Genomic DNA, 144,179 nt, shown 5'->3' on the forward strand with positions numbered 1-144,179 from the left:
TCCGCCCGTCTATCTGTGAACTCTTCACATTTCCATCGTCTTAACCAAGTTTGTCGGGGCTGGTGTTCATGGTGTTATGGAGTGGTAAAATAATTCTAATCTGAACCAATTTCATTTCACGTTATTGAAAGCATGTACAATCGGCTTTGACACATTGACCGGCGATGTGCAAACAAGGGTAATTTCTTTTTGTGATGTTTCTGTATTTCTGTTTGTCACAACTACCAGCACCATGTCTTTCAAGGATTAGTTGAGATATTTATTACCTGATATTGCTTTATAGATCATCTTACAAAAAGTGCTGGTGTCTTGAATGCAGATTGGTTTGCATAGGAATACAGAATCAAAATAAAATGTTCGCATGGTCTTCAGATTCTGTTTTTAGGGCTGCAGCTTTATCTATACTATTAAACGAGAAGACCTCATTTTTGGTGTCGCTTCTCTTCTTTCCACAATAAATTAATCAACACGACTCTGTGTCCTATATGTACAGTGCATAGTCGCATTTGTCATCCATTCATATGATTATTCAGATTGAGTTATTTTGGGAGAAAAAACGAGAAAAAAGGCATCCGGATATTGTCCCGTCATTGGACGAAATTTTAAGTCAGATTATACTTCCGGTTTGCGTTTTTCTGTATACTTTGAACAAACAAATAGTACGAATAAAGTGTATTTTAATTCTGTTCAGAGTTTATTAAATGGAGAGGGTCTGTATACTATGTCAATTGACCACCATGGATCGATTACTAAACTAAGAATTGAAAGTAAATACACTTTATTTATATAGTAATATACAGATAAGCGCTAAAAATTATTCATGTGAACTTTTGATACCTTTTCTGAAATTCTCCATTCATTAAATATTTTACAAAATTCATTGATTACAAAAACTAGAGGATTCATGACAAAATTGTATTTTGGTGATGGTGATGTGTTTGTACCACTCACTTTACTGAACATCCTTGCTGCTTACAATTATCTCTATCTATAATGAACTTGGCCCATTAGTTTCAGTAGAAAATGTTAGTAAAAATTTACAAATTTTATAAAAATTGTTGAAAATTGACTATAAAGGACAATAACTCCTTAGGGGGTCAATTGACCATTTCGGTCATGTTGACTTATTTGTAAATCTTACTTTGTTGAACATTATTGCTGTTTACAGTTTATCTCTATCTATAATAATATTCAAGACAATAAACAAAAACAGCAAAATTTCCTTAAAATTATCAATTCAGGGGCAGCAACCAAACAACGGGTTGTCCGATTCATCTGAAAATTTCGGGGCAGATAGATCTTGACCTGATATACAATTTTACTCGAGTCAGATTTGCTCTAAATGCTTTGGTTTTTGAGTTTTAAGCCCAAAACTGCATTTTACCCCTATGTTCTATTTAGCCATGGCGGCCATCTTGGTTGGTTGGCCGGGTCACGCCACACATTTTTAAACTAGATACCCTAATGATGATTGTGGCCAAGTTTGGTTTAATTTGGCCCAGTAGTTTCAGAGAAGAAGATTTTTGTAAAAGTTAACAGACGACGACGGACGACGACGGACGACGGACGCAAAGTGATGAGAAAAGCTCACTTGGCCCATAAAAAAAGATGTGGTATGATTGCCATGTTGAGACAACTCTCCACAAGAGACCAAAATGACACAGAAATTAACGACTATAGGTCACCGTACGGCCTTCAACAACGAGCAAAGCCCATACCGCATACTCAGCTTTAAAAGGCCCCGAAATGAATATGTAAAAAAATTGAAACGAGAAAACTAGCGGCCTTATTTAAGTACAAAAAAGGAACGAAAAACACATATGTAACACACAAACAAACGACAACCACTGAACTACAGGCTCCTTACTTAAATGTTCATAACATACTAAATGTATGTTCATATTGAAATTGATAGAAAACCAAAGAATTTTGGAAATGAAGGAGGAGGTATAAAACTTCAAACAACACTTTACATACTTTTAACTCCGCTCTGAATGCCCGCGATTTCGCGGGTGTGTTCTAGTAACTGTAGATTTATAAACTCATAATATGCAATATGAATCTCTTAGTGCGTAAGTAAGGGGTGTTAGAAGATTGTTGTAAATTTTTCTAATTTGTAGGAGACCTTGCCATCATAACTTGAAGTTCTACGCGGAAAAGGAACATATATATTATATACATATATATTGTTTTACATCTGTCCGTCCATCAGGTAGTCAGTCACCAGTGATTGTATATTGTTGACAGGGTGGATTTAGGCGGTTTCTACTAGAAACTTTAATTTCTCGCTAAATTTACCTCAGAATAGTTCGAAATACCTACATTGCACCCCTTTAGAAGAATATTTCAATAATTTTACCTCAAAATGTTTTCGCCTCGCTCCGCTCGGCGAATATTTAATTTGCGCCCCCTAATCTGAAATCCTGGATCCGCCCCTGCTTTACGTTCAATAGTTAAAATATACGTAGCACTACGTAACCGCTACGATATTGAACGCGGCCAAGATTACTTTTATACGTCCTGTTAGTTTTCAAACATTTCTTTTGAGCAATAAGAATCACAACAATTTTCTGATAGCATACACACATGAACAGCAGTCTCTCCTACGATGACAACTATCGGTTTCAAAACTTGAATGTGTATGATTGTGTAACAAAAACAACAATGTCAATTTCAGCATGCGTGTCGAATCTGAAGCGAAGGACAACTCGTACACTTTTTTTTAAATTGGACCATGTTTTGTTATTTGTTTTTACTGTTGAAATTAGTTGTTATGTTAAAATAGATAGTTAATTACCTTGAGCGATGTATTATTGTTGACCATTCGAGATTCTTTTTTTTATTTTTGCGAACCCGTCTTCAGCTGAATGTGTGATTACTGTATCGTATTACTACACGGGCCTCGAGGGATTTCAAATCGAAAATAAATGCAAAACATGTGTTTTTGTGTCTTTCAAAACACAACTAATATACAGAATTAATTGCAGGATAAAGACAATAACTGTTTAGTGTCTTTAAATATCAGCTGTATTTGTACTCGGCTCGAAACAGGTGTAATAGCACGCTAAAAGCTCGCATACACCTTGTTTCCTAGACTCGTACAAATACAGTTGATATTTAAAGTTATTGTCTATATAACCTCAACTATACATACGCTAGAAATATGTGCTTTTAATCCTAACATATATCCTTGTAGTTTTGTGCACTGCAGTCACATATAGAAATAACTGTTTTGCCACAAATATTGAGGGGGTGGTTCTTTTTAAAAGGTTCATATAGTTATATCAAATACATTTCAATTAATTCTTATTAGTAGTATGTCTAAGTTCATTTGCAGACACATTTTTGTATTTTACAAAAAAATAATGGTAAACGACTGTACATGTACAGCAAAACTTTACTAATTCACTGCCTGCAATTCTAAACGAATTTATTAGCCTTTGTATCAATAATAAAAAAGACAATGAACGTTGAAAATGTTTATTCCGGATACAGATAAGGGGAAATGCTACATTACACATTGAAGATATTACTCCCCAGTAACATAAAATCTACAATGATACAATTAAATACATCCAACAATATTACAGTGCATGTAGGTCGAGAAGGCGAAAGCCATAAATGTTGACGATTCTTTTAAAATATTAAAAAAGGAGATGTGGTATAATTGCCAATGAGATAACTCTCCACCAGACACCAAATGACATGGAAAATTAAAATTATATGTCATACAACTATTTGTTATCGTACGCCCTTCAACAATGTACAAAACGCATACCGCATCGTTAGCTTTAAAACGACGCGAAATGTAAAACAATTCAAACGAGAAAACTAACGATCTGATTTGTGAACAAAGCAATGAATGAAACTCAAATATGATCTCCAGCAACAAACGATAGCCACTGGCTTCTGATTTGGGCCAGGTTTATACAGAATGTGTCGGGTTCAATAAGCATCTTTTCGGCAAAAGCGAGATAACTCTTGCACGAAACTTAAACTGCATTTTTTTCTAACAAAACAGCAAAATAACTTTAAATTGATGTTTGACTTTTTTAGTCTAAGATTAGAACGGGAAAAAAAAAATAGATTAAGCAAAAGGATCTTCCCCATCAACTGAAGGTGAATCCTTCTTCACTACGTTAGTTGTGTTAATCCAGTAATTTATACAGACACCAATGCCTACACTGACGTCACAAATAGAAACTGTATCTTAATGTCAAAATATACTGAATTGTATGACTTCGAAAAACTGGGTTGGAGGTAAAAACAATGTATTGTGATATTATTTTTTTTAATTTTTTTTATTCGATATCAGAGCTAGAAACATCATCTGCTCTCAAAAGTTTTGAAATTGTTTTGGGGAAGACTTGTAATGATCTGTGTCTAACAATTGTTTATAAATATCTCCAATTTTGTTAACATTATCGATGATTTAAATGTAAATACCAAATTTTTAGAAAGCACGTTTGATCTCTAATCGCATGTCGAACGGCAAATTAATGATAGTATTTTCTGGAAAGTTCTCAAAATATCCGTTCGCAGTTGTCGCAAATTGTGGGACATCACCAGATACATGTTATATATATATTTGGAACAAAACAACCGCAACGGAATTATTTTTCTGGTCACTATCCATATAACTGTAGGTGTAATACCACTAAATCATAGTACGTCATATTCGGTTGCATACGAAAATAGGTCGAACAAAAATAGGTTTGAATTTGACATTTATAGGTAATTAATCCTACCTCTCATTGAAGTAAAACATTTCTGGGTCATAAACATATTTATCATATCCTTAGGGTAAATAACATATGATTTTTACCGTATGATAAATAGCATTATAATAACGTATATTGTTGAATTATTTTTTTTCCCGTCCATATCAAAATATACCATACTGCTGTTTTTCTTCTCTGTTGAGGTATATGATACAAAGATTTCATATCGAATATACCACATTTGGGGTCAGACGTCCGTGAACTTTTAACTCTTTGAATTTTTATTTGAGAACCACGTGAAAAGATCAATATATTAATGTTATTTTTCTCTATTGTTGAAGCATATGATAAAAAGATCATAACACGTCAGGGTTCATATCCCATGTATTATCAGCCCGGTTCATATCCCATGTATTATCAGCCCTCGGTCAATATCAGCTCTCGAGTCATGCGGCTCTCGTGCTGATAATACATGCGATATGAAAAATGCCATGTAATAATCTGATAATATTGGGTATTTCAAAGTACCAATACTTTTTTATTTGGAGTTTCTATAGAATAATTTTGGAATTTTGAGGTTACATGGTACTAAAGCTTGTACACAGGTTAAATAAGGGGGATACTTTGCTTAGTTAACTTCAAGTGATGGTTATTTTCTTTATACACCGCTACTTTTGCATAGGTACTGTTACTGTACTATTTCTGTACTTAAAATCTGTAGTACTGGAAATTTACTTTTAATATTTAGTACTATTTCTTTACTTTAGAATAATTGTAATATTTAGGTACTTGTATTTTCCAGTACTTGATTTGTACCTTAAATATTGGTACAAAAATGATACAAACAATGATCACAGTATTCCATGTTTGAACATCATAATTTTATGAGATTTGAAGAAGACAAACTTTCAAAATGCTGAAAATGTTACCATACAACAAAAAATCTGTAGTACTTAAATTTAAAGTACAAATCAAGTACTGTAAAATATAGGTACTTAAATATTACAATAATTTTAAAGTAACAAAATAGTACTGAATATTAAAAGTAGATTTCCAGTACTACAGATTTTTGGTACAGAGATAGTACCTATGCAAAAGTAGCTGTGTATGTAATGAAATGTTCTGTGAAATTTTTTCTAGGGAACTCGACAGGATAAAACGGTACTCATGCCAAGTAGGTCTAAAAGTGCAAATTTAACAAAGACTAATTGGGGAACATCAATGGTGGTATTACACCTGTAAACACATTCAAGTTTTATTAAACCCTTTGGTTATAAATGCTATGTCCAACTCTGTTTCCTTGAATCACTGAGCGATAAATAGTACAGGAATTGGCTTTTCCCAATAACAGACAAAAATTATCTAAATCAGAATCCTATAATTATCGACAGCAAATCACTCGAAAAGTTTACATGGAAAATGCAGGAATTTAAATTTAATAGGTGTAAATAATTGGAATTTTGTATTTGCAAAAGACTCATGAATGACGCTCGAATAAAACAAGTTAAAAAGCCAAATAAAGTACAAAGTTAAAGAGAATTGAGGACCACAATTCCTAAAATGTTTTGCCAAATACAGCTAAGGTAAGCGTCAGAATCGATTAGTTTTTGAAAATAAATATTAGAATAAGTCTATCAGTTTATTATTTTTCATACAATACACAACAGAGCTACGAATTTATTCTACTGTCTCAACCAGGGTAATAACGATTTTATTGAAAACAAAAACAGCGTCAGCTGGTTATACTGATAATAATAACTTAACATAAGTTAATATATATAATTCTACAATGACTGAATGACCAGTCGATGAAGTGCCTTTAGAACCAATCGTAACGAGGGGGTCGTTCTGCGGGTTTTGGTCGAGGTTTTTCTTTTAATGGTCGAACTTTTCGTTTTTCATCATCTCGGTCACATCTGTAAACGAAAAACAAAATAAGCTACCTTACGTCCCTTTATTTAATTTATTTCTGTAGAATTAGATCTCTACATGTCAGATAGAGTAGAATTAGAGTGTGGTTTTTTTTAGATTTAACCATGATAACCATGTCGGTGGTATTTTTGGTTTTTTTTAGATTTAACCATGATAACCATGTCGGTGGTATTTTGGTTTTTTTTTTAGATTTAACCATGATAACCATGTCGGTGGTATTTTTGGTTGTTTTTTTAGATTTAACCATGATAACCATGTCGGTGGTATTTTTGTTTTTTTTTTAGATTTAACCATGATAACCATGTCGGTGGTATTTTTGTTTTTTTTTTTAGATTTAACCATGATAACCATGTCGGTGGTATTTTTGTTTTTTTTAGATTTAACCATGATAACCATGTCGGTGGTATTTTTGGTTTTTTTTAGATTTAACCATGATAACCATGTCGGTGGTATTTTGGTTTTTTTTTAGATTTAACCATGATAACCATGTCGGTGGTATTTTTGGTTGTTTTTTTTTAGATTTAACCATGATAACCATGTCGGTGGTATTTTTGGTTTTTTTAGATTTAACCATGATAACCATGTCGGTGGTATTTTTGTTTTTTTTTTAGATTTAACCATGATAACCATGTCGGTGGTATTTTGGTTGTTTTTAGATTTAACCATGATAACCATGTCGGTGGTATTTTTGTTTTTTTTTAGATTTAACCATGATAACCATATCGGTGGTATTTTTGGTTGTTTTTAGATTTAACCATGATAACCATGTCGGTGGTATTTTTGTTTTTATTAGATTTAACCGTGATAACCATGTCGGTGGTATTTTAGATTTAACCATGATAACCATGTCGGTGGTATTTTTGTTTTTTTTTTTAGATTTAACCATGATAACCATGTCGGTGGTATTTTTTTTCTTGTTGTGATTAACTTTAGCAAAGGAGTAGGTTCAGTAAGATCCCTTTTTGTCCCCAAAATATAGCAGTTTTACAAAATTGTGAAAATGTAATCTTTTAGCTATTTACTGGAAAGGGAAATGCTTCTGCTACATAAATATGGACTGGTTTTTTTTTACAATACAATGCACATATATCGGGTACTAGCATCATTAAGTCATGCTAAATAACTGAAGTCTTCACAATTTTAGCATTTTAGTTACATTTTAGACAGTTTCCGTCTTACATGAAAGTGGCCGCATTCGTGTTCATTCCTGATATTGAAATGTAAGTTGTATTTGATGATATTTCAAAACATATATAAAGGTTGAAAATGAACACGGATGCGGCCGGTCTCTCAATTTTGACAAAAAAACACCTGAAAAGTGACGATTTTTGGCATATTTGATAGATTTTTCATATTTAAGCTTGAATCGGAGGGTTTTTAATGACTAAATCAGTTAAAATCTTTCACATAAACTAATTGAATCAATTGAATTAGTCACTTAAGAGTTTAAAAAATGTCCAAAACCTTTCGTTAGATGAACCTGAAATATGAGGCCAAAATCGGCCCTTACAGGACTTACTCCTTTCGTGCATATGGAAAATTTATGATTTAATTTTTTTTAAAATATCTTTATTCAAAATTATACACATCTCTCTGTATTGTGTGAGATATGCAGCTTGACAAAATTAAAAAAAAACAATATTTGTTTGGGGGCAGCACGATGCCCTGTTGGTGTTTTTGCTGTCGAGTTACTGTTCAATTTGTTTAGTTATAAATAAATTTGTTGTCAATGAGACAGCAACCAATCGACACAAAAGATAAAAAAAAATATAACTAAACATCTGATTTTCAACATACAGTCTGTTTCAATTTTTTACTGTTTGTTCTTATTTTGTGCTGTTACACAATCGTCCTAGGCATTTGGAGGATTGATTTTTCAAAATGATGCTATTTCACGGAACTTTCTCTATGAAGGTCGGTTGTTTTTTTCCGGGTTCCGCAGCTTCGCCAATAAAAACTGACTGCCTCGAAATAACACTATAGTATTGAAAGTGGTATTAAGACAACAATCAATCAATCTGTGTCCAGATCCAAAGTAGACGTGTGTAATTCATTTGGTGTAGTTAATTGCTGTATTTTATAAGTGTTTTTCCTTTAATGGTTCGTTGTTTTCTCGTGTGATTGTTGTTCTTCATTTGATTGTGTTGGTATTGTGCAGTATGGCTATGAATTTCTGCCTTGCTGGTGATAAGACATGTACATGTAAGAGGTCTTATAACTAATCATAACACATATATACTTATTTTTATACTGACAAATAGATCTCGGGTTGGTTTGTTTTTTTTTTTTTTTTTTTTTGTTTGAATTTTCTAAATATAATAACCATGCATTTGAACTTAATTGTGAAAGATGTCTGTTGTATTATAGTCTAATAATTGAAACAAGAGTACTAACGTTCCCATGATGCACCAGAAACAACAGCAACAGGTTAAAAGTAACGCTAAGGCTGCTAGGGATAGGAAAGCAATAGCCCAGGCTTCCACTGTAATAGAACATATGTAAAAATATGATTCATAATAAGCACTACTTAGGTTACATGGCTAAATAATCTATGTTAAAGAGCGTGCCTTTTAAATACGAGAATATGTAAATTCCTAACCATCACACTATATTAGCAAAAAGATTCAACAAATTTGTAATAATTTTCTCTGCACATGTCAAAGGTTTTCATGGAATCTAGAATAGTCTATGGCATATGAAAAGATAGATTTATCTTTTTTAAATGAAAAGTTTCAAGGTGTGAAGAAGTGTTAGGTTTTGTTATATAGAAGGGTGTATCATATATTTATTCACTCTGACATTTGTAACTTCTCTGGGGAATGACATACAGTATGTAAAATAAAAGATATAACTTCTCTGGCAAATGGCATACAGTTTGTAAAATAAAAGCTATAATTTCTCTGGCAAATGACATACAGTATGTAAAATAAAAGCTATAATTTCTCTGGCAAATGACATACAGTATGTAAAATAAAAGCAGAGACCCCTCTGTCAGCTATCCTGAACTGCTTATTATATCTTTATATCACTGCTGATTAAAAAATTTATATATTTTAGTTTTTTTTTAAAAGACAGAAAAAAACTATGTTAATACTGTCCGAGTATTTTTTCTGACTTACTTTTGTTACACATTTTTCCTTTGAAAAACGCCATACAATCACAGCTAAAATCATTGACCTTGTCTGCGCAGACTCCATACTCACACGGCTCATCGGCACAGTTGTCTATATCTACATGTAAAATTAATTTAATTAATTAATCCAAGAATTGATTCAAAACAGTTCTTACTAATATAAATCATTTTCTATCATTCTATATTTGCTCTATTTAAAACAAATGTGATCTTTATTTTCGAATGAAATGTAAAACTATATTTTCAATTGTTGGTTTGCTTTTCTTCACATGCGTCCTTATATTATAGCTATGTTCTCTTATTTTCTACCTCATTTCATTCGTACTAAAATAAATATTTTCTGATCTAACTAAAATAAACAACAAACAAGAAATAAGGTTGTGCGTTCGTTACAAAGATCGCATAAATTTTATATAATCAACGAGTCAAACAAAAACAATAAAGATCAAACATATGTATAAATGTCACCATGTTATATAATTATATAAGCACCAAATGAACAAAGCTATTTCTAGATGGAGGGGGAGGGAGAGAAAGCTAAGGCAATCTGGAATATATAATTAACACGTCCTTTCTAACTTTGTAACACACGTCGCATTAATCAAACAGACCCACACACATTCCTTATATACCCTCAACCGAAACCGTCCGTGCAAACACTTAACCCGGGAAAATATACATAGTAAGGGAAAACCCCCTTAATGATATAACGGAACGCAAAGAAATAGATCGACCCAATTAAGGAACAGTCGCTGTTAGTTGTCTTTAAAGGTGTAAGAACATACTATATTTTCTTAAGCTAAACTGTTTTCACTCTTAACTTATAAATTAACATTGTTCTTATTGTGCGATGTAACACCACATCTCTAGATAAAAGGAAGTCTGGGAGCGCAAACAAACATCTTAAACGAAGCTACTTTCCTCGTTTGCCAAATAAGGAGCCTGTAATCCAAAGGACATTACACACTTACTAATTATCGTAAAGCGATTCAACTTACAATAATTTAATTTTGGATGTAACGCGTCTTCTGATTGGCTGACGTTATTTTGTTATCAGCCCATAGACATAATTTAGTCATGTGACCGTGACGTCATCAACGTTTTTTCATGGTTTTCTACGGTTTAAAATTGAATTTAGAATTAAATTATAAGAAATGACTGTAATAGACAGAAAAAATATTACAGTCATTCCTAAAATGAAAGGTATTTATGATGTTCTTACTGGTAAGAAATAAACTCATCAGAGATATAGGATTACAATTCTGTACGCTAGACGCGTGTTTCGACTTCACATAACTCAGCAGTGCATGCGTGACGCTTGAATCAAAAGTTTAAAAAGATCACACAAAGTACAAAATCGGTTGAAGAGCATTGTAGAGATTATGAAAGGTTTTGCCAACTACAGCTAAGTTAAAATTGGGAAGAGAAATGGGGAATGTGTCAAAGAGACAACAACCCGACCAAAGAGCAGAAAACAGCCGAAGGCCACAAATGGTTTTCAATGAAGCGTGAAACTCCCGAACCCGGAGGCGTGCTTCAGCTGGCCCCTAAATAAAAAGGTATACTAGTTTGAACAGTGATAATAAACGTCATACTTAACTCCGAAATATATATGCATACACTAGAAACTAAAATTGTTCCCTGGGTAAAAAATCCTTAGAATTTAAAAAAAAAATCATCCATGTCAATGCAGAGGTGCTTGTCGATATTGAAACTCCACCAGCATTATAAACGACCAAGTGGTTGACAGTTAAAATGTACGAAGTAATTTAGGAAAACCAAAAATATTTGTTTAAAAATTTGAGAAATATAATGTTTTGAAGCATCATTTACCTGAATCACAGTTTGGTCCTTCAAATCCAGGAGAACAAACACAGATATAATGATGATTGGTCTGCATACACGTTCCATGCTGACAGGTATTCCCAAAACAACCTGAAGCTGAATTCGTTGTATTGGTCATTGAGATGGTCACAGTACTTTTTGGTTTGGATGTTTCAGTTTGAGTAGTTACTGGTGTCGTAATTGTTGGGTCTATAGTTGTTGTTGTAGCAGTTAAAATAGTTGGCAAAGATGTTGTAGTAAGTGTTGTTTTTATCATTGTTGGTTTTGTTGTAGTAGTTTGAGTAGTTGTTGTAATCGTTGTTTTCATAGTTGTAGGTTTTGTTGTAGCTGTAGTAGTCGGAGTAGTTGTTGTAAGCGTTGTTTTCATAGTTGTATGTTTTGTTGTATCTGTAATAGTCGGAGTAGTTGTTGTAAGCGTTGTGTTCATAGTTGTATGTTTTGTTGTAGCTGTAGTAGTCGGAGTAGTTGTTGTAAGCGTTGTTTTCATCGTTGTTGGTTTAGTTGTAGTAGTCGGAGTAGTTGTTATAAGCGTTGTTTTCATAGTTGTAGGTTTTGTTGTAGTAGTCGGAGTAGTTGTTGTAAGCGTTGTTTTCATAGTTGTAGGTTTTGTTGTAGCTGTAGTAGTCGGAGTAGTTGTTGAAAGTGTTGTTTTCTTCGTTGTTGGTTTTGTTGTAGCTGTAGTAGCCGGAGTAGTTGTTGTAAGTGTTGTTTTCTTCGTTGTTGGTTTTGTTGTAGCTGTAGTAGTCGTAGTAGTTGTTGTAAGCGTTGTTTTCATCGTTGTATGTTTTGTTGTATCTGTAATAGTCGGAGTAGTTGTTGTAAGCGTTGTGTTCATAGTTGTATGTTTTGTTGTAGCTGTAGTAGTCGGAGTAGTTGTTGTAAGCGTTGTTTTCATCGTTGTTGGTTTAGTTGTAGTAGTCGGAGTAGTTGTTATAAGCGTTGTTTTCATAGTTGTAGGTTTTGTTGTAGTAGTCGGAGTAGTTGTTGTAAGCGTTGTTTTCATAGTTGTAGGTTTTGTTGTAGCTGTAGTAGTCGGAGTAGTTGTTGAAAGTGTTGTTTTCTTCGTTGTTGGTTTTGTTGTAGCTGTAGTAGCCGGAGTAGTTGTTGTAAGTGTTGTTTTCTTCGTTGTTGGTTTTGTTGTAGCTGTAGTAGTCGGAGTAGTTGTTGTAAGCGTTGTTTTCATCGTTGTTGGTTTTGTTGTAGCTGTAGTAGTTTTAATGGTTGTTGGTATTCTGGCTTAAACAATAGAAATTACATTTCTAAGAGGTAATAACTGGCATAAAAACCATTGGTTAAGTATCATAAAATGGAGAATGGAAATTTGAAATGTGTCAAAGGGACAATAACCCGACCAAAGAGCGGAAAACAGCCGAAGGCCACTTTTGGGTCTTCTTTACAAAATTTAACGACGTTTATTTTTTGGAGTCCATTTTCATATAACTGAATTGTCACTCCGGCGTTTATTACAAATTTTCGGCTGGTACATACTCTGTGTAAAGACATTTTAAAAGTATTTGGTCAAGTAAGAGCAACTGATAAAAGTTTAAAATTGAACACTTTTTAGCAAATGAGTTGTTTTTTATTTAAAATCTGGAAAAGGATTTAACAATCAGAACAGTTGTATTTAAATAAATCTTTTTGCAAGATTTGAAAGTACAGAATTAGTTGATTTTTTTTTTTAATAATTGATGTTTTAAGTGTCATAAAGTATATGTCATAAAGTATATATTTTATTTATATTTAATAGATAAAATATATACTTTATGACACTTGACAAGAAGACAACCACAAGACAATGTACTAAACAATATGTTGTCTCGTAAAATTTGTCTATTTCAGTGTATCTACAGAATTATTATAAATACGATCATCGGATGCATTTTCTCTTATAAGTCCCAGACCAAACCGTGAATTAAGCCTAATTTGAATCAAGTTCGCAATTATAGAAAAAAAGTTTCAAGACAATGTCAGTTTATGAGTTAACAACGATTTAAGGGCATACGATACAGTTTTGATCCCATATTTACAGTTTGATGAAAATTTCCATATAGGCTATTTTTTGTCTGATTAAAATCAAATATGTAATAAAAAAATATACCTTCATGTGCTACTTTTTGAGTTAAATGAGGTCGAAATTTTGTGTATTTTCTAAAAATTCGGATTTGTGGCCGTATTTTCCCTTTCGAAAGAAAGCAAAAACTTTTTTGTTATAAAAGATAAACACAAATTGTTTTTTGTTAAGTAATCTGTAATTTCTGTATTTTATAAGTATACTAAAAACTTATGCATTTTTTTTATTCAGATATAACTCATATTTATCAAATGGTCATGAATTGAGAAAAAAAACGTAATTTTTTGCTGTATATTTATCAACATTAAAAAATTGCACTATTTATACAGTTTTATAAAATTTGGTTCACATAATCTCCCTGCAAATTCAATGAAACAAAATGTCGTTTTAAAAAGTAGGGGTCCATGCACTCGTTTTCAAATTAAATCAGTTTGAATGATAAAAATCAGTCGAGAAATGCATCTTTTCATGGTATGTCACAGTTTGACGTCGCGAAAATAAAATTTTACGATAATTCAAGTTTGGATGTAACGCGTCTTCTGGTTGACTGACGTTATTTTGTTATGAGCCCATAGATATAATTTATTCATGTGACCGTGACGTCATCAACGTTTTTTCATGGTTTTCTACGGTTTAAAATGGAATTTAGAATTAAATTATAAGAAATGACTGTAATATTTTTTCTGTCTATTCGAAATAACATAAAAAAAAATGTGGTGCACACTGTTGAATACCCACTACGCGCGTTATTCAGTGTGCACCAAATTTTCACAATGATGATTTTATGACTAGTACTAAGTACTGTAAGCATTAAATTTAAAATCTAACAACTGTGTTACCAAACTAACCTTGACAGCATTTCCCGCCATAACCGCCATTACACATACAGCGGTTAAGTGTTCGATTAAAAACTCCATGGTGCTTGCATTTCCCACAAACTCTTTCTTCTGTTGCTTTTGATTTCCACAAACTTAAAGGAATATTACATCCTTGTAAACAGTCCATTAATGTATTGTATTGACAACATATATATCGTTGTCTTACTTGTTTACCCCCTCCGCATGTAGCATTACACTTCCCCCATGGACCCCAACTCTCAACATCACAATAACTGGAAGAAGACAAACACGCACCACAGAAATCATACAAAGAGTAAAGTATGAGCACAAGAAAACAGACACAAATCGAATATCTCATTCTTCTGTTTTAATTATAATGTAAATCAGAATGTTCACTTTCCTGCCGGATTGTAATTATTGATAAAATATGTAATTTATATCTTTATAATACATGTTTACAAATCTGACGAACAATTGTCACTGTAATAAATATATAGTCCGAAGATGATACTCTAAATAGTTACCAGATAACTTCATTGATTGGGTAAATCACTTTTGATAGGTAAAAGTGAACATTAGGCACGAACAGAATTTAAATTGACCGAATAATTGGCAAATGTTTCATGAGAAAATATCGACACACTGTACCGATTCGGCCAATATTATCGGAAAGGAAGCGTTATGAATATACAGCTGACTATACGGATTGGATTTTGTTCATTGTTGACCATCGTACGGGCACCTTTATTTGTTAACTTTTATGTCATTTGGTCTCTGGTGGAGTGTTTTCTCTCTCATTAGTAATCACACCACAACTTTTTATTTGTATATTTATACTATGAAATGTATCATTTGAGATTCGTACTACACGGAAGGTTGCGTCTTTTTTGGACGGGGTAGCTATTTCGTTTATGTCATTTTAACTTTAATGTTCTGAAACTAAGTGTATTTTTTTTTCTTCAGTTGGAATTTTTTCGTCAAGAACTTCATTTTTATCATGAAGCGGTGATATCCTTTAAAGAACAAAATATAAATCATCACACAGTTTAAAAAATGGTAGTGTCTTCAATAGTCAAATTGACGTTCGTAGTAGGCTACGAGTACCCATATCCGGTTTTATCAATAAAATGGCATCAATAGGGAATTTGTCGCAATTAGTGAATAAATTGAATAAACTACTCAGAAGTTTTATAAATATTTATATATAGGTAAGAAAACAGTTTTTCTCAAATAATAAATATTCTTAAAATGGAATAGAGTTATATTGTATTATATGTTGCTGATGTGGGGAACTTGAGACATTTCAAAGTTATCATGAATTGGAACAATTTGTTCAAAACTATCAGTCGATTAATTTTATACAATTGTATATAAAAATAACTTGCAGCTGCAGAGAAAATACGAACTGGAAACACAAAACACAAAAATTAAAGGAATTAAAGTTAGACAGAATAAATTTTCCTGTATTATCCAAACAAAATCGACATGAAAAAGACCTTATACAAGGTATTTGTTTTAAATTGTAATACCCCAGTCCCACTAGGCCACGATCGCACTACGATCTGTGAAAAAAATGCAAATTTTGATAATAATAATAATAATAATATCTTTATTTATAGAGAGTAACTCATTTGGATTAAACCAATTTTCAATAAGGCTCTCTACATGCATACAATGTTAACAATATGAATAAAAAATAATTAATCTACTATTACACACATGTAAACAATAGACGTATATAAAGTAATATACAACAACAAAAACAACTATGGTATACATTGTGGCTTAACTTATAAATTCAACACTTTTAAAAATAAAATGACTTGTAAGAGTTTTTGAATGCAGATATACTTTTTGATTTTTTAATTTCACTGGACAGTGAATTCCACACTTTTGGACCACTAAAAGAAAAACTTGATTTGTATAATTCTGTATTTGATTTAGGGACAATAAAATTATCCGATGATGAAAGTCGAGTATTGTACGATTGTTTACTACTTGTAGGCACAATAAGATTGGATAAATATTTTGGTGCCAGTTGGTGTTTTGATTTATACATTAATAATGATTTGTGGTAAAATATTCTCTTAGTAACAGGAATAATTCCAGATTCCTTAAATAGTTCAATAGATGGTTTACGAATATCGTGTTCGTTTAAAATAATTCTAGCTGCCCTTTTTTGCAATTTTAGTAAACTGTCAACTAAAAATTTGTTACAGTTTCCCCATACTGAACAACAGTAATCCAAATGTGGAAGAATATACGCATTGTAAAATAGAATTCGTGCATTGTGATTCAAGTATTTCTTGATTCTTTTTAATAAAGCTAATGAAGAATTAACTTTTTTGATTATATGATTAATTTGATCATACCAAGAAAGAGTTTTGTCAACAAAAATACCCAGGACTTTTTCACAGTGACTTTCATTAATCTTTTGGCCATTAATGGATACATTTAATGTGTCATTACACATTACAGACAATTTTTGTTTTGAACCTATACACATTGTCTTAGTTTTTGACACATTAACTAATATTTTGTTTTCATCAACCCATTGACAAATATTTTCTAATACAACATTGAGTGTCTGACTTATATATCTTTTGTCTTTTCCAATTACAGAAATAGTGCTATCATCATCAAAAAGATCAAGATTGTGATTAGGATTACACAAAGGCAAATCATTAATAAATATTAAGAATAATATAGGACCTAAAACGGACCCTTGAGGTACACCTGCTTTTAATGTAGATACATCTGAAAAAGTATTTGAAATTGATACGACTTGATGTCTATCAGCTAAATACGAAGTAAACCAATGAATAGAATTATAAGAACATTTATATTTTTGTAATGTTTGAAGGAGCAGTTTGTGATTTAGAAGATCAAAAGCTTTACACAGATCTAAAAATACTGCCCCTACTAAATTTCCTTCATCAACGGCTTTTAACCATTTATCTAACAAAGAAGTTATAGCAGTTTGACAGGAATGGTTTGCACGAAAGCCTGATTGCATGACATACAATACATTATATTTGTTTAGAAAATTCATGAAATGAGTTTTTACGTGTCGCTCAAGGATCTTAGATAGTAATGGTAAAATTGCAATAGGTCTGTAGTTAAAAACATCATTTTTTTTAACCTTTATTTTTAAAAAGCCAGTTTGAATAACGATGGGTTTTCTGATTTTCTTATGCTTAAATTAAAAATGTGGCATAATGGAACTGAAATTAGGTGTGATGACATTTTTAAAAACTTGGCACTGATATTATCAAGACCTGTTGCTTTTTTCTCATCAAGTGTGATTAATTGATGGAGAACAAATTCATTAGTTATTTGTGGTATGGTAAAAAATACATTTTCTGGTACACGACATGAAATATAATTATCAAGTTTTCCAGAACAACTGGTGCTTGAGTTTGAATTAAGATTAACATTTTCAGTAATATTTGTAAAATAATTATTGAAAGTATTAGCAATGCTTTTAGGGTCTGTAATTGGTTTATGACTACAGTCATTTAAGATTGCATGGTTATGATGATTTTCACTACCATTTACATTATGCAAGTGTTTCCATAATTTACTGCTATTTCCTTTTTCTTGTTCTAATACTTCAGTATAAAAATTTTGTTTTGAATTTTCTATGAGGTATTTAACCTTATTTCTCCAAAATTTATAGTTATATGTGTCTTTTTTCTTATGATAATAATCACGTTTTTTCATGCCCTCCTTAATTTCATCATTTATCCACTGATTTTGATAAACATGTTTAACTCGCTTTTTAATGAGAGGAGCATGATGATTTAACACTTTAGTAAAAATATTTATAAAACTTAGTAGCGCTTCATCAGGATCATCAATTTCTAGTATACTGTCGTGTAGATCGCAGTAAGGTCGTATCACGGTCGTGGTGAGGTCTTCAAGATCGTGAAGAGCGTGGCCAACTTTGAACATGTTCAAAACAATCGTGGTGCGGTCGTGGCGAAATCAGGTCGTAGTAGAAGCGTAGTGAGAGCGCACTTAGATCGTAGTAAGATCGCAATGGTCGCTGTACAATCGTAGCGAGAGCGTAGCGAAAGCGTGATTCTATTCGGAGAGACTGCGCTACGATCACGGAGCGACGTTATCACGACCTCACTACGACCATCACGTTCTCACTGCGATCCAACTACGCTTCCACTACGACTATACCACGCTGTTCACGACCATAGTACGATTCTAGCCCGTCCTTGCCGTCCTCATCACGCTCTTCTTACGACCTGACTACGTTCACACTACGACCATCATTCTCATTGTCATTTTCATATAAAATATATAAAAAAGCTCCCTAGATATTGTTTGTTTGAATGTAATTATCCATTTGCTCTAACGGCACAACCATGCTTCTCGTTTTTGTATAGATTAGACCGTTGGTTTTCACTCCGTGTTGAAGGCCATACCTTGGCCTATAATGGTTTACCTTTATAAATTGTTACTTGGATGGAGAGTTGTCTCATTGGCATTCATACCACATCTTCCTATATATATATTGATACATCTATGTCATCTCTGCTATCGTTTACTAAAATATCGTCATTGAGCTTCATGGACCAGTAATAGGTTGTAATTTAGGTTGGATTGGTCGGTCGGACATCTCTGCTTGATCAGGATTCGTTACTTTGCTCCCTCTGCCTCTACATCAACTCCTACTACCATGCCCACGTGTTCTGGTAGATTTTGGTGGCATGACTGTATTGTTTCCGAGAAATCTACGATTTAATCAGAAATAGAAGGAATTGAACTGTATTGATAAGGAACACGATGTTGACGGTATTGCTGAGAACGTAGTAAGATCGCGCTATGAACGTAGTATAATCGTGGTAAGAACGTGTTATAATCGCAGTAAGATCGTGTTGCAATCGGATAACTCGTGGTATGCTACGTAGTGTAACGTAGATTTATTACTACACGTTCAATAGTCATAAATCTATGTAGCCCTATGTAGCCGCTACGATGTTGAATGCAATACAGCTTTAAAACAGAGATCCATTCATTATCTTGCCATTTTGACAAATAAAAAGATAGTGGAACCCATCTCCAACTAAACCATTGGTTAATTCTATCAATACTAAAACATGCTGATATATAAAAATGTATACGACAATGTCAAGTATCGACATGATATTGCAAATTCTTTTCACATATAAAAATAAGTAACATCTAATTAAAAAATTTTAAAAAATCAAATTCGTCAATTTTACAAGCTAGTATAGTAACTATTAAAACAAACCCCGATGTTCCCTACAAATTAAGATGTCTTTCAAACTAACTGTGTGTCGTAACACTTTTGCTTTTAATTTAAAGTACAGTAAATGAGCTTTGTAACAGATTTTGGTAAAATGTTGCTTAAACGTTTGCAACATTTGTGAAAAAAAAATATACAAAATTGCCAAACGAATTCATAAGTTTGTCTGAAAATGATCAAAGTTTTGAAACTCATGCATAGATTTTTCGTAGAAATATACATGTTTTTGATACATTAATTTTAGTTTGATTGATTTCGAAATAGTCATAGAGTTACACACCTCTTTTATTTAGTATTCAAGTTGTTACCTTTTTGACTTTGAAAAACATCACAGATATATATACGTTTTAGGACTAGTAATGCACAAATGTTACGCTTATATACTAGTTTGACAGATGTTTAAGTCGGTAACCTAGTATAATATTGCATAATTCAGGCGGAAATGTATGTATCAACATCAATACATCGGGGGTTTTTTTCAATATGAACACCATTTTGACCATCTACCAATATAATTATCGCAGAGATATATATATATATTAGAGCTATCGGGAATATTTTGACGGTGGATATAGATAAGATTTTCTTTTCACTTTGATGGAGAATTAGAAAAGAATTATTTTTTTATGACAAAGTAGGCCGTTTTGACGAATTATTGTCTTATATCTTATGTCAACTTTAACTTAATATCAATAAATGATTATTTATAATTTTGTAATGAAAACAGAAATGATCTTAACTCATTTCGAAGATCTATGTACATGTATCTATCAATATTCAAGGGATCTCATTATGTTTGTTCAATGATAGATATATCGAATATTTGTCAAAATCAGAGATAAAGTTTACAAATCAGTATCAATATGATATCCAACAATATTAATCAATGTAATTAATTTTGACCAATGCGTTAAATGACAGATTTGTATGACCTTCTGTTAATCTTTTGAATCCATTATTTGAACAAAACAAATTTTAACAGTAAACAAAAATTTAGTCCGCTAGCCTTTTTCTTTATCTTCAACAATGGACACACTCAAACATTCTAGAGTTTTTGCACAAAAGGTACAAAATGTAGTAAAATAATACTCATTTATTGGCAACCACATCATTTAAGGTGGCTCGCGGGTATAAAAAAATTAGCAAAAAATTTAACATTTTTTTTTCATTACAAATTTTATTTATTACACTATTAGTTATTACTTTGGTACAAAAATCACCCAGACAAATCGATTTGATTTGAACACAGATGACTTTAAAAATGTTTATATCATTAAAAAAAAAAGCTCAAAATTATCTCCCTTTGGTGCAAAAAAGTAATTTTTTGACGTTTAAATTGAAATATCTTTTTTAACTCATCGGTGACCTATATTTTTTATTATTGTTTTCAAACAAGCTGTACATAAACTTAAGAAGTATTTATCTAGAGAAAAGTGTAACGGGGGTGGCGTAATAGTGTTCTATAAGTTATAGTTATTGACCAAGCAAGTCGGTATATGTCATTTAATCTGCACAGCACGAGATGACCCAATAACCCGAACGACGTAGGAGTTCGGGTTATTGGGTCATCTCGTGCTGTGCAGATTAAATTACATATACCGATTTGATTGGCCAATAACTGTTTTAACACATAACGCAATCAATTTACGTGAACGTTTTAGAAATGTGGACGTTATTCTACAATCCACGGGTCCTAGGAAAAATTCTTGTAGAGTAAAGTAAGGGAGCTACCATTTGATTTTTATGGGGGGGGGGGGGCTAGTATGAAAAATTTTGTCCTGCATTTTTTTTTTTAGCTGTAATCTCTGTCCTGCCTTTTTATTTTTCACTCTGTTCGGTCCTGCCTTTTTTTTTTTAGTTTATCCTGACTTTTTTTTTTTGCAAGTGTCTCATCCTGCTTTTTTTTTTTTACTCAAAACTCCTGTCCTGCCTATTTTTTTCAAATTTCATCATTATTTAATTGGTGTCGATTAAGACTTTGATAAAGTGTGTACTTTCAAATCGGTGTATGAAAAAAAACATAACTGCAAGGGTTATTGATTTTAAATTAGATTAATTGCTTTTGGATTTCTTTCCCTCAATGATATGATTTTAAAAGAACCGAGGAAAATGTTGTATTACCTAAATTTAAAATGTTAAATAAACAGAAAATACGTTTCTCTTTTAAAACCTTTTACTCCCCGCACCCCCCCCCCCCTTTTTTTTCATGTACTGTATTACTTTTTAAGACACGTCCATCTAAATGACGCCTGATTGATCTCCAGCTAATCACCCTGTTTTAAAACAAACTTAAATATGGTCCTCATTAAATCGGATCCAAAAATAGTCTCTTCATAGGAATAATTATTCAAAAAGTCGTTATAAATTCCATTGAGTCTGAACCTAATCCAAATCAGATTTCTTTTATTCGGATATTCTTAGATACATTTCTTTTTTGGCAGAAAATACCAAAAATTGTTAAACTATCTTTCTTACTTTAAAATACTGATTTAGATTTACGTTGAACACAAAATATAATAAAATAGTTTATGTCCCAGCTTAGATAAAAAAAAATAAAGGAATGAGAAACCTATCTTTTTACTTATTTTGAAACTACGATGTTTGTACGAAGTTCAACTTTGTCGTAATTTCAAGGCAGATGGCGGATTCGGGGGTGGGGGCGAACGGGTCGTTAACCCTTGGACTGGACAAAGTATCGTGTTTTAGCTTAAAATCGTCAATATTGTCTTTAGTCTCGCTACACTCGGTGATATTTTTTTTAATTTGATAGAATGACGCCCCTTTCAAAATCCAGGAACCTCCCCTAAAGGTAAAAATAGATTTGAACTGTGCAGTATATCTGAGGTAGTTAATGCACACCTTTGCTGTGCATTATCCAGATCATAGCACAGTAAGAACAAAGAGATTTTACTCTTGCCATGTGTTAAGAAATGGTTAAAGTCTTATTTAGAAATTATCGATTGTTGTATTGATTGTATGATATGGATAAAAATATAATGTTCGATAATGAAAATTTCTTTATTTGTGCTATATACATACCACCCGATAAAAATGTTTATTATAGAAAGTATGATATTGACGTTTTCGATGTTTTACAACAACAAATTGAAATTTATTTAAAATTAGAGAGCAATGCCGTTATTGGTGATTTAAACGGCCGAGTGGGTAACGAACCAGACTATATTTTACAAGACGGGTTAAACAAAGAATTACTGGATAAAGTTGACAATTTAATTGACTATAATGCGGATGTACCGTTAGTTGATAGATTGACTGAAGATTTAAAAACACCGAACTCTTTTGGTAAATGCATATTAGATTTGTGTAAATCTGCTGGTCTTAGGATATGCAATGGACGTTTCGGTGACTCAAGTAAACAGTTTACATTTCAAAATAAAAATGGTTGTAGTGTTATAGATTACATGTTGTTATCTTGTAACTCATTTTCAATTGTTAATAGTTTTATTGTAGGAAATTTTACAACTTTTTCATGTCATGCTCCATTATTTGTAGATATTAAATTAAAAGGTTTATGCCAGAAAACTGTATGTACATGTAAAAAAATAAAGTATAATACGATACGATGGAATGAAGAGTTAAGGGATGAAATCAGAAAAGATCTAATACATAATGCACAGAAATTCGAAGACTTGCACAAAATTATTACAGAAGACGCCAATGCTTTTAATAATGCTGTGAATGAAATGAATGCTAGTTTGACAAATATTTTTGAAAAATATACACATAAAGAAGTAGAACGAACAATACGCTGTGATAATTGCACTGGTCGTAAACCGAATACAAATTCGAACTTTAAACAAAACAAACCATGCATGATAACAGACGATTGCAAATTACTTCTAGTATATAAGAACTATAAACATGCACTTATGCAGTTTAACCGAAATCATTCCGAGGAAAATAGACTAAAACTGAACTTAGATAAACAAAATTATAAAGTTACGGAGAACAAACTTAAACGAAATTATAAAAACAAACAAGGAAACATGTTTAACGCAATGAGAAAATCGAATCCGAAACGTTTTTACCGAAAATTTCAAAACCGAAAAAAAATAATTTCAAGTAACATTTCAATAGAACAGTTTTTTGATCACTTTAAAAATCTGATGTCTAAAGATGACAATGATGCAAGTGCTGGGGATCAGATAGAAGAAGATGACGTGTCTATTTTCGAAGAATAAGACAGAAATTTCACAGAAAAGGAACTTGAAACAATGTTAGAAAATTAAACAAGAATAAATCTCCAGGAGTGGACAATATTGTAAACGAATATATAATTGAAAGCAAGCCAGTTTTATTACCTTTATTGTGTAAACTCTTTAATGTAATTTTATGTACTAGATTCTTCCCAGAACTTTGGGTGAAAAGTATTATAGTGCCGTTATTTAAAAAAAGGTCCGGTTAAATTAATGACCCTGGAAATTACCGAGGTATATCATTAGTGTCTCATATAGGAAAACTTTTTACAGCTACTATCACTACGAGACTGTTGAAATGGAGCGAGGAACACAGTATCATCACAGACGCACAGTTCGGATTCAGACCTGGCCACGGAACTCATGATGCCATATTTGCTCTTCATTCCATCATATCAAAATGTTTGAGAAACGGGAAAAGGTTATATTGTTGTTTTATTGATTATAAAAAAGCTTTTGACAGTGTTAAGCATTTTAAACTATGGATGAAATTAGCTAAATGTGGTATAACGGCAAGGTCCACGTTTAATGGTCGCACATTTTCTTTAAATTTTGAAACTGATATTACTTGAAAAACAAACAGTATTATTTATTTACTCACATGAAACAAACCGGGATGTGGTATTCAGTACGTAGGAGAAACTGGAAGATATTTATCAAAACGCACTCAAGAACATCTGTACCGTTTTAAAAGACCTAATAAATTCAAAAGTATCATTTACCAACACCTTAAGAAGCACAACCATCCTTTTAAATATTTAGCAGTTCAACCTTTAGAAGTAGTAAATAAGCAGCCTGGTGAATCGCATTCAAAGTTTGTACGATCACGCAAAATAATTGAATTAAATTGGATTAAAAAATTACAGACAGTTTACCCTCTCGGTCTAAATGATAATATCATGGGAATTGGTAATATATCTAGAACCAATTCCGTTAACATTTTGAATATTGTTTCTAAAACTGTTCGTAAAAACCGTTCTCACGGTTGTAGAACAAATCGCAATCAAAGAAAATTTCGTGCCAATCATACCAATATTTCGGACCTAATTTCTATTTCAAAAAACAACGGCAGACATTATCTGTTAACAAAACTCTGTTCGTTACCGGTTAATAAGTTAAATAAAATTTTGGAGGATTGCAACACAATTTCATATAGCAGTCCTAAGTATGAAATTGTTCAAATTATTATGGCATATTGTTATTCTAAATTATTTCCCAAAATTGATCGCCCTGAAGATCATAAAAAACATTTTATTAAAATTAAGTATGTCAATAAAGGCTTTGATTTCGTAAATATTGCCGGTATATTTAACGACCATTCTGTTAAAGAACAAATTCCTGGATATTTTGACAATACTGAGCTACCTCTTATTTGTTATATTTACAAGAAATCTACCCGGAAATTTGTGTTTAATTATAGTCAATTGTGTAAAGATGTTAATATCAGTGAAAATACACCTACTTCATGTAATTGCAGTAATTCCGAATATATTTATGGACCCATTTCCCATGTTATAACAGGAGATCTTAACATCGTTCAAGACCGAGAGTTAAAATCATTTCTCAGTAAAGGACCTAAATATCGTCCCCCGTCAATTATTAATTGGAATGAGTGTCGTAATATCATCCACGACTCACTCCATACTTACTGTATGAAATGGATAAAACGGGAAAAAGCTGACAAAAAATCTTTGGACTCTTTTTTTAATTCAGTAATGAAGATAGTTGATATACGTATTCAACATTTTAAAGAACATTTTACTATTAACAATAACCACAATAAACCTATTTCTCGTATCAAACATAAACTAAAAGAACTAGCCAAGGAATTTGTTTTTGTCCCGGCCGATAAAGCTGCTAATAATATTATTATTGTTTGACGTAAATTTTACATTGAGGTTCTGAAAAAGGAAATCACCAATTCACCAACATTCCAACTGACTCCATTTTCAGAAAACGAAATCTGTAACAAACATAAACTTTTAGCCACCGCTTTACAAGCAGAGCCAAATACAATGAAAGTCCCAACTATGTATTGGCTTCCGAAGCTACACAAAACCCCTTACAAATATAGATTTATTTCGTCCTCAAGCCATTGTTCAACTACTAAATTGTCTATTATTCTTACCAGCACACTTGGTACAATTAAAAACCTTATAATAAATTGTTCAAATAAGGCCTTCGAAAATAGTGGAATAAATTACTTTTGGAGTGTCAAGAACTCGTTGGAAGTACTTGATAAATTGCATGCTTATATTGGTGATTTTGTATCTGTTCAAAGTTTTGATTTTTCTACCCTGTATACCACATTGCCTCACATTCTCATTAAGAAAAAATTCACACACCTAATTAAATGGGCATTCAAAAAATCAGAATGTGAATATATATGTTCAAACTGTTTTAGGTCATTTTTTAGTAGCAATAAACAAAAAAACTATGTTAATTGGACATGCTTTGATACTATATATGCCCTTGAATTTTTACTAGATAACATTTTTGTTCGCTTTGGGGATTCCGTATATCGTCAGATTATCGGAATTCCAATGGGCACTAACTGTGCACCACTTATTGCGGACCTCTTTTTGTATTGTTACGAGTTACAATTTATGACAAAAATAAGCAAAGACCCATCAAAACAACATCTGATAAACAAATTTAATAATACTTTTAGATATTTGGATGATATTTTGGCTCTCAATAATGACGACTTCAGTATGTATATTAATGAAATTTATCCTGGTGAACTTACTTTAAATAAAGCTAATACTAACAATGACCACTGCCCTTTCCTCGATTTTGATATCTATATCACTAACGGAAAGCTGAATACTAAAATTTATGATAAAAGGGATGATTTTTCATTTCCTATCGTTAATTATCCGTTTTTAGATGGTGACGTTCCATTGTCACCATCTTACGGTGTTTATAAATCTCACCTTGTACGATTCGCTCGTGTATGTAACAATGTTTTAGATTTTAACGAGAGAAATTTATGTATTACTGAAAAATTATTACACCAGGGTTTTCGATATCACAAACTAGTCAAAACATTTACTAAATTTTATCATCGGTATAAAGACATCATTCGTAAATATAGCTCAACATGCAGACTTTTTATACGGTCAGGTATTTCACATCCAATTTTTTATGGAAATATTCTTTATAAAGCACAAAGGTGTCAGTATTCACCTCATAAACTTACAAAACCTTTGAATAGACTTATTAAGAAGGGATATAATTACGATACTGTTGTCAAGTCATTAAAGATTGCATATTTTGGCGTTAATATTGAGTCACTGATAAGGTCTTTGCGTCGGAACTAAACACATTTATTCTAAAAACAGTTGTTGGCATGACACGGGTTATGTTCTTCTCATATATGTTATGATGGTATGATACTAAACCCCTTACGGGAAGGATTGTGCCTGATGTTCATATGATGAAATCATAATCTTTCAGTCAGTTTAATTGAAGTCTGGAGCTGGCATGTCAGTTAACTGCTAGTAGTCTGTTGTTATTTATGTATTATTGTCATTTTGTTTATTTTCTTTGGTTACATCTTCTGACATCAGACTCGGACTTCTCTTTAACTGAATTTTAATGTGCGTATTGTTATGCTTTTACTTTTCTACACTGGTTAGAGGTATAGGGGGAGGGTTGAGATCTCACAAACATGTTTAACCCCGCCGCATTTTTTGCGCCTGTCCCAAGTCAGGAGCCTCTGGCCTTTGTTAGTCTTGTATTATTTAAATTTTAGTTTCTTGTGTACAATTTGGAAATTAGTATGGCGTTCATTATCACTGAACTAGTATATATTTGTTTAGGGGCCAGCTGAAGGACGCCTCCGGGTGCGGGAATTTCTCGCTACATTGAAGACCTGTTGGTGACCTTCTGCTGTTGTGTTTTTTTTATTTTGGTCGGGTTGTTGTCTCTTTGACACATTCCCCATTTCCATTCTCAATTTTATAACCGGAAAATTGTTACATTTAATAAAATCAATGTATTCTAACTTGAAATCATGTGTTAAACATGAGGGAAATGTTTCTGAGTTCTTTAACTGTGACATTGGTCTAATGCAAGGGGAATCCTTGTCACTTTTTTATATGCTATGTATGTCAATGATATTGAAATAGAATTAATAAAACAGGGTTGTCAATCATATGACATGAGAATGCTCAATCTTTACTTATTAATGTATACTGACGATACTGTTATTTTCAGCGAAAATATAAACGATCTTCAAAAAATGATAGATGTTGTACAAATATGTTCTGAAGGGTATAATTTACATATAAATATGTTAAAAACTAAGATTGTTGTATTTAGAAACAGAGGTGTTATCAAACCAGATGAAAAATGGTTTCTTGATGGAGAGAATATTGAGTTATGTGATGAATTTATATTTTTTAGGATGCTGTTAAATTATAATGGTATTTTTACGAATACTCAGAAAATGTTGTCAAATCAAGGTAAAAAAGCTGTTTTTAGTTTATTCAGTAAAATTCAAGAAGACTTTTTTAATACAGAAACACTACTGTCTTTATTTGATACATATGTGTTAAGCATAGTGAATTATGGTAGCGAAGTTTGGGGATATCATAAAGCAATTGACATTGAAACTCTTCACTTATATTTTTTTAAAGAGGATTTTGAAAGTTAAGAAGAGTACTACAAATTACATGGTGTATTTTGAACTAGGTAGAGTCCTTATGTATGTACAAAGATACTGTAAAATGATGAAATATTGGTGTAAATTGTTAAACACTGACAATTGTATTCTGAAAAATTGTTATGCAGACATGCTGGAGGCTAGCAATGTAAAAAGTAAAAATAAATTGAATTGGTCATGTAAAATACGAGATTTATTATGTAATTATGGCTTAAATCATGTCTGGTTGACACAAAATGTTTTAAATGTAGATGTTTTTATAGCTGATTTCAAACAGCGTGTTACTGATAGGTTTATATCTGCAGCAATGTCATTTTTGAGGAGTCTTCTAAATGTCTGTTTTACAAATACATATATGACAGTCATGGTTTGCAGTTTTATCTTAGTAGACCTGTTAATGTTTGATATAATTCATTAATAAGCAAGTATCGTATACATGCACATAATTTGAACATTGAAACTGGAAGGTTTTAAAAATAAACAGAAACGATAAAATATGTTATGTGTGCAACTGTGATTCTGTTGAAGATGAATATCATTTTATTTTGGAATGTATTGGATACAAAGATATTCGTATGAAGTATATCAAACCTTATTATTGGAGAAATCCATCAGTATTTAAACTTATACAATTGTATCTGTTCGTAATATAAAAGAACTTAATAATTTTGGAAAGTATTTATGTATTGCCGAAAAAATTCGTAATCGTTGAATGTGTATATCATACTTTAACTAAGATTGTTAAATAATGCTAATTAATATCATGTTCCTACATTTGTTTTTAATTGTATTAATTGCATATTAATGAATTACCTTATTGTAATATTTGCTGCTTATTATATTTAATGTAATATTTATTGTACTTGATACCTATAAGCAATATTGCTTTTGGAATAAAGAATATATAGTAATAATTGTAAAATTTAAGCGATTTCTGTAATTTAGTTCTTTTTTTATTTCGATATTACCAATATTTCTCCTATACCAACAGAAAAAAGGACATTAACAAAAATGTATGCTTCTTTCGGAGGTAGATTGTAAGCCTAAATGAACGGTGACCCCATATTTTTATTTTATATTTCTATTAGGTATAAGATTACAGTTTCATCATAGAAAAATATAGCAAAATCCTATATAGAAAAAAAGTTGATTTAAACCCGCGAGTCCCCTTAAAGTGTCTACTATCTAATTTGTCAAAGGAGAAGGTCCGGTAAGGGCCGATTTTGGCCTCAAATTTCAGGTTCATCTAACGAAAGTTTTTGGATACTTTTTAAACACTTAAGTGTCTATTTCAATTGATTCTTTTAGTTTATGTGAAAGGTTTTAACTGATTTAGTCATTAAAAACGCTCTGATTGAAGCTTAAATATGAAAAATCTATCAAATATGCCAAAAAACCTCACTTTTCAGATGTTTTTTTTTTGTCAAAAATGAAAGTGGCCGCATCTGTGTTCATCCTCAACCTTTATATATGTTTTGTATTATCATCAAATACAACTAACGTTTCAATATAATGAATGAACACGAATGCGGTCACTTTCATTTTAGACGGAAACCGTCTAAAAATTAACCAAAATGCTTAAATTTTGAAGATTTCAGTAATTTAGCATGACGTAATGATGCTAGTACGCGATATGTGTGCATTGTTTTGTCAAAAACATCTCATATTTATGTAGCAGAAGCATTTTACTTTCCAAAATATAGCTTAAAGATTACATTTTCACAATTTTGTAAAACTGCTATATTTTGGGGCCAAAAAGGGGTCTTACTGAACCCATTCGTTTTGACTGTGTTTGTTGATTTTGTCTTGCAGGTATATTTTGTAATTTGAAGCTTCCTTCTGAATTTTATAGTCTTTAAGATCATAGTAAGTAAACGCCATAAATTGGTAAAAATCGTCATAAAGGTGTATGAACTCCAATTTAAAGAGTCGACAAACGATTTCCATATGCTGACCTATGTGTAAAATATGTCTTGCTGATCATTGTTGTAATATAAAAAAAGTCTGTTTATCTATCACAGTTCTCAGGATAAAAAGCAAAAACACGACACATTGGAAAAGACCGTCGTTAAAGAGCAATAACTCAAATATAGATTAGACTAAAGAATTCGGACAAAGACTTATTTGCAGTTTATATACCAATGGTTATTTTTTTTCCCTTTTTAAGATTCTTTTTATGATATATTGCAGTTTTGAAGATATCAAACACAAACGCAAATCAAATGTAAAACCCGTCATTCAAGGGCGAATAACTTAATAAAAAGTCTATCGCCGATTTCAGCTATGTTGACATTAAAAAAAACAAAATGAAAGATTCCCAATGCAAGACAAATGTTTCCTATAGACTGTCGTCTGACAGTTTTGTTGTAAATAGACAATAGGTAGCGCTGGAAAATCTTAAAAATTCTGCCCTTTCAGATTTTCTCTAATTATAACAGTTTTCAAAATTATAAACAAGACCTGCATTAACTATTTGTTCTATTTTTTTGCCATATCGACCACAATCGTGGTTGGCAGGCGGGTCATTAGACACAGTTTTAAACTAGATGGTTGTGACCAAATTCTGTTAGTTCCCTAAGGGGATATTTATGTGTAAATTACATGGTGAAATGCACGACCATTGTCCGTGTTTAATTCCTTACAGACTTCATGTAATGCCATCCAAAGAATTGATACGACTTGGGTATGAAAATAAGACAACTCCAGGTAGAAGAAAATTTTTTAAACATTAATTGTCAGTTGTGCCTGGTTCACTTTCTAAGGTAGTGTCCAGTTCTGTTATTTCCATATCGGAATCGGAATCCCCAGTTTCCAGTTTTCTTTTTTTCACCGACAAGAAGATTTGGTATATCAAGTGGTTTAGCTTGCAAAATATTTAATTCATGGATTCCTGTGTTGGCAGATAAGTTAAAGTCCTTGATTGTTTGGCTGCCTAGAGAATTAATAAGAGACTGTTGTCCAGAATCATTTAGGGAAAATTATCCAAGAACTACCTGTATCATAGACTGTGCTGAAACATTTTTTCAACGACCAACTAATTTAAGGAGTAGGGGTGAAACATACAGCAATTACAAGTCCCATAATACAGCTAAGTATTTAGTAGGGATATCGGCACATGGACAACCCTCCCCCTATACCTCTAGCCAATGCAGAAAAGTAAACGCATAAAAATACGAACATTAAGATTCAGTTCAAGAGAAGTCCGAGTCTGATGTCAGAAGATGTAACCAAAGAAATTTAAATAAACAAAATGACAATAATACATAAATAACATCAGACTACTAGCAGTTAACTGACATGCCAGCTGCAGACTTCAATTAAAAAGATTGATAAATTATGTCTTCATTATATGAATATCAGGCACAATCCTCCCCGTGAGAGGTTTAGTAGTATACCATCATAACATATATATGATAAGCACATAACACGTGTCATGCCAACAACTGGTTTATAAATGATAAATGTGCTTAGTTGCGATGCAAAGACCCTATAAGTGAATCAATATTAACGCCAAAATATGCAATCTTTAATGACCTGACAACAGTATCGTAACTCTATCCCTTCTTAATAAGTCTATTTAAAGGTTTTGTTAGCTTCTGTGGTGAATACCAGATATGGGTCCGATTACTTTCAATGTAATTGATTAAATTACAATTACTTTGTCATTTGTACGATTAAATTAAATTAATGATTACATCGTTTCTGAAAGTGTCTGATTAAATTAATGATTACATTTGCAAAGTAATCATGATTACATCTGATTACAATGAATTTAAAAAAAAAATTGTATGTATATATATAGCATTTTTTAGAAAGTATTTTGTTTGCTATATTATAAAATGATAACTTCAAACTTCATCTATTTAATAAACCACAAAAGTTCACTTCATACATCCATGAACATTGAGTCACTGGTTATGACCCATTGCACTTTATCATCATTGATCTCTGAATTATTTTGACTTTAATTGAATATAGCTTTATAAAAAGAGTTTGCTGTTTGTCTTCTGACCTATTCTAGACTTTAATTTATATTTGTTTCAAAGTGCAGTTTATGGAAGTTAAAATATGGATGAAATAAAGTTACCAGTTTAATCAAATTGTAAACAAAATACAAGTACTAAAAATCATTGCATTTTACATGTCAAGTCCAAATACATACAAATAAAAATTTGCTAATTTTAAACAAGATATTTGTCCAACTTTTAATTAATTTTGTGCTAATTAGATAAATGATCACATTTCTGATTTATCTTTTACCATATATATTGTCCTACAGCTATACTCAATTGGTAATTGCAACAAAAACAAACCTTAATTGGTTTCCTACAACATTAACAAAAGATTATAATTAAGGGTTAAAGAAAACTATTACTTGAATATAACAGTTATTATCAAATATATATATGTAAATTTTTTAATTGTGAATATATGTACAATATCTTTTACTTAGGCCATTGATGACTTTTCAATACTGTAACAGTTTATTTTTTACTGAAGTATACAAACCAATTATCATGCTTTATAAAAACAAAAGTAAACCAAACTATCTTAACATGTTAAATATTATTAGTAATTAAATAAGAATAACAAAAAGGTTCATTTATTGACCATAAACACAGTTTAAGATTTTTTTCATTGTAATCAGAATGTAATCATAAAGTAATCAGGATTACAGGGTATTTTGAAAAGTAATTGATTAAATTAAATTACATGTAATCAGATTTTTGGCTGATTAATGATTACAATGATTACTTGACAAATTGTAATCAATTACAGCTGATTAACAATTACAATTACCCCAAGTCTGGTGAATACTGATATTTTTGTGCTTTATAAAGAATATTTCCATAAAATATTGGATGTGAAATACCTAAACGTATAAGAAGTCTGCATGTTGAGCTTTAATTACGAATAATGTCCTTATACCGATGATAAAATTTAGTAAATGTTTTGACTAGTTTGTAATATCGAAACCCTTTTCAACTTTCCATTTCTGTGTAGCAACATCCTCCCAGCGGCACCAGCATGTGGAGTACATGTGTCACTATTTACCGGATTTGTTATCACATAAGCAACACGACGTTACGCACGGTATTGGTGCCACTCAGCGCTACACGACATTCCTAATAAAACGACGATTTTGACGTTGTTCCACGGCAAGTTTCAAACGTTGACCTTATAATCTACTCATGTGAAAATGCCGCTTAGAGTAAAGAAATGTAACAGCGGGACACCCTTGAAATGACGTTATGGGCATCGAAATGAGCAAAGTTTTTCATTAAAAAATAGACTAAGCACAAAATCATCTATGTTATTAATTTCTGTGGTTTATTTCCTTTCGAATGATATGAATAACATGGATATTTATTGTATAGGATAAGAGCTTGAATTTGAATAAATAAAGGCAACAGTAGTATACCGCTGTTCAAAACTCATAAATCCATGGACAAAAAACAAAATCGGGATAACAAACTAAAACCGAGGGAAACGCATTAAATATAAGAGGAGAACAACGACATAACACTAAAATGTAACACATATAGACAAAATCCCACGAGAATAACAAATATAACATATATATATAACATCAAAACCAAATACATGAATTTGGGATAGACAAGTACCGTGACACGTCTTATCGCAATGTGAATTTACACTCAAAAATAAGAGAAAACAAACGACACAACGTTATAATGTAATACACACAGAAACGAACTATAATATAACAATGACCATATTCCTGACTTGGTACAGGGCATTTTTAAAGGAAAAAATGGTGGGTTGAACCTGGTTTTGTGGCATGCCAAACCTCGCACTTTTATGGCCATGTGAAATATAACATCAAAATGACAACACAGGACTACAATATAAATAAATTGGAGAACACAATTGACAAAGAATCACACGAACAACAGCCAACAAAAGGCAACAAGTTCAAAATTTTAATACGCCAGAAGTGTATTTTGTCCACACAAGACCTGTGTGTGACGCACAGATACAAAAGTTTGAAAGCCGAAACGAGTACAAAGTTGAACAGCATCGAGGACCAAAAGATCAAAAAGGTTGTGCCAAAAACGGCAAGGGTTTTCCGTTAAGTTACCAGAAAATCCCTATAATTTAGAGTAATTTATACTTTTGCAAACAGTAAATTTAATAAAATGAATATTCAAAAGATGTACATGATAAAGCTGAAGTATTAACTAAATACAGGAAACAACTGAAATACATTTACATAACCAGACATTTGAAACACAAAAGTAGACACATCCGAATACGTTTAAACCTCTACGCCAAGTGACGTCCTATTTGAAACTGAAAAATGACGAAAAAATGACGTCATTAGAATTAGTAAAACAGAGCATCAAAAAATGAATAACTCGCCTTCTAACCCATATTTCCAAAGTGACACCAATATCGTGCGCCATGGCGTTGTCAGTTTGTTTTAGATTTATGAGTTTGACTGTCCCTTTGGTGTCTTTCGTCCCTCTTGATACGTTACTCTAGAGCTAGCTCAAAGTACGTTGATTTTGTTGAATGAGGAATACTGCTTTCCCATAAGTTGATAAGACAGGGCTATTAATCAATCAAATTGAAGTCATCACTCAAGAAATTTTACGGTCGCCATCATGACCTGATTGGTCATTATGACAAAATTGTGTCAGAAATCATATCTAATATTCTTCTTCAGTCATAATAACCTTACATCATTATCGAACTGAACAAAGAATAACACGACGGGTGCTGTATACGGTGCAGAAAATGCTTACCCTTCCGGACCATCTGATTTCACTCCCGGTTTTTAGTGGAGTTCGTGTTGGTTCTTATTTATTATTTTATTATTTATTAGTGATGATGTAAATGTCTTTTGATTCATTTACGAGTCTTTGTTTACTCCTTGGTTTTGATTGTTATTGTCTTACAATTTCGCCGGCTGACCATTGTACGCTTTCACAGCTTTGTATTGGCCGTAATTGATTTTTTGTTTTATACATTTGTAGAATAGATTAGACCGGTGGTTTTTTCCTAATGGTTGTTGGTACTGGCATGAAAAAACGGATTTTCTGTTATTGAAATTTGCTATTACAAAATTTTAGAAATAATTTAAAATTAAGGAATATATCTCTCATTCCTTGCCCTGATTTGGCTATATTTTTTGGTCCTTTTTTGTTTATAGCTCTTCGTATTTTTAATAAGCTTTGGATTTTCAAATATTTTGGCCACGAGCAACACGAAGAGACGTTGGTAACTATATGTTCACATGTACAAAACGATAAGTAACAGTAATATAAGAATAGGAAAATATTGTTTTTTTAACCAATCCGACATTTTCAGTTTAAGGTTCTAAAACTTAGTGTCATTTTTTTAAATTTTCTTTTTTCGTGCAGAAATTCATTTTCATCTTAAAACAGCGACTTTGTATCAATCTGATGAGTTAATTATTATTAAACCGATGTGTTTACTTTGTTCTAAAATTGTATTGCTACACCACTAACTATCCAGGGTTAACAGGAAGATTGAAGCATTCAAACTAGTTTAAACCCTGCCACATTCAGTGTGTGCCTGTCCTAAGGCAGGATCCTGCAATTCAGTGGTTGTCGTTCGTTGCTATATATATTTGTATCGTTCATTGGTAAGCACATAAATCGGGCCTTGAGTTTTCTCGCTTAAATTGCTTTACATTTGTAATGATGGGACATTTTAAAGCTGACTATGTGTTAAGGATTGTGCGCATTGTTGACGATCGTACGGGCACCTTTATTTGTTAACTTTTATGTCATTTGGTCTCTGGTTGAGAGCTGTCTCATTAGTAATCACACCCCAACTTTTTATTTGTAGATTTAGACTATGAAATGTATCATTTTAGATTGGTACTACACGAAATGTTGTGTCTTTTTGGAGCTGTTTCGTTTATGTCCTTTTATCTTTTATGTTCTGAAACTGTATTTTTTCAATATTGTCGTAATTTATTTATTTTTTTTTGTCAAGAAATTCATTTTTATCATGAAGCGGTGATTTCCTTTAAAGTACAAAATATAAATCATCACCCAGTTTAAAGAATATCAGAAATCTGTAACAACAAGCAACAGAAATCGCTGAAGGCATTTACAGAGATAACAAACCTCGCTTTATCAAATAAAGTTGATTTAGATTTAAAAAGAAATCTTTTCTGATTGGACATAAGTGTATAGGCCAATGAATTGTTTAGTGAAACTCGTGGTATTTATTGACGAGAACATGCTGATATAGAACAAGGTTGAAAGAGAGGCGAAAGATACCAGAGGTACAGTCACACTCATAAATAGAAAACAAACTGACAACGCCATGGCTTAAAATGAAAAAAAGACAAACAGACAAACAATAGTACACATGACACAACATAGAAAACTAAAGAATTAGCAACACGAACCCCACAAAAAACTATGGGGTCATCTCAGGTGCTTCGATTCGGAAGGGTAGGCAGATCCTGCTCCACATGTGGCACCCGTCGTGTTGCTTATGTGATAACAAATCCTGTAAATAGTCTAATTCGGTAGGTCACATCCATGAAAGGGAAGGGGATTGTAGTTACGACGTAAGGAACATATCCGATATCATTTTTAAAACGGTTATTCCATAAGTATCGACATGATATTGCAAATTCTTTTCAATATAAAAATAAGCAACATTTATTGAATAAAAAGGTAACATCCAAATTTGTCAAGTAACTCTAAAACCCATTCCTGATGTTCCCTACACAATGAGATGTCTTATAAATTAACCTTATATCGTAAAACTTTTACTTTTAATCTAAATTCAGTAAATGAGCTTTGTAACAGATTTTGGTAAAATTTTGCATACAAATTGCCACATTGAACTTAAAATCAAAAATACAATGCATCATCTGTCTTATTTTCTAAAAACTATTTTTATTGAATGGTGTACATTTGTGAAAAAAAACCATACAAAATAGCCAAACAAATTAAGTTTGTCTCTAAATCATCAAAATTTTAAATTTTTCTTAGATCTTTACATGTTTTTGATACATTAATTTTAAATTTGTTTGATTGAATCAGAAATATACATAGGGTTACTAACTTCGTTTTTGTTTGATTGAATCAGAAATATACATAGGGTTACTAACTTCGTTTTTGATTGATTGAATCAGAAATATACATAGGGTTACTAACTTCGTTTTTCTTTGATTGAATCAGAAATATACATAGGGTTACTAACTTCGTTTTTGTTTGATTGAATCAGAAATATACATAGGGTTACTAACTTCGTTTTTGTTTGATTGAATCAGAAATATACATAGGGTTACTAACTTCGTTTTTGAGTATTCAAGCTGTTATCTTGTTGACTTTGAAAAACTTCAAAGACACACGTTTTAGGACTAGTAACATCAACAAATGGAAGTTTTTAACGACCTTGGCTGGTTGTACAGCCCTTGGACTAGTAACAACAACAAAGGGAAGTTTTTAACGACCTTGGCTCGTTGTACAGGCCTAGAACTAGTAACAATAACAAATGGAAGTTTTTAACGACCTTGGATGGTTGTACAGCCCTAGAACTAGTAACAACAACAAATGGAAGTTTTTAACGACCTTGGCTGGTTGTACAGCCCTAGAACTAGTAACAACAACAAATGGAAGTTTTTAACGACATTGGCTGGTTGTACAGCCCTAGGACTAGTAACAACAACAAAGGGAAGTTTTTAACGACCTTGGCTGGTTGTACAGCCCTAGAACTAGTAACAACAACAAATGGAAGTTTTTAACGACCTTGGCTGGTTGTACAGCCCTAGGACTAGTAACAACAACAGATGGAAGCTTTTAACGACCTTGGCTGGTTGTACAGCCATAGGACTAGTAATGCTCAAATGTTACGCTTATATACTAGTTTGAAAGATTTTTTATCGAAGAAACGAAGTCGGTGAACTAGTAGAATATTGCATAGTTCAGGCTCATATGTATGTAACAACATCAATACATCGGGTTCTTCTTTTTAATATGAAACACCGTGGTGACCATCTACCGATATAATTATCACACAGAGCTATCGGCATTATATTGACGGTGGATATGATATAACATTTTCTTTTCATTTTTGCAAAGCATGATGGAGAATTAGAAAACAATTATCTAATATGAAAAAGTAGGCCGTTTATACAAAAGGCATTTTAAATTATTGTCCCATATATTATGTCAACTTTAACTTAGTATCAACACATGAATATTCATAATATTGAAACGAAAACAGAAATGATCTGAACTCATTTCGAAGATCTATGTACATGTATCTATCAACATTCAAGGGATCTCATTACGTTTGTTCAATGATAAATTTATCGAATATTTGTCAAAATCAGAGATAAAGTTTACAAATCAGTATCAATATGATATCCAACAATGATCATCAATGTAATTAATTTGGACCAATGAGTTAAAATGACAGATTTGTATGACTTTCTGTTAATCTTTTGAATCAATAATTTGAACAAAACAAATTTTAACAGTAAACAAAAATTTAGTCCGATAGCCTTTTTCTTTATCTTCACAATGGACATACTCAAACAATCTTGAGTTTTTTGCACAAAAGGTAGTAAAATAATACTCATTTATTGGCAACCACATCATTTAAGGTGGCTCGCGGGTATAAAAAATTTAGCAAAAAATTTAAAAAAAAAATTTCATTACAAATTTTATTTATTACACTATTAGTCATTACTTTGGTACAAAAATCACCCAGACAAATCGATTTGATTTGACCACAGATGACTTAAATAATGTTTATATCATTAAAAAAAAGCTCCAAATTATCTCCCTTTGGTGCAAAAATGTCATTTTTGACGTTTAAATTGAAATATCTTTTTTAACTCATCGGTGACCTATATTTTTTATTATTGTTTTCAAACAAGCTGTACATAAACTAAATAATTGTAAAAATGAAGCGATTTCTGTAATTTGGTTCTTTTTTATTTTGATATTACCAATATTTCTCCTATACGTTCAACAGAAAAAAGGACATTAACAAAAATGTATGCTTCTTTCGGAGGCAGATTGTAAGCCTAAATGAACGGTGACCCCATATTTATATTTTATATTCCCCTTAAAGTGTCTACTATCTAATTTGTCAAATTTTGACTTGTTTGTTGATTTTGTCTTGCAGGTATATTTTGTAATTTAAAGCTTCCTTCTGAATTTTATAGTTTTTAAGATCATAGTAAATAAACGCAATAAATTGGTAAAAATCGTCATAAAGGTGTAATATTTCCAATTTAAAGAGTCTACAAACGATTTCCATATGCTGACCTATGTGTAGAATATGTCTTGCTGATCATTATTGTAATATCAAATTGTCTGTTTATCTATCACAGTTTTCAGGATAAAAAGCAAAAACACAACAAATTGGAAAAGACCATTGTTGATATAGATTAGACTAAAGAATTCGGACAAAGACTTATTTGCAGTTTATATCCCAATGGTTATTTGTTTGCTTTTTAAGATTCTTTTATGATATATTGCAGTTATGAAGATATCAAACACAAACGCAAATCAAATGTAAAACCCGTCATTCAAGGGCGAATAACGTGAATAAAAAGTCTATCGCCGATTTCAGCCATGTTGACATTAAAAAAACAAAATGTAAGATTCGCAATGCAAGACAAATGTCTCCTTTAGAATGTCGTCTGGCAGTTTTGTTGTAAATAGACAATAGGTAACGCTGGAAGATCTTAACAATTCTGCCCTTTCAGATTTTCTCTAATTACAAATGAATTATAACAGTTTTCAAAATTACAAACAAACTGCATTAACTATTTGTTATATTTTTTGCCGTGTCGACCAAAATCGTGGTTGGCAGGCGGGTCATCGGGCACAGTTTTAAACTAGATGATTGTGACCAAATTTTGTCAGTTCTCAGAGGAGAAGATTTATATAAAAGTTAACAGAAGAAGACAGACTACGATGAAGACGACTGACAACGGACGCCAAGTTATGGGAAATACTATGGCCCTGTTTCGTGCAGGATCGCTCCCGTTAGCCATCGAGACTGGAAGATACACCAAGCCGCCAATACCTGCTGAAGACCGTTTATGTGATTATTGCTCTGACGAAAGTGTTGAAACTGAGAAACATTTCTTATTGAACTGTTGTCTATATAATGACTTAAGATTTGACCTTTACTCAGAATGTTCACAACATATTAACAGTTTTGAAAATTTGAATGACGATTTAAAATTTATACAAATCACGAATTGCTCCGAGATTCAGCCATTTTTATGTAAAAGTATTCATAAGTTTTTTATGCGACGTAAATTATTTACATAATTTTTAACTACTTTCATGCGACATAAATTTTTTACTTAAATTTTTAACCCTGAACAATTATTTTAATTCATTGAGTTTATTTAAATTATGCATATCAGTTGACCCCCCCCCCCCCGCAATATCTTAATGTACATATTTTCACATATATATGTGAAGTTTTAGATGTATGATTTTTAAGAACATGTATATTTTGTGTAATGTGTCTCATAAGCCAAATGATATGGCTGGGTATTGATTGTTCTATGTATGTTTTAATATTGTTGTATGATATGTATGTCAATCAATATGTGACACAATAATAAAATAGATTATTATTTTATTATTACTACCACTGGCACATCGGGCAAGGCGAGTTAATTATAAAATTGATACATTTTAGTTGCTGTCAAACATTACAATAAGACAACAATTCATTAAAATAGTAGTAGTAGTAGTAGTAAGAAAGATTTTGTACTTTTCCAGATAAACATTGCCAGAACGGTTTGCGAGTGGGATTTCGTCTTTGGGAACGATTCACAATGCGGGGTACTAGCTCTTTATTCACACACAAGTCGGCAGTTCAATACAGTAAACATAAACAAATTGATAAAGTCAAAATTCATTTAATAAAGTCCAAATATAAAATATCAGTGTTACAAATTAGTTATTTTAAATAAAAATAATTATTTCGGACATGTGAATTCATAGCGAACTTTGAGATCATTATTAGTATTGAATAAATTAGATATGCCTGCTGCATACGAAATGTACACAAAAGAAGTCAATATAATTAGACAGTTTGAAATATAAAATTTAGTACCAAAGTAATGTGTGACAGTAGAACCCAGATGTAAACAATTACAAGTTAATGTAAAACCTTCAACAATAGGCAAAACCATAATGCTACATAGTTATTTATAACTCAATGAAAGGCAAACTACATAAAATCATTTCAATAAATTTACAAGTAGATGTAACAAAAACTTTAAGGACAACTGATGTAATCCGAAATAATAACCTAACTACACCAACACTTTATTCTAATTGCTGAATATTGTTCCTCAAGGGCATTGTTATATGATCCGTAATAATCCGAATCTTTTTGGCCCGAATACTGATTGGCTGGAACAACCGTTTCACACATATTTTGATTCGTCGTAGACACGTAATGTTTTACACAGAGGATTAATAAAGTGTATATGAAGCGCGAGATTTTTAATTTTTTGTATACACATTTACAAATGGCCTCGTAATGGGAAATGGCGGGGGGGATTATTTACAATCGAAAGTTTTGAAACCAAATTATGACAGAAGCAAAGTACTAACAATCAATAGACATATTAACACTAGTTAACATAGACTAATCGAATAAATTTGATCCATGGTACAGTGTAAATACAACATCAAGAAACAAAGGGTTAAATGGATAAAGGCAACAGTAGTATACCGCTGTGAGTTGTTTAACAATTTCAAAAAAATAACAATAACCTTGAAAAAAAGCTGCAATATACAATGATATACACAGGTTAATGAAAATAATTATGTTGTAAGGTTTGTATGTATGTAAATACGTAGCACCCTCGAGAGCTGCGAGGGTACAGTGGAAACCATGAACACTCCTTATAGTGATTAATGGAGATGTGTCATTAACATATTTACAATGTTCAACATTTACAAGAACGATCTCCAACCCAACTCGAGGGAGTGCTAGGACACCAGGCAGAGTCTGTTTTTATGGTGGAGGAAGCCGAACTACTCTGAGAGAACCCCCGGGATGCTCAGCGGGAACAGACAAAATTAATAATTTGGCTGTTCATAGACCGAAGAAGTGTAAATTTATAGTAACACTATAAAAAAAATCATGCATCAGAGACTAAAATCAATTAAAACACATCTTTATAGAAAAACATTTGCATGTACTTGCATGTATCTCTATACATCCCGTTTGAAAAGAAAAAAAAATATTTATGTCTTATTTTGCTGATGACAAAATCGATATTTGTGCCAATGTAAACTATATTTAGAGACCAAATTATAACATTGGTAAGATGACCTTTACTAATAATTTTTTTTTATAGGATCACAAAGTGATTTCCGCAATTTTAGTACAATGATGCCTTAAACTTATAGGATCTCTTTTCTACAGGTATAGTCAAACATGTTTGTATTTTTTAGATCTCAACTCCCCCTTTACCTCTAGCCAATGAAGATTAAAAAAACACACAGCAATACGCAGGGTAAAACTCAGTTTAAACTTTTCTTTTAAATATCTCAGAATCATATAAATATTAAAGAATTTGCATAAATTTGTCTCAAATGTAAATTAAAAATGAAAGTACAAATCATCATCTTCCTCCATTTTATCATCGCCATTGGATGCAGTATATTGTCATGTGACAATATATATGTCAGACCACCCACGCATTTCGTTTTCCCGCCTTAGATGGTACCGGTTTTCCTCTTGGAGATGGTTTTTGTTTGTGCGGTATAACTGATGATTTGGCTTTGGAATCACTGTTTTTCTGTTTACACCTAAAATAATTATCAACATCATTAGAATTTAGTCGTGTACTTGAATTTAATTATCACGTTGCGCTGTACCATTTATTTGGTTATAAGTGATTTTAAGTAGACCACAATCTAATTGGTGGTAACTGAACCTTAGAATCTGACGTAACGAGCCTTTTTTTAATTTTGATCCAAACAGGAAGGCAAAAGACAATCAAACTTAATTATAAAACGAAAAAAAAAATCGCTCTCTCTCTCTCTCCCTGTACATTGATATATAACAAGTGTGGACACAGAGTTGTATTATCTGATTTTGTACAGGGTTGATTCTGCAGAGTTCTTATAGATGACCATACCATTTAATTATGTTGTGTTGTTTAGTTTGCAAATGTGGACACTGTTTTACATTGAAATAATAGGCAGATACTTCAGATTGACAATACACTAAAAATGCAATAAAGAAGAACTATTAAAAAAATATTGTTCTGTGAAAATGTTGCATGTACAATTGTTTTGCCCTAAGACTCCTAAGACCAAACTGTAATTTAAAAGAGTTAAATAAAACAAAATGTTATCGAAACTTTGCAAATATGAATTTGATGCAAAAAAAAGCATGACTTCATAATATCCGTAAACAAATTAGATAATTAAATGATACCTAAAATTTATAATATTTTCTGTCTTATGTAAACATAATAAGAAGCAGAAACTGCTTTGGTTTATGCCATCCTTTCAAGTAATGTTTGTGGTGACATTTCTGAACGCCTACATGTATTGTGCGAAATGGACAGGTTGATAATTCTAACTGATATAAATTACTGTAATCGAAGACTGAATTACCCGGATTTACTCGGATTTGCAGAATTCGCTGCATCAGAAAAACATTTCGTCTTATAAAAACATATAGTATAAATAAAAGCAGCAGTAGTATACTGCTGTTAGAAATTCATAAATCGATTGAGAAGAAAACAAATCCGGGTTACAAACTAAAACTGAGGGAAACACATAAAATATAAAACACTACAATGCAACATACACAGAAACGAACTATAATGTAACAATGGTCATTTGGTACAGGACATTTTAAGAAAAAATGCTGGGTTGAACCTGGTTTTGTGGCTAGCCAAATTTTCCGCTTTTATGACAATGTTAAATATAACATGTAAATAGTATCATTCACTACAAGAAATTTGATTAATCACACTTGTTTCCAAGGTGATCCAAATTGTGTAAACTGTCAGAGTGTACAATACAATCTTGAAATCTTAAATCTTATTAGCTCTTTGAATGGGTTTACCCCCAACAAAAACAAATGCGGTTGAAGGTTTTGTAGAGCTAAGTAAACGTTGCGGTAATTTTAAACTTTGTTATACAGTGCTTGATTTTAGTCTGTCCCTACATGTAGCATGTCGTTTTATTTATTGCAATATTTGTTTGGTTTTTTTTCTTCTCTTTCCACTATTTTTTATTAATTTTAACAGTGAAACGATGTCTTAGTTTGTTTAAATTGATAGCTTGGTGTTAGCCTTATGCCAAGTGGCATATATTTCAAACATATTTCAAGATGAATGAATAATTGAATGATATGACAAGTGTGATAAATATACTTACAAAAAAACACAACAGCAGCACGACATGACGTATAAAACTACAGATGATACGGTTGTTGTAATTATAGCCCAAGTCTTCACTACAATGAAAATATTTGTGTATTCTATGTAATATAATTAAACATGAAACCAAATGACATAGCAGTTAACAGCTGTAGGTCACCGTAAGTTCTTCAATGAAGAGAATTATCTACACCATATAGTCAGCTATAAAACGCCCCGAAATGCAAATATAAAACAATTAATTCAAAGCAGAAAACTAACTGCCTTATTAACGAAAAAAACAAATATGGTAAACTGTATGATTGATATAGTTATTCGTTTTTATAGTTTTTCTAACAATAAATGTTTACAATGATTCTGACCACTTAAAACATATGTGCATGTGATGTTATTTTACCCCCTTCTTTGCCCAAGCATCTTCGCTAGCCAAGGGCCATTGTTAAACCTTCACATTGAAGAGAGTTCAAATATTGCCATTGGTCAAGAATGACGATGTCGAAATGGACAAGAATGTTATTTTCCAGCAAATGGCTCAGCATTGTAATCACTAATGTTGGCTTGATTTGCCAAGGATGAAGAGGAGCGTACTGATCGTAACCTTGGCTATTGATGCTTTGGACACTACAGACTGCTAGCAAACTCAGTTACAACTCTGACAAAGTTTACAATAGGTGTATTGTGTGTTTTTATCTTAAACGGTTTGTGTGTTTATTTTTCATAACCAATTGTTTAAAATATGACCGCTACAATAAGTATTATTTGATAATAAGTGTTGTGAAATCGAGCTAGATATTATCTCTCTCTACATATATAAAAAAAACAAAGATCACAAATCGAAGGATAGACAGCGTCATTCACAAAAATACGAAAAGAAAAATTCACAATTTACAAAACATTTTTCAGAAACTACAAGTTGATAAGGATGAATCACACAATGCCGTTGTAGACATTGGTTATTCTGCGCCATTAGAGACACCCATGTCGTCGCTAATATGAGGTTAACACTCAGTGTTCTGTCGTATTCGTAGTCATGAATCAGGAAAAACGTGAAATAACAAAAATACCGATAGGATTTTACGCTGAATGTCGAGTCATTGTTAATAGGGAAACTTTAGTTTGATTTTTGCTATAAATATGCGTAAAAAGTTGATTTGCAAAAAAACAAAAAGTTAAAGCGGTACAATTTTGAAGCCAGTTGACAAATCTTGAATATAGACTGTGTGAAAAATTCTAGGATAACAGTGATTAATTAGACACTCCATTTGCAGTAGTCGCCTCTGTGACTAAGTGGAAGTTGATAAGAGTGCCAGTTTTCATACTAAAGGTCAGTGATTTTCTGTGGTCACTCCAACTACCTACGCTGATCAAATCTAGCCGCCATGAAGAGTAAAACGAGTTGAAATTGGCATTAAACACAAAAAGATAAATCCATCAATCAGGCCATTTGTAGTAGCTGATGAAACATGTCATGTATGGTATTGAATAAATTTAATCTTTTAAATTTATATATCATTGTATATTTGTATATTTACTTTTTGTGCATCGTTTACCATTAAATAACATTCCACATTCACAAACGAAGTCATTGACTTTGTCCACACAATACCCATATAGACATGGCTCTGTTACACAATCATTTGTATCTGTCAAAATAAACAATACACATCTACATTCATATATCTAACTCGGTAGCGAACTAAACACATTTCACGAGGTATAACAAAACACTGCACTGGTTAATGAAGTTCTAAACATATAAACATACCTACAAAAATTATATAAATAGTTTTCTCGTTTTAATTGTTTTACATGGTCATTTCTGGGCCTTTTATAGCTGACTATGCGATATGGGATTTGCACATTGTTGAAGTCCGTGCGGTGACCTATAGTTGTTGATTTCTGTGTTATTTTGGTCTCTGATGGAGAGTTGTCTCATTGGCAATCATACCACATCTTCTTTTTTATATCTAAAGCTGAATAATTAAAAATTTAATTAAACTGACCAAATGGAAGTCATTTTTTTTATGCAGAAGGAAAACAACAACAAACTTCTTACTGAGGATACATCTCAAATGAAAGAAGAAAACACATATATGCTCCAACACCCTGAGGAAATGTTGGCCATAGATGATATTGGCTATACTTATTATTGGTCTCCTCATGATTGTAGAGATGATAAATCATAAGCTATCAAACGGTTTTATCACCAACATTGTTAAGTAGTTTGTTTGTTGTAGTTAAAGTTTTTATTTTGTAGAGGATCACTGTCAACATTATAAGTCGAAATTTGATGCAACTGTCATATAAGTGAGAGGTTTAGCGCTATCAAGGTTCAATCCACCATTTTCTACATTTGAAAATGTCTGTACCAAGTCAGGAATATGACAGTTGTTGTCCATTCGTTTGATGTGTTTTGTAATTTGATTAGGGACTTTACGATTGAATTTTCCTCGGAGTTCAGTATTTTTGTAATTTTAATTTTTACACTTCGTGCGCAGTCAAAGCATGCAAAGTAGCACAGTTTGTTTAGTTGTAGATTCATATTATAAAAAAATCGATATTTTCTTGTAATCATTTGATGTAATATTTATCAACATTATATTAATACATTCATTTAATTTGTGTTACATTTGCATAATGTGCACACTAATGGAATCGGGTTCTTTTTCGTTTTTAACAAGCCTTATTTGTACCAAGTATACATATGGACTTACTTATTTGACAATGCAATCCTTCATATCCAAGGTCGCACAAACACATAAATGTGTGTTCTAAAGATAGGCATGTGCCATGCTGACATGGGTTACCAAAACAGTCTGCAAGAAAAAAAGATGAATGAAAAATCATCATTTTAAGAGAAAAAGTCATGGAGATAACTCCCTAAAATCAGCTGAACATTTTATTACAAGGGGAATATTAAGCTTCAGAATAATCAAAATTGGTGTTTGTCAAACTGCTATGATTTCAATGAAATTTGTCCAATAAAGTGTGTGCTTTAATTTTTTCGAAATTTTCCTATTTTGTCAAAGGTTCACTGTAAATATTTTGTCAAAAGATTTGGAAAATTAAATTATCTTAATTAATTTTAGTCAAGGTGTTTGTTACCACCTTGAAGTCAATATCGGTTATTTGACTGATTTTCAGACCATGCTCCTACAGTTTAAGGACAGAATCTCCTAAACGCATTTAATTTAACAGTAGAGAAACATCACTCGACAGCTTAGAAAAATTGATGTGGAAATAAATCAAACAACGTCGAAATATTCAATGTTCAATATAGTTAATTAATATATGTTTAGGAAAACATCAATTTGACTGACTTGTTACGATCTGTTCTGTGGCTGTATCTTCTGTGGTTTGTCTTCCTGATAACAGAGCTAATGTAGAAGTCTGTGCAGCTAAAATAAGATATTATAGATTAAATTATATGTTGGATAAATGCAATGTCACAACAATCCTTCAACAACAGAAACTGAAGGCTAATTTGTAATTAGTGAAAATGAGAAATTTGAAAACTTTTTTTGACTTAAATCATGAGTAGGGACTTCCAAAAGAAAACAAGAAAAGCAACACATTATAATTTTCATGCGTCGGAAACGCTTTCTGTATTTAACGTTATCAAGAATTCATAAAGCCGAAAATCCGAAAGCTGAGGATGTATAAGAACGTAAACTGAAACAGTTAAAGCTCTAAAATAAAAACGGACATAACAAATTAGCCAAATCCATATAACCTAAAGGTCGAATTTGTCTGAGTGAGTTAAAACTTTTGTTTCTTTATAATTTCAAAATATATATTTACGGACAATTTAAGAAAGGTTCTTATAAGTGATGTAAGCACCACGGTACCGACTGCTGAGATGATCATACCTTAAGTGAAAAATATGAATTGAACATTCAGGACAATGCTTACGTACCTTTTAAGTATAGTGCTACTACTATTAGAATAAAACACATAGTTGTATTACCTGATTTACAGGGATAGTGGCCGTGTTTTATCTTAAGGTGGTACCAAACACCTCGACTAAAATTTACTCGGCTCGTTTTTATTTTGGATACAATTTGAATAAACTATTTGCTTTCGCAATTGCATTTATCCAACATATAATTTAATCTATAATATCTTAGTAAAAGATAAAAAGAAAAAATGAAAACTTGAATATCACACTTTATCGGAAAAAAAATCAATGGATATTCATGTAGTGTTGTGTACCACCATAATACACGGTGAGAATTTAAATCAACACGACGCTGAGGAAAAATCTGAAACGTTTGGCCTGGAACAGATACGGAAATTAATGGTGAAAGATTCAAAATAAATGCAGAATACAAATTAAACGCTTAAAAGTTGTTAATAAACAGTTTTTATTCCATATTGTTCAAAAGAAAACCCGACATGGTTAGTTTAGTAAGAAACTAAAAAATAATTACATAATAACAAACACAATTAAATTTTGATATTCCTGTCATTGTTAGAAAAAAACATAAACTAAAACCATTTCAAACTCAATCACCTTTTTGTATTATATTTTTAACAATTTACCTGTGATAAAATAAACGGTCACAGAAAGTACTTCACTTTTTGTGGCGTTGATACATTCGTGTGACACTCAGTTTATAATTCTATTGTAATCTCCTGATGAACTGTCGTAAATTTATCGGTGGTGTCCCTTGTTATACTGGTTTGCATGTGGTTATATACTATTACATCATTTATTTATATATTTCTTTGTTCTTACTGTTATGTTTATTTGTAGTGTATTTCAGTACGCAATGGTGTCATTTTAGCGGTATTTTTCAACATTGCCATTTGATCTTTTATATCTTACTATAAAGTATAGGCTTTGTTCATTATTGAAGGCCTTATGTGATCAATAGTTGTTAATTTCTGTGGCATGTTATTCCTAGTGGAGTGTTTCATTGGCAATCAAAAAATATCTTCTCATTTTGTATTTAACTGTAAAACAGTTTAACTTTAAAAAGTAAAAACACAAAAATACTGAACTCCCAGGAAAATTCAAAAAGGAAAATCAAAAATCAAAAGGCAAAATCAAAAGTCCAAACACATCAAACGAATGGATAACAACTGTCATATTCCTGACTTGGTACAGGCATTTTCTAATGTAGAAAATGGTGGATTGAACCCGGTTTTATAGCATTTTATAGCATTTTATAAAATGTTAGATTCTGAAATGCCTCTATTTTTCTTTGAAGATTATATTTCAAGTATGACAAGTTGAATACATGTATCATTTTCAAAAATGCAAATATACATCTTATTTCTTACATGTAACTTGTTCTATGGTTGCTTGGTCAACACCAAATATAAACTTTCCTGGAATTCCTATATTAGACATCTGTGTTATATTAATAATACCGGGTGTTTGTGATCCTGTTACAGAATAAAAATGTATTCCGTCACCAGCATCAAATCCAACCTGCAGATACAAAATAAAAGCAACAATAATATATAGGTGTTCAAATGTCATAAATCGATTGGGAGAAAACAAATTCGGTTTATCAATTAAAACCGAGGCAAATAAATCACCTTTAAGAGGAACAATAGGAACACTGAGTTGCAACAAAAACAAACGCCAACATACATAGAAATGAACTATTTGATGACAACTGCCATATTTGGACTTGGTACTCGCCTTTTTGAGAAACAAATGTGGGTTGAAAATGGCTCGCTAAACCTTCCGCTTTATGACAATATTAAATATTTTGCTAAAACACTTTATGACAGATTAACAGCCCAAAGAGGGACGAAAGATACAAAAGGGACAGTCAAACTCATAAACACATGCAAAATCATTCATAACAGAGAAGCGCGTAAACATATTATAAAAATGCGGACTCAACATACAAACAGCAGAATATTAACGAACTTATTCAACCAAGGACAAACACCACATGATATCAAAATCAGTGACGCGCTTAGGTAACGCACATGTAATCTCGAAATTTATACAATTATTTTCACAATACCATTCCAAACTCCAAACAATCATCATGACAATGATGTTATGGGAAGACACTTTTATAATTATTTGCACTACAAACGAGATGACATAACATATCATACAACCGAAACCATAACAGAAACTGGGATTTTTGTGGGTAAAATCCTTGTTCATGAAATATTTACACTTACCTGCCTCCTTAACTAATTGCAATTTCCCTCTACTTCCCCATACGTTTGTCGAGTTTTTTTTAATATAAATACATTAACACCTCCAGTTATCTCCCTTGTGTAACTCTTCAGTTTCTCGAGACCAATATTAAGTAATTCCTCGAGAGGGGAGGAGGGCGGGTGAGGCAGGTAAGTGTAAATATTTCATGAACAAGGTTTTTACCCACAAAAATCCCAGTTCACTTCAATATTTCCACTTACCTGCCTCCTTAACTAATTGCAAAAGAATTTGCAGCCCTACTAAAAGAGGTGGGAAAGGAATTAAACAAGGAATTAAAAAATTGTATTCACCTATTTCTGTCTTCCTCTCTTGAAAGAATCCAAAATTGCTGACTTGGCAAAAATGGACTGGTGGTCTGGAGCATCCTTCAAATAGAATGAAGTGAAAGTAGTTTCAGATGTCCAGTGAGCTGCTTTTAAAATTTCTTCAGCTGATACACCACAAAATAAAGCCCATGAAGTAGAGAGTCTTCTTGTATCATGTGCTCTTACTGTTTTTAAAGTGTCTTTATCTGCATTTTCATATGCATATCGCACTGTATTAACAATCCATCTTGCAATAGAATCCTTCAAAGCTTCTTTATGATGTTTTTTTTTGTAAGTAACAAACAGTCTGTTTGATTTCCTTATAGATTTTGTTCTATTTATGTAAATCCTTAATGCACGGCAAGGGCATAGTTTCAAATCCTCAGAATCAGTTGCATAAGAATTAAATGAAGAAATGAATAATGGCTCCCAAGGCCTATTCAAAGTCTGTGTTTTTGCAAGAAACTGCATATTTGGTAATAGTTTAATTCCATTTTTTTCAAATCTAAAATGTCCATCATCTAATGATAAGCTATGAATTTCACTAACTCTACTGGCTGATGCAAAGGCTACTAGAAAAGCTGTTTTGAATGTTAAAAACTTTAATTCAATTGAATCTAAAGGTTCAAAAGGATGTTTTGTAGCATCAATAAAACTAAAGGTAAATTCCAATTTGGGGTCAATTGACGAATTGTTGGATTCATATTAAATAATCCTTTAATCAATTATGCTAACTAAGAACTGTTTGAAATTTCTAATCCATTATTATGAATCAATGCTATGGCTGACTTGTAACCTGTAACAGTCTGTGGTTTGCATTTTCTTACAGTAGAAAGATATAACAAAAATTCTGCTACTTCTGGTATAGTTGAAGAAGTGGAATTGATATTTTGTTCTTTACACCAACTGTCATATATTCTGAGTCTTACATCATACACTGTTTTTTTCAGAAAATCCTGTTGACTTATGGCGCAATTTGATAATTTCCATGCCACAAGATTCAATGTTTCTGGACTCTGATGAAATATTTGTATTCGATTGTGAATTTGTGAAAGCAGATCTGGCAGAAGTGGTAGTTTTATTGGAATATCTATCAGTAGATCCAACATCTGAGGATACCAAGATTGTCTTGGCCACATTGGTGCTATTAGAAGAACAAGTGTTTTTTTCTTCTCGAATCTTTTGTAATATCCGAGGAACAAGGATTGGAGGAGGAAATGCATATTCATACATGCCGCTCCGGTTTACAGTTAGAGCATCTACTGGAAATGCTGCTATGTCTGGAACCGGAGAGCAATAAACTGCTAACTTTTTGTTCTGAGCTGTTGCAAACAGATCTATACTTGGAGTTCCCAGTCTCTGAAATATCATATTTACTATCATATTGTTGAGTGTCCACTTTGTCATCTTGAAAAGATTTCCCCCCCTCGAAAGAGCATCTGTTAGTAGATCTATCTTTCCCGGAATGTGAACTCCACGGATAGTTACTTTGTTCTGAATACATCATTGGTAAAGGTCAAAAGTTAGGTAACACAGTTCTGGCGAATGGGTTCCGCCCTGCTTGTTGATATAACTTATCACTGTTGTATTGTCCGACCTTATCAAAATATTCATGTCTTTCACGCACTGTACAGCTTCTTGAAGAGATAACTGTAAAGCCTTCAATTCCAACCAATTTATATGTTTTAGTTTATAAGACTTTGGCCATATACCTGATGTCTGCCAAGTTCCTAGATGAGCTCCCCATCCTAGTTCTGAGGCATCTGTGATCAATGTCAACTGAATTGTCGGCTCCTGTAAAGGCTTTCCTTTAAAAATATTGGTCCGATTTGTCCACGATCTTAAATGTACTGTCAAGCTCATTCGTACAGGAATGAACTGAGTTAATGGTTGAATGTTTGGCCTCCATAGTGCTAACAAATAAAGTTGGATTGGCCCCATATGTAATCTTCCCATGGGTATTAGGTAAATGCATGAAGCCATCAGACCTAGTAATTTTAGAAATACTACTGCTTGAAACTGTTGACTGTTTAGTAATGCATGTATTATTTCCAAAATACTTTGAAATCTTGTCTCTGTTGGTGTTACTATCCCTTTCTCTAGATTGAAAAGGGCTCCCAAGTATTCTATATGTTGGGTTGGTATTAAGTTTGACTTTAGCTGATTTACTATAAGTATCAAATCTTGAACTAGACGGAGTACAAAATGTATTTGCTTTACAAGAGCTGTTCTGTCTGAATTGCTGATCAGCCAATCGTCTAGATACATGAATATCTGAATCATTAACTTTCGTAGGTATGCTGCTAATACAGCCATGATCTTTGTGAACACTCTTGGGGCAGATTTGAGTCCGAATGGCATTGCTCGAAATTGGTAGCTGTGACCTAGAAATCGGAATCTCAGGAATTGTTTGTAATCTGTGTGAATTGGGATATGAAAATATGCATCTGCTAAATCCAAAATTACTGCATAGTCTCCCTTTTTTAAAGCTTTCATAATTGAACGGAGTGTTTCCATCTTGACATGATGAGGCACTACTATTTGGTTTAGAGGTTTCAGATTGAGAATCGGTCGCAGACCTCCTTGTCGTTTTGGAACTACGAAAACTGTGCTGTAATAACCCAAGTTTTCTTGCCCAACAGGAACATGTTCTATAACATTTTTTTCTAATAAAACACTTATTTCTGTTAAAATTACCGACTCGTGAATACCATATCTTGGAACACTTGTCTCTTTTATGTTTAAACATGGATGACTCATAAACTCCAGTTTTAGTCCTTCCAGTAAAGTTTCTAAAACCCATTGGTCTCCTGTGATCTTTGTCCACTTCCTGTGAAACATTAGCAAACGTGCCCCTACCTGGGGACTTATATTTACAGTTTGTACAAGGTTCTTTGAACTTATTTCCTTGTAGCTGGGAAACCCTTTGGGCTTCCAGCTGCTTTCCGAAAAAACTTTCCTTTCCTTGAAAAATTTCCTGGACGAAAATTATCTTTGTTGGAGTAAGTGTTAGTTCTGACAAATTTAGCTCCACTTTCAGAATTTTCAGAATAGTCACCTTATTTCCTCTTTCTGTTAAAGTCATTTACCGGAGTGCGATCATCTCTAGACTTGTTAAAGTTCTTGTTATAACTACCAGTATTATTATAAACATTCTGGGTTTCTCTAGCATCCCGTAAATTTTCTGCTGATGTATGCAGTGTGTCAAAGTATTTTTCATTAAAAAGTTGACTGCCAAAAACGGGCAACTTTAACAACTTCTTTTCTGTCGAGCTCTGATTCCTTTCACGGATTTAGCTATACTTGTTGGACCTTTTGGATTATAGCTCTTCATCTTTTATATAAGCTTTGGATTTTAAATATTTTGACCACGAGCATCACTGAAGAGACATGTATTGTCGAAATGCGCATCTGGTGCAAGAAAATTGATACCGTTAATTTTATGACTAATGAAGTTAACATTTTTCAGAAAAAGCTTTCTTCTACTTAATACTGAATTAATTAATGATTCTGCCTATAAATCAGCCATACTTCTATAGCAATTAATTAATGCTTTACGTCCTTCAATTCTATCATCTTCACAAGTTGCCTCATCCAAAAAGGCATAAATCATAGTACCATATGAAACTGCTCTTACAAGTGCCCTGGCAGAATTGTCCATACGACGAAAATCATTATCTAGTTTTCTGTGAAAAGGTGGAATATTAACTCCAGATTTAAAAGAATTGCCTGTATGACCAATAGGTAGTCCTTCCTCAATATTGTCATCTACCTTAGGAGGAATACAGAAAGCATTAAAATCATCTTTCTTAACCATGAAAGCCTTATCATCCCTTCCACGAACAGCTCTGTTTTTCAAATGTCCAGAGATAGCTTCCTTTTCTACAGATTTTACCATGTCAATAATTGTTTCTTCCTAAGGTAATTTAATTGCTGATTTTTTATCTTCTTGTCAGGTTTTAGTCTTGCCGAAACAAAAGAAGGACATTCCTGATGAATCTCTGAAGCTTCAGGCTCTATATTTAGAACAGTTGCCATTTTATTAATAAAAGAAATCCACTCAATTGGATCAGAAGCACCAAGTGCCCCTTGTGGTACTTCCATTGGGGTGCATGTATACATTTGACTAGATCGTGGCGATGCAGACCCATCAATCTTTTCTTCTGGATCAAGATAAGAAACTTGATCTTGATCAACATTTGTCATTAAAGACATCTGATCGTCATAGCTTTTGAATTTGTCAAAATGTGGCCTTTGGTTTTGCAAAGTTACAGAACTAGGCTTTTCAGGAGGTTGAACTTCAAGAACATTAGCATTGATATCAATCAATTTCTGTTTGAATAAGTTTTGTATTTGTAATTGTACCTGTTCTTGTACAATGGCCGAAATATCGACCATACAAGTGATGTTGTCAGGTGTATTTTCAGTGACAGTGTCGTAATTTGAAGCTCCGACTGCCGCCTCCACAGATGGACTTATGTCTTTGAAATCTGTCTACACAGACCGGTTGAGACAGTTCTGAACACTTTTTTCAATCATCTTCATGACCAAACTCCAAAGCTCCTTTGACCAATTTTTGTAAATTTTGCATGGGCATGACTCGTTACAAATACGATGTTTGTAACATTCATCGTGCTCATCCAGAGTATTCATCCTGTCCGGACACCTTACACACTTCTTAAACTTATCTTCCTGTTTTTCCATCTTAGATACAACTTCTTATAATCCAAATAAACGTACAGGGAAAGCAGCGCATGTGTTTTAATGGCTGCCGCCGAGAGAAACTGAAGAGTTACGCAATGGAGAGTACTGGAGGTGTTACCGTACTTATATTAAAAAACTCGACTATATTAAGCTATATTGCAATGTTTTTACAACATTTTCCTCGGAAAACTCCTGTACAAAGTCTGTTTATGTCAGCTTTTAATTTAGCTTAGAGGTGAAAAATGTTTTTTCACTATTCTAAGTTTTATTCCGTTTTCAATCAAAAAAGCTTCTCCAGTATTCAATTATTTTAAAATACATTTATCGTTTTATTTATTTTTCATACACCATTACTTTTTGATTAAGTTACAGCCTGTGATAAAGCAAAGTAAATGACATTATTAAATTTTTTAGTTAAATCACTGGGAAGTGAGGGTAAATTGGATATATAGAGACTAATATTTCGTTTGGATCCCTTCACCAGTAATTACCTGAGCAGGAGTATCTCCGAGACCTTTAGATGGGCTGCCTTCACCAGTTATTATCTTAGTAGGAGTACCTCCAAGGTCATTAGACTGGCTCCCTTTACCAGTTGTTATCTTAGTAGGATTACCTCCAAGATCATTAGACTGGCTCCCTTCACCAGATATTATCTCATTAGGAGTACCTCCAAGATCATTAGAAAGGATCCCTTTACAAGTTATTACCTAAGCAGGAGTATCTCCAAGAGAATTAGAAAGGATCACTATACCAGTAATAACCTGAGCAGGAGTATCTCCGAGACCACTAGATGGACTCCCTTCACCAGTTATTATCTTAGTAGGAGTGCCTCCAAGATCATTAGACTGGATCCCTTTACCAGTTATTATGTTAGTAGGGTTACCTCCAAGATCATTAGACTGGATCCCTTTACCAGTTATTATCTTAGTAGGAGTACCTCCAAGATCATTAGACTGGATCCCTTTACCAGTTATTAGCTTAGTAAGAGTACCTCCAAGATCATTAGACTGGATCCAATTACCAGTTATTATCGTAGTAGGAGTACCTCCAAGATAATTAAACTGGATCCCTTTACCAGTTATTATCTTAGTAGGAGTACCTCCAAGATCATTAGACTGGCTCCATTTACCAGGTATTATCTTAGTAGGAGTACATCCAAGGTCATTAGACTGGCTCCATTCACCAGTTATTATCTTAGTAGGAACACTGAGTTGCAACAAAAACAAACGCCAACATACATAGAAATGAACTATTTGATGACAACTGCCATATTTGGACTTGGTACTCGCCTTTTTGAGAAACAAATGTGGGTTGAAAATGGCTCGCCAAACCTTCCGCTTTATGACAATATTAAATATTTTGCTAAAACACTTTATGACAGATTAACAGCCCAAAGAGGGACGAAAGATACAAAAGGGACAGTCAAACTCATAAACACATGCAAACTCATTCATAACAGAGAAGCGCGTAAACATATTATAAAAATGCGGACTCAACATACAAACAGCAGAATATTAACGAACTTATTCAACCAAGGACAAACACCACATGATATCAAAATCAGTGACGCGCTTAGGTAACGCACATGTAATCTCGAAATTTATACAATTATTTTCACAATACCATTCCAAACTCCAAACAATCATCATGACAATGATGTTATGGGAAGACACTTTTATAATTATTTGCACTACAAACGAGATGACATAACATATCATACAACCGAAACCATAACAGAAACTGGGATTTTTGTGGGTAAAATCCTTGTTCATGAAATATTTACACTTACCTGCCTCCTTAACTAATTGCAATTTCCCTCTACTTCCCCATACGTTTGTCGAGTTTTTTTTTAATATAAATACATTAACACCTCCAGTTATCTCCCTTGTGTAACTCTTCAGTTTCTCGAGACCAATATTAAGTAATTCCTCGAGAGGGGAGGAGGGCGGGTGAGGCAGGTAAGTGTAAATATTTCATGAACAAGGTTTTTACCCACAAAAATCCCAGTTCACTTCAATATTTCCACTTACCTGCCTCCTTAACTAATTGCAAAAGAATTTGCAGCCCTACTAAAGGAGGTGGGAAAGGAATTAAACAAGGAATTAAAAAATTATATTCACCTATTTCTGTCTTCCTCTCTTGAAAGAATCCAAAATTGCTGACTTGGCAAAAATGGACTGGTGGTCTGGAACATCCTTCAAATAGAATGAAGTGAAAGTAGTTTCAGATGTCCAGTGAGCTGCTTTTAAAATTTCTTCAGCTGATACACCACAAAATAAAGCCCATGAAGTAGAGAGTCTTCTTGTATCATGTGCTCTTACTGTTTTTAAAGTGTCTTTATCTGCATTTTCATATGCATATCGCACTGTATTAACAATCCATCTTGCAATAGAATCCTTCAAAGCTTCTTTATGATGTTTTTTTTTGTAAGTAACAAACAGTCTGTTTGATTTCCTTATAGATTTTGTTCTGTTTATGTAAATCCTTAATGCACGGCAAGGGCATAGTTTCAAATCCTCAGAATCAGTTGCATAAGAATTAAATGAAGAAATGAATAATGGCTCCCAAGACCTATTCAAAGTCTGTGTTTTTGCAAGAAACTGCATATTTGGTAATAGTTTAATTCCATTTTTTTCAAATCTAAAATGTCCATCATCTAATGATAAGCTATGAATTTCACTAACTCTACTGGCTGATGCAAAGGCTACTAGAAAAGCTGTTTTGAATGTTAAAAACTTTAATTCAATTGAATCTAAAGGTTCAAAAGGATGTTTTGTAGCATCAATAAAACTAAAGGTAAATTCCAATTTGGGGTCAATTGACGAATTGTTGGATTCATATTAAATAATCCTTTAATCAATGATGCTAACTCAGAACTGTTTGAAATTTCTAATCCATTATTATGAATCAATGCTATGGCTGACTTGTAACCTGTAACAGTCTGTGGTTTGCATTTTCTTACAGTAGAAAGATATAACAAAAATTCTGCTACTTCTGGTATAGTTGAAGAAGTGGAATTGATATTTTGTTCTTTACACCAACTGTCATATATTCTGAGTCTTACATCATACACTGTTTTTTTCAGAAAATCCTGTTGACTTATGGCGCAATTTGATAATTTCCATGCCACAAGATTCAATGTTTCTGGACTCTGATGAAATATTTGTATTCGATTGTGAATTTGTGAAAGCAGATCTGGCAGAAGTGGTAGTTTTATTGGAATATCTATCAGTAGATCCAACATCTGAGGATACCAAGATTGTCTTGGCCACATTGGTGCTATTAGAAGAACAAGTGTTTTTTCTTCTCGAATCTTTTGTAATATCCGAGGAACAAGGATTGGAGGAGGAAATGCATATTCATACATGCCGCTCCGGTTTACAGTTAGAGCATCTACTGGAAATGCTGCTATGTCTGGAACCGGAGAGCAATAAACTGCTAACTTTTTGTTCTGAGCTGTTGCAAACAGATCTATACTTGGAGTTCCCAGTCTCTGAAATATCATATTTACTATCATATTGTTGAGTGTCCACTCTGTCATCTTGAAAAGATTTCCCCCCCTCGAAAGAGCATCTGTTAGTAGATCTATCTTTCCCGGAATGTGAACTGCACGGATAGTTACTTTGTTCTGAATACATCATTGGTAAAGGTCAAAAGTTAGGTAACACAGTTCTGGCGAATGGGTTCCGCCCTGCTTGTTGATATAACTTATCACTGTTGTATTGTCCGACCTTATCAAAATATTCATGTCTTTCACGCACTGTACAGCTTCTTGAAGAGATAACTGTAAAGCCTTCAATTCCAACCAATTTATATGTTTTAGTTTATAAGACTTTGGCCATATACCTGATGTCTGCCAAGTTCCTAGATGAGCTCCCCATCCTAGTTCTGAGGCATCTGTGATCAATGTCAACTGAATTGTCGGCTCCTGTAAAGGCTTTCCTTTAAAAATATTGGTCCGATTTGTCCACGATCTTAAATGTACTGTCAAGCTCATTCGTACAGGAATGAACTGAGTTAATGGTTGAATGTTTGGCCTCCATAGTGCTAACAAATAAAGTTGGATTGGCCCCATATGTAATCTTCCCATGGGTATTAGGTAAATGCATGAAGCCATCAGACCTAGTAATTTTAGAAATACTACTGCTTGAAACTGTTGACTGTTTAGTAATGCATGTATTATTTCCAAAATACTTTGAAATCTTGTCTCTGTTGGTGTTACTATCCCTTTCTCTAGATTGAAAAGGGCTCCCAAGTATTCTATATGTTGGGTTGGTATTAAGTTTGACTTTAGCTGATTTACTATAAGTATCAAATCTTGAACTAGACGGAGTACAAAATGTATTTGCTTTACAAGAGCTGTTCTGTCTGAATTGCTGATCAGCCAATCGTCTAGATACATGAATATCTGAATCATTAACTTTCGTAGGTATGCTGCTAATACAGCCATGATCTTTGTGAACACTCTTGGGGCAGATTTGAGTCCGAATGGCATTGCTCGAAATTGGTAGCTGTGACCTAGAAATCGGAATCTCAGGAATTGTTTGTAATCTGTGTGAATTGGGATATGAAAATATGCATCTGCTAAATCCAAAATTACTGCATAGTCTCCCTTTTTTAAAGCTTTCATAATTGAACGGAGTGTTTCCATCTTGACATGATGAGGCACTACTATTTGGTTTAGAGGTTTCAGATTGAGAATCGGTCGCAGACCTCCTTGTCGTTTTGGAACTACGAAAACTGTGCTGTAATAACCCAAGTTTTCTTGCCCAACAGGAACATGTTCTATAACATTTTTTTCTAATAAAACACTTATTTCTGTTAAAATTACCGACTCGTGAATACCATATCTTGGAACACTTGTCTCTTTTATGTTTAAACATGGATGACTCATAAACTCCAGTTTTAGTCCTTCCAGTAAAGTTTCTAAAACCCATTGGTCTCCTGTGATCTTTGTCCACTTCCTGTGAAACATTAGCAAACGTGCCCCTACCTGGGGACTTATATTTACAGTTTGTACAAGGTTCTTTGAACTTATTTCCTTGTAGCTGGGAAACCCTTTGGGCTTCCAGCTGCTTTCCGAAAAAACTTTCCTTTCCTTGAAAAATTTCCTGGACGAAAATTATCTTTGTTGGAGTAAGTGTTAGTTCTGACAAATTTAGCTCCACTTTCAGAATTTTCAGAATAGTCACCTTATTTCCTCTTTCTGTTAAAGTCATTTACCGGAGTGCGATCATCTCTAGACTTGTTAAAGTTCTTGTTATAACTACCAGTATTATTATAAACATTCTGGGTTTCTCTAGCATCCCGTAAATTTTCTGCTGATGTATGCAGTGTGTCAAAGTATTTTTCATTAAAAAGTTGACTGCCAAAAACGGGCAACTTTAACAACTTCTTTTCTGTCGAGCTCTGATTCCTTTCACGGATTTAGCTATACTTGTTGGACCTTTTGGATTATAGCTCTTCATCTTTTATATAAGCTTTGGATTTTAAATATTTTGACCACGAGCATCACTGAAGAGACATGTATTGTCGAAATGCGCATCTGGTGCAAGAAAATTGATACCGTTAATTTTATGACTAATGAAGTTAACATTTTTCAGAAAAAGCTTTCTTCTACTTAATACTGAATTAATTAATGATTCTGCCTATAAATCAGCCATACTTCTATAGCAATTAATTAATGCTTTACGTCCTTCAATTCTATCATCTTCACAAGTTGCCTCATCCAAAAAGGCATAAATCATAGTACCATATGAAACTGCTCTTACAAGTGCCCTGGCAGAATTGTCCATACGACGAAAATCATTATCTAGTTTTCTGTGAAAAGGTGGAATATTAACTCCAGATTTAAAAGAATTGCCTGTATGACCAATAGGTAGTCCTTCCTCAATATTGTCATCTACCTTAGGAGGAATACAGAAAGCATTAAAATCATCTTTCTTAACCATGAAAGCCTTATCATCCCTTCCACGAACAGCTCTGTTTTTCAAATGTCCAGAGATAGCTTCCTTTTCTACAGATTTTACCATGTCAATAATTGTTTCTTCCTAAGGTAATTTAATTGCTGATTTTTTATCTTCTTGTCAGGTTTTAGTCTTGCCGAAACAAAAGAAGGACATTCCTGATGAATCTCTGAAGCTTCAGGCTCTATATTTAGAACAGTTGCCATTTTATTAATAAAAGAAATCCACTCAATTGGATCAGAAGCACCAAGTGCCCCTTGTGGTACTTCCATTGGGGTGCATGTATACATTTGACTAGATCGTGGCGATGCAGACCCATCAATCTTTTCTTCTGGATCAAGATAAGAAACTTGATCTTGATCAACATTTGTCATTAAAGACATCTGATCGTCATAGCTTTTGAATTTGTCAAAATGTGGCCTTTGGTTTTGCAAAGTTACAGAACTAGGCTTTTCAGGAGGTTGAACTTCAAGAACATTAGCATTGATATCAATCAATTTCTGTTTGAATAAGTTTTGTATTTGTAATTGTACCTGTTCTTGTACAATGGCCGAAATATCGACCATACAAGTGATGTTGTCAGGTGTATTTTCAGTGACAGTGTCGTAATTTGAAGCTCCGACTGCCGCCTCCACAGATGGACTTATGTCTTTGAAATCTGTCTACACAGACGGGTTGAGACAGTTCTGAACACTTTTTTCAATCATCTTCATGACCAAACTCCAAAGCTCCTTTGACCAATTTTTGTAAATTTTGCATGGGCATGACTCGTTACAAATACGATGTTTGTAACATTCATCGTGCTCATCCAGAGTATTCATCCTGTCCGGACACCTTACACACTTCTTAAACTTATCTTCCTGTTTTTCCATCTTAGATACAACTTCTTATAATCCAAATAAACGTACAGGGAAAGCAGCGCATGTGTTTTAATGGCTGCCGCCGAGAGAAACTGAAGAGTTACGCAATGGAGAGTACTGGAGGTGTTACCGTACTTATATTAAAAAACTCGACTATATTAAGCTATATTGCAATGTTTTTACAACATTTTCCTCGGAAAACTCCTGTACAAAGTCTGTTTATGTCAGCTTTTAATTTAGCTTAGAGGTGAAAAATGTTTTTTCACTATTCTAAGTTTTATTCCGTTTTCAATCAAAAAAGCTTCTCCAGTATTCAATTATTTTAAAATACATTTATCGTTTTATTTATTTTTCATACACCATTACTTTTTGATTAAGTTACAGCCTGTGATAAAGCAAAGTAAATGACATTATTAAATTTTTTAGTTAAATCACTGGGAAGTGAGGGTAAATTGGATATATAGAGACTAATATTTCGTTTGGATCCCTTCACCAGTAATTACCTGAGCAGGAGTATCTCCGAGACCTTTAGATGGGCTGCCTTCACCAGTTATTATCTTAGTAGGAGTACCTCCAAGGTCATTAGACTGGCTCCCTTTACCAGTTGTTATCTTAGTAGGATTACCTCCAAGATCATTAGACTGGCTCCCTTCACCAGATATTATCTCATTAGGAGTACCTCCAAGATCATTAGAAAGGATCCCTTTACAAGTTATTACCTAAGCAGGAGTATCTCCAAGAGAATTAGAAAGGATCACTATACCAGTAATAACCTGAGCAGGAGTATCTCCGAGACCACTAGATGGACTCCCTTCACCAGTTATTATCTTAGTAGGAGTGCCTCCAAGATCATTAGACTGGATCCCTTTACCAGTTATTATGTTAGTAGGGTTACCTCCAAGATCATTAGACTGGATCCCTTTACCAGTTATTATCTTAGTAGGAGTACCTCCAAGATCATTAGACTGGATCCCTTTACCAGTTATTAGCTTAGTAGGAGTACCTCCAAGATCATTAGACTGGATCCAATTACCAGTTATTATCGTAGTAGGAGTACCTCCAAGATAATTAAACTGGATCCCTTTACCAGTTATTATCTTAGTAGGAGTACCTCCAAGATCATTAGACTGGCTCCATTTACCAGGTATTATCTTAGTAGGAGTACCTCCAAGGTCATTAGACTGGCTCCATTCACCAGTTATTATCTTAGTAGGAACACTGAGTTGCAACAAAAACAAACGCCAACATACATAGAAATGAACTATTTGATGACAACTGCCATATTTGGACTTGGTACTCGCCTTTTTGAGAAACAAATGTGGGTTGAAAATGGCTCGCCAAACCTTCCGCTTTATGACAATATTAAATATTTTGCTAAAACACTTTATGACAGATTAACAGCCCAAAGAGGGACGAAAGATACAAAAGGGACAGTCAAACTCATAAACACATGCAAACTCATTCATAACAGAGAAGCGCGTAAACATATTATAAAAATGCGGACTCAACATACAAACAGCAGAATATTAACGAACTTATTCAACCAAGGACAAACACCACATGATATCAAAATCAGTGACGCGCTTAGGTAACGCACATGTAATCTCGAAATTTATACAATTATTTTCACAATACCATTCCAAACTCCAAACAATCATCATGACAATGATGTTATGGGAAGACACTTTTATAATTATTTGCACTACAAACGAGATGACATAACATATCATACAACCGAAACCATAACAGAAACTGGGATTTTTGTGGGTAAAATCCTTGTTCATGAAATATTTACACTTACCTGCCTCCTTAACTAATTGCAATTTCCCTCTACTTCCCCATACGTTTGTCGAGTTTTTTTTTAATATAAATACATTAACACCTCCAGTTATCTCCCTTGTGTAACTCTTCAGTTTCTCGAGACCAATATTAAGTAATTCCTCGAGAGGGGAGGAGGGCGGGTGAGGCAGGTAAGTGTAAATATTTCATGAACAAGGTTTTTACCCACAAAAATCCCAGTTCACTTCAATATTTCCACTTACCTGCCTCCTTAACTAATTGCAAAAGAATTTGCAGCCCTACTAAAGGAGGTGGGAAAGGAATTAAACAAGGAATTAAAAAATTATATTCACCTATTTCTGTCTTCCTCTCTTGAAAGAATCCAAAATTGCTGACTTGGCAAAAATGGACTGGTGGTCTGGAACATCCTTCAAATAGAATGAAGTGAAAGTAGTTTCAGATGTCCAGTGAGCTGCTTTTAAAATTTCTTCAGCTGATACACCACAAAATAAAGCCCATGAAGTAGAGAGTCTTCTTGTATCATGTGCTCTTACTGTTTTTAAAGTGTCTTTATCTGCATTTTCATATGCATATCGCACTGTATTAACAATCCATCTTGCAATAGAATCCTTCAAAGCTTCTTTATGATGTTTTTTTTTGTAAGTAACAAACAGTCTGTTTGATTTCCTTATAGATTTTGTTCTGTTTATGTAAATCCTTAATGCACGGCAAGGGCATAGTTTCAAATCCTCAGAATCAGTTGCATAAGAATTAAATGAAGAAATGAATAATGGCTCCCAAGACCTATTCAAAGTCTGTGTTTTTGCAAGAAACTGCATATTTGGTAATAGTTTAATTCCATTTTTTTCAAATCTAAAATGTCCATCATCTAATGATAAGCTATGAATTTCACTAACTCTACTGGCTGATGCAAAGGCTACTAGAAAAGCTGTTTTGAATGTTAAAAACTTTAATTCAATTGAATCTAAAGGTTCAAAAGGATGTTTTGTAGCATCAATAAAACTAAAGGTAAATTCCAATTTGGGGTCAATTGACGAATTGTTGGATTCATATTAAATAATCCTTTAATCAATGATGCTAACTCAGAACTGTTTGAAATTTCTAATCCATTATTATGAATCAATGCTATGGCTGACTTGTAACCTGTAACAGTCTGTGGTTTGCATTTTCTTACAGTAGAAAGATATAACAAAAATTCTGCTACTTCTGGTATAGTTGAAGAAGTGGAATTGATATTTTGTTCTTTACACCAACTGTCATATATTCTGAGTCTTACATCATACACTGTTTTTTTCAGAAAATCCTGTTGACTTATGGCGCAATTTGATAATTTCCATGCCACAAGATTCAATGTTTCTGGACTCTGATGAAATATTTGTATTCGATTGTGAATTTGTGAAAGCAGATCTGGCAGAAGTGGTAGTTTTATTGGAATATCTATCAGTAGATCCAACATCTGAGGATACCAAGATTGTCTTGGCCACATTGGTGCTATTAGAAGAACAAGTGTTTTTTCTTCTCGAATCTTTTGTAATATCCGAGGAACAAGGATTGGAGGAGGAAATGCATATTCATACATGCCGCTCCGGTTTACAGTTAGAGCATCTACTGGAAATGCTGCTATGTCTGGAACCGGAGAGCAATAAACTGCTAACTTTTTGTTCTGAGCTGTTGCAAACAGATCTATACTTGGAGTTCCCAGTCTCTGAAATATCATATTTACTATCATATTGTTGAGTGTCCACTCTGTCATCTTGAAAAGATTTCCCCCCCTCGAAAGAGCATCTGTTAGTAGATCTATCTTTCCCGGAATGTGAACTGCACGGATAGTTACTTTGTTCTGAATACATCATTGGTAAAGGTCAAAAGTTAGGAAACACAGTTCTGGCGAATGGGTTCCGCCCTACTTGTTGATATAACTTATCACTGTTGTATTGTCCGACCTTATCAAAATATTCATGTCTTTCACGCACTGTACAGCTTCTTGAAGAGATAACTGTAAAGCCTTCAATTCCAACCAATTTATATGTTTTAGTTTATAAGACTTTGGCCATATACCTGATGTCTGCCAAGTTCCTAGATGAGCTCCCCATCCTAGTTCTGAGGCATCTGTGATCAATGTCAACTGAATTGTCGGCTCCTGTAAAGGCTTTCCTTTAAAAATATTGGTCCGATTTGTCCACCATCTTAAATGTACTGTCAAGCTCATTCGTACAGGAATGAACTGATTCAATGGTTGAATGTTTGGCCTCCATAGTGCTAACAAATAAAGTTGGATTGGCCCCATATGTAATCTTCCCATGGGTATTAGGTAAATGCATGAAGCCATCAGACCTAGTAATTTTAGAAATACTACTGCTTGAAACTGTTGACTGTTTAGTAATGCATGTATTATTTCCAAAATACTTTGAAATCTTGTCTCTGTTGGTGTTACTATCCCTTTCTCTAGATTGAAAAGGGCTCCCAAGTATTCTATATGTTGGGTTGGTATTAAGTTTGACTTTAGCTGATTTACTATAAGTATCAAATCTTGAACTAGACGGAGTACAAAATGTATTTGCTTTACAAGAGCTGTTCTGTCTGAATTGCTGATCAGCCAATCGTCTAGATACATGAATATCTGAATCATTAACTTTCGTAGGTATGCTGCTAATACAGCCATGGTCTTTGTGAACACTCTTGGGGCAGATTTGAGTCCGAATGGCATTGCTCGAAATTAAAAAGTGCCCTGGCAGAATTCTCCATGCGACGAAAATCATTATCTAATTTTCTGTGAAAAGGTGGAATATTAACTCCAGATTTAAAAGAATTGCCTTTATGACCAATAGGTAGTCTTTCCTCAATATTGTCATCTACCTTAGGAGGAATACAGAAGGCATTAAAATCATCTTTCTTAACCATGAAAGCCTTATCATCCCTTCCACGAACAGCTCTGTTTTTCAAATGTCCAGAGATAGCTTCCTTTTCTACAGATTTTACCATGTCAATAATTGTTTCTTCCTAAGGTAATTTAATTGCTGATTTTTTATCTTCTTGTCAGGTTTTAGTCTTGCCGAAACAAAAGAAGGACATTCCTGATGAATCTCTGAAGCTTCAGGCTCTATATTTAGAACAGTTGCCATTTTATTAATAAAAGAAATCCACTCAATTGGATCAGAAGCACCAAGTGCCCTTTTGTGGTACTTCCGTTGGGGTGCATGTATACATTTGACTAGATCGTGGCGATGCAGACCCATCAATCTTTTCTTCTGGATCAAGATAAGAAACTTGATCTTGATCAACATTTGTCATTAAAGACATCTGATCGTCATAGCTTTTGAATTTGTCAAAATGTGGCCTTTGGTTTTGCAAAGTTACAGAACTAGGCTTTCCAGGAGGTTGAACTTCAAGAACATTAGCATTGATATCTCTTTTTGAATAAGTTTTGTATTTGTAATTGTACCTGTTCTTGTACAAAGGCCGAAATATCGACCATACAAGTGATGTTGTCAGGTGTATTTTCAGTGACAGTGTCGTAATTTGAAGCTCCGACTGCCGCCTCCACAGGTGGACTTATGTCTTTGAAATCTGTCTACATAGACGGGTTGAGACAGTTTATTCAATTTAATTGTCTTCTGAACACTTTTTTCAATCATCTTCATGACCAAACTCCGATGCTCCTTTGACCAATTTTTGTAAATTTTGCATGGGAATGACTCATTACAAATACGATATTTGTAACATTCATCGAGCTCATCCAGAGTATTCATCCTGTCCGGACACCTTACACACTTCTTAAACTTATCTTCTTGTTTTTCCATCTTACGATACAACTTCTTATAATCCAAATAAACGTACAGGGAAAGCAGCGCATGTGCTTTAATGGCTGCCGCCGAGAGAAACTGAAGAGTTACGCAAGGGAAATAACTGGAGGTGTTACCGTACTTATATTAAAATACTCGACGAATGTATGGGGAGGGAAATTGCAATTAGTTAAGGAGGCAGGTAAGTGGAAATATTGAAGTGAACATCAAAAATTAATACACGAATGATGGAAGTACCAAAAATGGAGACACGTCGTACAGCAATGCAAATTCACATTCATATGCAATTTGATCGGTATAACTATAATTAAGTTGCATACATATAGAATGTTTTGCTATTAAGTTATATTACAATGTTTTTACAACATTTTACTCGGAAAACTCCTGTACAAAGTCAGTTTATGTCAGCTTTTAATTTAGCTTAGAGTTGGAAAATGTTTTTTCACTATTCTAAGTTTTATTCCGTTTTCAATCAAAAAAGCTTCTCCAGTATTCAATTATTTTAAAATACATTATTCGTTTTATTTATTTTTCATACACCATTACTTTTTGATTAAGTTACAGCCTGTGATAAAGCAAAGTAAATGACATTATTAAATGTTTTAGTTGACTGTTGGTTGCTAACTCAGGTTGCAAATATTTCATGGATGTTTAAAACGTGACCAAAAAAAAAAAAAGAAAAAAAAAGAGACCAATTAAACAATAAATACATAGCTAGATCCTGTAAAAGGTACCGTTCGGAAATCACTGGGAAGTGAGGGTAAATTGGATATATAGAGACTAATATTTCGTTTGGATCCCTTCACCAGTAATTACCTGAGCAGGAGTATCTCCGAGACCTTTAGATGGGCTCCCTTCACCAGTTATTATCTTAGTAGGAGTACCTCCAAGGTCATTAGACTGGCTCCCTTTACCAGTTATTATCTTAATAGGAATACCTCCAAGATCATTAGACTGGATCCCTTTACCAGTTATTATCTTAGTAGGATTACCTCCAAGATCATTAGACTGGCTCCCTTCACCAGATATTATCTTATTAGGAGTACCTCAAAGATCATTAGAAAGGATCCCTTTACCAGTTATTACCTTAGCAGGAGTATTTCCAACAGAATTAGAAAGGATCCCTATACCAGTAATTACCTGAGCAGGAGTATCTCCGAGACCACTAGATGAACTCCCTTCACCAGTTATTATCTTAGCAGGAGTGCCTCCAAGATCATTAGACTGGACCCCTTTACCAGATATTATCTTAGTAGGGGTACCTCCAAGATCATTAGACTGGATCCCTTTGCCCGTTATTATCTTAGTAGGAGTACCTCCAAGATCATAAGCCTGGATCCCTTTACCAGTTATTATCTTAGTAGGAGTACCTCCAAGATCATTAGACTGGATCCCTTTACCAGTTATTATCTTAGTAGGAGTACCTCCAAGATCATTAGACTGGATCCCTTTACCAGTTATTATCTTAGTAGGAGTACCTCCAAGATCATTTGACTGGATCCCTTTATCAGTTATTATCTTAGTAGGAGTACCTCCAAGGTCATTAGACTGGCTCCCTTTACCAGTTATTATCTTAGTAGGAGTACCTCCAAGATAATTAGACTGGATCCCTTTATCAGTTATTACCTTAGTAGGAGTACCTCCAAGATCATTAGACTGGCTCCCTTTATCAGTTATTACCTTAGCAGGAGTACCTCCAAGATCATTAGATTGGATCCCTTTACTAGTTATTAGCTTAGTAGGAGTACCTCCAAGATCATTAGACTGGATCCCTTTACCAATTATTATCTTAGTAGGATTACCTCCAAGATCATTAGACTGGATCCCTTTACCAGTTATTATCTTAGTAGGAGTACCTCCAAGATCATTAGACTGGATCCCTTTACCAGTTATTATCTTAGTAGGAGTACCTCCAAGATCATTAGACTGGAACCCTTTACCAGTTATTATCTTAGTATGAGTACCTCCAAGATCATTACACTGGATCCCTTTACCAGTTATTATCTTAGTATGAGTACCTCCAAGATCATTACACTGGATCCCTTTACCAGTTATTATCTTAGTAGGAGTACCTCCAAGGTCATTAGACTGGCTCCATTCACCAGTTATTATCTTAGTAGGAGTACCTCCAAGATCATTAGACTGGATCCCTTTACCAGTTATTATCTTAGTAGGATTACCTCCAAGATAATTAGACTTGATCCCTTTACCAGTTATTATCTTAGTAGGAGTACCTCCAAGATCATTAGACTGGATCCCTTTACCAGTTATTAACTTAGTAAGAATACCTCCAAGATCATTAGACTGGATCCCTTTACCAGTTATTATCTTAGTAGGATTACCTCCAAGATCATTAGACTGGATCCCTTTACCAGTTATTATCTTAGTAGGAGTACCTCCAAGATCATTAGACTGGATCCCTTTACCAGTTATTTTCTTAGTAGGAGTACCTCCAAGATCATTAGAAAGGATCCCTTTATCAGTTATTACCTTAGCAGGAGTTCCTTCAACACCACTCGACGGGCTCCCATTGCAATTTATAACATAAGAAGGAGTACCTCCAAGACAAATATACGGGCTCCCTTTCAAAATTATCAACTGAGTAGGACTATTTTTGGACCTTTTGGATTATAACTCTTCATCTTTTGTATAAGCTATGGTTTTTCAAATATGTAGGCCACGGGCATCACTGAAGAGACATGTATTGTCGAAATGCGCATCTGTTTCAGGAAAATTGGTACCGTTAATGTTACTACTACCAATGGGTCGATGCCTCCACTGTAGGACTGTAAGTCCCCGAGGTTACTACCAGCCCAGTAATACGATTTTTTTGTGTTACAAAATGTTAGAAAATTTAGAAAAAAGTTAAGGAATGTATCTCCCTCATGCAAAGCTCAGATCCCTTGACGGATTTGGCTATACTTTTTGGACCTTTTGGATTATAGCTCTTCATCTTTTATAAGCTTTGGTTTAAATATATTTAGGCCACGAGCATCACTAAAGAGACATGTATTGTCGAAATGAGCATCTAGAAAATTGATACCGTTACTATTATTAAAACCAGTAGACTAGCCCCCTTCACCAGTTATTATATGAGTAGGAGTTCATCCAAGATCATTCCAACACTCATTACCTTAGAAGGAGTATCTCCAAGACCACTCGACGGGCTCCCATTAATTCCTACCCGAGCCGGAGTAACTCCAAGACCACTCGACGGGCTCCCATTAATTCCTACCTGAGCAGGAGTATCTCCAAGACCACTCGACGGGGCTCCCATTAATTCTTATCTGAGCAGGAGTACATCCAAGACCACTCGACGGGCTCCCATTAATTCTTATCTGAGCAGGAGTACCTCCAAGACCACTCGACTGGATCCCTTTAATTCTTACCTGAGCAGGAGTACCTCCAAGACCACTCGACTGGATCCCATTAATTCTTACCTGAGCAGGAGTACCTCCAAGACCACTCGACGGGCTCCCATTAATTCTTACCTGAGCAGGAGTACCTCCAAGACCACTCGACTGGATCCCATTAATTCTTACCTGAGCAGGAGTACCTCCAAGACCACTCGACGGGCTCCCATTAATTCTTACCTGAGCAGGAGTACCTCCAAGACCACTCGACTGGATCCCATTAATTCTTACCTGAACAGAAGTACCTCCAAGACCACTCGACTGGATCCCATTAATTCTTACCTGAGCAGAAGTACCTCCAAGACCACTCGACTGGATCCCATTAATTCTTACCTGAGCAGGAGTACCTCCAAGACCACTCGACGGGCTCCCATTAATTCTTACCTGAGCAGGAGTACCTCCAAGACCACTCGACTGGATCCCATTAATTCTTACCTGAGCAGAAGTACCTCCAAGACCTCTCGACTGGATCCCATTAATTCTTACCTGAGCAGAAGTACCTCCAAGACCACTCGACTGGATTCCATTAATTCTTGCCTGAGCAGGAGTACCTCCAAGACTACTCGACTGGCTCCCATTAATTCTTACCTGAGCAGGAGTACTTCCAAGACCACTCGATGAGCCCCAAATAATTCTTACCTGAGCAGGAGTACCTCCAAGACCACTCGACGAGCTCCAAATAATTCTTACCTGAGCAGGAGTACCTCCAAGACCACTAGATGAGCTCCCTCCACCAGTTGTTCCGGTTGTCCATTGTATCAGGTTATAGTTGAACATAACAAATGAGTATCTTCCGTCAGTCACCAGGATGCATTGAAACGTACATCTTTAAAAAGAAAAACACGTAAACTGAAATATTCCAAATAAGTGTGATTATCAAACAATGAAATCAAATTATTTTGAAAATAAATACTAGGCTGTTAACCAATCTAATAAAAAAAATCTTTCTTATATGTCACCGACGCGACATATAAGAAGACTGGAGCGATTAGAGATCGGTTTTTCATTATATTGCTTGTTACTGATAATTAAAAATGTTAATATTTTGTTGTGTAAAAAGTAAAATTACAAAAATACTGAACACCGAGGAAAACTCAAAACGGAAAGTCCCTAATCAAATGGCAAAATCAAATGATAAAACAAGGCACTGGGAAATATATGTTGAGATGAATTTAATTTATATTGTCATTTTTATAAATTTTCTATTTGCCAAAGTATCAAATATTCGAAATACTAAGGATTTTCTTTTCCAAGACATAGTTTACCTTAACCGTATTTTGCACAATCTTTAGGAATTTTGGATCCTCAATGCTCTTCAACTTTGTACTTGTTTGGCTTTCTATTTTGATCTGAGCGTTACTGATGAGTCTTATGTAGACGAAACGCGCGTCTGTGTATTAAATTATAAGCCTGATACCTTTGATAACTATATATATCCTATATGCAGGTTAAGTTGGTATATTGCTACTTAGTTGAGGGAAATTGATAATTTCAAAATCAATAGTCTCGTTTGTCATAGATTCTCGTACTGAGATGACAGGTATGTCAAATTCTTTACCAGAATCCCTGTTTGTTGTTTCTTAAATTTTCAGTTCTTGTGGATATATTAATGAAACCCAATCAGAAATGTTCTGATTGTTAATGGAAAGAACATCATCAATATATCTGAAAGTGAAATTAAATTATATGGGTTTTTTTTATCTTTTTTTTTTACCAGTGTCTGAAGGAACTCCGATTTATATGAAAATAAAAAGAGATCGGCAGTTCGTTTTCATAGGATTGCCGACAATTTGTTGAAAAAGTCTACCTCCAAATTCAAATACAAATATGTTGTAAACAAGAAACTCTAGCATACTGATCACTTGTTCCTCTGTGTATCATGTTTTCTCTTTTTTTCACTATCAACAAAATAATACATAGTAATAATAAAAGTAATAAATGTATAGCGTATGCTACCATTTTTATGTTGAAAGGCATTGTGGATTGAACTGTTTCTTTCAGGCGATGTTTCATGTTCACACTGAGAATGGTGGTATATATAGAGTTGAAATATCAAAAGTTTTTATAGAACTAATTTCAGAGATTTAGAATTATCCAGAAGTTGTTTAGAATATTTAAGAATCCAGATATGGTTGCTAGTAAACAGTTTCACAGTATTTCTGAAGACCCTCTTTCGCTGTGGACAGATTTTTGTCAACCTAATTGACAATTCTTTAGTGGAATATGCAGATTAGATTGCAATGTACCGTTGTTTGTACATAATTTTGTGTAAGTTTGTCATATATACTTAACCAATAACTCAGATATGTAAGTACATTATTTTGGTTCAAGAAAGAATGAAAATTGAATGCAATCATTTTTCCGTTAATTTACTTAATTGCTATGCGTTGAGTTCGGTTTTTTGTTAAGAAGGATTGATTGTTTCTATCGCGTTTAACCTATATTGACCAACTTGTTTTTACCAGACCCTGAACCCAAGGAAAAGTATTTTCATACTTTCGTTTGTCCTAAAGCATCAGCTCCGTAAAAACCAACTCTGTCCCACGTTGTACTGAACATCCAGCTCGAATTAAATGTTGACTGCTGTGGAAAAGTAGTTCGTATATCACTAGAAGCGCGGCCAAGTAACGCTATGTTATTTGTTTCCCTGTACCAGATATCGCCTACTGTTCTTGTGTCTACATCCGCCCAGTACGGCGCTATGATTCTAGCATTTTGTTGGAATGGAAAAGACTCCGGGGTATAGCTGGCTAGTGCCGAAATAAAAGTTAAATCTCCGTTTGTGTTCACCTACAAAAATGTATTATGTTTTATGAGTTTGATTGAAACTAAAGTTAAATAAAATAAAAAACGAATTCAAAGGTAAATTGAACAAGGGGGAAATTCCATAAAAGTTGACAAAATTAAACGTTATCAATCATTGGCACTAGTGAAAAACATCTGTAATTTATCTGGTATGTTAGAGACATTTTTAAGAAAATGATAGGTCAAACCTGGTTCAAAGCTAGCTGAATGATTTATTACTATTAAACAACGGTATACTACTGTTGCTTTAATTCAATAACTCCACACTTGGATGACAGTTGTTTATAGTTGTTTATAGTTCTTAAATTCTTTATTATAAAATACATGAATATATGCGTTACACTCATGTCTACTCAATACATTCGAAGTAAAGTCGCAATTTGTTTCCCTTAATCTACATCCAATACGACGTCGTGTATTAACAAAACAAGATAACGCTTAACGTATTTCGGATATTGCTTAAGGCAACACTGTTTTTAAAGCAGATACAGGCTGAGATCTGATGAAAATATACCTTATGATGAAAACAAAGTGCTGTTTTTACAAATTGGTTAATTTTGGAATATTTGCGTCAGTACTATCATATCAAAGGGTAGTGATACCAATATAAGTTAATGTAAATTAAAATAAAAGTGTGAATCAAATTATTTATCTAATTCATAAACCGTAATAATAAATAAAAAGTTTTAGTGTACTTTCTGTGGCGAAATTATTACCATGATATCAAATATTATGAGCTGCATTTAATGCATATGATATTGACTTCAGTGTTAAATATTGATAAAAGTAGAAGAGTGACGAGATGAATTTCTAAAAAAAAAGTCAGATCTCACCAGTTTTAAACAAAAGAAATGTTTTCTCGCTATTGAATGCTGCTTGCAGTCTATAGTTACCTACCATTGTAGCTTTATTTCCATTATTACATTGGTTGCAATGAATTGCATTGATTTCCCAGTGGAATATAAACCAATAACTTTACATTTGAATATAAACGTGTGACCGAACAACACTGTTAATAAACTCATCCGCTACGCGCATTCGTGAATTAATGTGTTGTTCGGTCACACGTTGAATATTTTTCTCTATTTGAATTCTTTAATTAGTTCTACTATAAATATTGCCTGAAAGACAACAACATTTGTAAAATGGTCCTTATGATAGTCTGTGTCGATACTTACAAAAAGTGTTCTTTCACTGTGATTGAAAAACGGAAACGCCGTAGTTATATAAATTTCATCAGAGCTTCCGTCGTCGTTTTTGTGGAGTTTGCTGTCACCATAAGAAGAACCATACGGGTAAAACATTCCCAGTGGAATGCATACGTTTGTATGAATCAGTACATTCACACAAAACGACCATAGAAATAAACTGTTCGTGGTTTTCATGTTAATTTAAAATGTAACATACAGACTAAAGTATAGTATATATATGGCTGGACTGAAAAATTACATATCAACCAATTAAAACTCTTTTAGACGAAAAATTATTAACTTAGCAGTGGGGGGTATTTCTCCTACTCCGAGGAAAGCATGCACAAAATCATTCTTGGAAAACTTTTATACTAATTCATGGAAAAAAGCAGTTCTTGACTATACATATAATTCTAAAGACATAGTTCCCACGATTGCTTTGTTTTCAACTGTTATAAAGATTTATGATATGACTTGCATCGTGTCAAATTATATTTGATTAGCCTAAACTTCCTTTTTTACTGAACAGAAGATATGAAAGAAATGATATAAAGTTTAAATTAATGCAAAACAATAAATCAAGTTCCCAAATTATACCTCTAATAAAACACTAAAGTGTCAAATATAAATAAAAGTTTAGATTAAAATTAAACTTATGACATTCCTCATACAACGTTGGTAATCTAAATACAACGACGGAAAAGGCAGAAAAAACTAAAATTCTAATAATCAAAAATGTCATTAAAGAAACAGTATATGCATATATGATGTTTGTACAATAATGGTGGACTCTGTTCCGATTAAACTATTGTGTCATTAAGCAAGTGGTAAATTTAACCGACGGTATATATTTCTTTGCAGTCAAAATATTATACGTATGGATAGGTAAAATATTAAAAAAAAACAATGATGTTTTTCTTGCTTTTTCGCGATAAAATTGTTCAAGTTGAATTGTTCCTTAGAACTATGTTGAACCGTTGAGATAAAAACACTACAAGTCTAGAAAGATCTTTATGCTAAGAAATGATACATATGCTGATAGAATGCCGACATAAGGGTCTTAAGTTCCTACACAACACCATATATTGACACTTGTACCATATTTTGATCAGCTGTCAAAAACATCAATGGAGACATACAATTAAAGCCTATTGTGGTTTCATTATTTACTTAAGCAGCATATCAAATTTTGGTAAATTGATGAAAGTTTTATTTTCGTTAGTATTTGAATGTGTATTTTTGCAAAAGTTTATATAAAAAGCATTTAAGAATAACTACGTAGTCGAACATTTGAATTTTGGTTAACCTATACCCACGTATTTCATGGAGGTCTGTACCAGAAGAATCGAAAAGGATCCAGGTTTAATCGCTTATTTTCTACAGACAAAAATGCCTGTATCAAGTCAGAAATATGACAATTGTTTTTTTTTTCAATTCATTTTACGTTTTGAATGTTAGCATGTGTTCCGTAGTTTTTTTTCTGCCACAGCATTTTCTCAGAAAAAAAACATCAAGCTATAGAAAAACAACGACTAAATGGATGTTTTCTAATAGATTGATATATTTTCTAGTGCAAGTATTTATAAGCTTTCAACGAACGATCAAAGGAAATTAACGACATTGAATTAAGAACATTTACCATTCACTAAATACATGGAAACTATGAGATTACTGGATACCAAATTCCAAAGACACACAAATCAATGAATGTGTTTGTAGATAGATGTGTTTGTGTTCTGTTAAATTGTTCCTTTTAAAGTTGTAATACGATGCTGACTGATGTACCCATATTTTGATTATTTTATTTATTGTGTCTGTTTAGTTAACGCATCAATGTAAATATAACGGAATTTGATGAGACTGTCATCGAAGTGAGAGGGTTAGCGATATAAAATCAGGTTTAATCCACCATTTTCTACATTTGAAAATGCCTGTACCAAGTCAGGAATATGACAGTTCTTGTCCTTTCGTTTTTGATGCGTTTTGTTATTTGATTTTGCCATGTGATTATGGACTTTCCGAATAGAATAAAAGTCAGTATTTTTGTGATTTTACTTTTTCCTCTATTGTTTTCTTTTTAGGGGGTTTCTAATGAAGCTATCAAACCAAATATTTGTTCAGTCTTTAGTTTTTCGTTTAGTGATTTTGTTAATGTTATTTTTGTTTGCCTTTTCGTAGTTTTTATTTTGTATGTATCTGGGATGGTTTTGCTGGATTATCTTAAACTAACGAATTTCGAATGTCATTATTTTACTTCGCCACTTTTTTCTGCATATTTGCAAATAACAAAATATTCATAACAAAGTGTGTAGACAAGAGAGGAACACAAAAACATGCCGATATTTTTTTCCAATTTAGTATTAGTTTATTCTTAGTATAGACCCAACTTTTAAAACCCTGTTTTTTGTTCTATTCCAATTTTGTAGCTCGAATAAGAAACAATATCCAACTTGAATGTGTGTTAAATACACCAACGCCTTTGTAAAACAAAAAATGAAGGAATACCTTTATGTCTGAACTTGTTAAAAAAAAAGATGTCTTTTTTATAAAGAAACTAAAGGGACAGTTATCTCACGAAAGAAAGAGATTTTCCTTGAATGTTTGGTACTATATCATTAGTACCCCCTGAAACTGTAATCTGCTGTCACATAACAAACATGTATTAAATCGAACAAATCATGGACAGAATATTTACCCTGTTTAGATATTGTAGATAAATAAAACACATTAAAAGAATAAACAATGATCTTCAATTCAATATCCGGACATGTATCTATGATACTATGACCAAAGTAAAAATGAAATAATGTGGAAGTTTATGAGACACCATTCCAAACATTAAATGAAAACCTAAAATCAGTAATTTTCCTACAGACTAAAACTGAGCTACTAAGAAAGATCTAGGTTACATATTGATTAAACGGTGGTAAATATATATCTTTGGTTTTATCAGGATTGAAGAATAATACACAGAAAAAAATAAAAAGAATAAAATCACATACATGACAAAACCGATCAAAAAACAAAAACGAATATCTCCCAACAATATTATTGTCCATCGAACAATGATTGAACATCTAACGCAAAATCAAAACTTTTTGAAAATATAGTCATCAATCAAATAAACAAAAATAGACTGAAACTAATACTACATGCTGCAAAATGTAATTTTTAAATGGTGGACCGTCCATAAACATTAACAGATTAATATGAACAGACAATAAACAGAACTAAGCGTTAGACAATACAACTTTCTATTACGACCTTAATGTAAACTGTAAACACAGAAAAATGGAACAATATCAACTTCTATTCTATATCCATCTATGTAGAATCTCATATTCACGTCTCTGCATTTCTACTTCAACTGAACTCGAGATAGTAAAGGATATCAAACCATTAAATCGTCAAATATGTATGACACTCCCGGTTTTTAGTTGAGTTCGTGTTGTTTTTTAATTATTATTGATGTAAATGTCCTTTGGTTTTGTGAGTCTTTGTTTACTCCTTGGTTTTGATTGTTATTGTCTTAGATGAAATGTCGTCTACACTTACTTTTATAAAATCACTTATTTTCATCTTTAGGTGCCAGTCTTGTATTACAACTCCAGTTTCCGATGCATGTCAAAACATGGAGAAAAACAAAATAGTCCATTTTTTTTTTCTGAATTTTTTTCTGGACTCAATTTTTTCTGTTTGATTATAGATTTATTCTGAATTTAAACATATATATAGCTTTTAAAAAAATCTTACATCTTTTTGGGGGATATCAATCCATGAAGGTGGAAGGATATCATGTTAACTGAAAGTGGTGCAGCCTAGTAAAAACAGCAAACAGAAAGTAGAAAAAAATGTCTTGACTTCAGGGTAACGTTTCTTTTATATTCTTCGTGGCATGACCCACTTTTTTTTCGATTAACATGCAATTTTTTTTCTATGTAGCATTTTTTATTTTTTTATTTTCAAAGATCAGCTGTTTTGTATGTAAGCCTATGGAGCAGTCAATTACAAGACTGCAACCGTAATGTTTTTTATCATTCTTATCGTTATGTTTCATTTTTTGTATGCGTAATTTACTGATTTATTGATACGGACTCGGTTAAATTTAAGATGTTTTCTGAAGTATTATACATTATATATGTTGTAAACCAAACGTTTTTATCACTTATTTGTAATTGTTTAAGAAAAAAGAAGTGAAACAAGTGACTGCTATGATGAAGTTCGTATGGTTAGTGATGATGGATCCTGAAATGCCTTACATAGACGACATAAAGTAACCGATTAGCAGAACATAGACACAAGTAAAATCACAAAAATACTGAACTCAGAGAAAGTCCATAACCACATAGCAAAATCAAATGACAAAAACACATAAAAAACGAATGGACAAGAACTGTCATATTCCTGACTTGGTACAGGCATTTTCAAATGTAGAAAATGGTGGATTAAACCTGGTTTGAAAGCCCTAAACCTCTCACTTTGATGACAGTCTCATCAAATTCTGTTATATTTACAATGATGCGTGAGCTAAACAGACATAAAAGATAAAATAGTCAATATATAGTAACCAATTTGCAGAACATTTTTTTTATATAAAAAAAATACATAACATTATCATACAGTTTTAAGATAATTCAAAGTAACACCCACATTTTCAAGACTGACTGTCCTACAAGTCTGTTTGCTTTTGTCAGGTTTTATGAACATTCCTTTTTTGAATATTTGCCTTTGACATGTTGGAAATCGATGTTTTGTTATACGTTTTAATTAGACAAATCAAAAGGTTTTGTTCAGTCTTCAGATGAAAAAAAGAAAATATTAACATAAACAGTACACATTTTACTGATGTTCTAGAAAAAAAAACCAAATGAAAATCCTTAACCTAATATAACATGTATAAGCGTTGCAGAGCAGGTAAAACAATAAAGGCTAAAAAGGTTTAAAAAAATGATCAGACTATCAATTGCAAACCAACATTCTGATAACATATAAATTGATCATCATTGGTGTCATCATATTGTTCAAAAGAATGTGAATTCAAAAGATATTCTTCCAAAGTAATATTTGTATATTCATGTAGCTGACACGTTATCATGTAACCTAAATATATATTAATCTAGGCCGTCAGGTTTTTTTTTCGTTTTAATGGTTGACATTTTTTTTCTGTCAGGACCTTGTAGAGCTGACTTGTAGTTTGGGATTTCTCATTATTGAAGGATGTGACATGTGATTGCTTGTATCCATGTCATTTGAACTCTCGTTTTAAGTTGTCTCATTTGAATTCATACAACAGTTTATTATTTGTATAAGAAAAATGAATAGAAATTGAATGAGTGTGATAGGTCTACGAAACAAAAATAGAGGTGACCAACACAGCAAACTGACCCTAATAAATAACGGAAAAAGGAGATGATTTCAGCTTCAATTGTGAAATTTCCATTTATATTCAGCAAAATTCCTAGAGTGCATTCATATGTAGTATATATCTCCTAGTTGATACTATATTCCAAATATAGAAAATAAGAAGATGGTGTATGATTTCCAATGAGACAACTTCTCACAAGCGGCAAAATGAACAGAAGCTATCGGTCACCGTACGGCCTTAAACAATTATGAGCGCCCATACCGCACATTTTAATTCGTATACAAAATAATGACCAAAAGCCAAATATGTTACAGCAACAAACGACAACCGCCGTATAACAGGCTCCTGAATTGGGACAGGCACATACAGAATGTGGCGGAGTAAAAATTTACGGATTGATTTTAACATACATAAATAAAATACAAAACGTGTTTGTTAAAGTGAGATATGTTTTTTTTTTGTATTTCTTTATTAAATATTTGTTTGGTTTTTTCGTTCTGATTGAGATTTTGACACGGGGATGACTGCTATACCCCTATTTTGACAATTTGTTCACGCATGATTGTCAATACATGTATAATGAAATTAGATGCAACTGCAATACAAGAGAAAGGTTTATTGCTATAAAACTAGGTTCAATCCACCATTTTTTACATAAGAAAATCCCTCTACCAAGTCAGGAATATGACAGTTGTTATCCATTCGTTAAATGTGTTTTGTCTTCTGATTTTGCCAATTGATTAGGGACTTTCCTTTTTGAATTGCTGCTGAGTTCAGTATTTTACCTTTTACACTGTCTAGTAATGTTGTGGGGACCTTTATAGCTTGTTGTTCAGTGTGAGCGAAGGCTCAGTGTTGAATACCGTACCTTGATCTTTAATGGTTTACTTTTATAATCGGACATGGCTGGAGAGTTGTCTCATTGGCCCTCTGTAACAAACTCCATTTATTTAATTATATATATTGATTTCACATAGGACTATATTTTTTGTTAGGGCTTATTTTCATTAACACCGGACTATATAGTCAAGTAGACCTTTCATGTGTATCACGTGATTAGGCACCTATTGAAATTTCACAGGTGAGATTCAAATCAGTCGACACATGGCCATTAAGTAAAGCACGCGCTTGTGCTGAGTCTAGAGTTGGTAAAAATAGCAGTTGGGTATTACAATTGTCAGTATGGGACATGGATATCCCAAGGCGTATTATAACAGCACTCAGGTAAGACATTTTTACTTATTTATATAGTTCACTGAGGTCTATTTTGCTGTCGAGATAATATTCTTTACTCGAGGCCCTGAATGTCCGAATAATCGCTATATCATGCAAATGTTATATAAATTAAGTAATTTTGGGGTTTAATATTTATTTTGCAGGGATTTTTATGCCCGGTTTTAGTGTGCGTACAACACGTAGTAAATACCGTCCACTGGTCGATGATATACGGTGTCGGAGATACAAATGGTGTATTATTTGTAATATGGTTACAACTCGATGTTTGCTGATATCAATTACAACGCCTGTAGTCGGTGAAATTATTCGTTAGAAATATTCAAAGAATCAAATATATGTTTAAGGTTCATCATAACAAACGGACAAATATGACTGTATTTACATGCCGAAAACTACTCTGTGTACAGACTTACCTGTGAAGTTGGAAAAGTTTTAATGCCTGGCATCCACTAGATATATCAAAGGTAAATGTATTTTGCGTTTCAGAAAGATAAAATCTCTTTTCGATTTTGATGGGCATTTTTTTTCCTTCATGCATAAGGTGTGAAAATTAACTAAGTTGGGGTATAACTTTGAGATGCTCCCTCCGGTAAAAAAACTGGTTTGGGTTTGTATTTTTTTGATTGTCCTTAATGGACATGGACACACAGGTATCTTTACAAATATAGTGAGTTAAAGAGTTTATCTGAGTCAGTGAGTGGAAAGTATCGAAGTAATTCAGGTGTTTGTTTATTTTTACACCTTCTACAGAAAAGAAAAAAAAATGCCAATCAAAAACCAAGAAAGATTTTTTCTTTCTTAAACACAAAATGCATTTGACTTTTATATATCTAGTGTATGCTAGGCCTGTAAACTTTCAAAACAGCACAGGTAAGTCTGTACACAGAGTAGTTTTTGAGGTGAAAATACGGCAATATTTGTCCATTTGTTATGATGAACCTTAACGAATCCAGCAGTCCGTGCAGTATTATCCAGTTTCAAGTCGTCATTGCTCATTTGAATTTAGCATTGCAGTAATAGTATAAAATCTAGTGTTCTTTTCTTCAATTTGGAATCAACCCAAAATGTGTCAAATAGTTATTTTCTGTCCGTAATATTCAAGGAGAACAACCCAAAGTTGTTCTACAGTACGTGTAACGTTCAAACTTTACCGGGAAGTGTGCAGAGTTGATGGAGGTGTGAGGTCTGCAATGTTAGGGTCTTACGACTTAATGTGTGTTTATATATATATATATATATTGTAATGGATGGTGACACTTTAAGAAATAAATCTTATCTTATCTTATCTATGTAATTGTTTACTTTCATTTTGTTTATTTCATAATATTATATTTAGTTCTGTTTTGTGTGTGTTTATTTAGTTATATTTGCATTTATCTTACCTCCTACAAATTTCTAGGAATATGATTGGTTAAAAGCGTCTTGGTGGAGACCGTGTAAATTTTATATTAGTTTAGTAGGGAGGCGGGGCTTAGTTCATACACGGTAAGTAGTGGTGTAACGTCTTTTTTATAAAAACAAAACGGCACTGAGAAAAAATCTAAAAGGTTTCAATATACGAAAAAATTGATGATTAAGATGAAAATAAATTCGTAAAACACTTTAAACCTAACAAGTTGTTATTGTTGGCATCTGTTAATCTGTTACTGTAGGATCAATGGAAGTAGCTAGATACTTAATGCTAACAGTATTGAAGACTTGTTCATTTTGATAGGTCACTATTCTTAACTTCATATGTTAAGATAGTCGGTAAGATAAATTCGTTACATAGTGTGCTAGTGATATATGGGGTCAGTAAATTCCATATGGGGATTCGAGCTTCGCTCTAACCCCATATATCCGGCATAAGGTCACTAGCACACTATGCAACTAATAGTATTCATTTCATAATTTCATTTATGTTGATATACTTTACTTTTGTTTTGTTTATTAAATCTATATTCTAAATCTAGTTTGGTATAACATTGGCCACTTGACAATCAAAGAACTGACTTCTTTACACCCTCATATCACATCTTCCTATATATATCTTAGACTTAAATCAAAAACTTGTGTGTTATCATGACTTCTTGTTAGATGGTTTTTGCTTATATAATACACATATTGTTGATACGTCATGTTAACTCCAGCATAATTTCGTTAATCTCTTGGAACTTTTAGCTTTTAGCTTACGTTTTGGTTTGCTTTTCTCAATTTTACTCACAGGCGTTTGATTTCTAGAACGATTTTTATCAAATATATCATAATATCCAGAAGCTGACGTTTTCTTATATTAATATTTTTACTAATTCATAAATTATCTCATTGTTATGAATTTCCGCTGTAACCACTGGTTTTTTTGGACACACAATTGTGTATTTCTCTGTCCTGATTGTTCTTGGATTTATTTGTACTGTATTCCTGTTATAATGTTGTCATCAAGTGGGAGATAAGGCCAAGTTCAATCCACTAATTTTTTTTTAAATGTCTGTACCAATACCAGAGAAAAAGAAGAACAAGAAACAACCTCACTGTTAAAATATACAATACCAAAGAATTGAATATTCTGAACGTAAACAGGTCTTTATCTATCGCAGTGTATAATTTGACAATTAACAGAAATACTGTGCATAACTGAAAAATCAATTGTGCAGACTTTTAAAAAACTGTTAAGATCTATTCATAATTTGTTTACTAGAGTATAGACATATTATTAACACCCTGCTTACGGTGTGTATGATTCCTGCCTCATTCTCTATGTATGATATATATGAACGTTATCATTGTATAAATCGTAAATCATTGATACACTTAAAAGATTGTCTATGAGAAAACCATGCAATATGCCAAAAATTGTCCGGAAGCTAGTTTCGAAATATAATGTTATGTGACATGTATCTGGAAGGCTACCTTGTAGGGACTCTGTCTACACCATCAAAAGTGCAAATATTTGATTGTATTTTTAGAAATAAGCAATTCTATTTTTTAAACACATCCAAGCATTGGCACAAGCATTTTCCTATGAAAAAATGGCCATCTTTGTAATTGTTTTTTTGTCATTTTTATAACAAATGTAGTAATTTTCTTTGACAGAATGCAAGTTAAACATGTTTTCAACTGCATAAAATGGTTTTTACCGTCAAATGTTATGAATTGGCATCATGCCAACTTTTGAAAAATGATTGGTACAGAGAGGTTGATGCTGCTTACTGTTTTCAATAGTAAATAATTTGCAAGATAACACCTGAATTTTGTTTCTGTTGTGCTTTTTTATGTTTCATAAGGTTGATATCTTCAGAATCTGTAAGCTTTTGCTTTGCAAATAAGTTTTGATGACATTTTGAGCATGTCAAAAAATCTAAAATTTTAACGAAAAAAAAGAAGAATTTCAGGCAGAATATATTATTAAACAAACTCCTCAATTTTATCTAAAAGTTACTGGTATATAGAAAATAATTAAAGACAAAAATTATAAACACAATATTATTTTTTTTAACATCAAAATTGAGAAATTCAAGGGTTTTAGATAAATTTAATTATAAAAATATTTTTCCTATCTTAATCCCATATAGTATTCATCAGGACATAACAGTTATAATTTCAAATATTTATTTGGTAGATATATTTGATTTAATAATTTCAAACTTAATCTTAAATTTCTGTCTGTACAGAAAAATTAAGACAAAACCTTCATGGTGCCCAAGTAAAAAAAATGATTTACCTCCCCTGATTGTACTCTTTAATGTTTACATTGGAGACAAAATGGAACCACATCTTCTGCTGTATTTCATTGACAATCTGTAATTATGTAATTAATGCATAACTATGCAATATGAGAAAAAGAATGAAATGAAATGTACATTTGCTTATAAATCTGAATGTGGACAATCATTGCATTATGCTTCAAATATCCTGTGTATCCCTATAACCAAATGTGACAAACCCACAAGTACCCATTTACGTAGTCTTGGGTGTAACTCCACGGACTATGAACTACCAGAAGGGGTTTTAATACTGTACAGAAGTGGGATATTTTCAATAGACTGTTCGTCATGTGACATTTACATATGCCCGAAACACAGGGATGATTTTGGAATATATTGGAGGCGTCAAACAAGAAAGTGCCAGTCACCTACACATCCAGACCAGAGTGTTGCAAAACCAAGCAGAGGCATACCAGCATCAGTATGCAAAGAGCTATGGATGACAAAGAGAATATCTCTGCCAGTTGGTTCAGGTACAAATTTATAGTATGATTTAAAAGTGTGATCAAATTTCTTTAGATAAAACTTTGTATGGAAAAGGGGGAGGGGTGGTTATACATGTAAATGCACTTCATGTGAAATAGTCAATTTAATAAAAATTCTCACAAAACATTAAATGCATAAAAAAAATATTTGGGAGGAGATATTCTGAGACCATTTTTTGGGGTGGTGGTTGTAGATTGGGGAGATTGGGGATGGGGGTGATTGCTACATTTACTATGCATATGTCAACACAGATTGGTACAAATGTACATGTTAACAGTTAAGCTTGAATTGGTCTGGCAGAAACAAATCAGTATATATGCATGGCAAAGAAATCAAAATGTAAAGGAACAGTGCTTTTATTCATTTTATAGTCATTGCTTAGGCTATCAACACAGATCAACAGAAACTATCACCTCACTGCAGGTGTAAGATAGACCGAGCACTGGTTAGAGCAGAATCAATTGAAAACTGACTCACAACAACTGTGAATTGATGAATCAAGCCATCAAATAATATTGATAAACCAGGTGCTCCGCAGGGCGCAGCTTTATACGACCCCAGTGGTTGAACCCTGAACAGTTAGGGCAAATTTGGTCACAATATTCAAGCTTGATTCTATTTGAATTTGGATTGTGATTAAATTTTTGACATATTATAGGTTTTTGTCACAAAATTAATGTGGTCAAAGATCTAACAAATCTATTGCACAATACTGTGCAATTGAAGATTTCTTCTTGAAACTTTGAAATTTGAAAAAATTATAAAAAAAAAGAAAGCCCTTCAAAAAATTTATCAAATCAGCAGACGGTGTTATTCGAGAAATATGTACTACGGTCACTACAACTAGTAACTTAAGCGCAACTCCAGTTTTTGTGGGGGTTCCTGTTCCTCATGATCAGTCTTTAGTTTCAAATGTTGTCGTTTGTAGACTAGACTATGGATTTTGGTTGTTTACCGTTTTATTTCCATGGAATTGTTATTTTATTTTCAATGAATGAGTTTGACAATCCCTTTGGTATCTTCTCTTTTCATAATATTTACTTATGTTGGATCGGCACTTCTCTGGTGAACTAACAGCTCCCGCAGTAACAATTTACAAAGATTTTAATCCAAATGTGTTCTCGAATCAGAATATGAGTCACTAAATCAGCAATACTTTTCATAGAACTATAGCTAAACAAATCACTAGATACCTACTGTATCTGTGTTTAAAAAGTTATCCACATAAGTATACTCGTGAAATGCTAACGAGATCCTGGTCAAATGTAAGAACACTGTTCAGGAAAACCGTAATATTTGTACCTAATAACAGATATAACACGAGATATATAAGGTTTCATGTATGTTTAAGGAAATCTATATGTTAAAATTAAATCGGAGTAAACAAAATCTTCCACATAACGTATTTGTAACTTTAAGGAAGATGTTTCCCCACATTTATTAAAAAGAGACAGATCTAGGTAACAAAAAATAGGTATACTAAACTCATGAGCCTTAAAAGGAGCAAAACCACGTGCGTCGACAGGATAACAGTCTCTTGTGATGCATGTAACAACCACCATGCAAAACAACTATCAGTCAAAATATCACAATCGGGTATAGGACACAATTGATAAATAACCAGACGATAATGCTGGTAAAAAAAATCGAGGCCGACAAAATATGTCGCTAGTGAGTGAAAAGATCGTATCGGCCATCCTACGTAATGTTGATTTCCGTCATTCTTCCTTTACACTCTTTTGGAGCAGGTTTTTTTAGGACTACATCCATGCACCCATGAGTACATACATTATAAATCATTTGATTTCTTATTCATGTTTACGAATATGTATCTTTTATTCAAATACTTCGCTCCTGTAGCACGAACGACAGCTCTGTTCTCTTATACAAACTTTTTTCAAACAATTTCTGCGTATTGTGATTTGAACTAACATTTTATCGAATTTCATTATTGAACTATTGCAAAAATGTATGAACATTCGACAGTGTAGAACGACTTTCGACTATTGACCACAACATATTTGTACCTTGCTCCCCAAAATTTGAAATGTATAATATTTCCCAAACGACAAAGCACTACAGGCTTCAGTAAACAATTCAGATTACATTACACAGACAAAAACAAATGACGTATACGAACAGCCATTACTAAATTGGGATCCTTGGACAAGATGACCGCAAACACGAACTAAAACAATGTTTTAATATGAATTTTACCGCTTTTAAGTTGTAAAATAATTTATTATATGTTTTAAATATTTAGTCTGTTTTGTTTGCTCATACATACTTGTCAATATAAGAAATTCTATTCGAAGTAAAAGATGTATCTAGCTATAAAACAAAGTCTTATCCACCATTTTTGACACAAGGAAATGCCTGTAACATGTTCGGAATGTGACAATTGTTTTTCATTCGTTTGATGTGTTTGAGTAATACATAGTATAAACAATGAATCATAGTAAACATGCAGATCAAATTTATTCGTCATAGTGTGCTAATTTACGTTTTTTGATTGAGTTAAGCCTTCCAATTGATATTTTATCGTGTGGTTTTCTATGTTGTGATGTTATGCTATTGTTTCAGAAAAAGGGAGAAGGTTTGGTACCATTAAAACGTTTAATCCCGCTGAAAATATTTGCACCTGTCCTAAGTCAGGAATCTTATGTACAGTAGTTGTCGTTTGTTTATGTAATTTATACGTGTTTCTCGTTTCTCGGTGTTTTTTTTTTTATATAGATTAGACACATATCAAGAAATCAACGCCACTTTGCTTATTTGAATATTATACTAATGAAATCGGATACGGGTCACGGAAATTATATTGAAATGATAGGGAATTTTGAAAAAAATGTCTATTTTAACTTTAATTTAAGTGATAGACAGGTTGCCGGGGCAGAAAATAAATATTCACAGCAATATACACCATTTAAACGAAACATAATGACTGTTGTTGCAAAAATCAAGGTTCCTGGGCTATTTTAAAATTTGAAGCGAGAGGCATTTAACATTGCAGTATAAAATACTGGCTAAAATGGCTGAAACGTCAAATTTGCAAACATCGTGTTGAAAATTAACTGACAAGTTCATTAGAAAAACAGGTTGCCGGGGTGAAATTTGAAACTTGAATGTCCAAAGAATAAGCAAGTCCAAACCTTGTATGTGTAGTCGTTGAACTTTAGGTTCCCACGTGAAGTGAAAATGCCCCTATTTCAAGAAGAATAAACTCACGAAAAAGCGAAAAAATCACTAAATTCACGTTCATAGTTTTGATTTTGATCGCCTGACAACTTTACGGAAATATCAAAGTGATTATAAACAAGGACTCTGTGACGGGCAATTTATAATATCCGTGTTTCAAAGATTTTAATGATATCAAGCCAGTCCAGTTCAAACTATTATTACGTGGTACAATTCTCATTTACATATTATGAATATTAATTAAAAAAGCACTACTAATTTCTGGCTATGCGTTGATTTTCCCGTTTGAATGGTTTTACACCAGTAATTTTGGGGCCCTTTATAGCTTTTTGTTCGGTGGGAGCCAAGGCTCCGTGTTGGAGGCCGTTCATTGACCTATAATGGTTTAATTTTCTAAATTGGCATTCGGATGGAGAGTTGTCTCATTGGCACTCACACCACATCTTCCTATATCTATGAATAAAATATCGGTAAATCTGGAAAGTGGATATGTTATTCCTATAATTCATCCGAATTAAGTTAACAATCATAAACAACACCAAAGTTATTTTATACAGGACAGCAAACTATAGCAACAATTGAGCTTCAAGCTGATAGCCTGTTTATTTAATGTGGATGCACAACGTGAAAAGGATGTGGTACGCTTTTCAAAGAATATCAAATCGGTTGTTGTTCATAGAAAATATGTCAATTAAACTTTGCATATTAAACGGCAAGAAATTTATCGTCCATCATTTATGTAATGTCATGTTTTAGTCAGACAAACATCATAGCATTCGGTTTCTCTACTGAAGATGTTTTGGGTTGTTGTGGTTGTAGTACTGCTGGTTTTACTTTGACAATGTGTTTGGTTTTACGTTTGCATCTGAAATGAAAATCAAAACATATTTGTTTACAGTTTATGTTTATAACAAGGCCAAGCATTTTATAACAATAAAATACATGTGGGAGCAGGACACACCATACATGTACATGAACGCTACAATCAAATGCATACAGCTTGTTGTAGATGTACAGAATGAACAAATCCGTTTACTGCATGTTTACTGTATTTCGGAGGGAAGCTGTTAAAGTTTAAAGCTTCAGTATTTTTCCGACGAAAATGGTTGATTACATCTGGTTATATAGCTAGCCACCCCCCTTTTTTCACAATACCTCTTCCCACTTCCTGTCACGTAATGTTGTCATTTTATTGATAATTTTAACATTGCCATATAAGCGGGAGGTTTGGCTAGCCATACAATGAAATTCAATCCACCATTTGTTCTTAAAAAGTCCAAATGTCGTGTACCAAGTCATGAATATGGCAGCTATTATCACATAGGCCGTTTCTATTTATGTTGCCCTTTGTTTTTGTAACAGTGCATTGTTTCTGTTGTTCCTTTTATTTCCTCTTAAAGTTGACGTGTTTTCCTCTGGTTTGGTTTGTGACCCGGATTTGTTTCAGTTAAATAGATTTGTGACTATTGAGCAGCGGTATACTACTATTGCCATTATATGGGACAGTTATTTATAGTCCTGTCACATTGAAATCAAAATCGCAACAGAAACCTCCTACAAAAAATTGGTGACGATCTAAGATGCTCGAAGAACAAGTTGCGTTTATTTACATTTTATTTGTGTTAGTCTACTTCAAGTTGTAAAATACCAAACATTATTTCAATATTATATAAAGTGAGGTTTTTTTTGGTAATTCATTCAAGTTCTCATTTCTTTTCAAATATGTTATAATTTAACAATTGATTCACTACTGTTTGTCTAACGTTAAGTTGAAAATATGTAATGCATTTTCCTTTTGACTGTTCGGTATAAATTTCAGTACAATGTACAATCATTTTAACAATCAATCAATTAATACAAAGCCTTCTTCAAATAGATTGATATATCCACGTTAACCATAATTTAATAGTTGCAATACATTATTTAGTTAATCTTCATAATATATCGATTATTGTTAGATGGCTTAATTGCTAAATGTTTCTTTGATAGATATACTTACGTAAACATACAAATATAACAGGATATTGTAAACAAAACTACAGATGCTAAGGTTAATGTAATGATAGCCCAGGTCTTCACTGCAATGAACATATTTGTTTATACTTTGCGAATATGGAAATGTTGTCATTCATGCTTCTAAATTTTGTTATTTAAGGAATGACTGTAATATTTTTTCTGTCTATGAAGAAATAACATAAAAAATGTGGTGCACACTGAAAAACGCGCGAAGCGGGTTATTTAACAATGTGCACCACATTTTTTATGTTATTTCGAATATACTGACAAAATATTACAGTCATTTCTTATAATTTAATTCTAGATTACATTTTAAACCGGCGTTAATTATGAAAAAAACGTTGATGACAAAATTGTGTCTATGATATGATAAACAAGACGACGTCAGCCAATCAGAAGACGCCTTACATCCAAAATTAAATTATTGTGTTTTATTCATTATAATGATGGAAAAAAGAGTTTTTAATCACGATTTCCCCTACAATCTCGGGCCATTTTTCATTAAAAGAAAAATAAATCAACATATATGCCCAACGTCAGTGTCGTCCCTTACTTTTGATTTTTTTTTTATTTATTTACAAAACAACGAACGGACGAACAGACAAAGTGAAATCTAAAGGGTCCTTAGAAGTCTTAATTGATTAAATAAAATCAAAATAAAGGTTTTATTTCGCGATTGTTTTGTAAAATGCTGTCAAAATGGAATTGACCTCACAACTCCCTAATATGTTTGGGGCAAGGTCGAGACAAACCAGTATATTTTCTGTGGTTTTAATTTTTTTTATCTAGCTGTCTAGTTAAATGCTTTAAGACCAAGTTATATAGTATAGCAGCAATGTACCTTTACTGTGTTCATATTCGACTTTAACATAATGATGGTGGATTTCACTCTTCTATTACCTTTCATAAAAACGCACCAACGACCTTGATATAAAACGACAGCAGCGATTAAAAATAGGTGGTATTCAAATCAAACTAAGTGAAATCCAAATCAAGTACGAACTTGAAGGTAAGAATGATAAGAAAGTAAATGTGATGAAAATTTAAAACTGCACATTACAATTCAACATCCAGACTTCAATGTATCTATTAACCTATGCATAATAAAACGTGTAACCAGGTACTCCGCAGGGCGCAGTAGACTGCAGATTTTGAACCCTGAACTATTGGGGCAAGTATGGACACAACATTCAAGCTCGATACAGCTCTGAATTTGGATTGTAATCACATTTTAGACATAATATAAGTTTCTGACACAAAACAAATGTCATGATCTTACAAATCTATAACACAACATTGTGCAATAAGAGATGTCTTCTTCAAAATTTTCAAACATTTGGAATTTGAAAAATTTGGAAATAAAAATGAAAACTACTACCACCCCTCTTTTTTTGCAAAAAAACCTGACATTCCTAAATACATAATTTACAAAAAGTGTATGGGAGGTATATCTGAACATACATAACATTGTATGTTAAATGTTTTTGAATTACCTCCCTAACAGTGCTTTTAAATTGTCTTATTTGTCCATCGACCAGAAAAACCTTGTTTTCCCCCTGTTTTGCCCCTAATTCCAAAACATTTTGAGCCAAAATCCGCCAAAAGCCAATGCTTACCATCCCTTCATGATATGGAAACTTGTGGAATAATTTCAGAGAGATTCGTACACTTAAACACAAGTTATTGTTTGAAAACTGCAAAAATGCTCATTTTGAGCCCCCTTTTTGGCCCCTAAATACTTAACTATTAGGACCATAACCCCAAAAAATCAATCCCAACCTTCCTTTAGTGGTATTGAACCTTCTGGTAAAAATTTATAGAGATCTAATCACTTAAACTAAAGTTATTGTCCGGAAACAAAATGCGTCTTCGGACGACGACGACGCAGACGACGACGACATGATAGCATTATACGACGCAAAAAAAATTAAAAATGGAAATCGTTAAAATACCGCAAAAATACTCAAATGGTATCAGCTAGCGAAAAGTAAAATCACAAAATTACTGAAATCCAAGGAAAATTCAAGAGGAAAGTCCATAATCAAATAGCAAAATCAAAGGCTCAACACATCAAACGAATGGATAACAACTGTCATATTCCTGACATGGTATAAGCATGTTCTTATGTAGAAAATTGTGGATTTAATCTGGTTTTAAAGCTAGCTAAATCTCTCACTTGTATGACAGTCGCATCAAACTCCATTATATTGACAATGATGTGTGAACAAACTGTAAAAACAAATATGTAATAAAGTAGCACAAAATGGTATATAGACCATGCATTGGTACTTATTAACATTTTTCATCCCAATTTATAAGATAGGTTGCTGCTAAAGACTTCCAAAATCATTGCTACATTGAAAGCGATTGATAGCGATTAATGTTGTCAGTGTTTATGGACATCTCCCTTTTTGAATTGCCATTGGAGCTCGGTACCTTTTCTTTACTTTTTTCTTTATTTATAAATGGTTAAATGTTAAGTCAGGAATTTCGTTACAACACGTTTCTCATAGATACAACACGTTTTTCATAGAAACAACACGTTTTTCATAGATACAACATGTTTTCCATAGATACAATAATTTGGTTAGGAAGTTTGGCAGTACCAATTGTTTTAGCTATGTTGTTTTACATCCTAATTCTTATGCCGATTTGTTCATAAAGCCCATAAATGCGGATACTATCCATGTTAAGTCATTAATCTTTTGAATAAACCTATTCTCAAAGGCTATCATTTCAACAGCGTAGTGAAATCTTTGGATAATGTTTTTCTCGGTACTACCATTGATTTAATTTGTATTTGATATTTACACTTTATATGTATAGTTACTCATGATCCTACATCCTTTCGTAAAGTTACTCATGATCCATTCGAGACTGATTTTTTTGGCATTTCACCAGATTTTGCATTTCTAAGACTGTTTATGACATCCTGATACTTAATCCATTGGATGTATATTGATTGGTACTAAAGTCTGGGCAAACATGATTTATTCGTTAATTGTAAATGTCTTTGAACTAGTTCTCAGTTACTTCGAGTACTCTAACATCGGTGCTTTGTGTCAATGGTTTTATGTGATTTGGTTTATTTCTGCCCCATACCCAGGTAAGCAATTTGCAACTAATGTTTACTGTTTTTTTTTCTTATCTTGTGCCATAGCACCAGGTTTGGGGAGATTGAGCATTCAAAAACATGTTTAATCTGTTACATCCTTTATGTGCCTATCCCAAGTCAGGAGTTTGTAATTTAGTGGTTGGTATAAGTTAAATTCCGTCATATATGTTTTTCATATATTGTATTGAATGAAATAGGCCGTTAGCTTTCACGTTTACATTGTTTTGCATGTTTGTTTTATATTTGACGTGTACGGTTACCTAAAACTTCTTTTTTTATGTCGTTATTTGAAAACTCTCAGATTGTTGTCGCATTGTCATTTTTTACAATTTTTATGTGATCATTAATTGATAGCAGCAATAAGATATACGTGAATTAATCCATATGATTGAAATTAAGAAAAAAAAACTTTTTGCCGTGATTGATGATAAGAGTACTGTTTGTGACAATTGGAACCTATCCGAAGTATTATTAAGTTAACATTGGGTCTATACAAAAGGAAGGCAAACTATACCAAGCGACATACATCTTTTAAAACGAATAGGTTAGAACAAACAAACTGTCCTTGCAACAATTCACCCTATGGAAAGAGATACAAGGTAAGCAAAAGGTATCATTGCGGAAATAGATGTACTCCATACGCAGGTAATGCTTGAACTTATTCTGACGAGCAGTAAAACCAATGGAGTTAATAGTTGAATCACTTCTATTGTTGTATTCTTACTTTTTGTGAACTTATTCTGACGAGCAGTAAAACCAATGGAGTTAATAGTTGAATCACTTCTATTGTTGTATTCTTACTTTTTGTGCATCTTTTCCCATGAAATAATAAAACACATTCACAAACGAAGTCATTGACTCTGTCCACACAGTATCCATATAGACATGGTTCTTTTGCACAATCATTTGTATCTGGCAAAATAAATAATAGGAATATGACGGACACTGTTATTAATGATTTTAATTTTGAAATTATCAATTTCCCCCACCTTAGTAGTAATATACCAACTTCACCTGCATAAGGAATATACATTTCCCAACTTATTAGGTATTCAAGAGCTTGCAGCTCCTATTCAGACTTTGTAAAACGTCACCAGTGTCTGAGCAGAAAGTTGATGAACCAGGGGTATGTCAAAGAACGTCTCGTCCTTTTTCTAAAAAAAGTTCATCGGAAGATACCCAGAACTTGTTAATGAATATTCCGTATCAACTTCACAAATAATACAAGATAGTCTTGAAGTATAAATTTTGCGTACTGACGTTGGTTATCATCTTAATAACGTGTAATAGTATTATTTTATTTGTCTTTATTAATATTACTTGTACTGTTTTTTGAGATATTCTTTTGAGTGACTCTGTGGTTATGTAAAACATCATACTTTGAACGACAAAATTATTTCATTTATTAATATTACTTTTACTTATGGATCTTGACATACTATGAATGACAAAACTATTTTATTCAATAATACTACTTTTTCTGTTAAGTCTGTTTTTTTATGATAAACATTTGACGTGAAACTGTACTTATGTATCCCGTCATACTTTGAACCACACAACTATTTTATTAATTATTATAAATACTTTTACTGTTAAATCTGTTGTCTGTTATATCTACTTAACGTGACTCTGAATTTATGTATGCCGTCATACTTTGAACGACAAAATTATTTTTATGTCTACCTGTGCGAATTTCAAACGCGCAATTTTACACCAGTACTGAAAACCTTCTATCCTTTATTGGTAGACTTTACATAGATAAATTAAGTCGTATAAGAAAAACAAACTGAGTATGTTAAATTTGATGTATGCCTTTTTGTGCTTCTTCGTTACATTTGTTGTTTTTGTAGTGATATTAAGATGATAACACAATATTGACTGCTGTACCCCTATTTTTGACATTTTTTACTTTTTGAGTATGTTTGTTTTGTTCATGCATCGTTGACAATGTAATGGAATTTGATACGACTGTCATACAAGTGAGAGGTTTAGCTAGCTATAAAACAAGGTTCAATCCACCATTTTCTACAATAGAGAATGCCTGTACCAAGTCAGGAATATGACAGTTGTTATCCATTCGTTTGATGTGTTTGGACTTTTGATTTTGCCTTTTGATTTTGGATTTTCCTTTTTGAATTTTCCTCGGAGTTCAGTATTTTTGTGTTTTTACTTTTTATATATATGCGTCGTTCTCATTTAATATATTTTATATATTTTATAGATGAAATTGTTACGTTTTATTGTAAACAAAATTAAACTTTCTAAAATCTTATAAGGCAGGAAATAAGTTGAATTTTAAACATTGACCGGGTTTGTAAAAGTTAAGCTGTTGCGATTTAAGATTGATTATATAATCAGTGCTTATGTCCGCTTTATTTGAAAGAAAATTGAAATCATAATAAAAGCGACAAATCAACATATTTAACAAGGTTGTATTCCTTAAATAATGGTCTATTTTCAAAAGACATATTTATTGTAATGTTTTCAAGTTGGTTGAGGCCTTTTGACGTGAACCGAATTAAATAATTAATTAACACCATTTCCCTCACAATTACCTTGAACTTCATCTTTAGAAAGTAGCATAATTTGCAAAATATTTAAAACGATTTCTCTTTTTTTAAAACGTACCGATTTGACAATGCATTCCTTCGTATCCAGGGTCGCACAAACATATATGTCGGTTACCTATAGGAAGACAAGTTCCATTCTGACATAGGTCACGTAAACAGTTGGACTTCATGCGCATTCCAGTAATTCCGAACCCTGAATAATAAGGGTAAATAATTGAGAATATGTTATCTTATGTAGATCAATTATTATAACAAATGGTGCAAACAAAGTGACAAAGACTAATTAGTGATAACAGTTCACGGGCATTTGTTAACCAATTCCTTAAAGATTGCTAACAAATCACCAAATATACCGTTAAGATAGCAAAAACGGGGGATGTTATTTAAATTATTTTCCAGTGCATTTAAATGCTGCAATGTTTTCGTCACTGTTTTTGTTATCCAAACAATAATTATTATTTTTAAATCCTTTTGATAATTAGGTATTGAAACTATGTTCTTAAACATTCTCAAGTTAAAATATACCATAAAAATTAAACTCTTAAACAGCAATAATAATAAAATAACTCAACAAACTGAATAAACAAGAGACCGTGAAATGTCTATCATTTCTTCATGATAAGTATGTTGTTGTTCCTGCGGGCAAATCATAAATCCTTCATGGCTTCAATGAACATTACATTGAACAACAAATCGGAGAACTTACCTTGTTTGTATTGGATACATATAGTAAGCTTCACAAAATTTCGTACAAACAACGGTACATGGCCGGCTAATCTGCATATTCCACTTAAGAATTGTCCATTAGATTGACTAAAATTATGTTAAAGTTGTTCTTCAGAAAAACTGTGAACTGTTTGCTCGCGTAGTGGTATTAACCATATGTGGATTCTTAAAAACTCTAAAGAACTTCTAGATAATTTTTAATCTTGGTCTTTTTCTGAAATTAGTTCTATCAAAACTTTTGAATTTTCAACCCTGGGTACCACCATTCCCCATGTGAAATTGTAAAATTGCTTGAAAGAGATAGTTCACAATGCCTTTCAACATAAAAATGGTAGCATACGATATAATTGTATTACTAAGGCATATTTTGATAATAATGAACAAAAGGGTAGAACATGCTGCACAGAGGAACAAGTGCTGGAGTTTCTTATCAACAACATATTTGTTGAATTTGGAGTTATGTTTTTTTCAACAAATTGTCGACATTCCTAAGGAAACGAACTATGCGCCTCTTCTTGTCAACCTCTTCTTATTTTCATATGAATGACATTTGTCAAAAACAAGAAGATCAAAGAAGCCAGACTATTTAATTTCACTTTCAGATATATTGATGGTGAACTTTTCTGATTGGGTTCCATTAATATATTCCCCCGAACTAGAAATTAACGAAACAACAAACACGGCTTCTCATGCCTCATGTTTAGACTTATACCTCGAGAGGATCACAAATTCCGTCAGGCATTTAATTATTAAGAAAAACGTGCACCGATTATAATCTTATTAATTTCATAAACTTTTATCAGTGATTTACATTTCATATAATATATATCTTCATTGTTTATTCCTTATAAAAACATTTTTTTATTTGGGCCGGATCGACTTTACATATGTAGCCGGATCGACGTGGGCCGGATCTACATAAAAGCTTATATTGTTCTTTTATTTGTCTTTGTGCAAATATTAATTTTTTTTTACTGTTTAGTCTGTTTTCTGTGATATTCATTTTACGTGGCTCGGTACATATATATCCAGTCAATGTGTTTATATTATCTTTCATTTTTGATGGTGTGTTTTGTATGTACGACTTGTTGTTGTTCATATGACGTGACGCTGTACTTTTAAATATCCCGCCATTCTATCTATCTTTCTATATATATCTTCTGCCAATTAAGGCACACCTCCTGGAACCTGGAGTACGGTATATAAGAAATGTTACACTGGATATCCTCCACCAATATTTACAGTAGATCCGTAAGAATTATTTACACTGATAAAAGTTCTTTATCCACACATAAAATACTTGTGTATGATTTAAAATCTAAAATTTATATTGTAAAATTGAATTTTAGATATTTATAAATTGCATAGAGGTGATCTGACAACACTATTGAAATTTCTAATGTTTAATGCCGCATTTTCTATTCTTCTTCTTAGGCATAATGTTCAATAATTCATATCGCTTATGGTGCAATCTGTATATAAGATGTCTACACAGTGGTTCTAAATGAATGTTAATGTCATTAGTAAGCTCTAATAACATTAACGGTATCAATTTTCTTGCACCAGATGCGCATTTCGACAATACATGTCTCTTCAGTGATGCTCGTGGGCAAAATATTTGAAATCCAAAGCTTATGTAAAAGATGAAGAGCTATACTCCAAAAGGTCCAAAAAGTATAGCCAAATCCGTGAAAGGAATCAGAGCTTTGCATGAGGGAGATACATTCCTTAATTTATCATAATTTTTATCATTTTGTAACAGCAAATTTTAATAACACAAAAAATCCGTATTTTCATGCCAGTACCGAAGTACTGGCTACTGGGCTGGAAATACCCTCGGGGACTAATAGTCCACCGGCAGAGGCATCGACCCAGTGATAGTAATAACATTAACGGTATCAATTTTCTTGCACCAGATGCGCATTTCGACAATACATGTCTCTTCAGTGATGCTCGTGGCCAAAATATTTGAAATCCAAAGCTTATGTAAAAGATGAAGAGCTATAATCCAAAAGGTCCAAAAAGTATAGCCAAATCCGTGAAAGGAATCAGAGCTTTGCATGAGGGAGATACATTCCTTAATTTATAATAATTTCTATCATTTTGTAACAGCAAATTTTAATAACACAAAAATCCGTATTTTCATGCCAGTACCGAAGTACTGGCTACTGGGCTGGTGATACCCTCGGGGACTTATAGTCCACCAGCAGAGGCATCGACCCAGTGATAGTAATAACATTAACGGTATCAATTTTCTTGCACAAGATGCGCATTTCGACAATACATGTCTCTTCAGTGATGCTCGTGGCCAAAATATTTGAAATCTAAAGCTTATGTAAAAGATGAAGAGCTATAATCCAAAAGGTCCAAAAAGTACAGCCAAATCCGTGAAAGGAATCAGAGCTTTGCATGAGGGAGATACATTCCTTAATTTATAATAATTTCTATCATTTTGTAACAGCAAATTTTAATAACACACAAAAAATCCGTATTTTCATGCCAGTACCGATTTCTGGCTACTGGGCTGGTGATACTCTAAATGTGCCGAGGTGATACAGTAGGCATAAGGATTCACTACGACAGTGAGAAGATCTACTTCTACAGCCAGATTATATTTAGCAAATAGCAAGCTACAAGTGTTGGTGATCTTTTCAAGAATAGCTTTACGTATATATTCAAGCCGGGTACAGCCTAGCAGAAAATGAGCAAGTGTCTCTTCACTACATTTGCATAGCATACAGACAACATCTATTTTCTTTTGATTAAAGGCAGTTCTATTTGTTTGGAGAATGTATGTGCCAGTTGCAATTTTTAATCGAACTGGTATCTTTGCAATATCTCTGATGTTTGCATCTACAGTTCTTGCTATAGGATGACATTGTCCTATCTTATAACTCATTTCCAGATATGATAGTGTTGGATATAACTTAGATTCATCGTTAGTGCGTGTTTCCCAATAGCTATTAACATTTGTTGATATGAATTTTTTCCACAAAAATTTGGATAATGGAGTAATAATAAAACTGTAAGGATCATCAATGTCATATTTCAGGCAAAGCTTGTTTATCTCAATGAACCAACTATTACTATTCATATTTTTAATACTGAGCTGTCTCTCTGCAATTCTCCATTCCATTGATGTATTCCCTGATCTACATATATTGCCAAACAAAGTGAACGCCCTTTTATGAATTTCAGCCTCTGCTGGTAGTTGACCTGATATGATATATACAGCAGGATCTGCTACATTTGTAGTCAAAGATAATATTTGCTTCAGCATCTTTTTGTATTGCTTATTGATTAGATCTAGATTTTTCCCATTAGGAAGTAATGTCTCCAATCCGTATAGCATAACTGGAATGATATATGTTTTAACTTAACTGATTGCTGTAACTGGATCTAATCCATTTTCGCCATGTAGGCCAGATGCCATTAAGCTATATAGAGATCTTCTTGCTTTTTTAAGATTTTCCTCAATTGTGGCAGATGCAGAATCTTTAAAAGCTATCTGAATGCCAATATGTGGGGTTTTGTCAACTACTGGCATCAGCTCACCATTCAAATCGAGATTCATATCGTCAAGTAATCTGGTTGATGTTTTAACAGGCAGGATGACACTCTTTGTTGGTTGTAAATGGTACCCTTCACGCTTGCTGTAATCTGATGCGATATTGATCATTGTTTGTAGATTGTACGGATTATCGCTTACTAAGGCTATATCGTCGGCACAGGTGGGGGCACAGTATGATATAGACCCAATTTTTCCGCCAAGGTTAGAATCTTCAAGAAGGTTTAGTAGTTGGTTTATATATATTTTATATAAGTCGGCGCTTAAGGGACCGCCTTGTCGTATACCTTGTTCAATATTGAAAGATTCTGAAAGCTGTCCATTCCATTTAATTTTGGTAGTTGCATTTGTATATAGACTATCTATAAGTAGTACTGATTGTTCTGATAGTCCGAGATGGTGTAATTTCCGTATCATGTTGGAGTGACGAACCACATCAAAGGCATACTTTGCATCAAGCATTCCTAGGATAGTTGTTTTCTTTAGATCCTTGTTCTCTCTTTCGAATTCATCTATCATAAGCGTAGCAATAAGTGGAGTAGAATTTTCGGTAAATCCTCGTTGAAGCGGGTTTTGTTGATCTAAAATTTGAGGATTAATACGGAATTTTAGTATGGTTTCAATGATTTTAGATATGGTTGGAGTGATGGTTATTCCTCTATAGTTTTTAGCGTCTAAAATATTTCCTTTATTTTTGAATATAGGGGATAGCGTTCCAACTTTAAGAATGTCTGGTATAATACAGGTTTTAAATGCTGCATTTATAATTTGAAGTAAGGAACTATTTAATTTCAATCCACCATATAAAATACTTTCCACAGTAACACTAAAGATATCTGCCGATTTATTTCTATTCAGCTTATGTATAGCTTCATCTAGCTCTTTGATTGCAACCGGACTATGTTCTCTCTCATCGGTACAAATCTTAATTATGTGCTCATATTCACTGTCGACGCTTTAATAGCGTGGTCTATATTCTCATTCATCACTTTCAGCTTCGGTCGTTTCCTGAATGCCTTGTGCGCAGGAGCTACTGATTTGGTAGCAGAATCAATGATGTTATTTATGTTAGAAAATGCATCGGTAATACCATCAGTGGTGTTAAGATCCAATTTTAATGCATCTATTCCTATTTCTATGGACTCTTGATATTTATCTTTATCCAGTTTATCCCAATTAACTTTACAGTAGATTTTGCCTCTTTTTGATGACTTTAATTCATTTGACCCAATTGAAAACTCGAAGTTGATTTCAGCCTTAATTGGATAGTGGTCTGATACATTATTTATAATATCTAACTTGTTCACATATAATATATCATCTTGTAGAAGATCAGGGTACAATATATGATCTATTGCCGTACTGTCTACTCCATTGGAGTGTATAAAAGTTTTACCAACCTCCTTTGCAGAAAATTTGCATTCTTCCATAAAATCTAAAATATATTGATTCCTCGTAAGACCAGATTTAATGAAAATATTTTCGTTAAAGTCTCCTCCTACTAAGATACAATGCGTTCCAGTAAATGATTGCACGATTTCATACAATATATCAACACATTCTTGAAGCTCAGAGATATTGTTATTGGATCCTCTACAGGGTAAGTATACTGAGACTAATAATATCTTTTTGTTATCTCCTCTGACTTCCACACACTGTATACGCTCGTTGCCAATATCTAATGTGGTAATTAAGCTATCCATCTCTTTTCTCCCTAAAATTCCAACCCCACCATATCCTCGAGGCATTTGCACAGGAGTTATTGGATCTCTATCATCTACAGATTTTCCGATCCCGTTCAAATGTTCATGAAATTCATTTAAGTTATCAATTTGGCAATTAAACAGCCAATGTTCCTGGAGGAGACAAATGTCCATATGATTGTACGCTTCCTCAAAGAATGGACCACATGATAAAACATTTTTACAGTTAAAAGATAAAATTCTAATGCTGTTCTACCTCACAATACTATTACTATATACAATATTTACAGATTCTCCAACAGCATTACGGTCTACTGTTAGTGTATCTGGTTTTGAAGGCTTGTTCGGTATAAAAAATACCCAGTAGGTACTGCATTAAAACGCGCAGTAGGTTTTGCATTAAAATGTCCAGTCGGTGCTGTATTAAAACGCACAGTAGGTGTTGCATTAAAATGCCCAGTAGGTGCTGTATTAAAACTCATAGAAGATGCTGCATTCAAATGTCCTTCCAGTAGGTGTTGCATTAAAATGTCCAGTAGGTGCTGAATTACAACGTATAGAAGGTGCTGCATTAAAATGTCCAGTAGGTGCTGCACTAAAATGTCCAGTAGGTGTTGCATTCAAATACATCGGATGACCAGATAATAAAGTTTGAGAGAGAGCTATCGTTGTTTTGATGATATAATATGATATACAGTAATATTTGATATTTAATAATGTTTTTGTTCAGTGTTCTATAATCAGTGTAGGACAATGTGTGACAATGCATGTTCCTGATAATTTACAAATTCTGTAAAACGATAAAATTTCCACTCCCGAAAAAAAGTACGTCTTCTATGTTCAAATGTACAGGTATCCGCTATGTTATTGTTCTATTATATGTCATTATGCTATTGTTCTATTAAAAATTTGAAAATACTTTAAACGACAAAACTATTTTACTCGCGTAGAGGTATAAAATCTAAAGAACTTCTGAATAATTTTTAATCCCTGTGTGTTTCTAAAATTAGTTCTTACATAACATTTGCTTTTTTAACCCTGTATACCAACATTCCACATTTGAAATTATATTTGTTATTAAATACTTTGAACGAACAAAATATTTTATATTCCGTCCTATGTGACGTTTTCATTTTATGACATCAAACACGCGAAGCAATCATGTGCTTTTTGTGCCTTTTTGTGTAATATAAGTTTGTTTTGAGATTGTGACACAGTGATGACTATTGTACCCATATTTAGACTATATATACTGGGGGTGATCTTTGGTGCTCCGGAATGGTAGGCAGATACTGCTCCACATGTGGCACCCATCGTGTTGCTTATGTTATTACAAATCCGGTAAAAACAGTAGGTCACAATCGTGGAAAGGGAAAGCTATTTTACTAACGACATAAGGAACATATCCGATATCATCTGTGAAACGGTTATTCCATAACGGTCAACCAACTCGTGATGGAGTCCGTAAAATTTACGCAGGGATGATTTCAGCTTCAGCATTTGGAACTCTTGGTTTAATAACCTCATTGTGAGCAGCAATTCTCTATCACGAAAATCGTGTTAGAAAATAAAAGGCCGGGGATATCGTATCAATCAGGAGATACATACTCCTTATGCAGGCGCTGCTGAAATGTTGCTTCATAGAAATGGAAAGTTCACAATTGGAAGGCTGAAATCCTCTCTTTTGTCGTAAAGCTTGGTTTTCAACTTACTCTCATTGTCAATGTCTAGATGTGAGTCAAGATATGATGCAGACTTAACTGTATATGTAGTATCCTTTATCTCTAGTTCGATGGGATAGATTCGTTCAATATAGTCACAAAATGTTGTATTATTTAGTGAGAGAACATCGTCTATAGAGATGAACGTAAACTATTTATTGTCAATGGGATATCTCACTACAAGAGACCAAATAATGCAGAAGTTTTAACAACTTTCCGGCCGTTTTTAATTAGCAGAACTAATAAAACATAGCAAACAATAAAAGGCTCGAAATGATAGATGTAAATCAACCGACCGTGCAAGGGCTGTATAGCCAGTCAAGGTCGTTAAAAACTTCCATTTGTTGTTGTAAATCAATTCAAACGGGAGAACTAATGGCCTAGTTCTGGTAAAAAAGCAAAACACGAAACACAAATATGATAAACAGCAACAAAAAAATAACCGCTCAATTACAGGCTCCTGACTTTTGGCAGATACATACAGGATGTGGCGGGGTTGAACATGCTTGATGCCGCCAAAGCTAGTTCAGGGTCAAAAGCAACTAATGAAGGCAGCATTGCTCTTCGTTTTCAAACTATCTAGAGTGTGTTTCTTTTTATTGTTATAGTAATTGATTACAATGCCAAAAAAAGTAGAAGTCCTCTCTTTACAGTAATTATTCCAATACGGAATCAAATTACAGTATTTGCTTTTTGAACAGCATTTCTAGATCTTAAGAGTCGATTGCCAATTGTGGCTTATAGACTAGTACATATATTTATATTTGCTATCGTTATTTACGTGTTATGTTTCTCTTTATCTGTCTTTTTTTTCAAGATTATGGACAAAATAAAAGAATAAATGAAAACATTCATTTAAAGGGAATAACTCCAATAGATTCAGAAAAAAACACTGTATAAATTGCATCCGTCCGAGGCGTTTTTCTTACTTTACCTTCATCTCAGGAACGCTCAACGTCGAATATTTGAATGAGCTGTATGATCTGAACAGCCCAAAAAAATAGCCAATCCTTAAACAGACAATTTCGGCCCGTTGAATGATTTTTAAATCTTGTCTTGCTAGTCATATTTGGTTTTTTAAATTTCTCTCTATCAGTTTTTTTTTTATACTAAGCAAAACAAAACCAAAACGCTATAAAAAATGTTATTTTAAGAGTATCTTAATAATTTCTTAATTACCAACAGTGTTGTGTTTGGTTGGTTGAACTGTTCCCGTTGGGTATGTGAAGCATGGTACTTGCGTCAAATAGGGTGTTTTTGTTGGTAGCATATCTGGAGGGAACGGTTTGTATGGTGACAATGTAGGTATCTCTCCTCGGAATTGGGCGGGTGGAACCTTTCCTGGTCGGTACGTGTAGCCTGGTCCTGGTGTCAGGTAAGGTGAAATAGTTGGTCGTAATCCTGGGGGAAATGGATTCCAAGGTGGCAGAGTTGGTGCTTTCCCAGATGCAAATGTCTGGCCTGGATATTGAGTAGGTACCCATCCTGGTTGGTAGGTGTAGCCTGGTCCTGGTGTGAAGTATGGAGCTACTGTTGGTAGTAGACCTATAGGAAATGGTTTGTCTGGTTGGAGTGTAGGTTCCTTTCCTGGTTTGAATGTTTGTCCAGGATATTGTGTTGGGACATTTCCTGGAGGATAAGTGTAGCCCGGTCCTGGTGTTCTGTAAGGTCCCATTGTAGGTATCAGTCCTGGAGGGAAAGGCTTGTTTGGAGCCAGAGTTGGTTCCTTTCCTGGTTGGTATGTCTGTCCTGGATATTGAGTGGGAGCGTGATATGTATAGCCTGGTCCAGGTGTTCGGTATAGTGAGATTTTTTGTCCTTGTACTGATAGAAATAAAACATAAATAAATAAATAAATAAATGAAAACGGAGATAACTCACATAACATTATTATATCAATTTTTCCAGTGTCCATCAAAATCTATTAAAACAAATACAACAAATATAACAAACATAATAAAAAACTACATGTATATACAGTAGCTCAAATACCGAATACGCACATGCACATGCACATTCAATCGAAGAACGAATATTATAAGATTCAAATATCTTCATTCTGTAAAGTTAAAAAAAAGTTTGCATGATATATGTTTCTAAATTATTTGTTCATTAAGATTATAAGATAATAAGACCAGAATATTTAAGCAAATCAGAATAAGGTCTGAGTGCATGAAAAATCCTAATGTTTAGCAAATAATTATTTAGATCAGTACACGTAGTAAATGTATAAGATAGATTATCAAGTGCTAGACCATTTATCATTAAGACAGCTTGCAAACTGTTAAATGGTTTGCATGGTGGAAAAGTTGGAATTTTTCCCAGATAGGTAGTTGCTTAACACGTTGGATTATGTTACCCAGTGGTTAAACTGCTCATCTACTGGTTAACTCTAAACCAATGGAGTATTTTTATTTTCCAAATATTATCTAGAGGATAAAACTTGATATCCACTTAATAAATCTAATCTAGCCAGTCCTTTCAAGTTTTAGAAAAATAAAATTTCTGGCATTTGTCTTTCATTGTTTATAATTTTATACGCCAGACGCGCGTTTCGTCTACATAAGACTCATCACTGACGTTCAGATCAAAATAGTTACACAGCCAAACAAGTACAAAATTGAAGAGCATTGAGAACCCAAAATTTGAAAAAGTTGTGCATAATACGGTTAAGGTATTCTATGCCTGGGATAAGAAAATCCTTAGTTTTTTCGGAAAAATCATAGTTTTGTAAACAAGAAATTTATAATAATGACCATATAATTGATAATTATGTCAACACCGAAGTGACATCGACCCAGTGGTGTGCATGAATAGTTATCAAAGTAACCAGGATTATAATTTCATACGTCAGACGCGCGTTTTGTCTACAAAAGACTCATCAGTGACGCTCAGATCAAAACAGACTATTTGGCCTTGAATGTTTGTCCCTAATATTTTATTAACTGTGCATTTGCATTCAGATATCGCAGATCTAATTTATTCGTTCATAGTGTGTTAATTTACGTTTTTTGATTGAGTTAAGCCTTCCAGGTACCAGGTTTGGTACCATTAAAACGTTTAATCCCGCTGCAAATGTTTGCACCTGTCCTAAGTCAGGAATCTGATGTACAGTAGTTGTCGTTTGTTTATGTAATTTATACGTGTTTTTCGTTTCTCGTTTTTTTATATATAGATTAGACCGTTGGTTTTCCCGTTTGAATGGTTTTACACTAGTAATTTTGGGGCCCTTTATAGCTTGGTGTTCGGTGTGAGCCAAGGCTCCGTGTTGAAGGCCCTACATTGACCTATCATGGTTTACTTTTATAAATTGTTATTTGGATGGAGAGTTGTCTCATTGGCATTCACACCACATCTTCCTATATCTATATACAAAATTAAGATTGATGAAATAGACATACACTGGTTGACTATAGGTTGAAGTTGTAATGATAAATTATCTGTCCTATATTGTATTTCGAAACCCGTGTTAAAAGGGACCTAAGGATAAATTTCCACGCCCTCCTCCTCTCCCCCCCCCCCCCCACACACACACACTCACTACTAAAGAAGGAAAACTCTACACTTTACATCAATCCTCATTAACAGTGAACACAAATTTTTGGCGTATCACATGTTGATACTATGAAGAAGACCACATTTTTATATATAAATTAATAAATTCGTTTTTTATGTTCCCCACTAAGAAAATATTTAAGACCATTAACAATATATAAAGAAACAAAAAACAAATATAGGTAATTCTTGGACGGATTTTGGAAGTTCAAGCTCAATCTATATATAGTTGTACACAAATCATTACTTTAAAAAATCGATTTTCACATTAATATGAATACAAAATTTGACTAAACAACAACCCCCAAACAATAAGTATGTATGAAAGCCTAATCATTTAAAATATTCTTAGGGAAAAACAGTCATGAATGCATAGTATAATAAAATATATATCCATAAGGTTTTTAATTTGTAGAGTGTTATTACGAACAGGAGTATTTAAATACGGAATATCATATAATAAGTACAGATAATTGATTAATTGATTCTACTATTTAGTCAGCCATCAGTCCTACCCTGATATACCCTATCTTTTTCGGGTAATTAATACTGATAGCGTTTGACATTTTTAGCCAAACAGATTTATCAATTTTACATAACTTAAATTATTGTATGCTGGTTCATATTCTGGACGCTAGTCTTTGCTCCTTTATAACATAATTCACTAACAAAAAACTATTATGAAGCTTAGAAATGGAAAAATATTAAATACTAAACTTGTTCAAAGGGTATCTACACGTCTCAATCTTCAAAATCGGTTATCTAAAAATACTACCATCGCTAACATTTTTAACAATAGAAATTGTGGTTACCCTTCTATCGATAAGTGTCATGCCAAAAAATGACTTACATGTCCCCGTCTTTCCACCAACAATACGGTTAGGTCCACGTTTAATGGTCGCACATTTTCTTTTAATTTTGAAACTGATATAACTTGAAAAACATACAGTATTATTTATTTACTCACATGAAACAAACCGGGATGTGGTATTCAGTACGTAGGAGAAACTAGACGATATTTATCTAAACGCACTCTCAAGAACATCTGTATCGTTTTAAAAGACCCAATAAACTATCATTTACCAACACCTTAAGAAGCACAACCATCCTTTTAAATATTTAGCAGTTCAACCTTTAGAAGTAGTAAATAAGCAGCCTGGTGAATCTCATTCAAAGTTTGTACGATCACGGAAAATAATTGAATTAAATTGGATTAAAAAATTACAGACAGTCTACCCTCTCGGTCTTAATGATAATATCATGGGAATTGGTAATATATCTAGAACCGATTCCGTTAACATTTTGGATATAGTTTCTAAAACTGTTCGTAAAAACCGTTCTCACGGTCGTAGGACAAATCGCAATCAAAGAAAATTTCGGACCAATCATACCAATATTTCGGACCTAATTTCTATTTCAAAAAACAACGGCCGACATTATCTGTTAACAAAACTCTGTTCATTACCGGTTCATAAATTAAATAAAATTTTGAAGGATTGCAACACAATTTCATATAGCAGTTCTAAGTATGAAATTGTTCAAATTATTATGGCATATTGTTATTCTAAACTATTTCCCAAAATTGATCGCCCTGAAGATCATAAAAAACATTTTATTAAAAGAAAGTATGTCAATAAAGGTTTTGATTTTGTAAATATTGCCGGTATATTTAACGACCATTCTGTTAAAGAACAAATTCCTTGATATTTTGACAATACTGAGCTACCTCTTATTTGTTATATTTACAAGAAATCTACCCGGACATTTGTGTTTAATTATAGTCAACTGTGTAAAGATGTTAATATCAGTGAAAATACACCTACTTCATGTAATTGTAGTACCTCTGAATATATTTATGGACCCATTTCCCATGTTATAACAGGAGATCTTAACATCGTTCAAGACCGAGAGTTAAAATCATTCCTCAGTAAAGGACCTAAATATCGTCCCCCGTCAATTATTAATTGCAATGAGTGTCGCAATATCATCCACGACTCACTCCTTACTTACTGTATGAAATGGATAAAACGGGAAAAAGCTGACAAAAAATCTTTGGACTCTTTTTTTAATTCAGTAATGAAGATAGTTGATATACGTATTCAACATTTTAAAGAACATTTTACTATTAACAATAACCACAAAAAAACTATTTCTCGTATCAAACATAAACTAAAAGAACTAGCCAAGAATTTTTTTTTTGTCCCGGCCGATAAAGCTGCTAATAATATTATTATTGTTTGACGTAAATTTTACATTGAGGTTCTGAAAAAAGAAATCACCAATTCACCAACATTCCGACTGACTCCATTTTCAGAAAACGACATCTGTAACAAACATAAACTTTTAGCTACCGATTTACAAGTAGAGCCAAATACAATGAAAGTCCCAACTATGTACTGGCTTCCGAAGCTACACAAAACACCTTACAAATATAGATTTATTTCGTCTTCAAGCCATTGTTCCACTACTAAATTGTCTATTCTTCTTACCAGCACACTTGGTACAATTAAAAACCTGATAATAAATTGTTCAAATAAGGCATTCGAAAATAGTGGAATTAATTACTTTTGGAGTGTCAAGAACTCGTTGGAAGTACTTGATAAATTGCATGCTTATATTGGTGATTTTAAATCTGTTCAAAGTTTTGATTTTTCTACCCTGTATACCACATTGCCTCACATTCTCATTAAGAAAAAATTAACACACCTAATTAAATGGGCATTTAAAAAGTCAGAATGTGAATATATATGTTCAAACTCTTTTAGGTCATTTTTTAGTAGCAATAAACAAAAAAACTATGTCAATTGGACATGCTTTGATACTATATATGCCCTTGAATTTTTACTAGATAACATTTTTGTTCGCTTTGGGGATTCCGTATATCGTCAGATTATCGGAATTCCAATGGAGACTAACTGTGCACCACTTATTGCGGACCTGTTTTTGTATTGCTATGAGTTACAATTTATGACAAAAAAAAGCAAAGACCCATCGAAACAACATCTTATAAACAAATTTAATAATACTTTTAGATATTTGTATGATATTTTGGCTCTCAATAATGACGCCTTTAGTATGTATATTAAAGAAATTTATCCTGTTGAACTTACTTTAAATAAAGCTAATACTAACAATGACCACTGCCCTTTCCTCGATCTTGATATCTATATCACTAACGGAAAGCTGAATACTAAAATTTATGATAAAAGAGATGATTTTTCATTTCCTATCGTTAATTATCCATTTTTAGATGGTGACGTTCCCTTGTCACCATCTTACGGTGTTTATATATCTCAACTTGTACGATTCGCTCGTGTATGTAACAATGTTTTAGATTTTAACGAGAGAATTTATGTATTACTGAAAAATTATTACACCAGGGTTTTCGATATCACAAACTAGTCAAAACATTTACTAAATTTTATCATCGGTATAAGGACATCATTCGTAAATATAGCTCAACATGCAGACTTCTTATACGTTCAGGTATTTCACATCCAATTTTGTATGGAAATATTCTTTATAAGCACAAAGGTGTCAGTATTCACCTCAAAAACTAACAAAACCTTTGAATAAGAAGGGATATAGTTACGAGACTGTTGCCAGGTCATTAAAGATTGCATATTTTGGCGTTAATATTGATTCACTTATAGGGTCTTTGCATCGGAACTAAACACATTTATTCAAAAACCAGTTGTTAGCATGACACGGGTTATGTTCTTCTCATATATGTTATGATGGTATGATACTAGACCCCTAACGGGAAAGATTGTGCCTGATGTTCATATGATGAAATCATAATCTTTCAGTCAGTTTAATTGAAGTCTGGAGCTGGCATGTCAGTTAACTGCTAGTAGTCTGTTGCTATTAATGTATTATTGTCATTTTGTTTATTTTCTTTGGTTACATCTTCTGACATCAGACTCGGACTTCTCTTGAACTGAATTTTAATGTGCGTATTGTTATGCGTTTACTTTTCTACATTGGCTAGAGGTATACGGGGAGGGTTGAGATCTCACAAACATGTTTAACCCCGCCGCGTTTTTGTGCCTGTCCCAAGTCAGGAGCCTCTGGCCTTTGTTAGTCTTGTATTATTTTAATTTTAGTTTCTTGTGTACAATTTGGAAATTAGTATGGCGTTCATTATCACTGAACTAGTATATATTTGTTTAGGGGCCAGTTGAAGGACGCCTCCGGGTGCGGGAATTTCTCGCTACATTGAAGACCTGTTGGTGACCTTCTGCTGTTGTTTTTTTCTATTGTCGGGTTGTTGTCTCTTAGGCACATTCCCCATTTCCATTCTCAATTTTATTGATTGCTTGATTGATTGTTACTTAACGCCACTTTTATACTGTTGTGCTATTTCGTGGAGGTCAGTTTTTATTGGTGAAGGAACCGAAGTGCCCGGCGAAAATCAAAAATTGACAACCCTAGTGAATTGAGATCAAGTGCATCTGCCATGTGCGGGATTCGATCTCACAACCTGAATGTTCACAGGCTAGTGTTATAGTAGTTCGAATACTTACACTATTTGGTCATCGAGTCTACAATATATTGTCCTTTAAGTAACGTTTTTATTGTAATATCAAATTTCGAAGTCGATTTAGGGGTTGGAAGGAGTTTAATGCGACTGTCATACAAGTGAGAGGTTAGGCTAGCTATAAAACAAGGTTAAATCCACCATTTTCGACATGAGAAAATGCCGGTATTAAACAAGTCAGAAATATGACAGTTGTTATCCATTCGTTTGATGTGTTTGTGCTTTTGATTTTGCCATTTGCTTAAGAACTATCCGTTTAGAATTTTCCTCGGAGTTCGGTGTTTTTGTTATTTTATTTTTCATAGAGTTACGTATAAGGTTAATGCAATATGCCCCACTCTGAATTTATGTTGTCTTGCAGATGGGTCTATATTTTAACATCCTGAATCCGCATCCTCAACTAGATGATTTATATAATTTTTACGAGTTTATTATTAAATGTATGTATAATTACAGATTTTCCTACATACAATAAAGACATTTAGGTTTTTTGCATCCGGTTCATTAAATGTGTATTTCTCTGTTCTGCGTGTTCTTGTATATTTTTTTTAATTTCGTAATGTATTCCGGTCACTGAAGGGTTGTCATTTTAGCAGTTAATCTAACATTGCCATATACGCGGTAGGTTTGGTTAGCCATAAAACCAGATTCAATCACCATTTTTTCTTAAAATGTCTTGTTCAAAGTCATAAAAATGGCAGTTGTTATCAAATAGATATAAGAATATGTGGTACGAGTGTCGATGAGACAACTCTCCATCCAAGAAAAAAAATTATAAAAATAAACCATTTTAGGTCAAAGAACGGTCTTCAACACGGAGCCATGGCTCACATCGAACAGCAAGTTTTAAAGGGCCCAACCAATAACTAGTGTAAAACCATTCAAACGGAAAACCAACGGTTTAATCTATATTAAAAAAAAAGAAAGGAGAAGCACTTAGGAACCACATCAACAAACGTCAACTTCTGAACATCAGGTTTCTGACTTAGAACAGGTGCAAACAATTGCAGCGGGTGTTTAACGTTTTAAAAGTTTCTATATATGTCGCCGTTTGTTTTTGATGCAGTTCCGTGTTATGTATAATCATCATTTTGTTTATTTTCTTTTGTTACCTATTCTGACATCGGACTCGGACTTCTCTTAAACTGAGTGTTACTGTGTGAATTGTTGTGGGTTTGTTTTTTCGACATTTGCTTAAGGTTGAGGGGTAGGGTTGAGATCTCGACGTCCAATATTTTGCTTTTCTAATCGACGCCCGTTTTGGACACAACATATAAAATTGACATCAAACTATATATCAGCTGAAACCTTAAGACTTTAAACATGTCTTTTTTTAATGTATCACACACTGAACTAAGTATGTAAATAGGTTGTGATATTAATTTTGAAATTTTTAGAGATAACACAAAAATAAGGAGATGTGATATGATTTCAAAAAGTACAACTGTCTACAAGCGTTCAAATAAGATAAATGTTAGCAATTATAGGCAACCTTACAGCTTTCAGATTTAGAGTTTAGATTTATGAGTTTGACTGTCCCTTTGGTATCTTTCGTCCCTCTTTTTTCAACAATGATAAAAACCCATACCTCAAGGCTATCAGAGGGTAGTAATGTTCTTTATCGTAAGGCGTCAAACAGTCATTTTGGCTACCGTTAGCATCAAATTGGTTAATATTATATCGTGATTCGTCAAACTATCCCGATCATGATTCGTCAAACTATCCCGATCGTGATTCGTCAGAGGTCTCAAAAAATGATCGTTACCGTAATATTTGGAATCAAATTGACGTGATTCGTCAAATTTACTCAATGATGTATCGTCTAAAAAAGTCTACAATCTATTATCATGCACCAAATATTACCGTTAACGTCACTTAGCAAGCTTTTTTACCGTCATTTGTCATGAAGGTACCTCCATTTTGACCCTCCTATAAAAGGCCACAACATGAATAATGTAAACAATTCAAATCAGAAAATTAACGGTCTTATTTTTAAAAAAATCCGAAAAACATGCTACCTATTTCGGGTTGAAAGAATCTATGTGGAAAGTATATATAAGTGTTTGAAAATTTAGTTGTCATAAGAACCCCACACAACATGTTCATTTATATACTCTTATCGTTGATGTGTTTCCTTCGCTGAATCAAATTAAATCTAGCGAACAATGGTATACTTCTATTTCCTTTATTCATACATATAACAAGTCAGTTATTTTACGATTTCGCCATTCTTAAACAATATCGAAAACGGACGCAGCATATTGATAATATTACAACAAAAGACCTAATCTCCCCCGCAATAAAGAAAAGAAATTAATGAAAAAGAAAAAGAAACGAACAAAAAAATAACTTTAAAAATTGTACGAGACACTTTCCTCACACATTCTTTTCACCATACCGAAAAAAAATGAAAACATTTTAAATATGGTTTCAAGCTTATACGAAAATAAGCTGTGATATAAATAATATTGTCTCCAGGTTTTTCAGAGAATCTTTTAGACATTAACGTGATCGTGTTAGAAAGCAGAGTACATTGACCTTAGTGAATTTATTATATATGTAGGACTCTCAAGTGCGATTGGAATGCTAAAGTACGATGGTCACGCTAAAGTGCGATGGTCTACGCTAAAGTCCGATTGATTGTCTGCGAAAATATAGACGTTAGAAACGTAGTTTGATAATGACGTAAACATTAATTTAAACTTATTCTTTGTTGGTTGAAGCACAATGGGGTTTTTTTCGTGCTGGAAGACGGACTTGTATCCTACATTCGATCATTTTACTATATAAATACAAAATAGTATACGCATACTTATCCTGCTGATATTTGAAGCAAACGGAAACATTTGAATCATTATTTATGTGACAGTTTACTTTGCGATCCAAGTTAAAATGCTGTCGACTTTAATTAGTTATATACGTCTGTAAAATAGAGATACATATTTTCATGCGTGAATTATAAATTATCTGCAAAAACAACCATCACACTTTGGCGTGAGACACCATCGTACTTTATGAGTTTGACTGTCCCTTTGGTATCTTTCGTCCCTCTTTTAGCATATACCATCGCACTTTAGAGTACCATCGCACTTTAGAGTCCTACATATATAAATACATAAAACAAAATCTCGTCCTGTATATGTGGTTACGAACATCATTGTGAAACATTCGCAGTTGAAATTTTGCGTTGAGTACTTATGATTATTCGTAATCGACAATCGTCCCAATTTTCGCTTACCACAATATAATAATAAAGAGTTCAGGGACAGATTCATGTTTTCGAGTAGTTTACAGTGTATTACTGATTTATACAGAAGATTACTTATGTTTACTTGGGATGAGTAGTAAGTATTAGTTAATCAAATGTTAAATTATCTAACCAAAGTACGCTGAAATTTTTGGTAGTAGATCTGCAATTTGTATCACATTAGATTCACCCCAGAGCTATTTGATAAAAATAAATGTTCAGCGTTACATTTTTAAATGTACCTAAGTCAATGCACATTGATTTACCCCACTGCTGGTGACCGATTCTTCCCTGCGGGTATCTTAGTTGTTGACATGAATATCAATTATATGGTCACTTTTATAAATATACTGTTTGTAAAAGTATGAACTATTCGAAATACTAAGGATTTTCATATCCCAGGCATAAATTACTTTAGCCGTATTTGGCACAATTTTTTGGAAATTTGGGTTTTCAATGTTCTTCAACATTGAACATTTTGGCTTTTTAACCTTTTTTTATTTGAGGGTCTAATGTGCCACAATTATTTACAGTAACATTTTTAGAATTCATTTCATCCTTATTCCCAAGGTGGTTTTTTTAGCAACTGGGTAATACTTATTTTCACTTTTGCACAATTGCTTGTTATGCAGCATACTCCTTCATAGTTACAACATAATTAACTTATTTAACAGTTATAAATACATCCAATAAACATCTCACTCCTCTTACATCACTTTCATACAACGATACGGGAAACAAGGTTAATACTGTATTGCGTAATCACGGACATTAGACAAAGTCACATTCACAACACTACTCTCTCTTTTCAAGAATATTTCGTCCTTGAAATAAAAGTTAAATCAAGACAAATTGCATTATCGTGTTTTCCAGTTCATCTCAGGTAACATAGACAATCAACCGGATCATGCATCACGTTTATATGTGTTTTCTTTGGCGGTTCTATCCCTAAATGAATGTACTTGTCATGACCGCGCTCGTAAACTTTATTTATTTAGGGAGGAGGAGGAGGAGGAGGAGGAGGAGGAAGAAGACAAAGACAACGACTACGATGATAATGATGATGTAGAAAATGTAGGAAATATAGGAAATAAAGTCATTGGAAGAATGTTTTTGATATAATCACAATTTCAAAGTTCAATATGGCTACTCGTATTTTGAGTAAATTAAATACCGTCCGTTTTTGGACACTCTAAAAACAGTATTAAACACTGTATAGTATATTGTTTTGTCTTCTTGAACATGTTTTCAATAGCAATTTTTAAATGAATAATAGAAAAATATTTTAAAGTAAATCTAAACAGTCATGATTATATATTTATGAGATTTAGCTAGCTATAGAACGAGGTAAAACCCAGCATTTTCTTATGTAAACGTCTGTTTTAATTCAGTTGTTTTAATCACTCGTTCGGTTGATTGATCATGTTTGAAGTTGTCAGTATTTTAAGACATTCCCCTTTTTTAATTTACCTTAGAGTAAAATAATCTTGTTATACATTTTTTAGCCTGAAGATAAGTTAATAGTTGAACATTAATGGATGAAAATTCGTGCAATCTCACATGACTATTTAAATTTTACAAAACAATGCCAGAAAATTCTATTAATTATTTCTATAAACAATTATAATTTTAATTTGTATCCTTTTAAAATCAAAACCTGATAGGGTAGATTAACTTTTGCAATTTTCTTATCTTGACATTAATTAATTTTCCCAGGAGTAAATTACCTTACCATATTTGGTACAACCTTTCTGGAATTTTGGGTCCTCAATGGTTGTTAACTTTTTACTTGTTTGGCTTTATAACTATTTTGATCTGAGCGTCACTGATGATTCTTATGTAGACGAAACGCGCGACTGGCGTATCAAACTATAATCATGGTACCTTTGATAACTATTGACTAATACATATCAAATAAGGAAAATATTCTGATTTATTTCAACAAAAACTTCTAGAATTTTTCTTTGTAATATATGTTGTGCAAGTGAGTGAAAACCTAATTGCAGTTAACTTGCTTAAATCAGTACCGAGAAAGTGAAGTAAGTAGGTAACACTTAGCTGACTTCTTGTCCAATTGTTGTATCTTCTTTTACACACTAAGAACGTGTAATGTTAGTCAATCCATGAGAATAGTTGCCAGGCGTAAAATTTAGATATTTTCCACCAAAGCGTTGACTCAATTTATTTGTTATATAATATAATTAAGGATTGACGGGTCTGTTAATTGATGTAGATTACTATAATCATAAATGGGTAAAAACATATAAAACATTGGTGATAATTAGGCACGGCTGGAGTCACATAACTCATATAATGATTTTAAGCTGTTAGGATGTAATTGATCTTTTTATAATTCCAGGAGGTATAACAAACAAATTAATATAGTAATTACCCGCTTGTTTGTCATAGAAACGGACTATTTGATAAGAACTTCCATTTTTAAAAATGAATGGTAGGTTGAACCTAGTCTTTTTGGATAGTCAAACCTCCCGCAACAACAATAAAGGACGTGTATAATATTGATGCTTGGGCATGTGTTCTGAACCTTTTTCAAATAAAATACAGCCTTTTTTAAGGTATTTTGTTGTAACAAAAAAATATATTGTTGACCTTTTTTTATTTTGCCATTTGATAAGGGACTCTCCTATAAGAATTTTCCTTGGAGTTCGCCATTTTAGTTATTTTACATTTTAGAAAGACATAACCACGGTTTTCAATTCTTACAAAATGACCAAATTCGTGTGTAAAAAGTTTGGACTCACACAACAACAGATTTTCTTTGAACAATTACACGCAAAGAATAACACACTTATACATAAAAGTATTCTGCTTAGTTCTACATTTATTATGATGACCATTTTTCAACAACTGGTGATTTATGATAGGTCTTAGATAAACTAATAAAGATAGCACTGTGTGCCTTTTTTAACTCTAACACTTACATGTACTATGTCCCTGGATAGTAAAGACATCACCAACACCTGGTTTATCTGTAAGAATAATAAAATACTAATGATTAATAATCAATTACTAAAAAAACTGTTCCATGTTCCTATCTTCCTATCTACGTTTTTCTTCATTCCTATGAAGTATAATTCTTCAATCAGGACGGGAGCGTCTCGGGAAGAATGACAGAAAGCTAAAATTGTCTCATTAAATTATTTAAAATGCGTTGACTATGTTTAATTCATCTATTCCATCAAACTGGAAAAAAAGAACTACATTTGTATCTTAACTTGCATCTAAACATTTACAATGATGCTTGATTGAAAACAAAACTAAACGACAAAAGATATCATTGTAAAATTTCCATTTCATTGTAGCAATATCCCTGCAGAGTTTGGATAATGAGTATATATAGTTAATAAAATGATTCAGAACTTGTGTTTCCCCCACTTTAAAAGCAATATTCCAACTTTACCTGCATATGAGATATACATTTCCCTACTCATTCGGTAATAATTGTAAAACGGATTGACAGGTGTCATTTCCATATTTGTAACGAGTGTGGTTTACATTATCTGTAATGTCCGCTTGCTGATATGTATAACGTGTTAAGAAGATTAACTTTGAGTTAAAGTACTGATAAAATTGAGAATGGAAATGGGGAATGTGTCAAAGAGACAACAACCCGACCAAATAAAAAACAACAGCAGAGGGTCACCAACAGGTCTTCAATGCAGCGAGAAATTCCCGCACCCGGAGGCGTCCTTCAGCTGGCCCCTAAACAAATATATACTAGTATTGCTTTTCATATAAAAATAAATGATGATTTTCGGTGTAGATATGTCGTCTGTAAAATCGGTTTTAAACAGTGATCCTCTGCTTTTCTTTTTCATATACATACATAGATATAAGAAGATGTTGCATGAGTGCCAATGAGACAACTCTTCATCCAAGTCACAATTAGTAAAAAGTAAAGCATTATAGGACGGCCTTCAACACGGAGCCCTGGCTCACATCGAACAGTAAGTTACAAAGACCCCCAAAAATTACTAGTATAAAACCATTCAAACAGGAAAACTAATGTATGGTCTTTATTTTATGATTAGAGTTTTCTTGAAACTGTCGAGGTCTTTTTATTTTTGCGTTTCAATTTCCCCCCGCGAAAGTAGTTATCAAAGGTACCAGGATTATAATTTTTACGCCAGACGCGTGTTTGGTCTACATAAGACTCATCAGCGACGCTCAGATCAAAATATTTATAAAGCCAAACAAGTACAAAGATGAAGAGCATTGAGGATCCCAAATTCCAAAACGTTGTGCCAAATACGGCTAAGTTCATCTACGCCTGGGATACGAAAATCCTTAGTTTTTCGAAAAATTCAAAGTTTGTAAACAGGAAATTTATGAAAAATGACCATATTATTGATATGCATGGCAACACCGAGGTGTTAACTACTGGGCTGGTGATACCCTCGGGGACGAAACGTCAACCAGCAGTGGCATCGACCCAGTGGTGTAAATAGTTATCAAAGGTACGAGGATTATAATTTAATACGCCAGACGCGCGTTTCGTCTACATCAGACTCATAAGTGACGCTCAGATCAAAATATTTGTAACGCCAAACAAGTACAAAGTTGAAGAGCATTGAGGAACCAACATTCCAAAAGAGTTGTGCCAAATACGACTAAGGTAATGTATTCCTGGAATAAGAAAATCCTTAGTTTCTCGAAAAACTGAAAGTTTTGTGACAGAAAATTATAAAAATGACAATATAATTGATATCCATGTCAACACCGAGGTGCTGACTACTTGGCTGGTGATACCCTCGGAGACGAAACGTCCACCAGCAGTGACATCGACCCAATATTGTAAATAGTTATCAAAGGTACGAGGATTATAATTTAATACGCCAGACGCGCGTTTCGTCTACATACGACTCATCAGTAACGCTCAGATCAAAATATATATAAAGCCAAACAAGTACAAAGTTGAAGAGCATTGAGGATCCAAAATTCCAAAACGTTGTGCCAAATACGGCTAAGGTCATCTATGCCTGGGATACGAAAATCCTTAGTTTTTCGAAAAATTCAAAGTTTGTAAACAGGAAATTTATAAAAAATGACCATATTATTGATATGCATGGCAACACCGAGGTGTTAACTACTGGGCTGGTGATACCCTCGGGGACGAAACGTCAACCAGCAGTGGCATCGACCCAGTGGTGTAAATAGTTATCAAAGGTACGAGGATTATAATTTAATACGCCAGACGCGCGTTTCGTCTACATCAGACTCATAAGTGACGCTCAGATCAAAATATTTGTAACGCCAAACAAGTACAAAGTTGAAGAGCATTGAGGAACCAAAATTCCAAAAGAGTTGTGCCAAATACGACTAAGGTAATGTATTCCTGGAATAAGAAAATCCTTAGTTTCTCGAAAAACTGAAAGTTTTGTGACAGAAAATTATAAAAATGACAATATAATTGATATCCATGTCAACACCGAGGTGCTGACTACTTGGCTGGTGATACCCTCGGAGACGAAACGTCCACCAGCAGTGACATCGACCCAATATTGTAAATAGTTATCAAAGGTACGAGGATTATAATTTAATACGCCAGACGCGCGTTTCGTCTACATACGACTCATCAGTAACGCTCAGATCAAAATATATATAAAGCCAAACAAGTACAAAGTTGAAGAGCATTGAGGATCCAAAATTCCAAAACGTTGTGCCAAATACGGCTAAGGTCATCTATGCCTGGGATACGAAAATCCTTAGTTTTTCGAAAAATTCAAAGTTTGTAAACAGGAAATTTATAAAAAATGACCATATTATTGATATGCATGGCAACACCGAGGTGTTAACTACTGGGCTGGTGATACCCTCGGGGACGAAACGTCAACCAGCAGTGGCATCGACCCAGTGGTGTAAATAGTTATCAAAGGTACGAGGATTATAATTTAATACGCCAGACGCGCGTTTCGTCTACATAAGACTCATAAGTGACGCTCAGATCAAAATATTTGTAACGCCAAACAAGTACAAAGTTGAAGAGCATTGAGGAACCAAAACTCCAAAAGAGTTGTGCCAAATACGACTAAGGTAATCTATTCCTGGAATAAGAAAATCCTTAGTTTTTCGAAAAAATCAAAGTTTTGTAACAGGAAATTTATAAAAATGACAATATAATTAATATTCATGTCAACACCGAACTTCTGACTACTGGACTGGTGATACCCTCGGGGACGAAACGTCCACCAGCAGCGGCATCGACCCAGCGGTGTACATAGTTATCAAAGGTAACAGGATTATAATTTAAGACGCACGTTTCGTCTACATACGACTCATCAGTGACGCTCAGATCAAACTAGTTCAAAGCACAAAGTTGAAGAGCATTAAGGACCCTGAATTCAAAAAGAGTTAAGCGAAGCGATAATAAATCTACCGCCAAATTTACAACATGAGGGTAAGCTACTGGCATTGATGTGCTAGTAACTACTGTCCTTTGGAATTCATAGACGTCATTGCAGTTCGAAGAAAAGTAAAATCACAAAAATACGGAACTCCGAGGAAAATTCAATCGGAAAGTCCCTAATCAGAGGGCAAAATTAAATGACAAAACACATCAAACGAATGGACAACATCTGTCATATTCCTGTCTTGGAACAGAAATTTTCAAATGTAGATTGATGGATTGAATCTGGTTTTATAACGCTAAACCTCTCACTTGTATGACAGTCACATCAAATTCCGTTATATTTACAACGATGCGTGTACAAAAAAGACATTATAGGTAAAATATTCAAAATATGGGTACAGCAGTCATCACTGTGTTTCAATATCAAAACCAACAATCATTTACAAAAAGGACAAAAGCATCTATCAAATCAAAAAACACATTCATTGATTCGCGTGTTTGACGTCAGAAAATGTAAACGTCACATAGGAAGACATTTTGTCGTTCAATGTTTATAAAAAATAATTTAATTTCACATTGGAAGTGGTATACAGGGTTAAAAAATCAAAAAATATGATAGGATTAATTTGTGAAACAGACCAAAATTTAAAAGTGTCCAGAAGTTCTTTAGATTTTTTAAGAATCCACACAGCCTATGGTTGATACCACTACGCAAGTAAAATAATTTTGTTATTTAACGTTCAAAGTATTTTCAAATTTACAATAGACCAATAACATAATGACATATAATAGAACAATAACATAATGACATATAATAGAACAGTAACATAATGACATATAATTGAACAATAACATAATGACGGGATCTGTTAAAGTACAGAGTCACGTTATAAGAACGAAGAAACACAAGAAGTCGCATATACAAATCACCAGCAAAAATGATAGATAATACAAACACATTGACGGGATGTATAAGTACCGAGTCATGTCTAATGTATATCACCCAAAACAGACCAAACAGTAAAAATAATATTAATGACAGAACAAAGACAAATAAAAGAACAATATAACACGTTGTTAAGATAATAAATAACATCAGTACGCAGAATCTATACAAGACCATCATGTATTATTTGTGAAGTTGATACGGAATATATATCAACAAGGTCTTGGTATTTTTCGATGAACATTTTTTAGAAAAAGGACGAGACGTTCATCAACTTTATGCTAAGACACTGGGGACGTCGTTTTACAAAGACTGAGTAGGAGCTCAGTTTCTTCGATATAACAATGCTGTTCTTTCGTCTGACGCATAAGACAGCATTACGGATTTTCTCATAGATCATTAAATTTATTTCTGTGGTCCGTTTAATGCTTTTTTTTATCATATCGACTAATATTGTTCTTGTCTGAAATTATATGTGACCAATCTTAAGAATTTTACTGCGTCTGCATAAATGTCAGGATTCCTTGTCAAAAATACAAAATATTCCTTTACCATGGTTTTTTCTCAAAGAGTGGCGAAATATGTCAAAGGGACATTCAAACACCTTAATCGGAAGTAAAATATAAAGTCGTGGCTAAAAAAGAAAAACAAATACCAACACACAAAAATAAGTTTACAAAACACAATCCTGGGGAATAAAGACTGAGCAACACGAACCCTAACAAATCCGGATGTGATCTCAGTTGATCTGAAAGGTAAAGCAGACATAACTCGGTATGTCACATTCAGGGAAAGGGGACGAAATTGTAGTTACAATAATTGAATCATGTTCATTGGCATGTATGAAACAGTTATTGCACAACGTTCAACTAATTCGTGATGGTGTCAAATTGATGATTTCAACTTCACTACTTATAATTCTTGGTTGATGGCTCCCTTGTGAGCGGCATTCCTCTATCACTAAGAGTTGAATATCGTTTTTGTCTACAGAAAGAGAAAATTTCATTTGTGAATGTTAGACTAAATACTTACTATATCCCCAATGAGCAGAAGTCTGGCCTGGAGCATAATAGAAAGCTGGTTTCTTATCTGTTTCCATAAAACACATGTTTGCTGTCGATATAAACATCCAACCAGTTGAATCACATTTTGATTTATCAGCATTCTGACTAGCATAGAATTCTCTAAGAAAATCTGGATCTCTGAAATGATTTTTGTTTAAATCGTTCTAACAATGTTGTAAATTTCCTTTTTTTTATTTTACTGATGGTCCTGCCTGCTAATGCTCATTACAAATTTTTACTAGAACTCATGTCGTTTATTAATTAGATAAAGATAAATGCTTTTTTCTCCACAAAAAAAAACGTGTAAACAAGAACCATTTGTATGACAAACTTGTCAGTGGATTCATTTATTTTAAATCTACATCAAATTATTAAGAAAGAATTTTGAATTTAAACATATTTTATTCATTAAGATATGAAACGGATTGAGCAACAGGCACAGCCTATATAAGCTCTCTCCATATAACATGTACAAGGTATAATCAATTTTGACAACTGTATTCAAAATAATGCAATATAGTGGAACATGTATGCTACTTATGAGCACACACGAGCAAATATATGTTTACAGTGGTACTTACTAAATGCAAAGTATATTTAAGTATATAGGCAATTTCTCATAATTTATTCAAGTACCTTGAAACATGCAAATATCCTTTATAAGTACCTGTTAGTCAAATGCGTTTTGTTTAAATATACTTTTTCACTTTTTTGGTCTTTTGGAAAATGTTGTTTGTGCTGTATTTAGACCCTTCTACAACGAAATTTGTTTTACATGCACACGTATAAAAATTGCGGTTTTTATCCAACGCAATCATAGGTTTGAACTTATTTTTCAATTTAGACTTGTTTATATTTTTTCGTTTAGGCTTGTATCATATTTTCCCTCCGGTTTATATGATCCGTTCATCCTATATTGACTCTTAAAATTCAAGAGTCTATCTAACAATGAGGGTAAATTTTATATGGCCTTCCAAATACCGTTTCGATCCCTAACATCACTTGAGAGACATTTATTGTCGAAATCCGGATATGGTGTACAAAAAATGTATTGACATCTTATGTTTGTGGCATAACATCGTGGCCACATGTTAATTGTTTTCTGTTTAGTATTAAATTTATATTAAGATCCATTTTGTTACATCTTGTGATCAATTTTATTTGGCAATCGCCAATGGCAGTCAGCAGGGTTAAAGAACATCAGTTGTTCGACCTGTTAGTCAAATGCGTTTTGTTTAAATATACTTTTTTTCACTTTTTCGGTCTTTTGGAAAATGTTGTTTGTGCTGTATTTAGATCCTTCTACAACGAAATTTGTTTTACATGCACACGTATAAAAATTGCGGTTTTTAACCAATGCAATCATAGGTTTGAATTTAGACTTGTTTATATATATATACAACTCGTCTAAACATCAACCCAACAATGTTAGATCTGTAAATTTGCTTTCGCAAATCTTTTGTTCTTCCCTCGCCGGGATTCTAACCCATGCTACTGAGATATCGTGACACCAAATCGCCTGCACTGTAGCCGTCCCGCTAGACCACACGACCACCTGGGCTTCACAATAATAAAGCTTTCGGTGGCCGTGTGTTACCTTTCCTCGTCAGTTTTAATCTAGCGTCGTACTACAGTACATGATATATAAGACATGAAGATGTTATATATATATATATCTTGAAACAGACAATAAAATTGCTTAGTGGAATAAATGAATTAAAGTTGAAGTGGAAGATAAACAAATAAAAAAATTAAACTAAATTGAACAAAAAATAAGTAAGTTTCAAACAAAACGTTGAGTGTCACTGATATATTTCTGAACAGATTTTAAAATAGCAATATTCATATCATATGAAAATAATCTGTTTCCAAAAAATAATAATTCTATATTTATGTCAACATTATCAGCAATGGAGTAAATGGAATCAAGAAGGTTCTGTCTTACATCATTATACTTAGGGCAAATAAAAAAGAAATGTTGGTTATCCTTAACAGGGTATTTACAGTTTGCACACACAGTGTTCTCGGAACTGATTAAACAAATGAGATGTTAGGTTGCTAGCATTTTTTCTGAGTTGACAATGACTTATATTAAGTTACCTTATCCCATAGTTGAAAGGTTTAAATATATCATCAGTCCTTTAAAACTGTTCCAGTCCACTTCTAAATATACCCAAACTTGGGGATTTTTGTAAACTCAAAGGAAGACTTATAGTGGATGGAATGAAACTATAAAAATAAGAGCTAGTTCTAGCAAGAGGTGGGTGAAAAGTGTTATTTTCATTCCTCAAAGTATAAGGGGTTTGTCTGGGAAGATATGACTGGACTAACTCATATACGTATGCAGGTGTCATCCCATTTAATATTTTATAGAATAATTGAGCTTATGTTTATTACGTCTATTCTCCAGAGTTTCTAAACCTACATGAAGTTTTTTAGTCTGGAGGAATTACGTCGTCATCCTGTAATAATTCTAGCCGCTTCTATCTGAATATTTGAATAGGGTGCGATATCATGATATCATTCAAAGAAAAAATTACAACGCTATGACAAAAACGGGAAAACGACAAAAAGGCAAAGAAGTTCATAAAACACTACAAAGAAAACTAGCTATTCATTGATTTTTATGGCTAAATTAGTGTACCGATGTTCCGATCTCAAAAAATGATTTTGAATATACAAATCAAAGATACAAACAAAAAATGGGGAATCGCATAAACTTCAATAGGGAGCAAGACCGGATGCCTTGAAAGTAAAAGTGTCTTCTGTTATAAATGCGTCACCCAACATCCACGCTTAGTAAAAATGTACAAACACGGGAATAGGACACAGATCGGTAAACTTTCTGATCCACAAACTGTCCCTGAATATACAAATCTAAGACCATCAAAACACAGCGCGAGCAAGTTGAAATTAGACACATCGTATCGGTCAGACAATTACTCTATTGGGGCAGTGTTTGTGTCAAGAGCACACATGTGTTAGTAAATTCCGTATAGTATGAACGTTACAATCGAAAGATGTTAACGCCATACAAATAGGATTGAGGATATGTTACTGATGAGAAAAGTTGACGATTGGAAAGTTTAAATCATCGTATAAAAAAGAAGATGTGGTATGATTGCCAATGAGACAACACACCAGAAGAGACCAAAATGACACAGAAATTAACAACTATAGGTCACCGTACGGCTTTCAACAATGAGCAAAGCTCATACCGAATAGTCAGCTATAAAAGGCCCCGAAATGACAATGTAAAACAATTCAAACGAAAAACTAACGGCCTTATTTACTTATGTGGAGTATTTAGTGACCGAAAATCATCAATTAGCTCAAAAGTGAATCTAAAATTCTGTTATCTCAAGGTCTAAGACTAATGCACTTAGTTGCGGGAGCGTAAAATTTTAAACTACATTGAATAAGTATATATCAGCTTAACATTACTTTCCACTTATAGATATAGTTGTTTTTTTTCTAAACAGTTAGATTTGTAACCATATTAAATGTATTAAAACTTACTGAGACATTTCAAAGTACTGTTTAGTTGAAGATAGTAAATCAACCCAAGATGAATCTATGATTCTGCTAGGTGTAAACCAACTCATCTTATCTGCTCCTGTAGCATTGAACAACATGAAAGCTTTCTCTTCACCATTTTTGTATATAGAAACCCTGACCTGAAATTTTGATTGAATATTTATTCTCATTAATCTTTATGTTTATTTACATTTGAACAAAATCGCCATACAAATTTGCACAAAAATACCCATCGTTTTCTTCGAAAATATCTGTACCAGTTGAGGGTTTTAGTAGTTGTTTTTCACTTGATCCGTTGATTGATAGCGTTTACTTGTCTCAATTGTTATGAACTTCCATTTTTTTTTAAGTTGCTTTGTCGGTATTTTTGTTTAACTTATTTCACGATTAAGGTGTATGGTTGGTACCTGATATTAACAACTCAACAGACCTGACTAAAATTAAAAGCATATTTCCGGTAAGATATTTCGACAACGGAACAAAAAAGGGGGAGCTTTGTATTATCAAAATTATAAAGATTTGTTCTTTTACAGCATGATCATTATGAATACCGGCAATATTTATAAAATCCCAACCTTAATTGACCTACTTGATTGTAATTAAATCGTTTTCTGATCTTTAGGACGATCATTTTAGGGAAACAGTTCAAAATAACAACATGCAATTATAATTAGGACGATTTCATATTTAGGAATGCAGTTTGTAATTCTGTTGCAATCCTCCAAAATCGATGTAGCTTATTTACAGGTAAAGAACAGAGCTTGTTTAACAGATGATATCTGGTGTTGTGTAAGTAGTAGCTATTATGTCCAAAATATGTGTATTGTTAGTACACATATTTTTTTTTTTTTTTTTTTTTTTTATAAAATAATATCTTTATTGCACTTTTCTTTGCTGTTATGACAAATTACTCGACCTACAGCAGTTGGCCGAGTATCCCTGTGAATTAGTCACTGGATAACCAGGGAATTTATGCAGTGAATTCATATTTATAGATAGTTTGTTAGTTTTACAGTTCATGGTTATTACAAACATTTTACAAACTCTATTGTTTCATGATTACGGAAAGTGTACAGTTTTGTCCGGTTTTGTTTCTAAAGATTAAAACTTTATGATCATTGACCTTTAACCTTATTGATGAAAACTGTTGAAGCTGTTTGATAAATTGTGCGAATTAATTTATACGTTTTATTGATACTCACGAACAACTTAAACTTAAGTTAAAAATTATATGTTGTAAGTCTCGACATTGTAAATGGAATTCATTTGATTTAGTGATAAAGTGTGTAATAAATGCGTTTTGAGACAAAATTCTGTACATTTTCACGAAGCATGTTGTTTTGGTTTATTACCACGTGTTCAGAAATATTGTCAACTTTTGCTACACAAATTTTATACATGAAAATATATTAAATCTAGCTATTCATGATCATATGTATCTTTTTACATCATTTAAAAATTTGCTGTTTTTAGCATTAATATATTTGTTAATTTCGTATGTGTTTAAAAATTCATTTCTAAAAACTGCATAAGCGTCTATGCCTTTTTGTTTATAATTTGATATATAAGTACTTTTATGAACTGAATATATTAAGACAGTTAGGAAGAGATTTATATCATTATACATAGGATCATGTATTTTATAGCCCAGTACTAAAGTTCTAAAATTAAAAATATGTGACCGAATTTTGATTTTGCTTACAAGTACATATATTTTCTTCCAAAATTCATGAAAGAATTGACATTTGAGAAAAAAGTGTTCGTAATCTTCAGTCAAGATACACAAGTCACAAATACTTGTTTCTTGTATGTGGCATTGTAGTAATAATTGTTCACATGAGAGGATGTAATGGAGTAATTTCCATCTCAACATTTTATATTTGTTATTTATTAAATAGGTAAAAGTAAATTGAAGCACATTATTTATTGGAGTGATTGATTCTAGATTGAAGATTTTGATTTTTTGTTTACAGTCAAGGACAAGTTTAATTTTGTTTTTATAGAAGTTTTCAAAGATTTGTCAGATTTTAATGTACTAACCCATTCTTTTGGAATACAATTTTTCAATTTCAAAAGTTCGGAGATCCAATTAGTTTTTGAGGTTAGTTTCTCCAATATAACTTTTTGTGATATGTGACCTTTTTGATCAATTATATCGTTAATGAAAATAATACCATCTTTTATCCAATTTAGGTAAACTAAACATTTTCCTTTAAATTTTATGTTTTTATTACCCCACAACATTTGCTGCCTAATATTCCTAAAATTTATGATGTTTGTATTACTTGATAGTGTATTATTTGCTTCGTACCAGCTCTTTAACATGTTCAAGTAAAATGAGGGTAGTATTTTACTTAAATTAGGTAATGATTTTATGTTGTCAGGCATCATATGAAATATAAGGTTGTTTTTACCAAATTTATTGAAATAATATGTTGGAATGACTTTCCAATTAGCAAATTCTTTTGCGGTAAATCGTTTAACCCATGAAATTTGTAATGCATTCAAAAAGTAATCAATGTCTGTCATTTTTAGACCTCCATTTGTGTAATCTTTGGTAAGTGTTGAACGTTTTACCTTTTCATGTTTATTATTCCATATAAAATTGTATATGAGTTTTTAAAATCTTTTATGTACATTTGGGGTATTGAAACAACCGAAGCTAAAAAAGTAAGATTAGGTAAAATAAGCGACTTAACAACTGTTATTCGACCTATCATTGTTAAATTTCTTTTTTCCCAATCAAGTATTAATTTTTTTGACTGTTTCATTGTTTTTTCAATATTTAATTTGTCACATTCACTTTTATTTAATCCAAAGTAAACACCTAAACTTTTAATTGGTTCCTTGTTCCAGTGTATATTTTCAATTTTTTCTTTACAATGTTTAAGTCTACCCAACCATATACCTTCTGTTTTAGATTTATTCATTTTTAAACCAGAAAGCGTTCCAAATATTTCTATTAGGTTCAATGCTTGGTGAATTTCATTTTTAGAATTGAGAAAGAGGGTTGTATCATCAGCTAATTGGGAAATTTTTAGACTATGTGTTTTTTCATCTAGTTTAATTTGAAATCCTTTAATGTTAGAATCTTATCTTACTCTACAGGCCAAGATTTCAACTGCTATTACAAAAATAAGAGAACTTAACGGACATCCTTGTTTTATACCACGGTGAAGTCTATAGGTTTCTGAGATCCAGCCGTTATTAGATAGGCTTCCTTTAGTATCATTATATAAAGTTTTTACCAATTTTAAGAAGGAAGGTGGTACCCCAAATCTTAATAGGGATTCATACATGAAGGGCCATTCTAAAGAATCAAAGGCTTTTGGAAAAGTCTATGAACAATAAGATTCCTTCTATATTAAATTTTTCTGAGTAATCTATTATATCTTGAATCTGGCGTATATTAAAACCTATGTACCGATTTTTAATATATTCATTCTGATCACTATGAATAATTTTGGACAACACTAGCTTTAATCGCTGCGCTAAGGCATAGGCCATAAGCTTAGTATCTACATTTAATGAAGTGATTGGCCTTTAGTTGTCTATTGATAATGGATCATTTTTTTTATATAATAAGGAAATAACACCTATTTTTTGGAGTGTTGTCATTTCTTCTTTTTCATAGCATGTATTAAATACTTTTACTGCGGATTCTTTTATGTATGACCAAAAGGTACGATAAAATTCTACACTTAAACCATCTAGTCCAGGGGATTTATTTAGTTTCATATTAAATATAGCATTTGTACATTCTTCTACTGTTAGGTTGCCCCCCAATAGTTTACTCTCAGTATTGGATAGTGAGTGATCTATCTTTGTTTCACTTATAAAATATATAATTTTTTATTTCAGAAGGGTCTGGTTCAGTACTTTTATATACATTTTGGTAATAGTTTTTCCCAAGAATAAGAATATCGGATGTATCTGTAACTATGTTACCTTGATTATTTTTGAGGGCAGAAATAGTTTTCTTAGTTTGTCTTGATTTTTCAAGACCCAAAAAATATTTTGTGTTTTTTTCCCCTTCTTCTGCCCATTTGACTCGGGATCTGATTTGTGCACCTCTAGTTTCTTTTATATATAAATTTTGTAAATTGTTTTCTACATTATTTATTTCTATTTTAGAATGTTCAGAATTACTTGATTTTTCGTATAAGAATTTCAACTTATTTTCTAAATGTTTAATTTCATTTTTACTTTCAGCAGCCTTTTGTTTGCAGTATGTAATGGTTGCCTCCCTTACTTCAGTTTTCATAATGTCCCAAGTAACTCGAGGATCGTTATTTTTGGTGAGTATTATTTCTTTATGGGTGTCAATTAATTTAATTATTATTTCTTTGTATTTTGTATCATTCAGTATACTGTCATTTATCTTAAAAAATCCTTTGCCTTTATTTTGAGCTTTAAGTCTTATTTGTAAAGAGATCGCTTGATGATCTGTATGTGATATTAGTGCAGGTCTTATGTCTGCTGATATTATGTGAGGTCTTATATCTGGGCTTATTAGAAAGAAATCAATTCTGCTTGCAACACTTCTATTGTTTTTTCTTCTCCATGTAAATTGACTGCTGTTTTGATTTAGTTCTCTCCAAATATCAATAAGTTTATATTTTTTTATTAGTTGCTTTAAACTGTTAACAGGTTTATTTTGATTATTAGGGCTAATACTTTTTCTATCAAATGAAGTTAAACTTTCATTCATATCACCCCCCATAATTAATATTCCTAAGCTGTTATTATTAATGATATTGTTTACTTTTTTGAAAAATGAGTTTCTATTTCGACGAATGTTTGGAGCATATATATTCAGTAGTGGAAAGATATTACCATCAAGTTCTATTTTATTGAGTATTATTCTTCCATCCTTATCTCTAGTTTCATTAATAATTTTTTGTTTTATGTTTTCTTTTATAAGAATTGTTACGCCTCTTGATTGTGAATTTCCGAAACTATGGTAAAGTTTCCCTTTTATCTCATTGTTTTTACCATTTTCATGTTTTTCAATAAAATGTGATTCTTGTATGAATAAAATATTACACTTTTGGTTTTTGCACCATAGGTTTAATCTTTCTCTCTTTTCTTTTTGCCCTAAGCCTTGACAGTTTAGGGAACATATATTTAGTTTTTCACTCTTTATAGATATAATTCATTTCTATATTACACATATCTTCAGAATTATACAACAGAGACAATAGGTTGAGCTTAAAAAGTAAATAAGTTGATGTCATATTGTTAATATACACATTGAAATTGTTTACATACACATATAAATTATACACATATAAATCATATAGATGAGGGTTGATTTCTAAATTACATAGTATCATGTGTTTAAAACCAACATTAATGAGGATGAACTTTATGTTGTGTGTGATAATCATATACTTGTTTACATGTATGTTTATTTTTCTTTTCAGGTTGAGATATCTGTTGCATAGATGAGATTTTGCATTTTGCACAAGTTTACTTTTTGGAGTTTCATGATACGTAGATGGGAGCGTTTTTCTCCTAGCGTTATGAAGACTGTGATTTTGGATATGAAGTAGAAGCATAATGATATGACAACTTAACCATGATGACTGTTTTTCCCTGTTCTCTTTGCTCAAAAATTTTAATTTTAAGATGCCTTAACAACACAAAAGCACGCACTCGCTTCTAAATATTACGGAATTTGATGAGACTGTCAACAAAGTGAGAAGTTTAGCGCTATAAAACCAGGTTTAATCCACCATTTTCTATATTTGTAAATGCCTGTACCAAGTCAGGAATATGACAGTTCTTGTCCATTCGTCTGTACTGTGTTTTGTCATTTGATTTTGCCATGTGATTATGGACTTTCCGATTGGATTTTCCTCTGAGTTCAGTATTTCTGTGATCTTACTTTTTTTTCGCTATATGACACTAGTTAAATACCTTATCTAAGTATAGACCTGGCCAGTTGTTAGACAATCCTGGTTTGTAGTGTCCTGAGAAGGTTGGTGTCAGTGAGTTGGCTCCTGGTTGGAATTCATTTATTGTCTTAGTTGAATTCCATAATCCAAACAAATCAGTAACATCTTGGGGATATGTTCCTACTCCAGTCACTCCCTTCATCAATAGTACATAACCATTTGGTGATGGCGCTTAAAATAAATATCATCAATAATACATAACCATTTGGTGATGGTGCTTAAAATAATTATCATCAACAGTACATAACCATTTGGTGATGGCGCTTAAAATAAATTTCATCAATAGTACATAACCATTTGATGATGGTGCTTAAAATAAATACCATGAATAGTACAAAACCATTTGGTGATGGTGCTTAAAATAAATACCATCAATAGTACATAACCATTCGGTGATGGTGCTTAACATATGTGATATAGTTATACGGCTAAGGTCATCTATGCCTGGGATAAGAAAATCCTTAGTTTGTCGAAAAATTCAAAGTTTGTAAACAGGAAATTTATAAAAATGACCACATTATTGATATTCATGTCAACACCGAGGTGTTGACTACTGGGCTGGTGATACCCTCGGGGACGAAACGTCAACCAGCAGTGGCATCGACCCAGTGGTGTAAATAGTTATCAAAGGTACCAGGATTATAATTTAATACGCCAGACGCGCGTTTCGTCTACATAAGCCTCATCAGTGACGCTCATATCAAAATATTTATAAGGCCAAACAAATACAAAGTTGAAGAGCATTGAGTATGTTATTGAATGAATTTCATCAGTCAAACCCTTTAGCAAAATAGAAGCACTGGGGAATGAATTTGTATCAGTGACACATGTCAGTCTTATATATTTGGGTAACGGTACCTAAGATAAATAATATCAAATGTTGTAGAAGCATTGCATACGTCGCTTTTTTGTGCTAGTTGTTAAACTATATGATATTTAAGTTAAGGAATGTATTATATTAGTCACGTTTTTAAATAGTAAGTGCTCGAGATTAAGTTATATAAGAACTAACGTTATGAGATGTATAAATCATACTAAGATAACCACCCGGGAAATTTCTTACCAATTGCTTCTTAAAAAGTAACATTCAACACCCTTCATTATAGTTATATTGAGGACTTCATTTTGTGTTTCCCCTTATGATTCCTTTGATAGGAAATAACTATTCCATGATCAGTTCCAAGTGTTGAAGTTTTACGAATGTCATCATGAATTGGGAAGCCGTAACGGAATATCAGTGTTAAATATTACTACAGATATAAAGCACTTTTTATAACCACAATCCACTCCTCTCTTTTCAATATTGCCAGATATGTATTTGCTCAAGCAACACGACAAATGCCACAAGAAGAGCAGGAAATGCTGACTCTTCCGAAGCACCTGAGTTCTTCAATGGTTTTCGATGAAGTTTCTATTTCTTCGTTAGTACATAATTCTTTAATGATAAATCTGACTTACATTGATAAAACATTTAATTGAAATTGTTGGACGTAACTAATGGACCTTATGAATCGCAACTATGTACCTACTCGTTAGTGTCAAGACAAAATATGTGTTTGATAATAACAACTAACAAATGTTAATTTTTCACTGCTGATGAACCCCACCATACAGTCATGAAAGTCATTACTATCGTTCCATACACCAAATCTAGTTGATGCATTACTTTACAGACCCTACCACGAAAACATATTGAACGATAAATAAAGGCAACAGTAGTATATATACCGGTTTTCAAAAGTCATAACTTGATTGCGAGAAAACAAATCCACTATAAAAACTAAAACCGAGGGCAACACATCAACTATAGAAGGGAAATAACGAAACAACAGAAACACTGCAGTGCAACAAAAAAACAAACGACAATGCAATATAAATAGAAACGAACTATTAGATAACCATATTCCTGACTTGGTACAGGACATTTTAAGATAAAATGAATCATAGAAGGTAAAAGTCAGATTAACCCTTTCAGACAGATATGCATGACTCACGATCATTCTATACATCAAATATTTTCTTTTTGTTTTATTTCAGTTTAAAGCATATGTTATTCATCATCACCTGACGCATAAACCCTAAATTCACAAGGAAGCAACTAAGGAGTCCCCTCAATGTTACATAATCTCATTTGTCAGAGAAAATTCAAACAAGACATATTTTTTTTTATAAATTAACTGTTATATATTCTATATATGTATTATTAAATCACACTGTTTTGGACGCATCGATAATAAAGGCGAATAAACACAAAAGCGTCTTCGATGTTTCGTATGCTTTACTAGAGTCTAAGATATACAAAGAGACGTCGTCAAGTGACGACGTTGCGGGCTTATTGTTACGTGAATGGCGGTAAAACGTTAAGCAAATAAAAGAGTATAAGATACTAAACTGAAACTATAACTAATTCACAACATTCTGGGGGCCGCAAAATGCAATTACTGTTCATGTATTGTTCATAAAAAGGGTATTGAAAAAACACTTTTAACAATTACAGTTAATATTTCCAATGGTACCAGTTTCACAATTGGTCTTTTTGTAATCAGTCCATTTGATGTACGAAGTTTGACTGCTCTCACGACTCCATCTTTCTCCGGCGACGCGATGAAATTCTCTTAATCCGGTGAGGTATTCCATTCTCCATCGTTTTGCAAAGTGTTCAATCAAAGTTACTTTATGATTAAAACGTTTGTTTGCTTCTGTGAAATTTAAATTTCAATTATTGTCCTCTGAATCAGAATTGTTCTCTTGTGATAATCTTCTTCCCTACAGTAGATGTGACGGCGTTAGCGGCTCTGGATCTCGGATGTCGGACGACACATATGTAATCGGACGATCGTTGATTACACGTTCAATTTCTATCAAAGTTGTTCGTAATACATCAGAATTTACTTGAGATTTCCCGAGCACTTTTTTTAATGTCGTTTTCATAATTCCAACTAGTCTTTCCCACCATCCACCGTACCATGGTGCTGCTTTCGGAATAAATTTCCAATTGATCTGAATGTTCATTTCCTTCGGAATATCATGTGAAGCGGAAACAAAAGTTAGTGCATTGTCGGAATACACAGTACTGGGAATTCCTCTCCTACTAATTAATCGTCTAAACGCTAATTTGAATGATTCGATTGTCATATCTGTAACAAGTTCTAGGTGAACGGCACGAATACAAGCACATGTGAATAGACAAATATACGATTTTGTAACAAGTCCATTATCTTTAACGAATAGTGGTCCAGCGAAATCAACACCAGTTGTCGTAAACGGAATCATATCGGTGACTCTATCCTTTGGTAGCGGAGGCGAAATTTGCTGTGGAAATGCTTTTCCGGTCACTTTTCGGCACTTTACACATGTCTGAACGATGTGTTTAACGCATTGTCTAATGGAAGGTATCCAATATGATTGGCGGATTTGCGTTATTGTCTGTCCAGCTCCTGAATGTAACATCTGCAGGTGAGCGTTCAATATAATTAAGTCCGTAAATTGATTTTTCCTCGGAAGTAACACTGGAAACTTCGCGGAGTCGTCTAACTGTGAATTGTGTATTCGCCCGGCGCATCGAATGACACCTTTTGTATCTATAAACAAGCGCAATTGTCTTACTAACGGTAGATTCTTGTCATGTGACGGGTTTGCGAGTTGCTCCTTTTCACTACTGAATTTTTCATTTTGAATATCTGTTATCCATGTACGAGTTGCGCGGTCGATTTCATCTTTCGTAATATTTTTTCCGTGTCTAGCATATTTCCTCAAGTTATACGGTCGCTTACTTTTACATATATTCACAAATTTAAAAACGTAGCATGTAACTCGTAGTAACTTCTTCAATGACGAGAATCTTGATAGATCGATTATTTTCGCAATTCCGTTTAATACACACGGTTTCATCTTTTCGCTGTCATCTGTTGTCGTTAATAAAAGAGTCTCTTGTTTAACTTGTGGGGTCCATGTAGGCCAACTGTTCTCATCCGATATCCATGACGGTCCTTGCATCCACAAAGTCGACTCCTTGAATTGCGTTGATGATATTCCTCGAGTTTGAAGGTCGGCTGGATTTGAGCCTGTTGGTACGTATTTCCAGTCGTAGTGCTGTGTCGTTTCTTTAATTTCTATCACACGATTCTGAACAAATCTTCCAAATGATTTTAAAGGCGAAATCCGGTGCAGAACGATCTGACTGTCACTCCATAGTACTGTGCGTTGTGGTTTTAGGGTTTTCGTGAGGTTTTTAGCCATTCGAGCTCCTATTACTGCAGCCATCAAGTCTAGCTTTGGTAATGTCATTTTTGCGAGCGGAGCGATCCGGTTTTTTGCAATTACTAAAGAAGAAGTGTTTCCTTTACATAAGTAGGCACTAGCTCCATAAGCAAAGACATGTAATGTTATTTTCTCGTTGCTTTCGTTCTCATTTTGATCGTTAAAATAATGTCGTGCGATTTTTGTATTAACAGTTACATCTCGGATGTCATCTAAAATTTCACACCATGATTTAACTATGTTGCTAGGTAACACCTGGTCCCAATCGTATCCCTCTTTCCATAATGTTTGTATCAGTAGATTAGCTCTTACAGTCAGTGGTCCAAGAATTCCGAGTGGGTCGTAAATTGACGATGATTTACGCAATACTTCTCTCTTTGTCGCTTGTGAATTATCACTATCCATGCGATCTTCATTTAGTTTCTCAAATGTCAATATGTCTGACTTTGCATCCCAACGCATTCCAAGAATTTTAGTCTCGCTATCCTTATCAAGTACGTTTGCCTTTGTCGCTTCGTTGCTAAGTTGATTGCTATTTGACTTCCATGTTCTCAAATTGAATCCTGCATTTGTCATGAGTTCTCTAGATTCTTCAAAGAAATCTAATGCGGCTTCTTCCGTATTAACACTCGTAAGTACGTTGTCTACATACAAATCACGCTTGAGTATTTCAGCAGTAGCACTTTTAACCGTTGATAAATGCTTCAATAATGTAGCGTTAAGAATAAATTGCGAACATGTCGCTCCGAATAAAATTACCTTGAATCTGTAAGTCTCAAGTTCACTCTTGGGGTTGCTTGGATCTCTAAGCCAGAAAAATCGGGTAGAATCACGGTCTTCTTCGTCTTGTCCAATTGAGGAATGCTTTCTCAATATCAGTTGTTAATGCGTATTTCCCGTAGCGGAATCTTGTAAGTATGTCTGTTAGCTTATTAAGCTGCGGCGGAGTAGAAGAAAGGCAATCATTTAAGCTGGGTGATTCTGAATCTTGACGACAACTGCAATCATATACTATACGTATCGGTGTAGTCGATGAATCCTTTTTCACTGGGTAGTGCGGAATATAATGCACTCGATTAGTAGTCTCATACGGGGTTTCAACCTTCTCTATGAAACCTCGATTTTCTTGGTCGTTGATAATGTTACCGTATATCTTAAGCATCTCTGGTTCTTTAGCTAGTCAGATTATCACGTTGTATGTTCTCTTTCTGGCGATCATCTCGTTGCTAGGCAACTCCGGATGTTCTTGTTTCCATGGGAACTTGGCGATATACCTATTTTCTTTCAAATGAATGTTATTCTCTTGGTAAGTGGTCATTTCTTGTAAGTCCGTTTTCGCTTTTACTTCACTGTCATTTTCTGTTCCTATGGATTCGATTTCCCAAAATTTATGTATTTCACATTCTTCTAGTCTGTGTGGGGTTAAAATATTCATAATCGATGACGTTGATTGATTATTACTGTTAGTGTTCAATTGTATAGGTCCTGATAGCAAGTATCCAACTTTGGACTGTACAGAGGTTTGTCCGGAACCTCTAATTACCCTGTCTCCAACTATATCCCAATAATAATCGGCCCCAACTAAGACTGATATCTCAAAATCCTCGTCCTGTAAAGCTGGGTGGGCTAACTTCAATCCATTTAAATGCGTAAAACTCGACTGGTTCCTTGCGTATGTATGTATCGGATAAGCAATCTGTGGTACTATAAGAACTTCAATAGGGATAAGCGTATTCGTTAGACCTTTTATAAAGATAGTAGCAATTTGTAAATTTCTAACCTTCTTGTTGGATTCACCGAAACCGGATATCGTTATCGCTTCTTTCCTATGTGGTCTCAGGTTCAATAAATCGGCCATCTCTTGAGTGATAAAGCTTCGCTGGGCTCCTTCGTCGAATAGTATATTGGCGGTGTTAAAATGTGTCTTGTCATACGTGATAGGTGCTATCGCGGTTTTCAACAATACTTGCGATCTAACCGATGATGTGGATGAATGCATGCTTGCGACTGCGGTATCGGTATCTGGTTTTGATGTACTACTATCTTTAGACTTGGTATACAAGTGTGTTTCATTCTTTGAACAAATACTAGTATGGTGTCGTTTATTACAGTTTTTACACGTTTTATCGGATTTGCAATCGGCAACTCTGTGATTTCCTAAGCAATTGAAACATGCCTGTTTTTCCTTAACAATTCGTTTTCGATCTTCAATTTCCATGACATTTTTACAAGCTAATGGGGCGTGAACTCCTTGACAAAAGATGCACGGCTTCTTGGTTATGTCTCTTTTCCCTTTCTGATTTGCGTAGTTGCGATTTGTACCCGTAAAGAATGCTGATGTGGGTGTGTAATTTGGCTCTATATCATCCACGTTTACCGACTGACCTGCTTCCTTAATCGTTATCTCATGTTGAATAGCTTGCCGTAATGACGGCAAGTTCCAGTGGTCGCCTCCGTGGGCACGTACCATGTTTTCTCGTATATTCCCAGGTAGTTTATTTAATATTATGGGCACTAAAAGGCTTCCGAACGACTCGTGGGACTCCCCTATACTTTCAAGGCCACGGATGTAGTTTTCCATGCTGTCGTAGAATTTTTTCAAATGTGTAATATTTGACGCTGGACTAGGAAGGCTGATTAAACTCTGCATGTATGTTTGTACTATCTTGTGTGGTTGACCGAATCTTTATTTCAGTACATGTAATGCTTGTCCGTAATTTTTGTTAGTTATTTGTAGACCTGCTATGCATTGGGTGGCTTCTCCGAACAGTTGAGATTTCAAATAATTAAATTTCTGTACATCGCTTAAAGACAGGTTATCGTGTACGGCAGCACTAAACGAATCCCAAAAGGGTTGCCATTCTAACATATTCCCGCCGAACGTTGGTAAATTTAATTTGGGAAGTTTGTGGTACATGCTGGAGTTTGAAAAAACGGACGCTGATGTATTTGCGTGCATGAAACTGGGCGGTGGCTGACTTTCTTGATGATTCGTGAAATTAATAAACTCGTGTGCATTTGGGTTTAGCAATGACTTACTTGACTGTTTGTCTTTAATTTCCGATTCCTTAATGATTTTTGAAAGTTTGGTTACTGCCATTTCTATGTCATATGTGTATCTGTCGGCTTCCTCTATTTCTTCGCTCACTTCCTCTTCTGATAGTTCCTCCACAATCTTCTCGTTCAGTTGATCGATCGTTTCCTGCTTCTTAGCAATAAGTCCTCGAATGGTAGAAAGTTCGCTAACGTCATATTCCTGCAAAAGTTCCTCGGAACTCGGTTCCACTTTCTTTAGCAACTTTGTAAGAACTCCCCGATGTCCAGCTCGTCTGGTCTTCATCTTCGTTGTCGCGGTACTCATCATTCGTATTCTTCTGTTTTTGTCACGGCACCAATGTTTTGGACGTATCGATAATAAAGGCGAATAAACACAAAAGCGTCTTCGATGTTTCGTATGCTTTACTAGAGTCTAAGATATACAAAGAGACGTCGTCAAGTGACGACGTTGCGGGCCTATTGTTACGTGAATGGCGGTAAAACGTTAAACAAATAAAAGAGTATAAAATACTAAACTGAAACTACAACTAATTCACAACACACACCATTTGTAATTATATATAGAGACATTCCGTTGGGTGAAAATCTACCTGTATATCTAATTATGTCTATTCAAATATCATTTCATTTTGTTCTCCTCTTATGACAATTACTCTTACATTTCGGTCGAATAATCTTTTGCCATGTGCTACTCATTAAAAGTTATTCGAAAGGAAATTTGTATTTCACTCATTGGAAATATGAAATTTCAAACACAAGCTATATTCAGAAGTTTGGTAAAAGAGAAGGCGACAATAAAAGATACCAGAGGGACATTTAAATTCATACTTCGAAAATAAACTGACAACGCCATGTCAAAAAAGAGAATAAAGTCAACAGACAAACAGTAGTTCACAAAACACATCATAGAAAACGGAAGACTGATAACACAAACCCAACCAAAATTGTGGTGATCTCAGGTTAGTAAATATTTGCTTTTATTATGTATCTTATTTTAGTAACCAAGTATATAAAGTAACTCAAATACCAAACTCTGAGGAAAATTCAAAAAGGAAAGTCTCTAATCGAATTGCACAATCAAAAGCTATAAACCATTAAACAAATAAATAAGTACCCGGCCACGTCCACTTGTATTTTTGTCCATCTGATGAGTTAAGCCTTTTTCAACAGATTTTTATAGTTCGTTCTTATGTTGTACTGTTTTACCACTGTCCCAGTTTAGGGGAGGGTTGGGATCCCGCTGACATGTTTAACCCCGCCACATTATTTATGTATGTGCCTGTCCCAAGTCAGGAGCTTGTAATTCAGTGGTTGTCGTTTGTTTATGTGTTACATATTTGTTTTTCTTTCAATTTTTTTTTATATAAGTAAGGCCGTCAGTTTTCTCGTTTGAATTGTTTTACATTGTCTTATCGGGGCCTTTTATAGCTGACTATGCGGTATGGGCTTTGCTTATTGTTGAAGGCAGTACGGTGACATATAGTTGTTAATGTCTGTTTCATTTTGGTCTCTTGTGGACAGTTGTCTCATTGGCAATCATACCACATCTTCACTTTTATATAACAACTGTCATATTTCTGACTTGGAACAGACATTTTCTAATGTAGAAAATTATGAATTGAACCTGGTGTGACAGTCGCATAAAATTCCATTATATTGACAACAATGTGTGAACAAAACAAATATACATAATACATAATACGTTAAAATGTCAAACATAGGGGTTCATATTTTATGTACACAATAAACAAGGCATAAGGGTGAAGGTTTGGTACCACTAAATCTTTAAACCCGATGCAATTGTTTGCACCTGTCCTAAGTCAGGAATCTGATTTTCAGTAGTTGTCGTTTGTTGATGTGGTTGATAAGTGTTTCTCGTTTCTCGTTTTTCGTTTTTTATGTATATATTATACCGTTGGTTTTCCCGTTTGAATAGTACACTAGTATTTTAAACCTTTATGAATTTCTGTTCTGTGTGAGTCAGGGCTCCGTGTTGAAGATCGTACTTTGACCTATAATGGTTCACTTGTGACTT

The 144,179-nt window shown here is 33.2% G+C and overlaps 2 protein-coding genes across 3 annotated transcripts; both read right to left on the reverse strand.

The window, feature by feature from the left end:
- Positions 1 to 6,346: 6,346 nt before the first annotated feature.
- On the reverse strand, positions 6,347 to 14,997 carry LOC143080958 (uncharacterized). Of its 2 annotated transcripts, none has more exons than XM_076257157.1 (5): positions 14,551 to 14,997; positions 11,620 to 12,863; positions 9,773 to 9,883; positions 9,048 to 9,135; positions 6,347 to 6,637 (listed from the first exon to the last, which is right to left on the reverse strand). In XM_076257157.1, exons 1-5 carry the CDS (start codon positions 14,559 to 14,561, stop codon positions 6,541 to 6,543), a joined length of 1,551 nt encoding a protein of 516 aa, XP_076113272.1. In that variant the 5' UTR covers positions 14,562 to 14,997; the 3' UTR covers positions 6,347 to 6,540. The 2 variants fall into 2 exon arrangements, with proteins under 2 accessions (XP_076113272.1, XP_076113271.1); XM_076257156.1 differs by having other exon boundaries at positions 11,620 to 12,867.
- Positions 14,998 to 43,234: 28,237 nt separating this feature from the next.
- Positions 43,235 to 98,616, reverse strand: LOC143081097 (sushi, nidogen and EGF-like domain-containing protein 1). The gene is made up of 8 exons (XM_076257333.1): positions 98,597 to 98,616; positions 72,857 to 72,992; positions 50,409 to 50,559; positions 48,443 to 48,520; positions 47,837 to 47,938; positions 46,655 to 46,765; positions 45,121 to 45,199; positions 43,235 to 43,533 (listed from the first exon to the last, which is right to left on the reverse strand). The coding sequence occupies exons 1-8, from the start codon at positions 98,614 to 98,616 to the stop codon at positions 43,410 to 43,412; spliced, it is 801 nt and encodes a 266-aa protein (XP_076113448.1). The 3' UTR covers positions 43,235 to 43,409.
- Positions 98,617 to 144,179: the final 45,563 nt, after the last annotated feature.

Source organism: Mytilus galloprovincialis, chromosome 6 (assembly GCF_965363235.1).
Source record: "Mytilus galloprovincialis chromosome 6, xbMytGall1.hap1.1, whole genome shotgun sequence".
Lineage (NCBI taxonomy): Eukaryota > Metazoa > Mollusca > Bivalvia > Mytilida > Mytilidae > Mytilus > Mytilus galloprovincialis.

Bases quoted from the DNA above. Each gene is read 5' to 3' on its own strand.
- LOC143080958 (XM_076257156.1), bottom strand. From the start codon at position 14,899: ATGAGATATTCGATTTGTGTCTGTTTTCTTGTGCTCATACTTTACTCT. The intron at 12,868-14,550 runs GTTAGTTTGGTA...CTATTGTTTAAG, and splicing joins TGGCGGGAAATGCTGTCAAG to CCAGAATACCAACAACCATT. The intron at 9,884-11,619 runs GTAAATGATGCT...TTTTACATGTAG, and splicing joins AGGACCAAACTGTGATTCAG to ATATAGACAACTGTGCCGAT.
- LOC143081097 (XM_076257333.1), bottom strand. From the start codon at position 98,616: ATGTATCCAATACAAACAAG. The intron at 72,993-98,596 runs GTAAGTTCTCCG...TTCTTTTTAAAG, and splicing joins ATGTATCCAATACAAACAAG to ATGTACGTTTCAATGCATCC. The intron at 46,766-47,836 runs GTAAGTCCATAT...TTATTTTGACAG, and splicing joins AGGATTGCATTGTCAAATAA to ATACAAATGATTGTGTAACA.